The sequence below is a fragment of the Euprymna scolopes genome, chromosome 37 (assembly GCF_053919585.1).
Source record: "Euprymna scolopes isolate OS-2025 chromosome 37, ASM5391958v1, whole genome shotgun sequence".
NCBI lineage: Eukaryota > Metazoa > Mollusca > Cephalopoda > Sepiida > Sepiolidae > Euprymna > Euprymna scolopes.
In genome coordinates, this window is record NC_136518.1 from 634,045 (window position 1) to 771,689 (window position 137,645).

Consider the following 137,645-nt stretch of genomic DNA (forward strand, 5'->3'; position numbering starts at 1 on the left):
AGGGAAAGAGGAAGTGGGGTGAAGTAGAGAGGGTAAAGAGAGAGAGGGAGGGTTAAAGTTGGGCGAGCATACAGATTCTTAATGGAGTATTTTCGGCGGGGGGAGGGCAAGGGGTAATTGCGTTTTAGTATTCTTTAAAAGGGTTGACCTCCCAGCCTATATATATATATATATATATATATATATATATATATATATATATATATATATATATATATATATATATATATTGGGTCAGTATGTTATATTAGCTATGGAATTCATGTATGAGCGTGACACTTGTGACGTAGAGAAAATAGTTTTTTTTGACATAACAGAAACATTTCTATGAAAGTATATTAAAATGAAAAATCACGGATGGATCACACAAACATGAAAAAAAATCCTCCCTATTCGTGTACAGTTACCTATTTTTCCGAATAATCGCTCAAAAATCGAAAATTAAACATGATTTTCCTAAGAATCGAACGCCGACGAAAGTCATTTAGCAGCAAAAATGCACATAAACCTACCGATGAGAAATATAAGAATGAAAAACCCATATTGGAATCCTTCAACTAAGTTATAGAAAATTAAAATCCAAAAAAAATAATTAATAAAACCTGAAGCAAAAAAATAAAACCTAAATAAATAAAATAGAATAAATCTAACATTGAGACAGATTAGAAAATGTGTCAACGAATTCACCGTTTTCACACAACTATTTTGTACCTAGAAATGTAAACAAAAAATAAAAAAAGAAGGAAGGAAGGAAAAGGGACGGATAGAGAGTAGTAGTAGTAGTAGTAGTAGTAGTAGTAGTCAAGGTTTTACTACAATTTTTCTTATGTTTGCAACGGGTTAAAGTTGTTTAGTTGTAAGAAAATAGCGACAGTATAGTTGTAACAAAGAATAGTTGCAAAACACCCCCACTCCTCCCATGTTAAATAATAACGTTAATATTTCAGTGCGCAGGTCAAAATCTGCAAAAGAAGCGATTTGTGTTCATTTGTTTACATTGTTATTGGTTAATGTTGATGTGCGCATGCACAACCGGATGTCGTAAACTGGAAAGTGGGTTACATCACTCGTTACAAGGTCATTTGAGTTTTAAAATTATATAGATATATATTAGTGGCCTGGTAAGACTACAGTGGAGAGAACTGAAGCAGCAAAACTGAAGCTGCCTGTCAGGACACTATATATGCAAATGTTGGCAAATTTCGGCATATTTTATTGGTTTGAAAATATAGGTTCTTTTTTATCAATTGTCATAAAATTTTAATCATAGAATAGTATTATAATCTCCAAAAAGTCTGCAAATTTTCATGTAGTTTCGTCTAAGAGAATCAAAGATATGGGCATTTCAATATTCATTTTGACTACGAGTATATATATATATATATATATATATATATATATATATATATATATATATATATATATATATATATATATATATTAATTTTTATTTTTATTTCGGACTATTAGTCTCATCTTTATTAGTTGTTGTTTTTGGATCTTTTTTATTGGTTCACAACGTTTCGGCCTACTTCCTCTGGCCTTTGTCAGGTGGTAACTGCGACGGATAGGAACTTTGAATCTCCTAACTGCATTCTCAGCCATCACTGCCATCCGTAGTTGTTGTCGTCTCACCACATTTTTGACCAATTAACCTCTGGCACGCTTTTGGGTGGGATTGAAACCGCTATCTTCAGACAATGTTCATAAAAAAAAAAAGAAATGAATTCCAATTAAGGAATAATATATATATATACCAATCGGTGTGGACCCGACTATGGAAGATCAGATAATAAATAAACGTGGATTTATAAGATCAAAAAATCCAACCTTGATCGCCCTTCGGGGCCCGTGGCACAGTTGATAGAGACGTTGAATCTCTACGGTTCCAGATGAACATTGTCTGAAGATAGCAGTTTCAATCCCACCCAAAAGCGTGCCAGAGGTTAATTGGTCAAAAATGTGGTGAGACGACAACAACTACGGATGGCAGTGATGGCTGAGAATGCAGTTAGGAGATTCAAAGTTCCTATCCGTCGCAGTTACCACCTGACGAAGGCCAGAGGAAGTTGGCCGAAACGTTGTGAACCAATAAAAAAGATCCAAAAACAACAACTAATAAAGATGAGACTAATAGTCCGAAATAAAAATAAAAATTAATATATAATGCTCATCTCAAAAAATGAATTCCAATTAAGGAATAATCTATATATATATATATATATATATATATATATAGAGAGAGAGAGAGATAGACCACTTTTTTTGGCAATTTTATAAGTTCGAAATCTCAGCGACTATTGATCAGAATTCAACAAATGATGGCTCGTTGGAAAGCTAATGACCTGAATTGTGTAGTGGGCTATGTCACATTTGCCCTTAAGGTCGCACAGTAAGGAGAACATTCATCATCCAGGGTCTATTTTTTGGCACTTTTACAGCCATAAAATGTTTCAATTATAGTCATTTGTTTTCCTAGTATTGCATATGAATTGCAAAATATCTGATATTTCCCCAAAACACCTGGCCTTGGTGGAAAGGAGACTAAAACTTGTTGCTATGGTTTCAAATGATCTGAAAGAACAGCAAGGGGAGGCTTCATTCCAAATATCTCCCATCTTTTTTCCTGGAGATATTCATAATCGTTTTTATTTAAAAACCAAAAAAACATTTTTTTTTCTATAGCGTAAAATGGTTCAGGGTCGCCTGACGCGCTCTCATTGATTGAAACAGATAGTTATTTGTAGCGCCCAAATGTAACTGTTTACCTTCGAATAAATGCATATATATATATATATATATATATATATATATATATATATATATATATATATATATATATATATATATATATAGTTAGTTAGTTAGTTAAAGTAGTCGATCAATGTGGATGACGATATCTTCATCATTTTTTTTTTAATTAACTTTGTTACTCCATTGATGACTATGAAGCCCGATGCGTGATCTACACTGTTTTGCACGGATATAGCACAGGAAGACAGGATTCGGATTTTGATGGTGATTGGTCGCCGCTCATTGGTGGCTCAATTTGCGATGCTTAATAGCTATTCTCTCATGTTTGATGCAGTCTATATAGCAACTTAATACTCGAAGCTGACAACGGATAAGGAGTGATTCTAAAGGGGAAATTCCAGCTCTCCTGCGAATCTGAATGGGACATCTTGTGCCACCAATGGAGGCTAAGGATCTGCTGTAATTGTCTGATGTGAAATGACTCCAGCAGCCTGATGTGATGGCGATATGAAACCCATGCCTCGGAACCGAACAGGAGGGTGGATATGACGACTGCGTTGTACACAACGACCCTTGTATGGATCCTGAGATTGCTGTTGGCGAACACGCGGTCATTCAGGTGGCCAAAAGCAGAAGTAGCGAGATTAAGGCGGCACTGAACTTCATTGCAAAAGTCGCAGGAGAATGAGAGATTGGAGCCATGGAGCTAAGGTATGTGAAGCTCCAGATATTCTTTAAAGGGATACTGATATATATATATATATATATATATATATATATATATATATATATATATATATATATATATATATATATAATATTAAGTAATGTGATTGATAATTTAAAATTTAAAAAATCAAATTATAATTAAATTAAAAATCCGTTTCATAAGAAGGAACAACAACAAAATCAATTATCTGTACGATCGTTTCGGAAAACAGTGCTTTTTATTGTGGTAGACATCCAGTTACAAACAATAATTATCACATATAGTTTTTCCGAAACGATCGTACAGATAATTGATTTTGTTGTTGTTCCTTCTTATGAAACGGATTTTTAATTTAATTATAATTTGATTTTTTAAATTTTAAATTAGCAATCACATTACTTAATATTGAATTAGCTCTAGGATATTTACCTATCGAGCTTATTATATATCTAAATTACAACGAGCACTTTCTCTTTCCTGTATTTCAATTAAACTAGTAATTTCACTGTTACATTGAAATACACTCAGCTCTTTAGACTATTGCTCTAATCTCCTTTAATATATATATATATATATATACTTATATATGTTTAAAGAAAAAATAGAAAAAACCGAATGAAATTATTAAAAAATCAACGTTTCGTCCTTGTCTCAGAGGACATCTTCAGGATAATTGAAATAAAAATGTGATAAAAGAAAAAGTCATAGATCGTGCGAAAAAAGACAGTTTTTTAAAATCCAACCCATGTCGGGAAAGGACAAATATGTGTGCGTATGGGAAGGTTGTTTGATGTCTATATATACAATTTTAAAATGCATTTAAAATAAATATGTACATGTTTTTTTTTTGTTTTTTTTTTTTCTTCTGCGAAACTACTCATTTTCCTGAAACATTCAAAGAAAAACGGCTAGCCAGGATCCACCCTGATACCTTGCTCTTTGATTATTATTTTCCCTATGCTAGGGGTTAAATGGTAGAAGCCTTTTCTTTGCGTAATAGTATTAGTATTCAAAATTAGTGCTGATTCTAAAAGTCTTCTTTTAGCTCTATCTATCACGTATTTAATAATTTTCGCTTGATCTAAATTAAATGAGTGATCGTGTTCTGCACAATGGCAAAAGAGTGCATTTAGGGCGTTACCATTCCTCATATCTCTTCTGTGCTCGTTAAGTCTTAATTTCAATTTTCGTTGTGTTTCACCTATGTACGCTTGTTGACAGTTGTTACATGGGATGGAATATATACCGGCATCGGATGTGAGGGTTTTGGGAGAGTGCTTGGTAGTTTTTAATGTCTGTTTTATGGTTGAGGAAGTTGTTTGTATCAGGTGAAAACCAAGTCTATTAAGAGTGTCGTAGATTTGTGTATAATAATCAAAGAGCAAGGTATCAGGGTGGATCCTGGCTAGCCGTTTTTCTTTGAATGTTTCAGGAAAATGAGTAGTTTCGCAGAAGAAAAAAAAAAAAAAAAAAAAACATGTACATATTTATTTTAAATGCATTTTAAAATTGTATATATAGACATCAAACAACCTTCCCATACGCACACATATTTGTCCTTTCCCGACATGGGTTGGATTTTAAAAAACTGTCTTTTTTCGCACGATCTATGACTTTTTCTTTTATCACATTTTTATTTCAATTATCCTGAAGATGTCCTCTGAGACAAGGACGAAACATTGATTTTTTAATAATTTCATTCGGTTTTTTCTATTTTTTCTTTAAACATAACGTCAACCACCGCTGGTACATTTTTTCATTCCTTATACATACTTATATATATATATATATATGTATATATATATATACTTATATATATATATATATATATATATATATATATATATATATATATATATATATATATATATATATATATTGATGATAGCAAAATATATTGATGATAGCAAAATATATACTGGCTTATATAGATTTGTTGATTAATTTGAAACGAGAGAATAAAATACAGTGTGTAGGGGTTATGAAAGCTCTTTATGCCAGGCATTTCGAAGACTAAAGTTTCTCATCAGAAAAGAAAAGGAGTTGCTAGGTAACAAGATAAGAATGTGACGAGTAGCTATAAGCATATTAGAGGATTTGTATAGGTTGATTATATTAGAGAGATGAGAGTGTTGTCTAGAGGATGATTAGATAATTATGGTACTTTAATTATGTTAGAGGCATAACGGAAATAGGTTGATAAAGGATAGCGTATGCTTTAGAGAGTATTTATTATATGCTATGGGATTTCATTAAGTATCCTGTATCTCTATAAAGCCACCATTCGCCCATGTATGGAATATTGTTGTTACATCTGGGCTGGTGCATCTGCTACTAGTCTCTCACTCCTGGACAGGGTTCAAAAGAGAGTTGCCAACCTGATTGGTCCTGAAGCTTCAACCTCTGTCCCATTGATGAAATGTTGCCTCCCTCTGCCTGTTCTACAAGTATTTTAATGGTGAATGCCCCAACAAACTACAAGCACTTCTAAGCCCTCAATGTAAATACCCCCGACAAACCTGACAAGCCACAAGATCCCACCCCTAGACAGTAGAGATCCCTAGATGCAAGAAAGCTTTCTACAAGGCGCGTGCAATAAGTAATGCCCCTGACCCACTTCCAGTTGTCTGATCTAACTGAAATTTTGCATGTGCAATGATTTATATCTCTACGGGTAATGTGGCAAATTACAGCTCTGAACTAATTGTGGTTCCTGTTTTACAGATGTTTGAACTGAGTCAGGTGTGAAATGGAGCCTGTTGAATGTCGAGCAGTGATCTGGTTTTTGTATTTGAAAGGACGCATACCACAGGAGACTTTTGATAAAATGGAAGAGACTTATGGTGATAATGCCCCATTATATGAACTTGTAAAATGCTGGCATCGTGAAATCAAACATGGCCGGAAGTCTGTGGAAACAGCTAGCAGATCTGGTCGCCCCCTCCTTCTGCCATTGATGAGGCATCTGTCCGTCACGTTGAGGCTGCCATTTTGGAAGATCGGTGCATTACTATTCGCCAAATAGCCCAAGATTAGTACAGGGTCTGTGGAAACTATCATTCATGACCATTTGCATATGCATAAGATGTCTGCCAGATGGATTCCCAGGTTGTTCACACCATTCCAGAAGCGAGAACGCGTTGAGTGCTCAAAGATGAATTTGGAGATGTGCCAAGAAGATGAGTCAAAGTTTTTCAAAAGACTGATTACACAGGATGAAACCTGGGCCCATCACTATGATCCAGAGACCAAAGCCCAGTCAATGCAGTGGAAGCACTTAGACTCACCACCTCCAAAGAAGGCAAGGGTGCAGCCCTCCGCTGGCAAGGTCATGCTCACAGTCTTCTGTGACCAGGACAGAGTAGTGATGACAGATATCCTGGAAAAGGGTACCACAATTACAGGAGCCTATTATGCTTCACTTTTGAGGAAATTAAGCGAAGCTATCAAAATCAAGAGGCGGGGCAAGATCAGCAAAGGTACCCTCCTCCTGCAGGACAACGCTCCGGTCCACAACTTGCATGTCGCCAGATCAGAAGCACGGGCATGTGGTTATGAAATCCTGCCTCATCCTTCCTACTCTCCTGACCTTGCACCCTCTGACTTTTACCTCTTCCCAGTCATGAAGATGTTTTTGAAAGGAAAGCGTTTCCCAGATGATGCAGCCTTGATTTCTGAAGTCACGTCATGGTTGAAGGACGAACCTGGGGTGTTCTACAAAAACGGCCTCCAGAGCTGCATCAAACGATGGGAGAAATGCATAACTCTGGGTGGTTCCTATGTAGAGAAATACTAATAACTGTGCCAAGTTTCGTTGCTCTACTTCTATGGGAAGTGGGTCAGGGGCATTACTTATTGTACGCCCCTCGTACTCCAATAATTTCTTCCCCAGAACTGCTAGACTTTGGAACTCCATTCCGGGATTCTGCTTCCTCAACTGTACTGACATGCAGAAGTTCAAGTGTAATGTGAACAGACATCTTGCTGCTCATCTACTTACATAGTATCCCTGCAACTTATGTTCCTGATAGTAGCCCCCGTACATCAAAGTTGTACTGTGCCTTGTTTAGGATGGAAATGGAATTTTAAAAGAAATAATCAATTAGGGTCCAATGGGATTACATGTGCTGATATATACACGTAGCATAAAGAATAAAAGATAAAAAGGAAAAAATAAGTGCGTGAGAAAATAAAAAAATAGAAGATGAAAATAAAAAATAAAGAAAAGTGAAATACAATATAAAATTTGTAGGCGAGATGTGGAAAGGGTTTTTTGTTGTTTTTTTTAACTACATTTTCACCTCAAACAAGGCACATTGCCACTTTGGTGTAGGGGGCTACTATCAGGGGCAAAAACTACTGGGGTACTATGTTGGGATTTGGGCAGCAAGATGTCGGTTCACGTTACACTCGAACCTCTGCATGTCAATACAGTTGGGGAAGCAGGGACCTGGAATGGAATTCCAGAGTTAAGCGGTTCTGGGAAAGAAACTACTGGAGTAGAAAGATCTTTTACATCTAGGGATCTCTACAGTGTGGGGGTGGGAGTTAGCTGCCTGTCGGGTTTGTCGAGTGTGTCTACGTCGTGGGGGCACAAGTGTCTGCAGTTCGTCAGAGCATTCACCATTAAAACACTTGTAGAACAAGCAGAGGGATGCAACATTTCGTCGCTGGGACAGAGGCTGAAGCTTAGATGACAGTTCAGGACCTATCAGATTGGCGACTCTCTTTTGAACCTTGTCTAGGAGCGAGAGACTAGTAGCAGATGCACCAGCCCAAATGTGACAGCAATACTCTATTCATGTTGCTGAGTAATGTTAAAATAATGCTATATGGTAAAGGGATAATCAGACAGGTTTAGTACAAGTGAGATATATTCTAGTAAAGGCAGAAAAATCTGGATAAAAGCATAGAAAACACAAAGAAATGAAAATAAAGTACAACAATGATAGTAGCAATAATAATTACTAGCAGAACCTGTGGAAATTCCACAGCAGTTTAAAATATTTAAAACCTTTTAAATAAATTCAATAAAAAATAAAATAAAACAAATAACGACGGATTTAAAACATTTTTAAGCAAATTCTTTTTTACCCTTTTAAAGCTAAAAAGAATTGATTTAAAAAATCAAGATTTTTCCAATAAAAATTCACCACACAACACATTGTTTTGTTTTGTTTTTCTGAATATATTTTTATTTAAATTATAAAGTAACAGATGTCAATTCACTTGAAAATTTTAAAAAAACTTATTAAGAAATTATAATAAAAGAACTTTCAGCCTCCTCTTAACATGACGGCCATGATTTTTTTTAATTTTTGGAGAGGTTTTAATGATTTTTGACTGATAAACGGCGACTATAAAAGAAGGTAATTCATTTCTCATTAATTAATGTCTGCGATGATGATGATTTTTGTGACACTGGACATACGGACAAGTAAATTAATGTTTAGATAATAACAGTTATAATAACAATACTAATACTATTAATAAAATTAAGGAGTAGCAATAATCACAATAATATATAAGAGGAGTTGGGTGCTGGTCTTACTGGGGGGGGGCAGGGAGGTCAACAGAATAAACGGGGAGAATGAGGAAAAAACAGATTTAAATTAAAGGAGAAAAAAGATGGCTACTCATTCATTATATATAATGAAAGAAAATTCCAGAAACTTCAAACATGTTTATAAGTGCAGGTAAAGATTTGTGTCATGTAAAAAGATGGGTCTCGATGTAGTCATCCTAAAGCATCAAGAGAGATAATTTTGAAATGAATATGCAGCGAATAAAAAAAGTCCCAAAGTATATGGTAACAGTATATATTGCTCATGTTGGTTTCCTCAGAAGTAACCAGTCCTCAAATTCTAGTTTTTGGGGACTCGTTTCTTCTGTGGAAAGCAACCACTTATTAAGTCACTCAGCGAGGACTTCTGGGTTTAATCGACCATTTGTCTGAAACATTAGCATGTCCAGTGTTGTGACCACGTAAATTTGTTTATATTAATAAAAAATATATCTTCCTCTTCTTTTATTTGGCACTCTTAATAAACTTGTTACTTTGTTTTTACATAAGCAGTAATATGTTGCTACACCGTCATGGACATGTTTCGGTTAGCTAGCCACTATTAATTACTAATTAGAGACCTCTTCAGACGATACCACTTATAAGAAAGCAAACTTTGCTTTCTTATAAGTGGTATCTATAATATATACATATATATACATATATATATATATATATATATAAAATAAAAATTCACTCTGCTTAACTTTTTTTGTTTTCAAGTAAGATCTTTGACTTACTCGTTGTTTCATCAAATACTTTTGCATGCAAAATCCGATCCCGCATTTTGCTAATTCCTACCCTCTGATGAGAAGGAAAGTATTTCTTCGAAACTCCGCGGATTAAGGACTATCCACTTATCTAGTGTTCCCTTTTCAGATTAAATATGTTTTTAACTCATTTCAAACTGTTTTTTAACATGTTTTATTAACTGTTTGCTCGTATATATATATATATATATATATATATATATATATATATATATATATATATATATATATATACGAGCAAACATATATATACGAGCAAACATATATATATATATATATATATATATATATATATATATATATATATATATATATATATATATATATATATATATATATATATATATAGCTGTAATTAAAGGAGAAAAGATGAAGGTCGATTCCACAAAAAGAGACTTATCCGGATAATGCCAAGCTCAACAATAATTATTGGAGCTTATACAATTATATATATATATATATATATATATATATATATATATATATATATATATATATATATATATATATATAGAGAGAGAGAGAGAGATAGAGAGAGAGAGAGAGAGAGAGAGAGGAAATATGAGGATTTATATCTTTCTAAAGAGTGCGAATGCAAATTGTGACAGAACACAAACTTGTATTACCAATTCGCACCTATAACCAATGGAGCACGTCATAATCTTTCTCTTTTCATGATTTTTACATTCCATACCGCAAATTCATTTCCGACCTCGTATCAATAAATATTCATTGCTTTTCATCAGCACAGCTGGGGGCGTGAATTCTTCTTCTTCTTCACTTTTCTTTTTCTCACTTCAAAACGACGTAAAGTCTTAACATTTATGTAAATAAGGTGTGAACCATACAATCAGTCAGGGAAAAATAGGAACAAGATAAAAGACCTCAACATTGACCTTTATATATATATATATATATATATATATATATATATATATATATATATATATATATATATATATATATATATATATATATATTATGGGAACCATGAAAGCTTTTTAATTGTTAAATTAGCCGGCTATGTTATTCTTTATTTCCGTGTGAAAAAATCTGACACGGTTTCCTTAATTGCTTGATATAAAAGTTATTTTATGATTTGTTGAACTATTATTATTACTACTACTACTACTACTACTACTACTACTACTACTACTACTATTACTACTACAACTACTATTATTATTATTATTATTATTATTATTATTATTATTATTATTATTATTATTATTATTATTCCATTACCTTAACAGTGTTACGATGTTTTACACTGGTTTTTCCCCCCTCAAGAGCGGGCTTTTACACCCAAGCTAGTGAGGATAGTCAATGTGTCAATTAGATAGAAAGCACCTGGTGGAGGATGTTTGCTGAGTCAAGTAGAACAGACTTCTGGAGTACGATGATGTTGTATCTGATTCCCAAGGGGTTCAGCTGTTTCATAAGATCATCAGGAATTGAACCAAACGCGCTTATGATTATTGGCACGATGGAAGTTTTCTTATTCCACAATCTAACAATCTCCAACCTCAGTTTCTGATAGTTATCAATCAATCATCATCATCATCATCATCATCATCATCATCATCATCATCATCATCATCATCATTATTATTATTATTATTATTATTATTCTTATTATTCACTAGGAGATCTCACAAAAGTCATCGTCAGAGATTCCTCACTGAATACAACTGGTGCTGTTTCCTGGGATCTGGGTGATGTCAAGTCTCCTCATATTTCTAGTGCTCTCCACCTTTTTCAATAACTTTTGCAAATGAATTTGCATCACCATAACAATCGCTGACACTGACCATTGGTCCTCACTGAATTTAGGTGCCAATAAGCCTCTTAAAGATCCCAGTCCTCTTTGCACTCATCCAGTGGAGGTCTGGTTAGAACTTTCTTTTATTGATCTTTCGAGCATTCTCAATCTTTTTTTTATTATTTAGTGTGGTGCCAGTTTATGTCAGCACTAATTTTTTTTTTTTTTTTTTTTTTTTTTGGTAAGGCAGTTAACTTACGATTATACAGTTTCAGTTTTCTTGGTTCCAGGTGGTGTTCTTCTATCTTTTTGTTTTATTTCTGCTAAAGTTTTAAATGGCCGGTTGGCATTTGTAACTCATGTATATTAGTTTCCACATTCAAGGGTTTTACTTAATATTTCAGCCGTTTTCATTATTTCTATCCATTGTATTTTCTAAATCATCCCCCTGATTCCAATTACTCCCATTCTATTTTTGAAGTTTTTCGGGATTGTTCCTAGTGTTCCTACGATAATTTTTTTTTATCTTAACTTTTTTTTTTTTTACATGGAGGTCACCACTTATCAAGGCCCGGAAGCCACTCGCGGATAAGGGTTATTGCGTGTACAGTAATCAATAAGATAGTATCGTGGTAATCATTAGTATTGGATATTTGATAGCGTATCTTACTTAAGGGAGCGGTTTGTCAGGAATTTGTTTATGTTCGACTTTAAGACATCCAAGTTGTAGTCAGGTGGGAAACAGGCAAACTGAAGAGAGTTCCACAGTCCTGCAATTCTAAGAAAGAAGCTCTGCTCATGGAATCTACGTTTGGATTTAGGTACAGATAAAGAGTGGGGAAAATTAATGACAGTAGTTTCAGCTAGACGGGTGTTTTTCGTGAAAGATTGGCGAAGGGGGACCAGGGTTTGAAGCTCAGACGAACACTTGCCATGGAAATAACGATAAAACTTTATCTGTCATATCCCTTTCAGTTCTCTGGCCAGTTTGGTGTATTTGTTTCATTTCTCCGTCTCCTTGATGTACACCCTGTGGTCTGCTGGGACAATGAAATCTACGAACTGGCAGGATTTTTCCTTCTTGTTAATTACTGTGACATCTGCTATTCTTGATTGTCTGGATTTATCCGTTCGAACCTCCATATCCCATAAGATTTTACCATTTCCGTTTTCAAGTACAATACAGGTTTGTGCTTGTACCATTTGTCTTTGTGGTCAAGATTTAGTTGTTTTCACAGTTCCCAGTGTATTGCCTTTCCCACCTGGTCGTGTCTATTCTTATATTCTTTTGGGGCTAGTTTGCTGCATTCATTTATTATATGATTTACTGTTTTGTCTCTTTGTCTTCAGGGTCTACATTTGCAGTTTTCTTGTGCCTTGATATAGTTTGTTTTAATTGTCTTATCTTGTGCAGCTGTTAGTAGTGATTCAGTCTCTCTGTTTAGATGTCCTAGTCTTACCCATGTCTAGGTGTTTTCATGAGTCTCATCTTTTGTCTTTATTATGAATCGTCCGTGTAACCGATTGTTTTTTCTTGTATTATCCCTTGCTTCTCTGTTTTCTGTCTTCTTCATTTTTACAGTGTTTTTTGCTGCGGTTATGATCCTTTCTGTATTGTGTAATGTATTTTTCTAAATCTCTTTTGTGTCATCCACACAGTCTTTTTACTAACAGTCCTCTTCCTTTGTCTATCCTTTTCACATAAAGTCGGTCAGCATTATCCTTTGGGTGAAATGCATTATTCATGGTCATAAGCTTCCTAGTCTTCTGGTTGAGGTGCCTAAATTCTTCCTTTGTCCAGCCTATGAATGGTCTAGGAGTTTTCTTGTTCTTCTTAAGTATTCTTTTGCAATTTTCTTTTTCATTTCTGCTAATTTGATGGTGTCTTCTTCCATAACTCCCAGGTATTTGTAGTTTCATATTCGGGTATTATCCTCATCTTCCCTTTGTTTGGTAGTTCCATACCCTCTGTCGCCTCTAGTTTGCTATTTCTTATAACTAGCAGTGCACACCTTTCTATTCTAAAGTCCATTTAGATATCCTGGCTGAAGATTCTGTTTGTGTTTATTAGTGTCTCTAATTCCTTTTTGTTTCTTGTAAAAAGTACCAGGTTGTCCATATACATAAGATGGTTCATTCTTTCATCTGTGTAAGTAAACTTGCATTCAACCTAGTATTTAGTATCACTTGCACTTAGGATTGAATCTGTAGAAAACAGATTCACAAAATTTTGGTATTAGAAGAAGCTTGTACACACAAACACAATCCGCTAGCAATTTCCAGTTTAATAATCGCCATATGGTGAGTTTCCACCCTCAGTTGCATAGTTCTTAAAACTGCTGCTAATGTTTATGTGGTGCCATTAACTTCTTTTTGCATAACACATTAAAAAATCAAAACCCCAACTCTATCTCTTAGCAAACATGGGTTTTTTAGCTCAGGCATCTTATCACTGTTGTCACTAATTACCTTCTTTAAGGTCAACCGGTTGTAATTGTATGAACTGCGAGAATTAACAATTAAACCAGGTTTGACATTCAAACATTTTCAAACTGTACACTTCATTCATAAGTAAAAATGTATTGTTGTGATATTTCACTGCTTCTACAATCCTACACAATAAGATAAGAATAATTGTAATCAAAATGTAGTTATCGTTGTTTCCACAATCTACACAATTAGATAAGAATAATTGTAATCAAAATGTAGTTATCGTTGTTTCCACAATCTACACAATTAGATAAGAATAATTGTAATCAAAATGTAGTTATCGTTGTTTCCACAATCTACACAATAAGATAAGAATAATTGTAATCAAAATGTAGTTATCGTTGTTTCCACAATCTACACAATAAGATAAGAATAATTGTAATCAAAATGTAGTTATCGTTGTTTCCACAATCTACACAATAAGATAAGAATAATTGTAATCAAAATGTAGTTATCGTTGTTTCCACAATCCACACAATTAGATAAGAATAATTGTAATCAAAATGTAGTTATCGTTGTTTCCACAATCTACACAATAAGATAAGAATAATTGTAATCAAAATGTAGTTATCGTTGTTTCCACAATCTACACAATAAGATAAGAATAATTGTAATCAAAATGTAGTTATCGTTGTTTCCACAATCTACACAATAAGATAAGAATAATTGTAATCAAAATGTAGTTATCGTTGTTTCCACAATCTACACAATAAGATAAGAATAATTGTAATCAAAATGTAGTTATCGTTGTTTCCACAATCTACACAATAAGATAAGAATAATTGTAATCAAAATGTAGTTATCGTTGTTTCCACAATCTACACAATAAGATAAGAATAATTGTAATCAAAATGTAATTATCGTTGTTTCCACAATCTACACAATAAGATAAGAATCATTGTAATCAAAATGTAATTATCGTTGTTTCCACAATCTACACAATAAGATAAGAATAATTGTAATCAAAATGTAATTATCGTTGTTTCCACAATCTACACAATTAGATAAGAATAATTGTAATCAAAATGTAGTTATCGTTGTTTCCACAATCTACACAATAAGATAAGAATAATTGTAATCAAAATGTAGTTATCGTTGTTTCCAGAATCTACACAATAAGATAAGAATAATTGTAATCAAAATGTAGTTATCGTTGTTTCCACAATCTACACAATAAGATAAAAATAATTGTAATCAAAATGTAATTATCGTTGTTTCCACAATCTACACAATAAGATAAGAATAATTGTAATCAAAATGTAATTATCGTTGTTTCTACAATCTACACAATTAGATAAGAATAATTGTAATCAAAATGTAGTTATCGTTGTTTCCACAATCTACACAATTAGATAAGAATAATTGTAATCAAAATGTAATTATCGTTGTTTCCACAATCTACACAATTAGATAAGAATAATTGTAATCAAAATGTAATTATCGTTGTTTCCACAATCTACACAATAAGATAAGAATAATTGTAATCAAAATGTAATTATCGTTGTTTCCACAATCTACACAATAAGATAAGAATAATTGTAATCAAAATGTAGTTATCGTTGTTTCCACAATCTACACAATTAGATAAGAATAATTGTAATCAAAATGTAATTATCGTTGTTTCCACAATCTACACAATAAGATAAGAATAATTGTAATCAAAATGTAGTTATCGTTGTTTCCACAATCTACACAATAAGATAAGAATAATTGTAATCAAAATGTAATTATCGTTGTTTCCACAATCTACACAATAAGATAAGAATAATTGTAATCAAAATGTAGTTATCGTTGTTTCCACAATCTACACAATTAGATAAGAATAATTGTAATCAAAATGTAGTTATCGTTGTTTCCACAATCTACACAATAAGATAAGAATAATTGTAATCAAAATGTAGTTATCGTTGTTTCCACAATCTACACAATAAGATAAGAATAATTGTAATCAAAATGTAATTATCGTTGTTTCCACAATCTACACAATAAGATAAGAATAATTGTAATCAAAATGTAATTATCGTTGTTTCCACAATCTACACAATTAGATAAGAATAATTGTAATCAAAATGTAGTTATCGTTGTTTCCACAATCTACACAATAAGATAAGAATAATTGTAATCAAAATGTAATTATCGTTGTTTCCACAATCTACACAATTAGATAAGAATAATTGTAATCAAAATGTAGTTATCGTTGTTTCCACAATCTACACAATTAGATAAGAATAATTGTAATCAAAATGTAATTATCGTTGTTTCCACAATCTACACAATTAGATAAGAATAATTGTAATCAAAATGTAATTATCGTTGTTTCCACAATCTACACAATAAGATAAGAATAATTGTAATCAAAATGTAATTATCGTTGTTTCCACAATCTACACAATAAGATAAGAATAATTGTAATCAAAATGTAATTATCGTTGTTTCCACAATCTACACAATTAGATAAGAATAATTGTAATCAAAATGTAATTATCGTTGTTTCCACAATCTACACAATAAGATAAGAATAATTGTAATCAAAATGTAGTTATCGTTGTTTCCACAATCTACACAATAAGATAAGAATAATTGTAATCAAAATGTAATTATCGTTGTTTCCACAATCTACACAATAAGATAAGAATAATTGTAATCAAAATGTAGTTATCGTTGTTTCCACAATCTACACAATTAGATAAGAATAATTGTAATCAAAATGTAGTTATCGTTGTTTCCACAATCTACACAATAAGATAAGAATAATTGTAATCAAAATGTAATTATCGTTGTTTCCACAATCTACACAATTAGATAAGAATAATTGTAATCAAAATGTAGTTATCGTTGTTTCCACAATCTACACAATTAGATAAGAATAATTGTAATCAAAATGTAGTTATCGTTGTTTCCACAATCTACACAATAAGATAAGAATAATTGTAATCAAAATGTAGTTATCGTTGTTTCCACAATCTACACAATAAGATAAGAATAATTGTAATCAAAATGTAGTTATCGTTGTTTCCACAATCTACACAATTAGATAAGAATAATTGTAATCAAAATGTAGTTATCGTTGTTTCCACAATCTACACAATAAGATAAGAATAATTGTAATCAAAATGTAATTATCGTTGTTTCCACAATCTACACAATTAGATAAGAATAATTGTAATCAAAATGTAGTTATCGTTATTTCCACAATCTACACAATAAGATTAGAATAATTGTAATCAAAATGTAATTATCGTTGTTTCCACAATCTACACAATTAGATAAGAATAATTGTAATCAAAATGTAGTTATCGTTGTTTCCACAATCTACACAATAAGATAAGAATAATTGTAATCAAAATGTAGTTATCGTTGTTTCCACAATCTACACAATAAGATAAGAATAATTGTAATCAAAATGTAGTTATCGTTGTTTCCAGAATCTACACAATAAGATAAGAATAATTGTAATCAAAATGTAGTTATCGTTGTTTCCACAATCTACACAATAAGATAAGAATAATTGTAATCAAAATGTAATTATCGTTGTTTCCACAATCTACACAATAAGATAAGAATAATTGTAATCAAAATGTAATTATCGTTGTTTCCACAGTCTACACAATTAGATAAGAATAATTGTAATCAAAATGTAGTTATCGTTGTTTCCACAATCTACACAATTAGATAAGAAAAATTGTAATCAAAATGTAATTATCGTTGTTTCCACAATCTACACAATTAGATAAGAATAATTGTAATCAAAATGTAATTATCGTTGTTTCCACAATCTACACAATAAGATAAGAATAATTGTAATCAAAATGTAATTATCGTTGTTTCCACAATCTACACAATAAGATAAGAATAATTGTAATCAAAATGTAATTATCGTTGTTTCCACAATCTACACAATTAGATAAGAATAATTGTAATCAAAATGTAATTATCGTTGTTTCCACAATCTACACAATAAGATAAGAATAATTGTAATCAAAATGTAGTTATCGTTGTTTCCACAATCTACACAATAAGATAAGAATAATTGTAATCAAAATGTAGTTATCGTTGTTTCCAGAATCTACACAATAAGATAAGAATAATTGTAATCAAAATGTAGTTATCGTTGTTTCCACAATCTACACAATAAGATAAGAATAATTGTAATCAAAATGTAATTATCGTTGTTTCCACAATCTACACAATAAGATAAGAATAATTGTAATCAAAATGTAATTATCGTTGTTTCCACAGTCTACACAATTAGATAAGAATAATTGTAATCAAAATGTAGTTATCGTTGTTTCCACAATCTACACAATTAGATAAGAAAAATTGTAATCAAAATGTAATTATCGTTGTTTCCACAATCTACACAATTAGATAAGAATAATTGTAATCAAAATGTAATTATCGTTGTTTCCACAATCTACACAATAAGATAAGAATAATTGTAATCAAAATGTAATTATCGTTGTTTCCACAATCTACACAATAAGATAAGAATAATTGTAATCAAAATGTAATTATCGTTGTTTCCACAATCTACACAATTAGATAAGAATAATTGTAATCAAAATGTAATTATCGTTGTTTCCACAATCTACACAATAAGATAAGAATAATTGTAATCAAAATGTAGTTATCGTTGTTTCCACAATCTACACAATAAGATAAGAATAATTGTAATCAAAATGTAATTATCGTTGTTTCCACAATCTACACAATAAGATAAGAATAATTGTAATCAAAATGTAGTTATCGTTGTTTCCACAATCTACACAATTAGATAAGAATAATTGTAATCAAAATGTAGTTATCGTTGTTTCCACAATCTACACAATAAGATAAGAATAATTGTAATCAAAATGTAGTTATCGTTGTTTCCACAATCTACACAATAAGATAAGAATAATTGTAATCAAAATGTAATTATCGTTGTTTCCACAATCTACACAATAAGATAAGAATAATTGTAATCAAAATGTAGTTATCGTTGTTTCCACAATCTACACAATAAGATAAGAATAATTGTAATCAAAATGTAGTTATCGTTGTTTCCACAATCTACACAATTAGATAAGAATAATTGTAATCAAAATGTAGTTATCGTTGTTTCCACAATCTACACAATAAGATACGAATAATTGTAATCAAAATGTAGTTATCGTTGTTTCCACAATCTACACAATAAGATAAGAATAATTGTAATCAAAATGTAATTATCGTTGTTTCCACAATCTACACAATTAGATAAGAATAATTGTAATCAAAATGTAGTTATCGTTGTTTCCACAATCTACACAATTAGATAAGAATAATTGTAATCAAAATGTAATTATCGTTGTTTCCACAATCTACACAATTAGATAAGAATAATTGTAATCAAAATGTAATTATCGTTGTTTCCACAATCTACACAATAAGATAAGAATAATTGTAATCAAAATGTAATTATCGTTGTTTCCACAATCTACACAATAAGATAAGAATAATTGTAATCAAAATGTAATTATCGTTGTTTCCACAATCTACACAATTAGATAAGAATAATTGTAATCAAAATGTAATTATCGTTGTTTCCACAATCTACACAAGAGGATAAGAATAATTGTAATCAAAATGTAGTTATCGTTGTTTCCACAATCTACACAATAAGATAAGAATAATTGTAATCAAAATGTAGTTATCGTGGTTTCCACAATCTACACAATAAGATAAGAATAATTGTAATCAAAATGTAGTTATCGTTGTTTCCACAATCTACACAATTAGATAAGAATAATTGTAATCAAAATGTAGTTATCGTTGTTTCCACAATCTACACAATAAGATAAGAATAATTGTAATCAAAATGTAATTATCGTTGTTTCCACAATCTACACAATTAGATAAGAATAATTGTAATCAAAATGTAGTTATCGTTATTTCCACAATCTACACAATAAGATAAGAATAATTGTAATCAAAATGTAATTATCGTTGTTTCCACAATCTACACAATTAGATAAGAATAATTGTAATCAAAATGTAGTTATCGTTGTTTCCACAATCTACACAATAAGATAAGAATAATTGTAATCAAAATGTAGTTATCGTTGTTTCCACAATCTACACAATAAGATAAGAATAATTGTAATCAAAATGTAGTTATCGTTGTTTCCAGAATCTACACAATAAGATAAGAATAATTGTAATCAAAATGTAATTATCGTTGTTTCCACAATCTACACAATAAGATAAGAATAATTGTAATCAAAATGTAATTATCGTTGTTTCCACAGTCTACACAATTAGATAAGAATAATTGTAATCAAAATGTAGTTATCGTTGTTTCCACAATCTACACAATTAGATAAGAAAAATTGTAATCAAAATGTAATTATCGTTGTTTCCACAATCTACACAATTAGATAAGAATAATTGTAATCAAAATGTAATTATCGTTGTTTCCACAATCTACACAATAAGATAAGAATAATTGTAATCAAAATGTAATTATCGTTGTTTCCACAATCTACACAATAAGATAAGAATAATTGTAATCAAAATGTAATTATCGTTGTTTCCACAATCTACACAATCTACACAATAAGATAAGAATAATTGTAATCAAAATGTAGTTATCATTGTTTCCACAATCTACACAATAAGATAAGAATAATTGTAATCAAAATGTAGTTATCATTGTTTCCACAATCTACACAATTAGATAAGAATAATTGTAATCAAAATGTAGTTATCGTTGTTTCCACAATCTACACAATAAGATAAGAATAATTGTAATCAAAATGTAGTTATCGTTGTTTCCACAATCTACACAATTAGATAAGAATAATTGTAATCAAAATGTAGTTATCGTTGTTTCCACAATCTACACAATAAGATAAGAATAATTGTAATCAAAATGTAGTTATCGTTGTTTCCACAATCTACACAATAAGATAAGAATAATTGTAATCAAAATGTAGTTACCGTTGTTTCCACAATCTACACAATAAGATAAGAATAATTGTAATCAAAATGTAATTATCGTTGTTTCCACAATCTACACAATTAGATAAGAATAATTGTAATCAAAATGTAGTTATCGTTGTTTCCACAATCTACACAATTAGATAAGAATAATTGTAATCAAAATGTAATTATCGTTGTTTCCACAATCTACACAATTAGATAAGAATAATTGTAATCAAAATGTAATTATCGTTGTTTCCACAATCTACACAATAAGATAAGAATAATTGTAATCAAAATGTAATTATCGTTGTTTCTACAATCTACACAATTAGATAAGAATAATTGTAATCAAAATGTAATTATCGTTGTTTCCACAATCTACACAATTAGATAAGAATAATTGTAATCAAAATGTAGTTATCGTTGTTTCCACAATCTACACAATTAGATAAGAATAATTGTAATCAAAATGTAATTATCGTTGTTTCCACAATCTACACAATAAGATAAGAATAATTGTAATCAAAATGTAATTATCGTTGTTTCCACAATCTACACAATAAGATAAGAATAATTGTAATCAAAATGTAGTTATCGTTGTTTCCACAATCTACACAATAAGATAAGAATAATTGTAATCAAAATGTAATTATCGTTGTTTCCACAATCTACACAATAAGATAAGAATAATTGTAATCAAAATGTAGTTATCGTTGTTTCCACAATCTACACAATAAGATAAGAATAATTGTAATCAAAATGTAATTATCGTTGTTTCCACAATCTACACAATTAGATAAGAATAATTGTAATCAAAATGTAGTTATCGTTGTTTCCACAATCTACACAATAAAATAAGAATAATTGTAATCAAAATGTAATTATCGTTGTTTCCACAATCTACACAATAAGATAAGAATAATTGTAATCAAAATGTAATTATCGTTGTTTCCACAATCTACACAATTAGAGTAGAATAATTGTAATCAAAATGTAATTATCGTTGTTTCCACAATCTACACAATAAGATAAGAATAATTGTAATCAAAATGTAGTTATCGTTGTTTCCACAATCTACACAATAAGATAAGAATAATTGTAATCAAAATGTAATTATCGTTGTTTCCACAATCTACACAATAAGATAAGAATAATTGTAATCAAAATGTAGTTATCGTTGTTTCCACAATCTACACAATTAGATAAGAATAATTGTAATCAAAATGTAGTTATCGTTGTTTCCACAATCTACACAATAAGATAAGAATAATTGTAATCAAAATGTAGTTATCGTTGTTTCCACAATCTACACAATAAGATAAGAATAATTGTAATCAAAATGTAATTATCGTTGTTTCCACAATCTACACAATAAGATAAGAATAATTGTAATCAAAATGTAGTTATCGTTGTTTCCACAATCTACACAATAAGATAAGAATAATTGTAATCAAAATGTAGTTATCGTTGTTTCCACAATCTACACAATTAGATAAGAATAATTGTAATCAAAATGTAGTTATCGTTGTTTCCACAATCTGCACAATAAGATACGAATAATTGTAATCAAAATGTAGTTATCGTTGTTTCCACAATCTACACAATAAGATAAGAATAATTGTAATCAAAATGTAATTATCGTTGTTTCCACAATCTACACAATTAGATAAGAATAATTGTAATCAAAATGTAGTTATCGTTGTTTCCACAATCTACACAATTAGATAAGAATAATTGTAATCAAAATGTAATTATCGTTGTTTCCACAATCTACACAATTAGATAAGAATAATTGTAATCAAAATGTAATTATCGTTGTTTCCACAATCTACACAATAAGATAAGAATAATTGTAATCAAAATGTAATTATCGTTGTTTCCACAATCTACACAATAAGATAAGAATAATTGTAATCAAAATGTAATTATCGTTGTTTCCACAATCTACACAATTAGATAAGAATAATTGTAATCAAAATGTAATTATCGTTGTTTCCACAATCTACACAATAAGATAAGAATAATTGTAATCAAAATGTAATTATCGTTGTTTCCACAATCTACACAATTAGATAAGAATAATTGTAATCAAAATGTAATTATCGTTGTTTCCACAATCTACACAATAAGATAAGAATAATTGTAATCAAAATGTAATTATCGTTGTTTCCACAATCTACACAATAAGATAAGAATAATTGTAATCAAAATGTAGTTATCGTTGTTTCCACAATCTACACAATAAGATAAGAATAATTGTAATCAAAATGTAATTATCGTTGTTTCCACAATCTACACAATAAGATAAGAATAATTGTAATCAAAATGTAATTATCGTTGTTTCCACAATCTACACAATTAGATAAGAATAATTGTAATCAAAATGTAGTTTTCGTTGTTTCCACAATCTACACAATAAGATAAGAATAATTGTAATCAAAATGTAATTATCGTTGTTTCCACAATCTACACAATAAGATAAGAATAATTGTAATCAAAATGTAGTTATCGTTGTTTCCACAATCTACACAATTAGATAAGAATAATTGTAATCAAAATGTAGTTATCGTTGTTTCCACAATCTACACAATAAGATAAGAATAATTGTAATCAAAATGTAGTTATCGTGGTTTCCACAATCTACACAATAAGATAAGAATAATTGTAATCAAAATGTAGTTATCGTTGTTTCCACAATCTACACAATTAGATAAGAATAATTGTAATCAAAATGTAGTTATCGTTGTTTCCACAATCTACACAATTAGATAAGAATAATTGTAATCAAAATGTAGTTATCGTTCCTTCCACAATCTACACAATAAGATAAGAATAATTGTAATCAAAATGTAATTATCGTTGTTTCCACAATCTACACAATTAGATAAGAATAATTGTAATCAAAATGTAGTTATCGTTGTTTCCACAATCTACACAATAAGATAAGAATAATTGTAATCAAAATGTAGTTATCGTTGTTTCCACAATCTACACAATAAGATAAGAATAATTGTAATCAAAATGTAGTTATCGTTGTTTCCAGAATCTACACAATAAGATAAGAATAATTGTAATCAAAATGTAATTATCGTTGTTTCCACAATCTACACAATAAGATAAGAATAATTGTAATCAAAATGTAATTATCGTTGTTTCCACAGTCTACACAATTAGATAAGAATAATTGTAATCAAAATGTAGTTATCGTTGTTTCCACAATCTACACAATTAGATAAGAAAAATTGTAATCAAAATGTAATTATCGTTGTTTCCACAATCTACACAATTAGATAAGAATAATTGTAATCAAAATGTAATTATCGTTGTTTCCACAATCTACACAATAAGATAAGAATAATTGTAATCAAAATGTAATTATCGTTGTTTACACAATCTACACAATAAGATAAGAATAATTGTAATCAAAATGTAATTATCGTTGTTTCCACAATCTACACAATAAGATAAGAATAATTGTAATCAAAATGTAGTTATCATTGTTTCCACAATCTACACAATAAGATAAGAATAATTGTAATCAAAATGTAGTTATCATTGTTTCCACAATCTACACAATTAGATAAGAATAATTGTAATCAAAATGTAGTTATCGTTGTTTCCACAATCTACACAATAAGATAAGAATAATTGTAATCAAAATGTAGTTATCGTTGTTTCCACAATCTACACAATTAGATAAGAATAATTGTAATCAAAATGTAGTTATCGTTGTTTCCACAATCTACACAATAAGATAAGAATAATTGTAATCAAAATGTAGTTATCGTTGTTTCCACAATCTACACAATAAGATAAGAATAATTGTAATCAAAATGTAGTTACCGTTGTTTCCACAATCTACACAATAAGATAAGAATAATTGTAATCAAAATGTAATTATCGTTGTTTCCACAATCTACACAATTAGATAAGAATAATTGTAATCAAAATGTAGTTATCGTTGTTTCCACAATCTACACAATTAGATAAGAATAATTGTAATCAAAATGTAATTATCGTTGTTTCCACAATCTACACAATTAGATAAGAATAATTGTAATCAAAATGTAATTATCGTTGTTTCCACAATCTACACAATAAGATAAGAATAATTGTAATCAAAATGTAATTATCGTTGTTTCTACAATCTACACAATTAGATAAGAATAATTGTAATCAAAATGTAATTATCGTTGTTTCCACAATCTACACAATAAGATAAGAATAATTGTAATCAAAATGTAGTTATCGTTGTTTCCACAATCTACACAACAAGATAAGAATAATTGTAATCAAAATGTAATTATCGTTGTTTCCACAATCTACACAATAAGATAAGAATAATTGTAATCAAAATGTAGTTATCGTTGTTTCCACAATCTACACAATTAGATAAGAATAATTGTAATCAAAATGTAGTTATCGTTGTTTCCACAATCTACACAATAAGATAAGAATAATTGTAATCAAAATGTAATTATCGTTGTTTCCACAATCTACACAATAAGATAAGAATAATTGTAATCAAAATGTAATTATCGTTGTTTCCACAATCTACACAATTAGATAAGAATAATTGTAATCAAAATGTAGTTATCGTTGTTTCCACAATCTACAACATAAGATAAGAATAATTGTAATCAAAATGTAATTATCGTTGTTTCCACAATCTACACAATTAGATAAGAATAATTGTAATCAAAATGTAGTTATCGTTGTTTCCACAATCTACACAATAAAATAAGAATAATTGTAATCAAAATGTAATTATCGTTGTTTCCACAATCTACACAATAAGATAAGAATAATTGTAATCAAAATGTAATTATCGTTGTTTCCACAATCTACACAATTAGAGTAGAATAATTGTAATCAAAATGTAATTATCGTTGTTTCCACAATCTACACAATAAGATAAGAATAATTGTAATCAAAATGTAGTTATCGTTGTTTCCACAATCTACACAATAAGATAAGAATAATTGTAATCAAAATGTAATTATCGTTGTTTCCACAATCTACACAATAAGATAAGAATAATTGTAATCAAAATGTAGTTATCGTTGTTTCCACAATCTACACAATTAGATAAGAATAATTGTAATCAAAATGTAGTTATCGTTGTTTCCACAATCTACACAATAAGATAAGAATAATTGTAATCAAAATGTAGTTATCGTTGTTTCCACAATCTACACAATAAGATAAGAATAATTGTAATCAAAATGTAATTATCGTTGTTTCCACAATCTACACAATAAGATAAGAATAATTGTAATCAAAATGTAGTTATCGTTGTTTCCACAATCTACACAATAAGATAAGAATAATTGTAATCAAAATGTAGTTATCGTTGTTTCCACAATCTACACAATTAGATAAGAATAATTGTAATCAAAATGTAGTTATCGTTGTTTCCACAATCTGCACAATAAGATACGAATAATTGTAATCAAAATGTAGTTATCGTTGTTTCCACAATCTACACAATAAGATAAGAATAATTGTAATCAAAATGTAATTATCGTTGTTTCCACAATCTACACAATTAGATAAGAATAATTGTAATCAAAATGTAGTTATCGTTGTTTCCACAATCTACACAATTAGATAAGAATAATTGTAATCAAAATGTAATTATCGTTGTTTCCACAATCTACACAATTAGATAAGAATAATTGTAATCAAAATGTAATTATCGTTGTTTCCACAATCTACACAATAAGATAAGAATAATTGTAATCAAAATGTAATTATCGTTGTTTCCACAATCTACACAATAAGATAAGAATAATTGTAATCAAAATGTAATTATCGTTGTTTCCACAATCTACACAATTAGATAAGAATAATTGTAATCAAAATGTAATTATCGTTGTTTCCACAATCTACACAATAAGATAAGAATAATTGTAATCAAAATGTAGTTATCGTTGTTTCCACAATCTACACAATAAGATAAGAATAATTGTAATCAAAATGTAATTATCGTTGTTTCCACAATCTACACAATAAGATAAGAATAATTGTAATCAAAATGTAATTATCGTTGTTTCCACAATCTACACAATTAGATAAGAATAATTGTAATCAAAATGTAGTTTTCGTTGTTTCCACAATCTACACAATAAGATAAGAATAATTGTAATCAAAATGTAATTATCGTTGTTTCCACAATCTACACAATAAGATAAGAATAATTGTAATCAAAATGTAGTTATCGTTGTTTCCACAATCTACACAATTAGATAAGAATAATTGTAATCAAAATGTAGTTATCGTTGTTTCCACAATCTACACAATAAGATAAGAATAATTGTAATCAAAATGTAGTTATCGTGGTTTCCACAATCTACACAATAAGATAAGAATAATTGTAATCAAAATGTAGTTATCGTTGTTTCCACAATCTACACAATTAGATAAGAATAATTGTAATCAAAATGTAGTTATCGTTGTTTCCACAATCTACACAATTAGATAAGAATAATTGTAATCAAAATGTAGTTATCGTTCCTTCCACAATCTACACAATTAGATAAGAATAATTGTAATCAAAATGTAGTTATCGTTGTTTCCACAATCTACACAATAAGATAAGAATAATTGTAATCAAAATGTAGTTATCGTTGCTTCCACAATCTACACAATAAGATAAGAATAATTGTAATCAAAATGTAGTTATCGTTGTTTCCACAATCTACACAATAAGATAAGAATAATTGTAATCAAAATGTAGTTATCGTTGTTTCCACAATCTACACAATAAGATAAGAATAATTGTAATCAAAATGTAGTTATCGTTGTTTCCACAATCTACACAATAAGATAAGAATAATTGTAATCAAAATGTAGTTATCGTTGTTTCCACAATCTACACAATTAGATAAGAATAATTGTAATCAAAATGTAGTTATCGTTGTTTCCACAATCTACACAATAAGATAAGAATAATTGTAATCAAAATGTAATTATCGTTGTTTCCACAATCTACACAATTAGATAAGAATAATTGTAATCAAAATGTAGTTATCGTTATTTCCACAATCTACACAATAAGATAAGAATAATTGTAATCAAAATGTAATTATCGTTGTTTCCACAATCTACACAATTAGATAAGAATAACTGTAATCAAAATGTAGTTATCGTTGTTTCCACAATCTACACAATAAGATAAGAATAATTGTAATCAAAATGTAGTTATCGTTGTTTCCACAATCTACACAATTAGATAAGAATAATTGTAATCAAAATGTAATTATCGTTGTTTCCACAATCTACACAATAAGATAAGAATAATTGTAATCAAAATGTAGTTATCGTTGTTTCCACAATCTACACAATAAGATAAGAATAATTGTAATCAAAATGTAGTTATCGTTGTTTCCACAATCTACACAATAAGATAAGAATAATTGTAATCAAAATGTAATTATCGTTGTTTCCACAATCTACACAATAAGATAAGAATAATTGTAATCAAAATGTAGTTATCGTTGTTTCCACAATCTACACAATTAGATAAGAATAATTGTAATCAAAATGTAGTTATCGTTGTTTCCACAATCTACACAATTAGATAAGAATAATTGTAATCAAAATATAGTTATCGTTGTTTCCGCAATCTACACAATAAGATAAGAATAATTGTAATCAAAATGTAATTATCCTTGTTTCCACAATCTACACAATAAGATAAGAATAATTGTAATCAAAATGTAGTTATCGTTGTTTCCACAATCTACTCAATAAGATAAGAATAATTGTAATCAAAATGTAGTTATCGTTGTTTCCACAATCTACACAATTAGATAAGAATAATTGTAATCAAAATGTAGTTATCGTTGTTTCCACAATCTACAGAATAAATAAGAATAATTGTAATCAAAATGTAGTTATCGTTGTTTCCACAATCTACACAATAAGATAAGAATAATTGTAATCAAAATGTAGTTATCATTGTTTCCACAATCTACACAATAAGATAAGAATAATTGTAATCAAAATGTAATTATCGTTGTTTCCACAATCTACACAATCTACACAATAAGATAAGAATAATTGTAATCAAAATGTAGTTATCATTGTTTCCACAATCTACACAATAAGATAAGAATAATTGTAATCAAAATGTAGTTATCATTGTTTCCACAATCTACACAATTAGATAAGAATAATTGTAATCAAAATGTAGTTATCGTTGTTTACACAATCTACACAATTAGATAAGAATAATTGTAATCAAAATGTAGTTATCGTTGTTTACACAATCTACACAATTAGATAAGAATAATTGTAATCAAAATGTAGTTATCGTTGTTTCCACAATCTACACAATAAGATAAGAATAATTGTAATCAAAATGTAGTTATCGTTGTTTCCACAATCTACACAATAAGATAAGAATAATTGTAATCAAAATGTAATTATTGTTGTTTCCACAATCTACACAATTAGATAAGAATAATTGTAATCAAATGTAGTTATCGTTGTTTCCACAATCTACACAATAAGATAAGAATAATTGTAATCAAAATGTAGTTATCATTGTTTCCACAATCTACACAATTAGATAAGAATAATTGTAATCAAAATGTAGTTATCGTTGTTTCCACAATCTACACAATAAGATAAGAATAATTGTAATCTAAATGTAGTTATCGTTGTTTCCACAATCTACACAATTAGATAAGAATAATTGTAATCAAAATGTAGTTATCGTTGTTTCCACAATCTACTCAATAAGATAAGAATAATTGTAATCAAAATGTAATTATCGTTGTTTCCACAATCTACACAATTAGATAAGAATAATTGTAATCAAAATGTAATTATCGTTGTTTCCACAATCTACACAATAAGATAAGAATAATTGTAATCAAAATGTAGTTATCGTTGTTTCCACAATCCACACAATTAGATAAGAATAATTGTAATCAAAATGTAGTTATCGTTGTTTCCACAATCTACACAATTAGATAAGAATAATTGTAATCAAAATGTAGTTATCGTTGTTTCCACAATCTACACAATAAGATAAGAATAATTGTAATCAAAATGTAGTTATCGTTGTTTCCACAATCTACACAATAAGATAAGAATAATTGTAATCAAAATGTAGTTATCGTTGTTTCCACAATCTACACAATAAGATAAGAATAATTGTAATCAAAATGTAATTATCGTTGTTTCCACAATCTACACAATAAGATAAGAATAATTGTAATCAAAATGTAGTTATCGTTGTTTCCACAATCTACACAATAAGATAAGAATAATTGTAATCAAAATGTAGTTATCGTTGTTTCCACAATCTACACAATTAGATAAGAATAATTGTAATCAAAATGTAGTTATCGTTGTTTCCACAATCTACACAATTAGATAAGAATAATTGTAATCAAAATGGAATTATTGTTGTTTCCACAATCTACACAATTAGATAAGAATAATTGTAATCAAATGTAGTTATCGTTGTTTCCACAATCTACACAATTAGATAAGAATAATTGTAATCAAAATGTAGTTATCGTTGTTTCCACAATCTACACAATAAGATAAGAATAATTGTAATCAAAATGTAGTTATCGTTGTTTCCACAATCTACACAATAAGATAAGAATAATTGTAATCAAAATGTAGTTATCGTTGTTTCCACAATCTACACAATAAGATAAGAATAATTGTAATCAAAATGTAGTTATCGTTGTTTCCACAATCTACACAATAAGATAAGAATAATTGTAATCAAAATGTAGTTATCGTTGTTTCTAAATCTTATTTATTATCCTCCATCTTGTTCCACTACAAACCTTCAACCTTCAGAAAAGTGTCACTTAAAACTGAATTTTTACTTACTATTATGCCATGGCTTCTTACAGACAATTCAAGGAACTCTAGCAGAATGGATAAAGTACTAAGTAGGTAAAAAAAATATGCACGCTAAAAGGTCAGAGATTGAATTTAACAAACCATTGTGAGAATAACACACAAGATGAGAACAGTAGTCTGAATAAACCAAATAATACAAATTATGAATCATCATCTCAAAAATTCAGAAACATAAGAGCATAATATTTAATTACATATTTGTTACAGAAGATCAGAGTAACATCGGTACCGTTGGTTTAAAAACTTTCCTTGAAATCTAGTAGGTGATGCCTTTTTCTCTTCCCTGTGTCACGGTTCGATGCCCAGAGAAAGCCGGGGTGGGGAGAAAAATGAGACCCAAGCTGCTGGGGTCAAGTTATTTTTAGAATCAATGTAAGGCCATGCTGAGATCATAGGGGACACGAGCAGCAGCAGCTAAGAACGGGGAAGGGATAGAAAGAAAGAAAGAAAGAAAGAAAGAAAGGGAAGCAGTCTGAGTTCGCGATTCTGTGAAAGAAGGTGCTGTTTTTTTCTTGGCTCATAGAATCAGAGGCAATGAGGCGAATGATACTTTAAAAAGGAAAAAACGTGATAGGTTCAATCTAAGTTAGCCATGAAGAGCGACGAATATTTCTTCCTTTTTTAACTGGGCTCCGAAAAGAAAAAGAATGGAGAAGATAATGAAACATTAAAAAAAAAAGAAATGTTATATGCGGTAACATCTACAAGTTGGTGCAGCCAGGGAAACAGGCAGCAGGAAGGGAATTTCAAAGGCTAACAGTTTGAGCAAAGAAACTATTAGAATGAAAAGACTGTCCGATTTGAGGACCTCCACATTGAAAGGAAGGGATTTAGCTGATTGTCAGATTAATCAGTTTTATTTACAGAGTAGAACGACAAAATTATCACCATAGAAATGATTCCATTTCCGTTTGATGAAAACCAGTTTTCTTTCTTTGTTGCAGACCATCTACTAGTTGGCCATATATTATTCAATTGGAATTCATTGAGATGAGTATTATTTATTCATTTTATTTATTGCAGACTATTATCCTCATCTTTTCTTAATTGTTTCACAATGTTTCGGTCAACTATTCCTCTGGCCTTCGTCAGGTGGTAACTGCGATGGATAGGAACTCTGAATCTCCTGACATCATTCACAACAATTACTGCCTTCTGTAGTTGTTGTCGTCTCACCACGTTTAGGCCACAAAGGCACAGTTGATAGAGACGTTGAATCTCTACAGTTCAAGGTGAGAATTGTCTGAAGATAGCGGTTTCAATCCTACCCAAAACTGGCCAAAGGCTTACTTGGCCTAAACATGGTAAGACGACAAACAACAACAGAAGGCAGTAATTACAATGAATGCAGTCAGTAGATTGAGAGTTTCTATCCTTTGCGGTTACCACCTGACGAAGGCCAGAAACGTCGTGAAACAACTAAGAAAAGATGAGGTTATTAGTCGGCAATAAATAGAATTACTAGTTAGCCAGTTGTGTACAAATACAAAGAGCGATAGGAGCCTTCTATCATGTCTGAAAGTGACACAATGTTCAAAAAGCTAGACTGGAGATGCGCCACTGTGCAACTCATGTTCTCTACCGATCCAAGTTATGACAACAGGACCATTGCCAGCACCTTCAAAATGCAAATCCAGATAACAGGAACGTGCCCAGAGTCATGAAAATAAAGTTTCCGGCTACAATTATGGTTTTTGGTGTCATTTCAAATGAGGGCTACATCATGCCACCTCACATCTTCGAAGTCAGTTTAAAAGTCAACACCAAGGTGATCTTGGATGTGCTGAAGAGTGATGCCCTGGTGCAATCAGTAGGCCGCTGGTAGACCCTGGGTGTGGCAGCAGGACTCGGCACCAGTCCACAAGTTCAAAAAGACCCAGATTTGGCTTCAGAAGAAGTGCTATGACTTTGTACCCTTCTCTCACTATCCCCCTTCCTCCCCCAACTTGAACCTGCTGGACTACTTCATTTAGTCTTACGTTGAGAACATTACCAACATGACCTCCCAAAAGCCTGATTGCCACCATCCGCTAAGTAGTCGCCGAGCTCCTGCCAGCACTTGTGAAAAAGGTATGCTCCCAATTCTGGACTCATATCGAGGCGGTGATTGAGGCTGAAAGCGGCTACATTGAATAAATGTCAGCTCTACTACATAATCAAATTACCTAAATTGATTTTCTCAATAAAAGTGTTAAAATAAATATAGTGCTGTTTTCTTTAGGCCGATAAATTTATCATTCTACCTGTACAGCAAGAGAGTGCAAAAATAGCAAGTTCATTAGAATACATTCAATTGAAGTACTTGTAGACTAAGCACAGGAATGCAAAATTGCAGTGATAGGGACAGGGATTGTAGCTTAATGAACAGTGTAGGACCTATTAGATTAGAAAAAGAGAGAGAGGAACTAGAGATTTGTGCACACGCCCAGATGTGACAACAATTCTCCATTCATTGGCGGATAGTGGCTTTGTAAGGAAATAGTATACTGGCAGGTGAGAGAAAATTTCTAGTCTGGTAGAGGAACTTCTTTGCAGCAGACTTAGCAGCATCTTCTATGTATTTATTCCAATTCATGTTACCTGGACCTACTTTCCTCAAACCGTTTGTCTTTGGAATTCTCTTTCTGTTGCCTTTTTCCCTAACATGGCATACCGAAATTTAATTGAATACCAACCAACATCTTGCTGCCAAACTCTGCATTCGAGTTGCTCCTATAATTATGACACCTATCACACTTTACACTTCAGTGGCAATATTCCTTCTTTAGGAATGTCAGATATAATTCTATAGTTTTTATATGAATTATCTCCCTTTGTTCGTAGCTTCCATTTCTTTTTTTTTTTTTTTTTTTTTTTTAAATCTTCTTAATCACCTCAACGGGGATACGTTTTTTTTTTTTTTTTTTTTTTTTTTTTCCATATCATTGTCAAGGACGTATCACCGTTGAGGTGATTAAGAAGATTTAAAAAAAAAAAAAAAAAAAAAAAAAAAGGAAAGAAGGAAAAGCAAAGGAATCCACGAACAAAGGGAGATAATTCATATAAAAACTATAGAATTATTTCCCTTAGATTATTTTTTCCTTTTTTTTTTTCAAGCAGACGTGTTTTTCTGTCTTTAAATGTATAATTTATTATATAATTTAATTCATATTTTCATGACTTTGAGACTTAGAATATGAAAGAAATATATACACATAAGTAAACACACATACATACATACATACATACATACATACATACATACATACTTATCTCTCCTTTAGAGCAATTCTGACACCAGATCAGCTGGATGTTTAAAAAGATATCGTTCTAGGGAAGTGCACTCAAAGGCGAGGCGCCTCAAAAGATTAGCTATAAACTAACCCCTTCTTAACAAGAAGGTAAAGCCTTGAACTAAATAGAACAATACCTCAGTCCATAGTCATAAAGTCAGTGTCGGACTGATTGTCAAGGACGTATCACCGTTTAGGTGATTAAGAAGATTAAAAAAGAACAAACAAACAAAAAGAAAAGGAATCTATGAACAAAGGGAGATAATTCCTATAAAAACTATAGAATTATTTCCCTTAGATTTTCCTCCTTTTTCAGACAATATTTGATGTAAGGGAAACAATTCCGTGTTTTCCTGTCTTCAAATATAAAATTTATTATATAATTTAATTCATATTTTCATGACTTTGAGACTTAGAATATGAAAGAAAAACATAAGTAAACATACACACACACACATGCATATATAATGTTATTATTTCATATATCTACATAAACTTTTATGTATTTACTTTGACAGTGCACGGATACATAAGTAATAAAAACATGAAGTAGCACCAATTCCATGCAATAGCTTGACGAATCCTCACGAGAAATAAACGTGGAAAATTCTGTGTAGCTTAATTGCCATATATATTTTCAAAACTTTAACTAAGTATTTTCTTCAAAAGTGCTCAATACGTAGGTAGAGCCAGTTCAACCTGAACAATCCTAGAGTGGATGGAACGCGGAATATTCAATGTAGCTTAATCGCCATATATATATTTTATAACTTACTATATATATATTTTCACATCAACATTCTTGCTTCTTCAAGAAACGTAGGTCAACTTCGTATTCTCGAATCTTTAATTATTTCAAAAAATACTCCCACACTAAACAATAGACTGAAATTGAGCTCCGCTTTTATAATATAAGTTTAAAACATAAGAAAAACAATAATTAAAATAATAATAATAAAAAAAAAAAATTATTGTTTTAAAATAATTAAAAGATTAATAAAATCTCACAGAGTTGCCTCCCTTCAACCCTTGCTTGAATATTCATCTCCCTTGATTCACAAACGCAACAAGTATTTTAAACACCAACTGATTTATTTTAACGTTCTCCTAACGTCATTTTTTGTTCTATATTTCGCGGTATCACGTGGCAAACTCTGTAGCTGCTTTTCCAATTTTGAACACTCTTCCGCTGTCTTCTCTTGAAAAAGGACTAATAGGTCTGAAATATATTGAGATTTATAACACCATTGAATAAAACAGAAAAAAAAATTACTGTTGTTTAGAGTTAAAAGTTGTGTGAAAAAGAAAAAACAAACAACAAAAAATGAAATTTATTTCTTTTGTTTTCATTTAATTTTACTCTATATAAAAAATAAAAAAAATCTCGCATTGTTCTTGGCTTTTAATTTTACCTTATAATTTTCTTCAACAATGCTTCAAGCAAACTACAATCTACTTATATATATATATATATATATATATATATATATATATATATATATATATATATATATATATATATATATATATATATATATATATTAATTAGTTTGAAAGATGAAGGTGTTGCTTCCTGGAGCCAACGCTTGATTCTGTTATGATTTAAATTTATATCCAAAGATTCTTTTCAAGATGAATTTTGTCTCTTTTAGGGATGATATCTGTATTTAGTTATTGTTTCGTTTTCCAAAGATTGCTTCTATGTATGTTTAAAGGTTATTTTCAATATACAAGTGGTAATGTGTTAAAACAGCAGCCTAGAAAGAAAATGGCCACTGAATTCTTAGAATGCATCCAACAAGTCTTATAAATGATGTTGATGAAAATGATTTCATACAGACTGAATAAATAACAATATTTCAATTTTTCATGAAGCTGGCTGATAATTTCAAAATTATTCAATAAATTGCCAAACATCAGTTAATAGCCAATTCTTAGAGGTTTTGAAATCTGTAATTTACCCTGCACAATTGAACCATTATTCACGATCAATTGATGGAAATGTTCAAAGATGTATTAAGTCATTCAATTGGAGAAATAACTCTTCTTTTAAATGAAACAATCTTTCCTAACAAACAATTCAAGTTTATAATTCATAGGTGGAGTAAGGATTTCTTTCAGTTTCAGTTTTTACACAAAACTCAAACTTAGCGGCCATTTTCTTTTCAGGATCACTATGTCTACACAGTTGCTAGATATGTTGTGCTTACAACAACAGGTATAATGTTGATTTCTTTCAGAGACTATATTGTTTTGAAGTTATTTTTGAGGTTTCCATATTAATAAGTGATTACAAATGCATAATCATATGAACATCCCTAACTCGATATTGATAGAGATTAAAGACAAAATAGTTGTTAAAAAAGATAAACTGTTCTGTCTAAGTATTTTTCACTCATTTATAAAAGTGATGTTCATATTATTTAATTGGAATTCATGTAGATGAGTATTATTTATTAATTTTTATTTATTGTGGACTATTATCCTCATCTTTTCTTACGTTGTTTCACGACATTTCAGCCAACTATTTCTCTGGCCTTCGTTAGGTGGTAACCACGACGGATAGGAACTCTGATCTCCTGAATGCATTCACTGCAGTTCCAGGTGAGAATTGTGTGAAGATAGCGGTTTCAATCCTACCCAAAGCTGGCCAGAAGCTTACTTGGCCAAAACGTGGTGATACGACAACAACTATGGAAGGCAGTAATTGCAGTGAATGCAGTCAGTAGATTGAGAGTTCCTATCTATGGCGGTTACCACCTGACGAAGGCCAGAGGAATAGTTGGCCGAAACGTCGTGAAACAACAACAAAGAAAAGATGAGGATAATAGTCCACAATAAATAAAAATTTAAAAAAATTAAGTGATGTTCACTTGAACCATATAGTTTTCATTGTAAAAAGTTGGAGTTCTTTTATAATTCGTTATTGTGCTAAAGGATTTAATTCCACTTTAGAAATCCATCCGTTTGTTAATACAAGAACTTGGGACGCTAAAACCAACGCATTTCTGTTATGTAGAGGGGTGTATAATGAATACATATATGTGATTTGTACATAATGAGTTTCCTTATTCTTGTTACCGTGTTGTCTATTTAATGTGTGTGACATCTTCCAATATGTTATCATATGGCGTATAAATGTTTCTCTTGTTGATGTGTGTATAATTGTTATCTGTATGTGTCGACATACTAAACAGTTTATAGACAGAAGGACAGATAAATATCTTTTACATTTATGCTGGACAAAGAATAACATGCCTGGGATGACAACCATTTTCATCTGTTCAAACGTACTCCTCAAATGTAACCATATCTCTCACAAAAAGTCAATCAACCAAATTGTTTCATATTTACATTTATTTGCGGTGCGAGTTGTTGGTTCCGAGGTAGCACACTGTTTTCTTCTCCACAACTACATATGTTCATTTACCCAGTCCAGTGCTCCCATGGCTGCCATCGTCCATCTCTACTACAGAACTCTCAGTTACAGACTGTTCAATGTGACTCTCTACTTTATATGTGTAATCTAAAACTCACTTCTTTTTCTGACGTCACTCTCTACATAGCATCAAAACACATCACTTGTTGCTTTTCCAAAATGTATTTTGTTTATCTATTTTCTTAAAATTCCTAAAACGTTCCAATACATTCTTAATGAAAACGTAACTATCAGAATGACATTTCATCCATCAAGTTATATTTCTGAAAACAATCAAATGTAAATATTTCAACTGTAAATATTTATTTCGCTTTGATAACATTTCTTCTGATATTATACTTTTACAAATCATAATAATCAACCATTATAATACTCATCATAATAATAGACTATTTTACTTTCTGGTAGACTAACAACATAACACTTCAAGTAATGCAAATTGGAAAAATTTTATTTTGAGACAATTTTTTTTATTTGCACAAATTAATGGCAACTTTCTGTCTAATAAAAGAATGGCATCCTGCATCTAGTTTGGTGCATTACAGCATCTGCCGTGGCTATACAGTTTGAAGTTGGAATTGGTTCTCCAGATGCAGGCTTCGGACGGGGATAAGGAGATCAAGCTTTGCCCAGTTATCAGAGTTTCCCTCTCGGCATTGCAGACAAAGTTCAACAGAAAGACAAGCCAATATGGTCAGAGCCAGCGCAACTGTAGGAGTTGCTGAAAAGGTGTTACAGTACTTCACCATCTCCAAACCAGATTTTTTGTTGGGATTTACTCCCTTAGCCTGTGCCTTTGCCAAAGCATCCACAAAGCAGTGGAGCTATTTGCCCATAGCTGGTAAAATTTGCACAAATTAAAAATGAGTCAAAATGCATTAAATGCTACAACAGTTGCAAGGGAGGTAATTCATCACAGAAAATGCTACAATAGTTGCAAGGGAGGTAATTCATGACAGAAAAAATCACTAGAATTCCTTCCCCTGCATTCTGTACGTGGATAACTATATTTTAAACCCCTCTCTTTGGGTAGAGCACTATCGTAAATGTATCTCACCCGCTACTTAATTGGCTATAAAGCGAAGCTCACTGTTTGTTTGGCTGTAAATAACCAAACAGTTCGACACTGTAAAAGTGGTGGGCGAATGTTTATTTATTGGACATTTAAAGAGGTCATTTGTGAGCACCAACCTAACAGGCCAGTGGTTAGAACGGTCAACTATCAACGTTAGGGTTGTAGGTTCAATCCTCGGCTGGGGAAAGGTGCTAATCTAGCTGCACTGATGAGTTGTGATACAACGAAACAGTACAGTATGTGGATGGATGGATATATACATATTGTTGGTCCTTTTAAAAGTGCTTTTATTTACAGGATCTCTTTTAAGAAAATCGGCTTCAAGGAAATATTTTTAGGAAAATATTTCTTGAAAATACGTGATCATGAAAGAGTGAAAGAAATGTTATATGATAAAAAATCACAAAAGAATGGGTCCAAAAACCTAAGTTTACAAAACGGATATTCCGGTATTTATCCAGCTTATGACATCATTTTCCGGCAGGTTACATAAGCAGCTAAAATATTTTGAAGCGAAGACAGTCAGACGATTAATTCAAAATGAAGCACCCTCCCTTCTCCATCTTAACATGGGAAATAGAAGAATTTTACATCGGCAGAGCGTGTTAAAAGTCGTTTTCACTTTCATTGAAAGCTGTCGTCTTCTGACAGCTGATTTGTTAATCGCTTTGAAAACCTCTGGTTGCTTACATAATCTGCCAGAAGAAGTAAGTCAGCAGAAATTGGGTTGTAAACTGGACAAGCACCAATATTTTGTATATATGTAAAAGTGGAAGTTAACACAGGGTTTGTATTGTTTTATTCTCATCTTGGGTTTTATTGGCACAACGTTTCAGTCATTGAAACCTATGACTTTCGTCAGGTGTAGACTCACTACGTCTGAGATCACTATTTGGTTAGAATGGATGGGAGTGTCTTTGATTATCTCAACAAAATGAGCTGAGTTCTGGACGTATTGGGCCTACCCAAGATCCATAAAGACGGCATCTTAATACGTTCAGAACTCAGCTCTTTTCATTGAGATAATCAACGACACTCCCATCCAATTACAACCAAATGGTGAGCCCAGATGTGGTGAGTCTATACTTAACAAAGGTCGTAGGTTTCAATGACCGAAACGTTGTGCCAATGGCACCCAAGATGAGAATAATTTTCTGAACAATCAAAACAATACAAGCATTTATACCTCATCTAAAAAATTCAGAATTGCATAGATAGGGTTTGTTCATAGCTTCAGACTCCATGAAGGGCAACATGTATTTATTGGCTGAGATAATGAAGAAGTTTGTGAATTATCTACAGGTCCAAAAAGTCGTAATCAAAATTTCCTTACTGAATTATACAAATTACATTTGATTAAGTTATTTATACACGTAATATCCATTTAATGCATATAATTTTCATTTTATAAGAATCGCGTTCTTTTATACCTCGTCGTTATGATGAGGGAGATATTCCATTTTTATACAAGAATTTTGGATGCTAAAACCAACAAAGCTTCGAGGAATTGTAAGAAAATAAAACTGTGACTATTTAAACAAAACAAACAAACAAAAAAAAAATGAAAACATTTCAAAATAAAAAAAAATGTTATGAAAGGAAACTGTGATGTAACTACCTTTTTTTATGACTATATTATTTTTATTGAAAAATATGGTTTAAAGAAAGAGAAAGCTACAACAAATACTATTTTTTTATTAAAAATGTTAATGTTTTTAAAAATGCAATTTTCCGTCTTTATCTTTCTTTTTTGTAAAAAACACTAGAGGATGACCTCCAATCTGTAGTGGAATGGGGACATAAATGGATGGTCAAATTCAATGCTGCCAAAACTAAACTGGTTTCCTTCAATAATTACAAGAACCCTTCTTTGCCACCAATAGCAATGGCCAGTGACTTCCTGTCTGAGAGTACATCTTTCAAACTGCTTGGCCTAACGTTCACAGGAAACATGAGTTGGAACAAGTATATTGAAAACATTGCCAGGGCCGCTGCGAAAAAGGTAGGCTCTCTCTACCATGCTAGAAAACTGCTGACACCTGAAAGTATCCTGTACCTCTATAAGGCCACCATTCGCCCATGTATGGAGTATTGTTGTCACATTTGCATCTGCTGCTAGTCTCTCGCTCCTAGACAAGGTTCAAAAGAGAGTTGCCAATCTGAGAGGCCCTGAACTGGCATCTAAGCTTCAGCCTCTGTCCCATCGACGAAACGTTGCATCCCTCTGCCTGTTCTACAAGTATTTTAATGGTGAATGCTCTGACGAACTGCAGACACTTGTGCTCCCACGACGTAGACACCCTCGACAAATCCGACAGGCAGCTAACTCCCACCCCCACACAGTAGAGATCCATAGATGTAAAAGATATTTCTACTCCAGTAGTTTCTTCCCCAGAACCGCTAGACTCTGGAATTCCATTCCAAGTTCCTGCTTCCATAACTGTACTGACATGCAGAAGTTCAAGTGCAACGTGAACCGACATCTTGCTGCCCAAATCCCAAACATAGTGCCCCAGTAGTTGCTGCCCCTGATAGTAGCCCCCTACACCAAAGTGGCAATGAGCCTTGTTTGGGGTGAAAATGTAATTAAAAAAAAAAAAAAAAAGACTACATCTTTTTTAAATTAATGTTATAAAACTTTGTTATAATAAAAAAAAACTCGTCACAGGCTTTTAAAAATGTTTTCATTCTTTTTTTTTTCTACAATTATCGTCGTATTTTTCTTCTTTTTTTTTTTGCAATGTTAACGATTACATTTTAAAAAAAAACCTTAACATATTTTAATAAAAAAAAATAATCGAACTTTACCTTTCCTTTTTTTTCTAATGTTTTTATTCGTTGTTTTTTTTTTAATGATTTTAGTTTTCGTCATTAATGTTATTACAGCTATTAGTTTTAAACCATAACATTTATTTTTTAATAAAAAAAAAAGTAGTAGAAAAAAATTAGTCGCATCACAGTTTTTTAAAATAAAAATTAGATGGGCCTAAAGAATCTTGCCCGCTCTATTTTTTTTATTATTTTTGTCTGTTTTTCAATTTTTTCAGCGGATTGTAATTGAATGAACACTAGTTTGCCAGATTATCAAAAAAATTCTTTTAAGTCAATATTTAAATATTTGTAAGGTGTGCTTACTTTCTAACACAACATAAATTGATCACCTATTTTAGAATCATTCGATGTTTTTAGGCCAAATTTCGAAAATTTAGCCTTTTTAAAAAGTAGTTTAGCCTTTTTTTAACAATTTTGCTTTTTAAAATGATATAAAAAATGCTAAACTGCTTAAAAAAGGCTAAATTCACAAAACGTGGTCAAAAGACGTCGAGTGGTTCTAAAATGGGTGATCGATTTACTAGAACGTTGCATTAGCAACTGAGCACCTCTACAAATATTTCAATATTGACTTTTATCATTTTTTTTTTTTTTTTTTGATAATCTGGTAGATAAGTGCCTGTTCAATAATAATCCGCCGAAAAAATTGAAAAAAAAAAAGATGAAAAAAAAAAATAGAAAAGACAGAAAAAAATTCTTTAGGTTTGCAAAAAAATCATTTTCTTTTGTAATGTTTTCAACTTTGTTTGAAAAAAAAAAAATCGCATTTTTCTTTTCTTACAATTCTTCGAAGTTGCATTAGTTTTAGCGTTCTAAAATCTTGTATGAGAAAGGAAATCTCTTAGTAAAATGGAGTTATCTCCCTCAGCACAATGCTGAGTACTAGAAAAGCTCCAAAAAGGTTCAGTGAAAAATGTTATGAATGTTAAAAGAAATATTTTTATATATTTTGTTTTAAATCAGCAGACGATAGCTGATGAAGGGGTTCGAACTTGGCACATCCAGTTGGTCAGTGTCATTAAGTACTTTGCTCTTAACTTGGCAGTTCCATTAGAGAGTGCATCATATATTGTCTTTATGATATGACCATTAAAACTGCATCATTTTCTCTGCTCTGCACTCTGATGAAGAAGGAAGTGCGGATGCCAACGTATGCACTTTTACACCATCTGAAACATCTTTTTGATTTCTATTTCTATCATTTAAGAAAGCTAATGCATGATTTTTTTTTTTTAAATATAATTGTGAAGTCTTTTTTTTTTAAATATAATTGTGAAGTCTTTTTTTTTTTTGAAATATAATTGTGAAGTCTTTTTTTTTTTTTGAAATATAATTGTGAAGTCTTTTTTTTTTTTAAAATATAATTGTGAAGACTTTTTTTTTAAAAATATAATTGTGAAGTCTTTTTTTTTTTTGAAATATAATTGTGAAGTCTTTTTTTTTTTTTTGAAATATAATTGTGAAGTCTTTTTTTTTTAAAATATAATTGTGAAGACTTTTTTTTTAAAAATATAATTGTGAAGTCTTTTTTTTTTTGAAATATAATTGTGAAGTCTTTTTTTTTTTTGAAATATAATTGTGAAGTCTTTTTTTTTTTTTTTAAATATAATTGTGAAGTCTTTTTTTTTTTTAAATATAATTGTGAAGTCTTTTTTTTTGTAAATATTATTGTGAAGTCTTTTTTTTTTTAATATAATTGTGAAGTCTTTTTTTTTTTTTAAATATAATTGTGAAGTCTTTTTTTGTTTTTGAGATATAATTGTGAAGTCTTTTTTTTTTTTGAAATATAATTGTGAAGTCTTTTTTTTTGTAAATATAATTGTGAAGTCTTTTTTTTTTTTTTTAAATATAATTGTGAAGTCTTTTTTTTTTTTGTAAATATAATTGTGAAGTCTTTTAAAATTTTTTAGATGAAAACAAAATCTTTCTTCCATTCAAGTGATCAGGGTGAAGAGGGCCACCCTGCGTTTTTATGTAGTCAATAAATCTAACATAAGAGTGTTATATAATTTTAGAAGTGCGTAACGATACTCCATGACGTGGCTGGGTGGGGCCGATTTTAGTTGTTTGAGAATATGCCAAGTGTTACTGTGTCTAAACATTGTATTATCTCTCTAATTTTTTTTTTTAATTTTACTTTTGTTAGTTTGAAGAGATCAAGGGGCTCCTTCCTGGGGCTAACACTTGATTCTATTATAATTTAAATTTATATCCGAGGGCCCTTTTAAGAAAAGACACTGTTCCCTTTATGGCTGCTATCTATATTTCCTTACAGCTTGGTTTTCCAGGGATTGCTTCTAAGTATTTTTTAAGGTTCTTTTTTATTAGGCCACTTGCTCCTGTCACAACTGGTATGATGTTTATTTCTTTCAGAGACCATTTCGTTTTTAGATAATTTTTTAGGTTCTGATATTTTGTTATCTTTTCCCGTTCTGCTCTATTAAGACCAAAGTCGTTTGGAACTGTGACATCGATAATGAGTGCAGTCCTTTCGGGCTTGTTCCATATTACAATATCTGGCTTGATGGCCTTATCTTTTATCTATTTGCCTGCCTGTATGTCTTTGTCGTAGAACACTGTCACTTTTCCATTTGATGTTATCGGTGGTGGTTCATGTTCCCAGATGTTTGACGACCTATCTAGTTGCATCTCTCCACAGACTTTCCAATGTAAGTATCTACATACTTTGTTGTGGCGAACAGTGTAATGACCATCGGCTAGAAGGATCTTGCATCCAGACATTAGGTGGCTTGGGCTTTCAACAGCTGAGTGAGAGAATCTGCATTGGTCGGTTTTTTGTAGACCAGCCATTTTCTTAAATCCATTTGTGAGTAAGCCTTGGTCTTGTGCAGCTATAATTAATCGTTCTTCATCAAATGAAAATTTGGTCTAATGGTGTGCTTTTCCTTGTGTAGCTTCACAATAGCTTGTCTCACAGAGTAATCAAGTTTTTGGTGTTTCGCCATGGTGCTGTCTGATGCAACGTTTACAAATGACTAAGTAAGACTACTGTATATATTTTTTAAATTGTTCATTTATTCATTTATTTATTACTCATATTCACTCCCAAATAGGCCACATTTCCACTGAGGCGTAAGGGTTACAGAGTATTAAGGGGTCATTGCCTACTGGGACACTCTAAGTAGAGAGTTGAGCAGCAAAGTGTCTTACATTTCTGAATTTTTGAGATGTGAATTGGTTATTCATAATATTAAGAATCTTCACACTACTTTTCTCATCTTGAGTGACATTTTCACAACGTTTCGGTCAATGTGACCTCCGACCTTCTTCAGCTGTATCTTATCCAACTCAGGAATGTTTCTGCTGAACTCAGGAATTACTTAGGACCTCACGGCTGATGGAACAAGAGCATGCTACCCCCCGTGAAGTAAATAAAGGGTTCCGTTTGAAATTCCGTCCAAATGTTTCGATAGAAACATTCCAGAGTTTAAGAAGATACACGTGAAGAAGGTCGGAAGGTACATCGACCGAAACGTTGTGAAAATCACACTCGAGATGAGAACAGTAGTCCAAAGATTCCAAATAATACAAACAAAATGTCTGTTCACATTACATTTAAATTTCTGCATGTTGGTACAGTCGAGGAAGCAAAATTTAGGGAATTCCAAAGTCAAGCTGTTTGAGGGAAGAAAATTTCAGAGTACAAGGCTTTCTGGTATCAGCGGAGATCAACAATGAAAGAATTATTTCTGTTTGTCAGGTTGGTCAGTGGTATTTGATCAAAGGTGCGCCAGTGTTACAAGTTCGTCAGAGCACATTCTATTAAGATACTTGTCAAACAAGTATAGAGGTTATTTTTTTGTTTTTGTTTTTTACAAAAGAGTCATCACTTATCAAGGTCCAGAGGCCACTCAAGGATAAGGGTTAATAAGTGTACAGTAGTCAAAGGGAAAATATCGTAGTAATCGTTAGTTGTGGAAATTTGGTAAATTGGATTACTTATGGGAACGGCTCATCAAGAACTTGTTCACGTTGGACTTGAAGATGACCATATTATAGTCAGTTGGAAAGCAGGAAAATGGAAGAGAGTTCCACAGGTGTGCAGTTCTAAGAAAGAAGCTTTGTTCATGGAATCTACATTTAGGTTTAGGCACAGATAAAGAGTAGGGGAATTATTGATAGTGGTTTCAGTTAGACGAGTGTTTTACGTGAAAGTCAGGCTAGGGGGGGAGCATAGATTGAAACTTCGACGAGCACTTGCTACGAAAATAATGATAAAGCAGAGACAGGCTCGCAACGTCTCTTCTGCGGAAAAGAGGTTGCAGCACAGGAGTAATAGGACAGCGTTTGGAGCTTGGGTGACAGTGCAGGACCTATTAGATACGAGAATCTTTTTGGTTGTTTACCAATAAAGATTAATGCACAGCCCAAATGTGGCAATAATATTCCATGCATGAGCGAGTGGTGGCTTTGTAGAGATACAGGATATTGTCAGGTATGAGTAGTTTATGTGTGAACATCCGAGGTGTATTCAATAAGTTTCCAGACTTTTTTTTGCACACGCATTTAAAATTATTGTAGACTCTTGAAAGTTCAATATGTTATTGCTATATATCTTATGAGAGAACTGACCAATTTTTATGATTTTAGGTTCAAATGAACAGCTACAGCAAGAATTGGAATACACCCTACTAAAGCCTGATTATCACAGCTGGTGAATTTTAAAAATGCAATCTGGACATAAGGACACTTTAGAAGAACGATATGCAATAAAATTCTGTTTAAACTTAGAAAAAATGCCACAGAAACGTATGGAATGCTTCAGACTGCTTTTGGACTATCTTGCATAAATCGAGCATCAGTTTTTGAGTGGCATAAGAGATTCAAGGAAGGGATGATGAGATGTATGGGAGGAGCAAGGAAGCCAGAATATCAGAGTTGATTGGCCAAATAAAGAATTTCATGGATATAGAGACAATAAGTGCACAGTTTGATGTCAGTGTGGAAAGAATACTCACAATTATTCCTGAGGAACTGAAGTTGTGGAAGATTTCCATGAAGTTTGTCTCAAGTGTGCTCAGAAAAGATCAGAAAGAAAGATGTTGTCATGACAGAAAGGAGATAGTCGAGCTGATCAATTCAGATCCAGAAGTTCTTGATGCTCTGGTGACCTTTGGAAAGCTAGATTTACTGCTATGATCCAGACCAAGAATTTGCAGTGGAAGCATGCTGGCTTTCCTAGACTCAAGAAGGTCAGACAGAGCAAATCCACCCAGAAACTTATGATGATCCTTTTTTTTGACAGCATGGGCATGATCTACATGATCTACATGCATTCTGTTCTCACTGGAAAGACAGTCAACAAAGAATACTGTGTTGAGGTTTTAAGAGAATTCAAGAAGAGAATCCATCGGAAGAGTCCAGCACTCTTCAAATCAGATCAGTGGCATTTCCACCAGGACAATGAACCAGTCCACAACTCCATCCTTGTCACAGACTATTTGATGAAGATGGACATTAAGACAGTTCCTCACCCTCCCTAAAGCCCAGACCTTGCTCTCTGTGACTTTTGGTTGTTCCCTGGGCTCAAGGAAGAGAGGGTGTCGTTATGAGACAGTTGAAGAGATGAAAGAGGCTGTGACGGGGGTCATTGACACAATCACACAAGAGCACTTCCATGGAGCCTCCCAGAAGTTGTTGGAATGGTACAACAAGTGCATTGCAGCTGAAGGAGATTACTTTGAAGGGAATTAGAGTTTCATGTGTGTACTATCAATAAAAGTGGCTACATGAAAAACGCGTGGAAACTTATTGATACAAATTGATTTATATCTGACATCTGTGACAAGAATGTGTGCAAAATATGTGTATTAACTGATATTGATTTTTGACAGCAATTTTATTGTAAACATATATGCAAGAATAAACTTTACTTAATGTGAATGCGTTGATGAAACCATTCTTAATGCTTTTCTTCATAGTGATTTTGAACTTGAAATATAGGTGTCCCACTTTACCTTGCAATTCTTTTTTCCAGGTACATCAAGTATTATGTTTCTAAATTTTTGAAATGCGGATTTATTATTGGCATTATTTAGATTCTTTGGATAAATTTTTATCACATTGAGTGGTATTTTCACAACTTTTCGGTTAATGTAACCTCCAATCTTCTTCAATTGTATCTTGTCTAACTTGGGAATCTTTGTGTTAAACTCAAGAATTTTTCTGTCAAACTCAGGAATCTGCGTAAACCCCATGGCGCAGTGATTAAAGTACTTCATAAAATTCAATTGTAAGCTATACTCTTTATATCCATTTATTCAATTCGATCTCTGTTCTAAATCCCTGACTAGTATGTGGGGAAGGGGTCAGTGAGTGAATGATTAAAGCCACTAATTAATTATACTCTGTCAGCCCTTATAATTTTGCATGTTCAAATGCAGCTTACTTCCAAACAGACTGCTGTTCCCTATCACATTCTCTCTTTATACCATGTGATGTCATATCCATTTCTATTATATTTCCATAGCTTATTCATTTTAATCTTAGAATCACCAAACTGACCGCAACCAATCTCTCAGTAGTTCCCATTACTTTTTATTCTCAACTATTTCATATACTAGTGGATTTACCCACTCAATGTCTAATATAAGCAATTATGACTTTTACAGACACCCTATATTTGTTTATTTATTGTTTATTTCTTTGGCAATCTTTTTTTTTTTTTTTTTTTTTTTTTACTATATATGATTTTTTGCTTATTAAATGTTTTACTGTTTCATTTTAATTAGTTTTTATCATTTATAAAACTACAGAAAATAAAAGTAATTGACCCGTGGCATAGTGGATAAAGTAATTGGCAAAATTTAGTTGATAGTTACACTCTTCTGAAGGTTGAAAGTTCAATCCTCAGTGTGGGTACCACTAAAAGTACAACTGCAAATTACTTAGGACTTTTACCAATCATGGCTGATAGAACGAAAGCATGAAACCCCCCCATGGATTAAATTAAGGGTTCCATTCGAAATTCCTTGCATATTGCCTAGTTTGACTGAAAGATTCCCGATTCCACAAGGTATACCTGAAGAAGGTCAAAGGTTACATCAACCGAAATGTTGTGCAAATAACAATCAAGATGAGAACAGTAATCCAAAGAATCCAACTAATATGAATAATATGAATACGTCATGTATCTTAAAAACTATGTAAATTTTAATAGTACAAGGAACGTTAGTATTATATATATATATATATATATATATATATATATATATATATATATATATATATATATATATAAGTAATGTGATTTATAATTTAAAAGTTTTAAAATTTTTAAAATTTAAAAATCAAAATTTAATTAAATTAAAAATCAGTTTCATAAGAAGGAACAACAACAAAGTCAATTATCTGTACGATCGTTTCGGAAATCCGTGCTTTTTATTTGTGGTATACATGAAGTCACGTAGAATAATTATACATAGTTTTTTTGGTAAGCACGGTCTCCTCATCAGCAAATTTAGGAGGATTTCTATTGAATTGAAAAGACACCAAAAATAAACCTAGCATTAAAAGTAAGGCAGATGAATCTGAAAAATTGAAGTAAAAGGTTTGGATATAAAATTTATAAGAAAATTAATAAGAAAATTGGTATAGGTTAGAGATAGAAATGAGTAGAAAAAATATATATATTTTTGAATTTACATAATAAATTTGATTTAAAAATATATAGATATATAATTACCTTTTGGTTTTTCTTTTTTTGAAATCAGGAACTGTATTTAAAGTAGTCATTTAGACGTTTGCTATAGCTTTTTATTTTATTGAATGATGAATTTTAAAAGGGCGACGCTCGTGCAGTAAATTGTTTCCATTAGCGTATTTTGATTTAGAGATATATATATATATATATATATATTTATTTCTACAAAGGATTCACCATCTATCAAGTCTTGAAGGCAACTCAAGGATAAAGGTTAATGAATGTAAGGTGGTAGTTTAGTAATCCTTAATGGTGTAAGCTGAGTAAAAACTGATTATTTAAGGAGATGATTCGACAAGAACTTGTTTACATTAGACTTGAAGGCTACCATACTGTAGATGACCGGGAAGCAAGCTAGTGGAATAATGTTCCACAAATGGGCAGTTCTAGGAAATAAGCTTCGTGGAATCTGTGTTTAGATTTAGGCACAAATAGAGAGTGGAGGAAATTGTTAATAGTGGTTTCAGCCAGACGAGTGTTTTGTGAAAGTTTGGCAAGGAGGGACATAGACGAGCACTATATAACGATAGAGCAGAGACAGGCTCGCAACATCTTCTCTGTGAAAAAGAGGCTGCAGTGAATGAAAAAGGGCATCACCTAATTGGTTTCGAAGCCAGTTTTGGACTCTATCTACATTGAATAAACGCGTAGATCTCATTTGCTAATTTTTTTCGCTTTTCATGCCTGCAGTTTAGGGATTATCAGGTGTCAGAGAAAGAAAACACCAAAATTGTTCCATTTCACCCTGTTTTATCCTACAATATTTCCTATTTTTGAAGAAACCAAATTGGTGATATTGAATTTTCTTGATGAAGCAATTTTGTTTTAGTTATTTTTGATAATTTTATAGTTTTTACTCTTTTTCACCTCAAACAAGGCATATTCCTACTCCAATAGTTTCTTCCCCAGAACTCCAATAGTTTCTTCCCCAGAACTGCGGGTCTTTGGAACTCCCTTCCGGGATTCTGCTTTCCCAACTGCAATGATATGCAGAATTTCAAGTGTAATGTTAACAAACATCTTTCTACTCTTCTCCCTTCATAATGACCCCGCTAATTAATTCCCTAATAGTAGCCCCCTGCTTCAAAGTGGCACTGTGCCTTGTTTGGGGTGAAAATTGAATAAAATATAATAATATATTGCTACTTGGAACGTAAGGGGCTACTATTCAGAATGATGACTAACAGGAAACTGTTGGGAGTTGAACAGCTTAGTAAAGTCGGGGAAACAGGAAACAGAGAGGGAATTCCAAAGTCTAGCAGTCTGAAGGAAGAAACTAGAAAAGTAGAAGGCTTTTCGGCATCTAGGGACCTCAACAATGAAGGGGTGGGTTTTTGCTGCTTATCAGGTTGATCAGGAATATATTATGTTATGTACGTCAAGGGAGTATAAGTACTATGAGTTTATCAGAGCACATTCCATTAAAGTGCCTATAAACCAGGCACAGTAATGCAATATTATGGAGATGGAACAGAGGTTGGAACTTAGCATATGGTGCAAGACCTATTAGATTTAAGAGTCTGTTTTGAACCGTCTCTAAAATTTAGAGATTAGTAGTAGATGCACCAAACCTTGTAAAAGATATAAGATATCCTTTTTATTATTATCCTTGTATTCTTATTGTTATCTGTTTTGTAGTTCCTCTTACCATTTTTAAGTCAACTTTTGAAAAGTGGGGTTTAAAAATCTATCAAGAAATTGTTTCCATCCTAACTTCAACAGGACCGTTAAAGATAAAGTTGCAACGTTGTTTAACTTCTGACTCCAATCAACAACACTAACATTCAGAATTTATTGGAACATTACCCAAACACACACTGGAAACCAGAATTCGAAATCAACATTCTACAATCCCTGAGACAAGGTACACGAATTAATTCAGTTCAAACAGTTTATTCTTTCAAACGTATTTTACATGATATTTGACGACAATAAATTCGAATTGATTAAAAACTAGAAAATAATCTAGACTCAAGTTCCACACACACTGGCAACGAAAACAGGGTTTTTTTTTTTTTTTGTCTAAAATTGAAATGTTGGTTCATAAAAAGAGATTTCTAGTAGTTTGTTAACAAAAACAAGAAGTATATTAAATTTAAACAAATAAACTTTAAAAGACAAGCAAAGCTTCTTTCTTAGAACTGCACGCCTGTGGAACTCTGTTCTGTTTGCCTGCTTCCCACCTGATTACAACTTGGATATCTTCAAGTCCAACGTTAACAAATTCCTAATGAAGCGCCCCCTTAAGTAAACACTTCATCAAGTCTCCACACTAACGTACTGTACTTGCAATAACCCTTATCCATGAGTGGCTTCCGGGCCTTGATAAGTGGTGACCACCGTGTAAAAAAAAAAAAGAAAAAAAAAAAAACAAGTTTCAACTGAAAGGAAAAAAAAGATTAAAAAAAAAACAAATAAAAAGGTCTGTCGTTTTGTAAACACGAAACAAAAAATAATTTGTTTGCAAACTTATTTGTCTTTTGTACTCAGAGGTTGTTTTAGCTATAAAACACTACAAACTTTTTGAATTATATACATATATATATATATATTAAGTAATGTTATTGATAATTTAAAATTTGAAAATCAAATTATAATTAAATTAAAAATCCGTTTCATAAGAAGGAACAACAACAAAATCAATTATCTGTACGATCGTTTCGGAAAACAATGCTTTTTATTGTGGTAGACATCAAGTTACGTACAATAATTACATATAGTTTTTTAATAAGCAAGGTAAATAAGGTAAAAAGCTATAGCAAACATCTAAATGAGTATTTTAACCATAGTTCCTGATTTCAAAAAGCGAAAAATTAAAAGATACATCTGCCTTACTTTTAATGCTAGGTTTATTTATGGTGTCTTTTAAATTTAATAAAAACCTTCAAAATTTGCTTACGAGGAGACCTTGCTTATTAAAAAACTATATGTAATTATTGTACGTAACTTGATGTCTACCACAATAAAAAGCATTGTTTTCCGAAACGATCGTACAAATAATTGATTTTGTTGTTGTTCCTTCTTATGAAACGGATTTTTAATTTAATTATAATTTGATTTTTAAATTTTAAATTATCAATCACATTACTTAATATTGAATTAGCTCTAGGATATTTACCTATCGAGCTTATTATATATCTAAATTACAATGAGCACTTTCTCTTTCCTGTATTTTAATTAAACTAGTAATTTCACTGTTCTATTGAAATACACTCAGCTCTTTAGACTATTGTTCTAATCTCCTTTAAATTATATATATATATATATATATATATATATATATATATATATATATAGTAATCCACATGCAGTACTGTTTCGCTGTATCACAGCTCATCAGTGCGGCTAGACAAGTAACTACCTCAAGCCAGGATTGACACTAGACCGCTTAGACGACAGTCGGTGCTTCTAACCGTTACGTTATTCAGCTGCCATTACTTATCATTCGAAAACCAGAAGATATATTCAATTGACATTCATAATTTTTCATTCATTTTATGAAATACGTTTTACACGTGTTTCGTTGAATAACGGAATTACTAAACAACTCATATAAAGAGTTGTTTAGGAATTCCGTTATTCCACGAAATACGTGCAAGACGTACTTCATTATATATATATATGTATATATATATATATATATGTATATATATATATATATATATATATATATATATATATATATATGACAGCCCCTTTAAGAAATTCGTTTCTTATCGTTGAGCACTTTCCGTTGAATTAAAAAGTCGGTCAATTTAGCTCGTATGCGTAGATCATCGTATAACGATTTGATCACTGTCTGTCTGACGTAATGAACATTTAAATTAAAATGTTTAAAATTCAACGCTATTTCACACGGTTAATAGTAACCGAATGGATACGGTCTCCGCTAATCGAGCCAGAGATGTCTCGTGTCGCGGGGTTCGAATCGTTCGACTGGTAGTAATCGTGACACCCTGCACTGAAGAATCCCGAAAGGATGAAACACTAGTGTCTGTAGGTATTTAATTATTATAGTAAAAAAATAATTATGACAGCCCCTTTAAGAAATTCGTTTCTTATCGTTGAGCACTTTCCGTTGAATTAAAAAGTCGGTCAATTTAGCTCGTATGCGTAGATCATCGTATAACGATTTGATCACTGTCTGTCTGACGTAATGAACATTTAAATTAAAATGTTTAAAATTCAACGCTATTTCACACGGTTAATAGTAGCCGAATGGATACGGTCTCCACTAATCGAGCCAGAGATGTCTCGTGTCGCGGGGTTCGAATCGTTCGACTGGTAGTAATCGTGACACCCTGCACTGAAGAATCCCGAAAGGATGAAACACTAGTGTCTGTAGGTATTTAATTATTATAGTAAAAAAAATAATTATATATATATATATATATTTGTTTCGCCCCCAATGTTGGCATATAAGTATATAATAGTTCATTAATTATAATTTTTCACAACTGGGCAAGCTCATTAGCGCATCGAAAAAACAAACAATTCGTCAAAAGTTTCACATCCCATGAATAGCATTCATTAATCAACATGACAGGAATTCATTTTTTCACTACATATATGCAATGTGTTAAGTAGACATTAGCAACATTTCCTAATAAAGTACACTTACCTTCAACATTCTCTCAACATCTATACCAGTAGGTAGCCGGCATTTCTTTTCTTGCTTTATTCATGGGAGAATCAGTATTCCGTATCTCGAAATATGGAAAAATTTAAAAACGTAATTTTAGGGCTTCTTAAACATCAGTAAGAGGAAAAGAAATGTTTACCGGCAGAACAAGCAGTCTATCCGAAAAAAAAAAAAAAGATTGAAACAGAAAGATTAGAAGTGCAGAATGAGCAGCTTGCAAAAATAAAATATTCGAGGAAATGTTCAATCGGACCCAATATCAACAACAGAAATGACTCAAATTATCAACTGGGTGGCAAAATGATTCAGACGAAAACGCATTCTCTCAGAATATAGGCTATAATAACATTGAGACATGAGGTTATTTTTGCCTCGTATTTCATATGGTATCAAGTCATATATAATCCATACTGTGACAACTGAACTGATTCCAAAAATGTTTGATTATTGTTAAGGAAATTAGGCACAATGGAACACACGTAATTTGTAAACTACATTTTGCCCAAAAAAACTAACGAGCTAAAATTTAATGAAATTGTACAATTGTCGGCAAGATTATTTAGCCTTCAAACAACTTTCTTCCACAAGAGATGAAAGTGTTTAAATTTCACAAGAAAGGATAATGAAAACTATGCTACTTTTGCTAGCGTAGTAAATAAGCGCTGTGATGTCTTCAAGTTATTGGAGTCAAGCGCTAATAACGCTAAATGTCTTGCACAAGAATTGGTGTCAAAAACAGACTCGGAGATTAGAAAGAGAGTCCTTAACAATCTGGAAAATAAGCTAGATCTAACATTCCAGCAAATAGCTGAAAACAGTCAATTCGAAGGATATCGAACAGTCTGGAGTGTTCCAAATAAGAAAAATACACAAGAAGAAACAGTAACTGCACCAGTAAAATGTGATAGTCAAAAGAAAATAATCTAAACTGTGCTTTGGTTGCGGACAAATGTATTGGTACAGAGATTGCCCCTATAAAACTAATAAATGATTTTAATGCGATCGCATAGAGCATAAAAGTGCGTATTGCAAAACAAAAATATGAAACGAGAAAGAGTTTTATCAGAATCGCCAAATCCGAAGAAATCGAGAATGTTAGAAAGTTTTCTCAAGTTAAAATATTAAATAGAAACATAAAATTAAACTCGTTCCGATTTATCTATTATTAATTTCCACAAATGGAATAAAATCGATAAACCAACTGCATAACGAAAGCATATCAAATTCAAAGGCGAACTCATAGCAACAGTCACACTTCAAGGAAAAGCGCGACGAAAACTAAAACTATTGGTGATGAATAACTCGAGACATTTCCTCGGTATAAATGGGTTATAGAAATTTCAACTCTGTGATTTACTGATAAATACTTTTTGCCAGAATGTAAAAACTAAGAATATATATATATATATATATGTTACAATAGAAAAATGCGAGCATGAAAAGTAATATGTTTAAGCTTAAACATGAAAAAGTAAAGGACTAGTTATTAAAACTGGAAGAAAAAGGACAAGATATTCTAGTAAAAATATAATAAATTTATAACCTGAGATGTCGGAAATTTCCTATGTCTATCCTTGTGGCCATATCACTAGTAAGGGTGCTGGAGGTAAACGTTTCATCTGGGCTGACGTTACCCGCCTGATAGTCAGGGACCCGAACCTTGGATTAGCTACTAAGGAGGCTGTCCTATCAGCAGGTGCAAAGTACTGGGGCCGCTGTATTGCCATTTGGTGAATGGATTCTGGACCATGCAGTAGTTTCTGGTGGGGCCTCTCGATGCCATACTAGTGGATAATTGTTACGGCTTTACCTTATCATGTGCTACAAAAAAAACAAAAACTCCTGTCTTTTTCTCTCTTATTTTTCCTCTCTGTCCTGCTCTAACCAAGTCTGTCGACCTGTTCCACGAATTCCAAAACCTCAACATGAAATATCTTCTGAAAATAAAACGCGAATAAACCTAGAACCCCATCCTCCAACGTAGACCCCTACTACCATGTCTCCTTCTCCAACATCAGGGGTCTACGTTCCAACCATCCAGAGGTTGAAACCCAATTAGAGGAGACAAAATCGGACATACTCTTCCTAAGCGAAACTGGCATAGGCTAATCACTTCTCTAGATGAGTTCATAATTAAAGGATACTCTAACTTAACATCTAAATCTGACCCCCAAGATCGCCATGGGCATGGAATATGTGCCTACATTAAAGATGGCTTTCGTTGTGGTAGGGATATCTCCAGAGAAGACCCTAATTTACCTTATATGTGCTTGCACTTGCTTACACCACCGCATTTATATTTGCCCTCTATCGCCCTCACAAGAGTGGAGTTACTATCTGATAAAATTGACCACATCCTGTTTGCTTATCTTTCGGCCAACATTCACATTTGTGGTGACTTCAATGTCGACAATGTGGAATGGCTGACCCACTCGAACAAGACAGATGATAAGGGAGGTTCTGTCATGATTTCGCCATTGCCTATGACCTCACCCAGATTGTTTACAAACCCACCCATGTGCCTAATACTACCAGTAAGTATGCAAGCCTTTTAAGACCTTTTTCTCACAACTTCCCTTGAGCAATGTTCATGTTCCGTTCTATCTCCTCTGGGATCTTCCAACCACTCGGTTGTATCAGTTAAGATAAAAATGAAATATAATAAGTCTTCAGACATACTTCCCCACCGTACTGTATATCGATACTCTACGGCTGACTGGGATAGCTTCCATACATTTATATCTGATCTACCTCTGCATTCCATGTTTAAAAAGGATATGTCCTCTATAGTATCAGACCTGACCGAATGGTTAATCATAGGCATAGACCAATTCATACCATCCAAATAATTCCAACGAAAACCTAACAGCCAGCCATGGTTCTCCCCTGCATGTGTTGCTGCCATCGTGCACAGAAATCACTTTTCCCATAGCTACCAACATAATAGATGCACTGAAACTAAAGCTGCTTTCAGGACTGCCAGAAACCACTGTAAAAGAGTAATAAAAAATGCAAGTAAGCTATATGCTCAGTCCGTTATATCCAAAGTAGCTGATCAGCGGCTTGGTTCCCACCAGTTTTAGCAAATAGCAAACAGGATCCTGAACAGAAGCGTGCGTTCTATCCTAACCATTATCAATGGACCTGAGGTCATCTCGTCAGCATCAGACAAGGCCAAACTATTTGCCAAGAACTTTGAAGCTAATTCTACCCTAGGCGACCAAGGCCATCAACTTCCTGTATTTGCTCCTATAACAGACAACACACTATGCAACATACAAATATCTGTGCATGAGGTCGCCAAGCTAATCAAGAACCTTGATTCCAGTAAAGCAACTGGCCCTGACGGCATTCCAATTATAGTGTTGAAAAAGCTTAAACCAGAACTTGTCCCCATACTTACAAAACTGTTTAAGCGCTGCCTTAAGGAGAAGTGCTTCCCAACACCCTGGAAAACCTCCTCAGTATGCCCTGTATTTAAGAATTCAGGTGATAAGTCATCTCCCTCTCAGTACAAACCAATAAGTCTCCTGTGTGTCATGAGTAAGTTGCTGGAATCCATATTCAATAAAGAAGTAGTCAACCACCTCAGTAGAAATAACCTCCTTAGTGACATGCAATATGGTTTCCGTTCTGCAAGATCTACAGCAGATGTGCTAACGGTTATATCTCAATGGATTAGTGAATCTCTCGACAAAGGCTTCCTTTTTAGGGAAATTGCTCTTGACATATCAAAGGCCTTCGATAAGGTATGACATAAAGGCCTACTTCACAAGATTTTCAGCTACGGTATAACTGGAAATGTTTTCTCAATCATTAAATCTCTGATAGGCTCATAAGAGTAGTGGTTGATGGGCAGAAATCAGAGGCCCACTATTAATGCTGGAGTCCCTCAGGGGTCCATCCTGGGCCCAACTCTCTTCTTGATCTACATCAATGATCTCCCAAAACACATACTTAAATCATTCATTGACATCTATCCTGATGACACGACCATCTATGGCAACACATCAAAGGCTGTAAATGACAAAGTTCTTTCTGGTTCTCTCTCCTCTGATCTTGAGCGCATGGTACAATGGGGGAAGAGGTGGCTGGTTACTTTTAAGTCATCTAAAACCAAGCTCCTATCTTTAAATCATCAACGCTCTGATCCCCATCTGGCATCAATTGAAATGGATGGCTCTCGTCTAGGGAAGGCTCCATTTTTTGATAAGCTTCTTAGATTGACCTTTACTCCTGACCTGAAATGGAACACATACATCAAGTCTGTTGCCAAGGTCACAGGAAAAATGGTAGGATCCTTCTACCGCTCCAGAAGATATCTCACTCCTGATACAATTCTCTATCTATATAAAAGCCAAGTACGTCCAAGTATGGAGTACTGCTGCCATATCTGGGCAGGAGCTGCTAAAAACAGCCTCTCCTGCCTTGACAGAGTACAAAATCGACTTCGTGGCCTAGTGGAGGATGCCCTTTTCTCTTCCCTGCAACCTCTCTCCCACAGAAGAGACGTTGCGAGCATGTCTTTGTTTTATCGTTATTTCCATGGCAAGTGCTCGTCTAAGATCCAATCTCTGTTCCCCCCTCGCCAATCTTTCATGAAAAACACCCTCCAGCTGAAACCACTATCAATAATTTTCTCCATTCTTTATCTGTGCCTAAATCAAAATGTAGATTCCATGAACAAAGCTTCTTTCTTAGAAGTGCACGACTGTGCAACTCTCTTCCGTTTGCCTGTTTCCCACCCAACTAAAACTTGGATGTCTTCAAGTCCAACATAAACAAATTTCCCATAAACCGCCCCCTTAAGTAAGACACTTTATCAAATCTTCATTACTAACGATTACTACGATATTATGCCTGTAAACACAATAACCCTTATCTCCGAGTGGCTTCCGGGCCTTGATTAGTGGTGACTAACATGTTAAAAAAAAATATTTTAAATATTGCAGCGTTAAGAATTGATAATATAATGTTATAAACTGAATTTAAAAATAAAAAATTCTTAATGTTGCAATATTTTAAGTTATAAATTTATTATATTTTTTATTAGAATATCTTGTCCTTTTCTTTTACAGTTTTAACAACTAGTCCTTTACTTTTCCATGTTTAAGCTTAACCATATTGCTTTTCATGCTCGCATGTTTCTATTGTAATCCATGATTTTTCCAGTCTTAGTAAATTCACTTGTTCTTTGTTTAATTTCAGTCTTATTTTTTTGCACCCATAAACATAACATACACATATATAATAACAATGTACGGTACTCGTCTGCTTTCAATAAAATTCCCCCAATTATCTCGCTTTCATTCTTTCATTCTGTCTGTTTCACTTGTTACTTCTCTTTTCACGAGACCAGTGAATTGGTAACAACAGTAGTCTCTGAAGCGATGTGGTAGCTATGGAAACCAGTCAGAAAAAATGTCGCTCACCTTATATTTTTTTTTTACGATTTTGAACACCAGTAAACTCATCATAACTTTTGTTTTATTGAACGAAAATTTTTTACAATATAGTTAAGAAGGTGATCTATAAACGTAATAATTGTTTGAAATTTGGTCGAAAAATGAGTGAACGATGAAGCTTTAAAGCAGTTCTGAATGAGTAAAACTGCCACTGTACCATATATACAATGATATATATATATATATATATATATATATATATATATATATATATATATATAAATGCGGGAGTACCTCAGGGGTCTATCCTTGGACCTCTATTATTCCTGATATTCATAAACGACCTTCCTGATAATATTGTTTCGGAGATGGGTATATTTGCCGATGACACCACTCTCTATAACAGATATGAGGGGAAAACAAATGAACACATATCCAAGGAAATGGCAGAAACACTAGAGGACGACCTCCAATCCGTAGTGGAATGGGGACAAAAATGGTTGGTCACATTCAATGCTGCTAAGACTAAGCTTGTTTCCTTCAATAACTACAAGAAACCTTCTCTACCACCAATAGCAATGGCCAAGAACACATTGCCTGAAAGTACTTCTTTTAAACTCCTCGGCCTAACGTTTACAGGGAATATGAACTGGAATAGATACATTGAGAGCATTGCCAAGGCTGCTGCAAGAAAGGTTGGCTCCCTCTACCGTGCTAGAAAACTACTTATGCCTGCCAGTATCCTATACCTCTATAAGGCAACCATTCGCCCATGTATGGAGTACTGTTGTCACATCTGGGCTGGTGCATCTGCTGCTTGTCTCTCGCTCCTGGACAGGGTTCAAAAAAGAGTCGCCAACCTGATAGGTCCTGAACTGTCATCTAGGCTTCAACCTCTGTCCCATCGGCGAGATGTTGCATCCCTCTGCCTGTTCTACAAATACTTTAATGGTGAATGCTCTGACGAACTGCAAACACTTGTACCTCCCCGACGTAACTACCCCCAACAAACCCGACAAGCTACTAAGTCTCATCCCTTTACAGTAGAGATCCCTAGGTGCAAGAAAGCCTTTTACTCCAATAGTTTCTACCCCAGAACTGCGGGTCTTTGGAACTCCCTTCCGGGATTCTGCTTTCCCAACTGCAATGATATGCAGAAGTTCAAGTGTAATGTTAACAGACATCTTTCTACTCTTCTCCCTTCATAATGACCCCGCTAATTAATTCTCTAATAGTAGCCCCCTGCTTCAAAGTGGCACTGTGCCTTGTTTGGGGTGAAAATTGAATAAAAATATATATATATATATATATATATATATATATATATATATATATATATATATATATATATATATATATATTCTAGTTTATGTGTTCAGATTTCATTTAAAAAAAATCAGTTTTCAAATAAAATGTAAAATTTATTGCTTAAATCAAGGAATAGTGTTTAAATTAATGTTTAAACTAATATCCTTAATCCATGGATTAAAGACATTAATTTAAACATTGTATTCTTTGAGTCAAGCAATAAATTTTAAATTTTATTTGAAAATTGATCATTTTAAATGAAATTTGAACATATAAACTAGAATTTTTATTTGCTCTATCTAGTATATTGAGCAGTTTTATTTGATTGGGATTATCTTATATGAATATTTCCTTCCAGTATTCAATAAGACTTGAAAACATTAGATTCACCAACCTGTTATCTAATTCATTTCAATACCTCAATATATATATATATATATATATATATATATATATATATATATATATATATATATATATATATATATATATATATATATATATATATATACTTGTTTATTGTTATATAAACATGCTCACATCCCGCTGCTACAAATAGCCACTTGTTTCAATCAAACAACAGATATCATCAGGCAGCGACTTGACTATTCAAAAGTTCAATGAATAACCTTCATTATTCATTGAACTTTTTAATAGTCAAGTCGCTGCCTGATGATATCTGTTGTTTGATTGAAACAAGTGGCTATTTGTAGCAGCGGGATGTGAGCATGTTTATATAACAATAAACAAGTATTATCAGCTCTTTTTATTGAGCACTATCTAACAACCTCGTTGAATTCATTAGTCCATTACTTTTGAATATAAAAAAACCCGAGTATATATATATATATATATATATATATATATATATATATATATATATATATATATATATATATATATATATATATATATATATTCCCTTTTTAGTGGGGCTTTCTGTGACTATTATCATAATGTTAAGTACTTTTTTCGAATATCACGAGTTTTCGCTTTGTTTCAGCCTACATATGACAACAAACGAAATTTTTTAAAAAATAGGCGGAAAGCAAACTCGTTTTATCTTTCTGTAAGTATTTCAAATACTTATAGCCTCGTCACCCCGCCACTCTCCTTTCCGTCTCTTGTGCCAACAGGAAGCCAGGTATTCGACAGGTGAGACACAACTGCGGGGTCACGACAATAAAGGAAAAAGGAAAAAAAACGAACAGTGTGTTCCATTGAGGCCGTGTCTGTGTTGTTGCAGTTGTGGGCCAAAAACGTTGCCTGTTCTTCTCCCCCCCCCCCCACACACACACAAGAAACAAAAAAAAAAAAAAAAAAAAAAAAACTAAAACAGAGTCCAGCCAGTCCAGGTTTTTGGACATTTCTTTGTCAAGTTTTATGCGGTTAATAACGCAATAGTTTTAGTGCAAAATTATGTCAGTATGGACGCGACAGTTTTACCTGATTTAATTTCGGAGGAAAAAAAATGATTTAAAAACTTGTTTCTAATTTGTATTTATTATTTTACTCGCCAATTTTTGGATCTCGTCCTGGAGTAAACTATAAAAGTGGACTTTTAAAATGGGTTGTTGTTGCTGTTGTTATAAAGACAAGGTAAGGATCTATCTATCTATCTATCTATCTATCTATCTATCTATCCTCCTCTGTGTGTGTGTGTGTGTGTGTGTGTGTGTGTGTTTGTGTGTGTGTGTGTTTGTGTGTGTGTGTGTGTGTGTGTGTGTGTGTGTGTGTGTTATTATTTCATGTATTCATAGAAACTTTTAATGAGATATAATATTTATAATAATATATAATAATTATAATAATAATAATGTATCCATTTTCAATATTTCAACAGTGCTCAGTATGTAAGTAGAGCTATGGAGTAAGTCATGAAAATATACTAGGTTCTTACGAGAAAGAAATGTTGTGTAGCTTAATTGCCATATATATTTTCATAACTTACTGTATAATATTAAAATGAAAGGTGTCATTAAGCCAGTTTTTTTCTTCTATATTTGCATTTTGTATAATTCTAGCCTTTCTCTTCTTATAGTTTCGAAATGCCATGGCCTGAAGAGTTTTTCTTTTTCTGAATTTCTGAATTATATATAGCTTTTATTCCTCATTTTTCATGTTGATATCATTGTTTGCTCTTCTTAACAGTGTTGAGCTTTTCTTATCTTGATAAGTTTTGCTTTGTTAAAGATATATATATAATAGCATGGGTGCCCGGTGTTGCTCGGATGTTTGGAGGTGTGTGTTAAGCAAATAAATAAATAAATAAATAAATAAAAGTGAAGTAGGAAGGCAGGATCGAACCCGTACAGCGCAGGAGGAAAAGAACCGGGGGGGATGTGACGTCTTGCTGTTACGACCACCGCCAAACCGGAAGTGACGTAGGTTTAAATTAAGGCTAGACAATCGAAAAGAAGGGATGACTTTCGAGAATATCGGCGAAAAAATCGACCCCTCCCTGCAGAAGAGTGCCCAATTGAGGATGAAGAAATTAATGTTTTTAGCCAATTTTTCGGTATTTGTCGTCTGAAGAGTCGAGCTTCAAAACAATACTGATCTTGTGAAAATCCATCGCCTCTGTCGGAAGTTTTAGGAAGACATGCAAACATACATGCATACATTTATATATTGGTAGCTCAAATTTTCAACCCAAACCGATTAAAAAGCTTGCCCTATCTCTGAATACCCTTTATGTAAAATTTCAAATGTTTAGACCAGAAATTGTCTGAGTAATTTGGTAGAGATTGCAGAGGTCAATTTTTTTTTTAACTTTAGCACCTATCATGACCCCTTAACATTTACTGTTTTAGGCTCAAATCAAGTTATTAAGTTAGATCCATGTCCAAGGAACCTATATCTAAAATTTCAATTGTTTATACCCAAAATTGCTGGAGGAGTTTGATAGAGTTCTCAAAGGTTAAATCGTTGACCTTTGACCCCTTAACAGCCAAATTTCTGGCCGAAAATGGATTACAAAGATCTTCCCAAATCTCAGTGCCCAGTATATGAAATTTCGAGTCAGTAGATTAAAATTGACAGAGTTATTGCGTAGGGAAATGTACACACACAGACACGAAAGTGTTTGTCTGTCTGTGTATCTGTGTATCTGTGTGTCCGTGTGTGTACATTTCCCTACGCAATAACTCTGTCAATTTTTAGTCTACAGACTCGAAATTTCATATACAGGGTACTGAGATTTGGGAAAATCAATGCGGTCGGCTTTTGGCCAGAAATTTGGCAATTAATGGGTCAAAGTTCAACGATTTGACCTTTGAGAACTCTACCAAACTCCTCCGCCAATTTTGGGTCTAAACACTTAAAATTTTAGATATAGATTCATTGGACATGGATCTAACTTAATAACTTTATTTGAGCCCAAAACAATAAATGTTAAGGGGTCATAATGGGGGGCAAAGTTGAAAAAATTGACCACTTTTTTCTTTTTTTTTTTTTTGTCAAACTTACACATCCAAACACCCAGGCAATGCCGGGCTGAAATGCTAGTATATCTATAAAAGTAAATGTGTCTGTGGGTGTATCTGTGTATCTGTGCGTGTGTGTACATTTTCCTTTGCAATAGCTCTGTCAATTTTAAGTCTACAGACTCGAAAATTCATATGCAGGGTACTGAGATTTAGGAAAATCTTTTTAATCAGTTTTCGACCAGAAATTTCGCTGTTAAGCGGTCAAAGTTCAAGGATTTTACCTTTGAGACCTCTACCAAACTCCTCCGGCAATTTTGGGTATAAACAATTGAAATTTTAGATATAGGTTCCTTGGACATGGATCTAACTTAATAACTTGATTTGAGTCCAAAACAACAAATGTTAAGGGGACAAAGTTAAAAAAATTTGACCGCTGCGGTCTCTACCAAATTACTCAGATTTTTTCTGGTCTAAACATTTGAAATTTTACATAAAGGGTATTCAGAGAGAGGGCAAGATTTTTAATCGGTTTGGGTCGAAAATTTGAGCTACCAATATATAAATGTATGTATGTTTACATGTCTGTCTAAAACTTTCGACAGAGGCAACGGATTTTCAAAAGATCAGTATCATTTTGAAGTGCGACCTTTCAGACGACAAATATCAAAGCATTGGCTAAAAACATTAATTTCTTTACCTTCAACTGGACACTTTTCTACAGAGAGGGTCGCTTTTTTCGCCGATATTGTCGAGAGTGAAAATAAAATATATATGCACCATTTTGTTCATTATTTTAAATGCTAACTGTTGTTAAATGAGGCGATTTATATGCACACATTTGTGTGTGTGTGTGTGTGTGTGTGTGTGCGCGCGTGCGCGCGTGTGTGTTTGTCAAATCTCTTCACAATAGTCAGGATGCTGTGCTTTATCTTTTAAGTTGGTGCCACTTCCATATGTTGATGATGAGATTTGATATCACAAAAAATCTATATCGTCTCCGAAACGATCGAACACATAACTGTTGTTTATGTTGAATTCTTAAGATGGACGTAAATGATTTCTTTCTCCACTTTAATTACCTCGTGTATATATGTTGATCATATGTTGATCATATGTTGATGATGAGATTTGATATCGCAAAAAATCAATATCGTCTCCGAAACGATTGAACACATAACTGTTGTTTATGTTGAATTCTTAAGATGGACGTAAATGATTTTTTTCTCCAATTTAATTACCTCGTGTATATATGTTGATCATATGTTGATCATATGTTGATGATGAGATTTGATATCACAAAAAATCTATATCGTCTCGGAAACGATTGAACACATAACTGTTGTTTATGTTGAATTCTTAAGATGGACGTAAATGATTTCTTTCTCCAATTTAATTACCTCGTGTATATATGTTGATCATATGTTGATCATATGTTGATCATATGTTGATGATGAGATTTGGTATCATATGTTCTTCATATTTAATTAACTCGTGTATATAAACAATGAAATTCTAAAGCTCAAAGATCGTTTCTTTATTCCTTTTTCAAAATTCAAAATATTCATATAACTTTACAGTTCGTCTCGTATACACACGTGCGCGCGCACACGCACGCATAAATATATTTACTTATATTTGTGTTACAGGAGATCAGAAAAGCATCGGTACCCTCGGTTTCACGCCTCAAAACAAAGGGGACCAGTCTCTTGTCGCCTACGTTGGACTCTCTTCCGCCTCTGTATAGATCTCTCTCCAGAAATGCAGCATGTGACACGCCATTTCGAAGGAGACAGATATAAACAAAGGCTGGAAAGAATCCGACATAGACGATCAATTATAGGTCTTCTTTGTTTGGATTTGAAACGGACAGTATCGATGTTTTTTCTGATCTTCTATCACACAAATGCATAATTATTATGCTCTTATTTTTTAAATTATATTAATCATCGAGCACTCCACTGGAATTCTTCTTCTTCTTCTTATACATATATATATATATATATATATATATATATATATATATATATATATATGTATGTGTGTGTGTGTGTGTGTGTGTGTGTGTGTGTGTGTTTTATTTTTTTATTACCGTTTTATCTGTTTGGTTACATATGTTTCGGGTGTTGGACCATCCGAAACATATGTAACCAAATAGATAAAACGGTAATAAAAAAAGAAAACACATATTTGCTCTGCAATAGTATTGAGCACTCTCTTCAGGTTTTTACTAATTACCAGTTTTACTATAGTTATCATTCCCAAACCATATATATATATATATATATATATATATATATATATATATATATATATATATATATATATATATATATATATGTCACTAGTTACCATTCCCAAACCAGATGTATTTATTTCACACTCATGGTATTTTATTCATATGTAAATGTAGTGCGTCTTACACGTGTTTCGTTGAATAACGGAGATTCACCAAACAACTCATCAGAGACAGATATGTGTTCCCTGAAAAAAAAAAACAGTTGAAGAGTTTTATTTTTTCTTGGAATAAAAATAATATGGTGAAGAAAAAAAGGAAATGGACATCTTTTAAAGTTTGCAAAATCATAATGAAAAAACAACGACTCTTACTTATTATAGAGCATATAGGTTCCTATATTAAAATCATATAATAGATGTTGATCAGAATTAGATAGGGATTCTAGACATAAGATTTAGTATCATTATATCTATTTTGTTCAGGGAATTGATATGGGTATTTTTATTGTATGTATGTACGTCCTGATATAGGTTGGTTGGTTGGTTGGTTTTGTTTCACGGCATATCAACCCTTTCAGGTTATTTAATGCCGAATCTAAAGATTTTGAAGAAAAAATTTTTTAATAGAATATATTTGCTGTTTTCAAGTCGGTTTCTATTTAACCCATAGTTGGGACCCTAACATATACTACCACTCCGGGTCAGAGTGGACCTGGGAGCAATGGCAATTAAAGGGTAGCTCCACACTCCCCAGAGCCCGCAAGCTGGGGCCTCACCATCGGATATAGTTTAAGGTCATATCCAGGACCCCTCATATGGTATTTTTATTGTATGTATGTATATCCGTATACAGTAAGACTGTTACATTGTATCATAGTTCTTAATTAAGGCTAGACTAGCGCCCATTTAAAAACACAGATCAAACTTTCTAGTCAATAGTCAGAAACTCGTACTATTAAGCCAAGGGATAGGGGTTTTAATATATTAGTGGCCTGCTAAGGCCACAGGGGAGACAACCATGCAAAAAAGACCCTAAGCAACATTCATCCCAAGGCAACAAAACGAAAGCTGAGACTATATATACAAATGAACGAACTTTGACGTATAAACGAATATTTGCACATGAATATAAGAGCGTTTCAAGTCGACTTACATCTGCCAAGTTGCAATTTTATCAGCTAAAGATCAAATTGAATTTCTTCCACATGTCTTTATCCCCTATATGTCAAGTTTAAAGTCTGTAGACCAAAAATTGTCAGAGGAGTTTGGTAGAGACCGTTTCTCAGACAGACAAGGCCACTTTTATATAGATAGAGATAGATAGAGATTGGATGTAAGTAGCTTCCAAAACTGTCAATCTTTTAATTAATTAAGAATTTGTTAAGAAATAATTCTGTATTCGACAGTTTAAATGACTCAAAATTCCATTCAAATTTGGAAGAGTCAAAAATTACTCTTTTCTTTTCAACTATTAGCAAATGTTTAAAATGGCCGACTTGTTTACGAAGAAACTGAAATGCATTTTGGTGGATTTAATTTCGTAATTTTTTTAAGTAGATTTTTTTTTATTTCGTTTTGTTTTACAATATTGCATTTTTGATTCCAATAAATATTCAGTTAATAGTAAATAACAAACATAATAACGGCTAAGTTATCGTACACGATAAGCTCAAGTGAAAAAGAAAAAAAAAAAAAAACAAAGACTGACGTTGTTGAGTACACATTCCAAACATTTTTTCATTGAGAAGTTATTTATGATCGAAGCTTTCGAGTAACTCTGGATGGTGTCTCTGCATTCTCTTTTTTATCAATACTGATGTTCCTCAATATATACATTGATTACATCGGTTATGCAATCACCACTCTATCACGTCGCTTTACTATGCATTATACACAATCTAGCGCAATATTACAACATTTACAAAAAACATAAGTCTGTTTCTTCTCTATATCAATAATCTTCCAAAGAATATTATTCAGAATATTAAAATCCATGCTGATGACATCACTCTCTCTTCTGGTGTTGCTTCTCGTCCATCTTCCTCGGATCAGTTGAAATATGCAGCTTATCTAGAAGTTGACTTAGGTTCAGTTATGGATTGGGGTGTGAAATAACTTTAGTTTAATCCTGTTAAAACTCAGCTGGTGTCTTTCAATCATAGGTGTGTCCCTTTTTCCCTGAAAATTTTCATATGTACAGAATGTATGTTTAGTTAATGATAAGCCAAGTTATACGTGCTTGCAACTGTGTGTGTTTGTGTGTTACATTGTGTGTGCGGCTGTCACCATGTTAGATTTGGAAGTCTTCTTGTCAATGCCAGAGCTAGTGGCTCCATAGGATTCTGGTTAGTGTCCTAAAAGAGAAGTTCTTTGGGATTGAGTGGAGTGCCATGGAAAAGTCAGATTGCAGTACTGTCACCAAGTTAAAAGAGGAAGAATAGATGCGATCAGCCCCTTTATAAACTCCAGGATGTATCTCTGTTCGTATGAGAGATTAAAAGTCAAATTTTCTATATAAAGATTTGTACTGATCAACACTAAAAGTTAAAGATTCGTACCAGTTAACACTCAACTTACAAGTCAAGTTAATTTTCAAAACATGGTGGCGTTTTGTCACAACTACTGTGCTTTAAGTATGAATGTGTGCCAATCATAAATGATCTATTTTCTCTTGTGAATCAACACCTCCCTCGCTGAGTGATTTGGCCACACACTAACGAATTAGCCGGTGGGGCGCATTGATTCATCTGTCACCTGAGTGAATTTCTTTAGCCTCTTTTAGAAAACACAGTCAGCCAGCAGAGAGCAATGAAGTCAGACATCTCTCTTTCTCCCTCATCCCTGTCCACTCGACATTCCAGCATTGACGATTTTCACTGAAAATAACTGCTGTCAACCTGCGGCTACACAAAGAACGGTTTCTTGACTGACAGACACCAAAAGCATTCAATTCTTTCTTTCTCAACCCAGGCACAATCTAACTTTCAAATTTCTGCTGTCCAAATAAATCTTTTCGTTGTTTTGTATTAAAAAAGTGTTTTGTTATTTGTTTTATATTTGATAATTAATTTATTAAGGGTGCCTATAAGCAACCTCCTAAAAATGTTTTTCAGGAGGGAACAGAGGTTAGAGCTCAGTCGAGTATCTATCATGAAAATAACGATAGAGTAGAGAAATACTATCACCTTCTCTTTTGTGAGAAATAGGCTGTAGAGAAGCAAAGAGGACATCCTCACTAGATTTCAAAGCCAGTTCTGCACTTTGTCAAGACAGGAATAAGTGTTCTGAGCAGCCCCTTTCCAGATGTTTTTGTTGTTGTCGTTTGTAGCTGCTACTGCTACCATTCTGTCAGGACTAGGTGGTCCACCCTTCTATGCTTTGCCTTCTCTCTTTGAGAAGGGGTCAGTTTATTGCTAATTGCTTGAGACCGCTCTGCCGGGGAATGCCAACAGGGCTGTACAGACATCTTTTGCAGGGTTAGAGTGCTCCTTCTCTGTAGAGCTAACTTTTCAATCCCACTTTCCGACTTTAATGTCACATTTCTCGTGGTGGAAAATAAATAAATAAATATGGCCACCTGATTGAAGATCTTTTAAGACCCTTGAAAATCTTGTTCAAGAGATAAAAAATTGACAGAAATAAAAATGTCTTGAATGATTTTGCAAAACAAATAGCTTCTTATCTCACACAATTAACACTTGAATGTCTTATCTAAACTTTATATATTTAGAAATTATTCCAACATCCTTTTTATAAGATAACTTTTTGTGTTAAATATCTAGTCCGAGCGTACTGAAAAGATCATTAGATACAAATAGGTACAATTCGTATGGATATGCACCTGGCCGGAAGAAAACAGCATAATATGATTGATTGTCAAAAATAAAATAATTGTTGATTGAAATCGGGCCACCTGACTGGGAAAACAAAGACATTTTAAATGATTTTGAAAAACAAATAATGCCTTATCTCAGATACTTAACCATATCATCTAAAGTTTATGTCATTTTGAAAATTATTCTAAAATTTCTAATTTTTGATAAACTTGATTGAATGAGGATCAATGAATGTTCCACACTTCTAATACTTTTATTGTCAACGGAATTGGTGAAATTGCTTTTTTTAATCAAATTGATTGATTGCTACTCTAGTCGGGAACATACAGTAATGCACCAGGAGGAAGCTTCACATGCTTCCCCACAATGATTTAGTCTACAATACATTTTTTTTATTTTTTTTATTACATTTTCACCCCAAACAAGGCAAATTGCCACTTTGGTGTAGGGGGCTACTATCAGGGGCAACAACTACTGGGGTACTATGTAGGGATTTGGGCAGCAAGATGTCGGTTCACGTTACACTTGAACTTCTGCACGTCAGTACTGTTGGGGAAGCAGGGACCTGGAATGGAATTCCAGAGTCTAGCGGTTCTGGGGAAGAAGCTATTGGAGTAAAAAGATCTTTTACATCTAGGGATCTCTACAGTGTGGGGGTGGGATTTAGCAGCCTGTCAGGTTTGTCGAGGGTGCTCACGTCGTGGGGGCACAAGTGATTGCAGTTCGTCAGAGCATTCACCACTAAAATACTTGTAGAAAAGGCAGAGGGATGCAACATTTCGGCGATGGGACAGAGGCTGAAGCTTAGATGCCAGTTCAGGACCTATCAGGTTTGCGACTCTCTTTTGAACCTTGTCAAGGAGCGAAAGACTAGTAGCAGATGCACCAGCCCAGATGTGGCAGCAATACTCCATACATGGGCGAATGGTGGCCTTATAGAGGTACAGGATACTTTCCTTGTAGTCTGTATTGTATTGTAGAGAACCTACTGTTGATTTTATAAAATTATGTTTATATATTATTATATAATACAAAAGTCAAGTATCATGCTTCAATTGTGCTCTAAACAGAAATATTTATTTCGAACACATCCCAGTCATATCAAAGAACCTATTGTTGATATTATATGCCCGGCCTTACTACTTGTGTGGTGATAATGGCTTGAATTTAAGGTTAAAATGCAAAAGTCAAATGCAGCCATGGTGTAAGTGTGCTTTAAACAGACACAGTCATTTCAAACGCACCCTTATCATATCAAAGAACCTACTGTTGATTTTATGTTGAGCCTTTCAGCTTGTGTAGTAATAAAACTGCTCAAATACACTTGTGATGTTAGACTGTGTAAGATGTTAACTTTGATCAAAAATCGCCTGTTCCTTCTGTCATTGGATTATTTTGATTATTGCTTATCAATACTTATCGAAGACATTCTGATACAAAACCTATCTAAGAACACTGCCAGGCACATAAAGTATTTTCATATGAAATTTCATAAAAATCGGTCCAGCCATTTCGGTTTGTTTGTTTTGTAAGGGAAAATTGTTGTTTTTATATTTGGCTTTGCAGAACATGATTCGATTTTGCAAAAGGAAAAGAAAAAAAACAATTTCAATGTTTGATGCATTTTAGGACAGAGAGCTAATATCTTCAGAATGAATTTATATGAATCTCCCCAAGGCAAGAAGTAAATGTTGGTTCCTCAGGCGATTGGCAATCTGCTAGGGTTATATCATTACCAGTAAGTGCTGTCAGTTGATACTGATTATTAGAGAGTTTCTAGAGTTGAAGACAATGGAGCGTTAGTTGAATCTCAATTGGCGACGCTACTCATGTCTGGCACTCATGGAAAATTTTGATTCAAAGAAATTCGGTCTGATGTAATGGTCGGGTGATATCTTTTAAATGCCATAATCATTGCCACATGACATTAAACCTAAAATTCCACTTAAATAAAACCTGTTTCAAAGAAAAGAAGAAACGTTTACTATTTTTGTTTAAGCCATTTCATTTTTGTTCTTCCTGCCAGCTGTCATTAGCGATAATGCAAAGCCCTTCGTTAAAAGCGAATACAGAATTCTTAAATAACTGTGGTTGTTTATAATAATAATAATAATAATAATAAGAAGAAGAAGAAGAAGAAGAAGAAGAAGAAGAAGAAGCACAAGCACAAGCACACTAGTACAAAATCACACTAATACAAAAAGACTCATAAAAAGGAAACATCCCTAGTAACTACAGGCCAATAACATGTTTACATAGAATGTGGACAAAAATAAATAATAATAATAATAAGAAGAAGAAGAAGAAGAAGAAGAATATTAATAATAATAATAATAATAATAATAATAATAATAATAATAATAATAATAAGAAGAAGAAGAAGAATATTAATAATAATAAAATAATAATAATAATAATAATAAAAAGAAGAAGAAAAGAAGAAGAAGAAGAAGAAGAAGAAGAAAAAGAAGCACAAGCACACTAGTACAAAATCACACTAGTACAAAAAGACTCATAAAAAGGAAACATCCCCAGTAACTACAGGCCAATAATATGTTTACATAGAATGTGGAAATAAATAATGATAATAATGATAATAATAATAATAATAATAATAATAATAATAATAATAATAATAATAATAATAATAATGACGCCATACAATCTACAGAAATGAGAAGCCTGGAAAAAAGTACTTGAGAAGAACAAGGAAACTCTTAGAGACAAAACTATACATCTACTTAAAAGAATAAATACCTGGGTAGTATCTGATAAGATAATCTAAGCCATTCATAGGCTGGATAAAAGAAGAACTTAGGCCTTAATCAGAAGGCTAGGAAACTAATGAGCACAATGCATAACACCTGAAATATGATACAAACTGAAAAGGAGTATGGGAAGAAGAGGACTGGTAAGTGTATAAGATTGTGTAGAAGACACAGAAAAGATATGGAAAAGGATATCTCTGGAACACAGAAAGATTGATTCACATTAAGAAGAATAATGCAGGAAATGATGAAACCAGAGACAAAAAGACAAGAAAAGTGGGAAGAGAAAGAGCTACATGGACGATTCATAAGGATAACAAGAGAAAAGAATCATGAAAACACGTGGCTATGACTAAGAAAAGCACACATGAGCAAAGAAACAAAATCTGTACTGACAGCTGCACAAAATAACATGATTAGAACTAACCACATTAAAGCTAAAATAAATAAAACATAGGAAAACAGTAAGCATAAACTATGTGGATAAAGGGACGAAATAGTAAACCATATAATATGTGAATGCAGCACATTAGTCCCAAGAGATTACAAAAACAGACATGACTGCGTGGAGAAAGCAGTATGATGGGGGCTCTGCAAACGACTGCATTACACACATGCAGACAAATGATGCAGGCATAAACCAAAAACAGTACTGAAAAACGAAAATCACAAAATCGTTTCAGACATAGAGGAACAAACAGATAAACTAATTTAAGCAAGGATGCCATGATAATAAACAAGACGGAAAGAAAATGCCCAAATTGAAGATTTTGCCGTCCTAGCAAATCAAAGAGATAGAAAAATAAAGCAAATATGAAAACGTGCCAAATTACTAAAAGGAATATGGGACATGAAGAAAGGCAATATAGTACCAATAATTGCAGGAGCACTAGGAACAGTTTTGAAAAACTAAAAAATAGGACAAGAAGAAATTGGAATCATGAGGAAGACTGACACTATACAGCGGACGGTAATGCAGAAATCTTAAGGAAAACCCTCGAATGTAGAAACTAATCGATATAAATTCCAAGCAATAACCATTGAACATGGAAACAGCAACAGAATTAAAAATATATACAAATAAGTACTCATTGGTCTTTATTATAAAGTTGAGGATGACTATTTCAAATGTTTAAGTGATCAGGCATGTGTGATGGAGGGATTTATATTTATTTATATACAAATGAATCTTTGTTACAAAGCTAAGGATGATTATTTTTTAAATGTTTAAATGACAAAGCATGAGTTATGTACGTGACGAATTTGTATTCATTTGCCTCTACTTATATATAAAAGGTATTTTGTGTATGTGTGTATGTGTGTCTGTGTGTGTGTGTGTGTCTGTATGTGCGTGCGTGAGTTCATTCCCTGTGGATTTTTTTGAAATTTCACACAAATATACTTGATGTGTCTGGAAGTGTTCTTAGATATGTTATTTTCTCCTTCTCTGCTCTGTTAAGGCCAGCATCATTAGGGACGTTTACTTCAACTAGGGTTGCTACTTTCTCCCTCTTGTCCTATATCACTATGTCAGACTTTATAGCCCCATTTTCTATGTATGAAGCTGTATGAATTTCGTCGTCATAGTGGATGGTGTATGACTTATTTCCAATTGTTCTTTCCGATAAACATATTCCCAGGATTTGCTATTACATGAGATATTCAGGTTTTTACAGATTTTCCAGTGAAGATATTTACACACTCCATTGTGTTGCCTTGTATAATAGCCGTTCCCCAACATGACTTTAGAATTAGATGCCATATGTGTGTATGTGTGTCTGTGTCTGTGTGTGCGTGCGTGAGTTCATTCCCTGTGGATTCTTTTGAAATTTCACACAAATATACTTGATGTGTCTGGAAGTGTTCTTAGGTAGGTTTTGCAACGGAATGCCTCTGATAAGTAGCGAAAATCAATAATTGAAAAAATCTAATTAAAGAAGAAACAGACCAATTTTGATCAAAATTAACACCCTTAACAGCCTAACATCGCAAGTGCATTTGAGAAGCTTTATCACCGCACAAGCAGAAGGATCTGACGTATAAAATCAACAGCAGATTCTTTGATAAGACAAAAGTGTATTTTAAATAAATGTTTCTGTTTAGAGCACAATTGAAGCATGATACTTGACTTTTGTATTTTAAACTTTAATCCAAGCCATTATATACAAAAAAATAATTTGATAAAATCAACAGTTCTCTACAGTGCAATATAGGCTACAATATATTGTGTACAAAGTTACTGTGAAAGAGGCATGTGAAGCTTCCTCTCGGTGCAGGCAACCAATTTATTTGACTGAAAAATAGACTATTTCACCAATTTCGATAGCAATAAAAATATGGGAGTGTGAAACATTCGTTGATTATTATTCAAGCCCGGGCAACGTCGGATCTCCCTGCTAGTATACAAATAAATACACATTGGTCTTCATTATAAAGTCTAGAATGACTATTTTGAAATGTTTAACTAAACAAACATGTATGATTTATGGATTTACATTCAAAAAATGCACATTGGTTTGTTATTTTTTATTTTATTTGTTAAATCTCCGGACCAACCTGGTAAGCAGCAAAATCACACCCCTTCACTGTAGAAATGCCCAAATGCTGAAATACTTTTTACTTTAATAGCTTCTTTTCTTGAAAGGCTTGCCTTTATAATTCCTTTCCTGCTCCTTGTTTCTTTGAATGTTGCATGAAATGTGAACAAACATCCCACTGCACAACCCCCCACTTACGATGCCCCTATAAATCTAACTCTTTATTTAAAATAGCTCCTTACATCTCAGTTACAGTGTGCTTTGCTTCGGGCGAATTGAAATAAAAAAAAATAAATGTTTAAAGTTGTGTTGAGGCAATTAATTGGGAGCAGAAAAATATGTGGCTATTTTCCAATGCCAAAAACGATTCTTTTAATTGGCTTTTTTATTTGATCTTGTTTAAAGCAAAATCTTTTACTGCTGATAGTAATGATAAAACAATGAAAATCTATTGATTTTAAATGATTAGTAAAACTAAAATCGATAGATCATTCCTCACAAGTGTATTTTTACGTTTGAGAAAATATCTGCACATTTAAAATGTTTCTACATCGTGAAAAATAACAACTTTATAGTTAAATGTTTAGAGATTTATGATGAATCGGTATTGATAATTGTATCAGAATCGGGAATTTAATATAGAATCGATAATTGTATCAGAATCGGGAATTTAATACAGAATCGATAATTGTATCAGAATCGGGAATTTAATAGAGAATTGGAAATTGTATCAGAATCGGGAATTTGATACAGAATCGATAATTGTATCAGAATCGGGAATTTAATAGAGAATTGGAAATTGTATCAGAATCGGGAATTTGATACAGAATCGGTAATGTATCAGAATCAGGAATTTAATACAGAATTGGAAATTGTATCAGAATCGAGAATTTAATACAGAATCGATAATTGTATCAGAATCGGGAATTTAATAGAGAATTGGAAATTGTATCAGAATCGGGAATTTAATACAGAATCGATAATTGTATCAGAATCGGGAATTTTATACGGAATCGATAATTGTATCATAATCGGGAATTTGATACAGAATCGGAAATTGTATCAGAATCGGGAATTTAATACAGAATCGATAATTGTATCAGAATCGGGAATTTAATACAGAATTGGAAATTGTATCAGAATCGGGAATTTGATATAGAATCGATAATTGTATCAGAATCGGGAATTTAATACGGAATCGATAATTGTATTGGAATCGGGAATTTAATACAGAATCGGAAATTGTATCAGAATCGGGAATTTAATACGGAATCGATAATTGTATTGGAATCGGAAAAAATATTGGAATCGTCCCATCACTAGTTTAAAGGCTTAACTGACTAAGCATGACGTCTAGGGGAATTACATTCCATCGTCACAGGTGAGTGGATAGGTAAATGAAGCTCATGATATTTTCACTTGGCTAACTCAATGAAATACAAAAAACGTGCGTTGTATTAGTGACCTATTTCTACTGGATTCTGTGCGGTTGCTTGGCAGGAAATTTATATGACTTACTTCAAATTTTTTTTTTTTTACTTTGTAGTCACCAATTATTAAGGCTCGAAAGCCACTCAATGTAAACAAATAAATGCGAAGTCAAAACACCTAATTTCAAGTTAATTCAGCTTTACACAACAGATACTATCTGAAGAGTAGAAAATGGACATTGACTTACTGTCAGCAGCCCTCATAACTTTCACTTCCCTGATTTTATTGTTTAGTCCTCACATTTCATCAGCGATGTTTCTGACAAAGGGGAAGAATTGCTGTTTTTGGGGGTCGGAATCTATCCACAAAACAGTTGTGAGTAGAAAATGAACCTTGGGTTTACTTTTGGTTGGCCTGTTCTTCAGATGCGGCACTTCTATTTCTCGTTCTCTTTCAGTGGAGGAGAAACCCTTCACGACTGAGACAATTTTTATTTTTGTACCTTTTCTCCACATTAAAAAACGACCCTGGTGTCTAACTCTGCCCGTGGGGAGGCATTGTAAATAGGTACTTTTGGTACCCTCATAACTCTCGCTTCGCTTATTCTGTCTTTTAGTCGTCACATTCCATTTCCATCAACGATGTTTCTGACAGAGGAGGAAGAATTGCTGGTTCTGGATTGGAATCTATCCATATAACAGTTAAGAATAGGAAGCATACTTTGAGCTTACTTTTGTCAGCCTTGTATCACTTCTCTTAGTTTGTTCTTTAGTCATCATATTTCAGCAGTTCTGACAAAGGGGGAAAAATTACTGTTTTCCGGGTTGAAATTTCTTCACATAAAAATGTGGAGTACAAAGTAAATCTTAGGTTTACTTTCTGCAGCCTTGTAACTCTCACTTTCCTTATTTTGTCCTGCATTCCTTCAGCAATGTTTCTAACAAGTGTATTCCTTGAGCAGTGTTTCTGATAAAATGAAAAAAATTGCTGTTTTCTGGGTTGAAATTATCCTTATTACACTTATTATTCAGCAGTTTTTGATCTTGAAGTAATATTATTTTATTTCCTTACATCAAGTGTCTTCATGCCTTGTCTGGAGCAATTTCTATAAAAAAAAACTTTCTTATATACTACTTTATACATTATTTTTTTTTTTACTGTTTATTCACCCAAAACAAGGCACAGTGTCTCTTGTAAGAGGCTACTAATAGTGATCAGATTTGAAGGGATACTATTTATGGATTTGGGCAGCAAGATGTCTGTTCACATTATACTTGAACTTCTGCATGTCAGTACAGTCAGAGAAGCAGGGGCCTGCAAGGTAATTCCAAAGTTAGCAATTTGAAGGAAGAAGCTATTTGAGTAGAAGGCTTTACGACATCTAGGGATCTCTGCAGTGTAGGGGTGTGATTTTGCTGTTTGTCTTGTTTGTCGGGAGTATTTACATTGAAGGAATACTAGTACTTTGTGTTCCTCCGAGCACTTACCATTAAAGTACTTGTCAAATAGGCACACTCCGATCTTTGTCCTATGGCCGAAAATGTTGCATCACTGTGCCTGTTTTACAAGTACTTTAATGGTAAGTGCTCGGACGAACTCATATATATATATATATATATATATATATATATATATATATATATATATACGTTTTATTTTTTATTACCATATCTTTCTGTTAAGTTACATTATTGTTTCAGCTACCCGGCCGTTTTTTGGCCGTCTGTAGCTTCCTCAGACTTTTATAGAAAAAAATATATATATACAATATCAGTTGCAAGGTAAAACAATTCGCATATTGAAAGTGGTTCTGTAGTAATACATACAAAATCTGCATAAATTAAAATATCATATTTAAGTGCATTTTATGACCGGGTAACGCCTTGCTGGTATCTATAAAAGTGACCTTATCCGTGTGTGTGTGTGTGTGTGTGCAGAACAATCTGTTCCAAACGGCTCTGTCAACTTTTGGTCTACAAATTTGAAACTTTGTATATAGGGAATTCGTATGTGTGGAAGAAATTCACTTTGGTGTTCAGTCAGTAAAAATAGCTGCTAAGGAGTCAAAATGTATAAATTGAAACTCGGCAGGTATAAGTTAACTTAAAGTGCTCCTGTACACATACATTTATATGTTTGACTGAGTTAATTTTTAAAGTTTTGATACCAATATGTTGTTAGATCAGATGGTAGTGAATACCACTGGAGAGCTAAGTATCTTGGTTTATAGTATATATATATATATATATATATATATATATATATATATATATATATATATATATATATATATATATATATGTGATGAGACAATTCAAATATTTTTCCTGATTCTGATACAATTACCGACTAGCATTGCCCGGGTGTTTGGAGGTGTATGCTGAGCAAAAAAAAAACAAACAAAAAAAAACGGTAATTTTTTTAAACTTTGACCCCTATTATGACCCCTTAATATTTATTGTTTTGGGCTCAAATCAAGTTATTAAGTTAGATCCATGTCCAAGGTACCTATATCTAAAATGTCAAGTGTTTAGACCCAAAATTGTCGGAGGAGTTTGGTAGAGTTCTCAAAGGTCAAATCGTTGAACTTTGACCCCTTAACAGCCAAATTTATAGCCGAAATCCGATCACGGCGATTTTCCCAAAACTCAGTATCCTGTATATGAAATTTCGAGTTTGTAGACTAAAATATTGACAGAGTTATTGCGTAGGGAAATGTACATACACACACACGTTCACTTATTCCACACTAAATTCCCGATTGTGATACAATTACCGATTCCAATTCTTATTCCTTATAAATCTCTAAATATTTAACTATATAGTTGTATTTTTCTCCGATTACCGTAAAAGCACACATGTTAAATGTGCAGATATTTTCCTAACCGTAAAAAATATACTTGCGGAGGACGATCTATAGATTTTAGCTTCAATGGTGGTTTAAAATCAATAAATATTTGTTTTTTTATTAATAATACCAGCAATAGATAATTTTACTTTAAACAAAAGCAAATAAAAAAAACAATTAAAAGAACCGTTTTGTTATCGGAAAATCGGTATAAATGTTTCCGATTCTAATATCGATTCTGATACTCGATTTTTCCGATTACGATTTTTCCAATTTTTCCAATTCCGATAAATCGTCCCAACACTAATATATTTATATATATATATATATATATATATATATATATATATATATATATATATATATATACTAGCAGGATTGAATAATGATCCACGAATGTTTCACACTTCCATATTTTTATTGTCATCGAAATCGAAATGAAAACTTTTTCTTGCAATGACTAAGTTCACACTATATATAATATAAAATTGTAGTCTACATTGCACTGTAGAGAACCTACTATTGATTTTATAAAAAAATTTTTTTTATATATAACGGCTAGAATTAAAGTTTAAAATGAAAAAGTCAAGTATCATACTTTAATTGTGCTCTAAACAGAAACATTCATTTCGAACATGCCTTTGTCATATCAAAGAACCTAGGTCCTGAATATGACCTTAAGCTATATCCAGTGGTGAGGCCCCAGCTTGTGGGCTTTGGGGAGTGTGGAGCCACCCTTTAATTACCATTGCTCCCAGGTCCACTCTGACCCGGAGTGGTAGTACCTGTTAGGGTCCCAACTATAGGTTAAATAGAAACCGACGTGAAAACAACAAATATATTATATATATATTATTCCTTAATTGGAATTCATTTTTTGAGATGAGCATTATATATTAATTTATTTTTATTTCGGACTATTAGTCTCATCTTTATTAGTTGTTGTTTTTTATCTTTTTATTGGTTCACAACGTTTCGGCCAACTTCCTCTGGCCTTCGTCAGGTGGTAAAATTAACAAATATATTCTATTAAAAAAAATTTTCTTCAAAATCTTTGGATTCGGCATTAAATAACCCGAAAAGGGTTGATATGCCGTAAAACAAAAACAACCAACCAATCAAAGAACTTACTGATGATCTTATATGCCTGACCTTACTGGTTGTGCAATGATAATGGTTTGAAATTAAGTTTAAAATGAAAAAGTCAAGTATTATTGAAAAACGGTGCTCTAAACAGAAACATTCATTTCAAACGTGCCCCTGCCATATCAAAGAACCTACTGTTGATTTCATATGTTGAGCTTCTCGGCTTGTGTAGTTGTAAAACTTCTCAAAAGCACTTGATGTTAGGCTGTGTAAGATGTTAACTTTTGTCAAAATGGCCTGGTTCTTCTTTTATCAGATTATTTTGATATTTATTAAAGACATTCTGACACAAAACCTATCTAAAAACACAGCCAGGCACATAAAGTATCATCGGGTTAAAATTCATAAACTAATTCACAGACACACAGATACACAGATACACAGACATGCGAACAAAGTTCCGTTTATATAATAGTATATATATATATATATATATATCCCACGCCAAGTCGTAGAAATTTCCAGGTTGGTATCTGGGGGTGCATTAATTCACTGGGAGAGATGCCCCCCCCCCCCAGTCTTCATTAAGACATGCATCTAGGAGAAGGAAACTGATGTAAAAATCTGCAGTTTACTGTATACTTTGTCTTGTGGCAGTCATCTGCACCGACAAAGGTTAGCAGTAATACCAAAAAGTGTGGTTGTTTCTACACAAAGCTTTCACTACTATAAACAAATAATCTGTGTGGATTTCCGAACAACTTAGTTTGTGTGGCAGAAGCTCATATGTTGAAATCGATGGGAGAGTCCATCATATATATATATATATATATATATATATATATATATATATATATATAGTTATTTCATAGAGATTCCCGAATTTTATATTATAATTATATAATATTCAATTTAGCAACCTATATATAATATATACTTATATAAAAAAAAAAACCCAGTGTGTGTGTGTGTGTGTGTGTGTGAAATTTCACACAAATGTACTTCATGTGTCTAGAAGTGTTCTTAGATAGGTTTTGTATTGGAATGCCTCCGATAAGTATCGAAAATCGATGATCAAGAAAATCTGATTAAGAAGGAAGTCTGATTTTGACCAAGGTTTACACCTTTATACAGCCAAGCACCACAAGTAAATTTGAGAAGTTTTATCACCACACAAGCAGAAAGGGCCCAGCATATAATATCAGCAGTAGGGTTTTTGATAAGACAGGGACTCGTTCGAAATTAATGATTTTAGTTTAGAGCACAATTGAACCATGATACTTGACTTTTGCATTTTAAACTTTAATTCAAGTCATTATATAAAAATAATTTCTTAAAATCAACAGTAGGTTTTCTACAGTGTAATATAGACTACAAATGTATTGTGGGCTAAGTCAGTGAGGGGAGGCATGTGAACTTCTTCCTGGTGAATCTGCAGTTTACTGTATACTTTGTCTTGTGGCAGTCATCTGCACCGACAAAGGTTAGCAGTAATACCAAAAAGTGTGGTTGCTTCTACACAAAGCTTCGCCACCAGAAACAAATCATATGCGCGGATTTCCAAGCAACTTAGTTTTTGTGGCGGAAGCTCATGCATTGAAATCGATGGGAAAGTCCATCATATATATATATATATATATATATATATATATATATATATATATATATATATATATATATATATATATATATTAAGTAATGTGATTTACAATTTAAAAATTAAAAAAAAAATTTTTTAATTTAAAAATCAAATTTTAATTAAATTAAAAATCAGTTTCATAAGAAGGAACAACAACAAAGTCAATTATCTGTACGATCGTTTCGGAAATCCGTGCTTTTTATTTGTGGTATACATGAAGTTATGTAGAACAATTGATTTTTAAATTTAAAAAATTTTTTTTTAATTTTTAAATTGTAAATCACATTACTTAATATTGAATTAGCTCTAGGACATTTAACTATCGAGCTTATTATATATCTAAATTACAACGAGCATTTCCTGTATTTTAATTAAACTAGTAATTTCACTGTTACATTAAAATACACTTAGCTCTTTAGACTATTAGTCTAATCTCCTTTAAATTATATATATATATATATATATATATATATATATGTATATATATATATGTATATATATATATGTATATATATATATATATATATATATATATATATATATATATATATATATATAAAGTTTTTTTTTCTAAGATTATAACAGTAGTTCGAATAATCCAAATAATACAAATTATCAATCCGTAAACATTCTAAAAGATAGTGTACATTATTTTATCATATCTAATCTTACCTACAAATAGTGACTTCAAAAGCTAAATTTACTCTTTTTGAGCAGTAAAGCGTGCAAGAGGACCTGATTCTGCCATACAGCATCATCAACAGCAAAGTAAATCAAGTTGGGGGTTAAAATGGTAAAACATTATGAAAATAACATCCAAGATGTGAAAAGTAGTTCAAATAAGCCTTTGTTTACAGAATCTATGACTTGAAAAGATTGGATGGGAAACATGGAAATTTATCCAATAATAAAGTCAATGCAGCTATTTTATTGGAATTGTTGAATTCTTTTGATGTTTTTGCATATTATATATTAAACATGTGCAATGCTGTATCTTTACTTTGTTGCATAGTTGCAAAAGGATAGAAATGGGATAAATACTTATTATGCCTTATGTTCACAATTCCGTCCAGATTCCTAAGTTTGACGCAAAGATTCCTAAGTTTAACAAGGTACACCTGAAGAAGGTCAGAAATTACATCAGCCAAAACATTGTGCTGATAACAATAATATCAATTGAAATGAATGGCTCTCGTCTTCAGGAGGTCTCAAGTTTTGACAAGCTTTTGGGCTTGACCATTACTCCTGATCTTAAATGGAACACGTATATCAAATCTGTTGCCAAGGTCGCTGGAAAAATGGTGGGATCTTTCTATCGATCCAGTAGATATCTCACTGCTGATGCAATTCTCTATCTATATATATAAGAGTCAGGTACGTCCAAGGATGGAATACTGTTGCCACATCTGGGCAGGAGTTGCTAGAAAAGACTTGTCCTGCCTTGATAGAGTTCAAAATAGACTTCGTAGCCTCGTAGGAGATGTCCTTTTCTCTTCCCTGCAACCTCTATCTTACAGAAGAGATGTTGCGAGTTTGTCTCTGATGTATCGTTATTTTCATGGAAAATGTTCAACTGAGCTTCAGTCTAGGGTCCCCCCTCGCCAAACTTTCACAAGAAACACTCGTCTAGCTGTAAACACTATCAATAATTCCCCCCACTCTTTATCTGTGTCTAAATCTAAACATAGATTCCATGAACAAAGCTTCTTTCTTAGAACTGCACGCCTGTGGAATTGTCTTCCGTTTTCATGCTTACCGGCTGACTACAATATGGTTGTGTTCAAGTCTAACGTAAATAAGTTCTTGATGAGCCGTTCCATATAAGTTATCAAATTTACCGAATTTTCATTACTAATGATTACTATATTGTCCAATTTCTACTGTACACTCTTTAACCCTTATCCTTGAGTGACCTCTTGGTCTTGATAATGTGGTGATGCCTATGTAAAAAACAAAAAACAAAACAAAAAAAAAAACACCCAAGATAAGAATAGTATATATGTTTTATTCATTTATTTCATCAGGTACGTTACAGGAAGCTCCCTAATAGCGTTCAACAATGTAGTTTTTACTTCTACGTCATTTTTTTGTAATAAGGCAATCAATGTATCCTTAAAGGGTTCAGCATATTTTAGAATAAGTCTAGATAATCTGGCAATATGCTTAATTTTTAACAATGCATGGTACTCAGTTTTGCAATTATAATTAAGGAAAATGGTCCCATATCTATTGTGAGCTATTACAACTGCTAAATCAAGTTGTCTGGCTCGAACATGCAGACACAAAACAAGCTACATGCATGTAGCACACAAAAAAATTAATGTCAATCTGGTATTTGACATAGTGACATGACATCTATGTCATTTCCTTTGACCTTTTACCTCTCTATCTATCCACTTCCACTTCTTTCCTTTCTCTTTCTCTTTTTTCACCTTGATGCAAACGTGGTTGCATGCGATATCACACTGCTCTGAAAAGATGCACTTGAAGAGCATACAAGCAGACTGTATCCGAGATAAGATAACTTAATTCTCCATAAACAATATTGGTCTGTTATGAACAATTGAACGAAATGCCTACAATAATATTAACGAACTATTCAGAACCTTACCTGTTTGCACGCATTTGCACACAACGAACATTTCGAGTTTATGCATGCTCATATGTGTACATATGTGTACATATCATGGGTGTACACCTGCACACGCACGTGTACACCCACATGCACACTCTCTTGTTATTTCTACGTCGTTCATAAATAAATGTATTTTTTTGTATATATTGTAACTCAGTACTTTTGTTGCCTCCTTTTGAGGTCAGAGTTTTGAATATGTAAATATCCTCTACATATCTCTGCAGTCTGTTTGCAGCATGCGTTTGTAATCCCTTTCTTGACTCATAAATAATTAGGAGTGATTTATGATCGATTTTCAACACAAAATCTCCTATTATGCTTCCTTCTCGATTTGTAAGTAGCTTTTTTCTGCATGTAGTAACGTATTAGATACATGAGCAATAAGTTTTTGAAATCTGTTTTCCATTTTGTGCAATACATGGGCTCTAATGCCATACAGGCTAACATTAGTAGCCACAATGATTGTGAGATCTGGATTGTAGAGTGTCAAAAATAATTGATGTGAGGATATATTTTTATATTTTTTCAAATGCCTTCAGCCATTCTGTCACACAAACCTAATATTTTCTCTTTTTTAATTACTCATTTAGAAAAGCTCGAAAAATGTACATGTTTGGAATAAACACATTGTAATAAATTGATAAACCAAGAAAACTTTGCGGTGACAATACAGTTTACAGAGCCAGCATTTTGTTTTATCGCATTTGCTTACTCTGTGTCTTATCTTAGATTATTTTTGTCTAAAATTGGACCAAGATATTTTTTCAATTAAAAAAAATCGCATTTTCTCCTAATAATGTCCTTTCAGCTACATGGTTTTATGGATAGTAACTATTTTTATGCCCATAGATAAACTAGCCTATAATTTTCAAGTGTATGGCTGCATAGACTATCACAAATGATATCAATATCTATATATTTTCTAGTAGGAAGAGCAGAGTATGGTCAATTGGTTGTATTCAACCGGGAAGCAGACCAGAGGAGCAGTATTCCACAGGTGGGCATTTCTAGCAAAGAAGCTGTGTTCCTGGAATCTGCATTTAGATTTAAGCACAGTTAAAGAGTAGGGGAAATTGTATGTAGTGGTTGTAATTGGGTGTTTTTTGTGAAAGTTTGGGAAGGGGGGACCATAGATTGGAGTTCAGACAAGCACCTGCCATGAAAATAATGACAGAGTAGAGACATGCTCGCAACGTGTCTTCTGTGAAAAAGAGGTTGCAGGAAAGAGAAATGGGCATCACCTACTAGGTTTTGAAGCCAGTTTTGAACTCTATTAAGGTTCATAAATATAATACATTCTGTGTAAGGTGTGTCTGAGATGGATATATTTACTGATGACCCCACGTTCTATAACTAACAGACAGGAGGGGAAAATGAATGTAAACATATTAAGCCTGACATTTCTGAATTTTTGAGATTAGGATTAGTTATTTGTATTATTATTCATTGGACCACTGTTCTCATCTTGAGTGTCATTTTCACAATATTTTGGTCGATATAATCTCCCACCTTCTTTAGGTGTAGTGTATCTTGTTAAACTCGGGAATGTTTCTGTCGAACTCGGGAATTTAGACAGAATTTTGAGCGGAACCCTTTGTTTACTTCACGGGGGTAGCATGCTCTTGTTCCATCAGCCATGACTGGATAGAGGTTCTAAGTAATTCGCAAATGTATTTTTCAGTCACCCACACTGAGGATTGAACCTGCAACCTTCAGGAGAATATCACTTTTACAATTGATTTTTCCCAGTTCTGCTCGAAATTCCATCCAAATTACTGAGTTTGACAGAAACATTCCCGAGTTCGACAAGATACACCTGAAGAAGGTCGGAGGTTATATCGACCAAAACGTTGTGAAAATCATACTCGAGATGAGAACTGTAGTCCAATAAATAATAATACACATATCAAGCCTGTCATCCTGTTGGGAAGTATCATTGTAACGTCTCTCAAAATAAAACTTTGTTACTTATTTTGAACTGGCGTTTTGTTAAAGTTCTGACTTTTTTAGATGAGGGCTGATTGTTTATATTACTTGTACTGGTGGGACTATTGTTCTTGAATGTTATTTGTGCAACGTTTCAGTCGGTTTCACCTTCGACCGTCCTCAGGCATGTTGGTTGTTGTTTGGAAAAGGAAAGAAAAAAGTTACTGGCGTTGTAGATATTTTTGTATTCTTTGAATTAGTTTCTGTTTTATGGCTGTGGTTTTGTACATGTGAAAAAAATTGGTTGACAAATGGGAGGCAACTCTAATAAAGATCAACAGGGGATTACCTTTCTTCCATCGCCGAAATGGTAAGGGTGTACAATTTTTGTTTTTCCTACAGTTAGAGGCTTCCAACAGCTATTAACCCCTAAACTTGGTCTGCTTAGTAATTTTTCATTTTTTAACATATGTGCTGTCTCTTTGAGTCGCCTGACCTTGCATTCCTGTCAGTTATTTTGACCTGAAATTTTTGTTGTTGACCATCATTAATTCATTTCGTATGAATCAGATGATTATTGTTGCCATTTGTTTCACGGATATCTTTCTAGTTAGAATTCCTTTTAGAAGGACATCAGGTACTTACCTGAGGAACCATGAAAAGATTACCAACCTTCTTAAGAGAAAGTGTTTCTGTGGAACAAACTGGATCTAAACTTGATATACCCAGATTGTGTTGCTAAACACTTAACCGCTGTTCCCTCTCTGAAATCTAGTTTTATTTGGAGAGAGAATTCTGACCGAGACCACACGATTGGCAGGAAAACTAATGTTGGAGTCAAGCATTGACTTGGGACATAGAAAACAAGTAGACGATCACGGCCTGTGCACACAGACGCACGTTCACATTACAACATTTTAAGTTTATGAATAAATAAAAATTTTATGCTTCTGAATTTTTTAGATAAGGATTAACTATTCGTATTATTTGAATTCTTCAGACTACTGTTCTCATCTTGAGTGTTATTTTCACAATGCTTCTTTCAACCTCCGACCTTTATCAGATGTATCTTGTTGAACTCAGGAATCTTTCTGTTAAACTTGAGAATCTGCACAGAATTTCAAACAGAACTCTTTGTTTAATCCATGGGGGTAGCATGTTCTCGTTCTGTCAGTCATAACTGGGTAGAAGTTCTAAGTAATTCATAATTGTACTTTGAGTGTCGCCTGCATTGAAGATTAAATCTTCAACCACCAGAAGAGTGTAACTTACCGCAAGGACCCGTGACGTATTAGATAAAGTACTTGGTAAAATTCAGTTGTAAGTTACACTCTTCTGGAGGTTAAAGATTCAATCCTCAGTGCGAGCGACACTCAAAATATAATTGAGAATTAATTAGCATTTCTACCCAGTATTATTTGACAGAACGATAGTGTGCTACTCCCGTGGATTAAATAAAGGGTTCCATTCAAAATTCCGTGCAAATATCTGAGTTTAACGGAAAGATTATCAAGTTCGACAAGAAACACCTGAAGAAGGTCGGACGTTACATCAACCGAAACGTTGTGAAAATAACACTGAAGATAAAAACAGCAGTCCAAATGATATAAAGAGTAAAAATCTGTACATGTCCTTGTAAGTGGAAAAACCTGGCTGTAATAATTGAGAACACTCATGAAGTTCTAGTTTTGTTAAACTTTATCAATCAAACAAAGGAGTGTCTTGTGATGACATCACTTGTCTAATAATAAAAAAAATTCGACAATTGATATTTTATAAATACGCGTAAAAATCACCAGAGGTAAGCAAAGTTGCGTTTGGTCAGTATTTAGATGGGTGACTATTTGGGAATACAAGTTACCATAAATTTAGATTTCAACTTTTAATAAGATATTCCTTAAAATAATATACTGGTGTTAATCGTGGCACCCTTTTTATTTATTTATTTTTTTTACATGGAAGTAACCACTTATCAAGGCCCAGAAGCCACTCGGGGATAAGGGTTATTGTGTGTACAGTAATCAATGGGATAGTATCGTAGTAATAGTTAGCATTGGAGATTTGATAAAGTGTTAGTTATTTAAGGTGGGCGGTTCATCAGGAATTTGTTTGTGTTGGACTTGAAGACATCCAAGTTAAAGTCGGGAGGGAAACAGGCAAGCGGCAGAGAGTTCCACAGGCGTGCACCTCTAAGAAAGAAGCTTTGTTCATGGAATCTACATTTTGATTTAGGCACAGATAAAGAGTGGGGGAAATTATTGACAGTGGTTTCAGCTAGTCGGGTATTTTTTGTGAAAGATTGGCGAGGGGGGGGGCAGAGAATGGAGCTCAGACGAGCACTTGCCATGGAAATAATGATAAAACAGAGACAGGCTCACAACGTCTCTTCTGTGGGAGAAAGGTTGCAGGGAAGAGAAAAGGGCATCCCCCACCATGCCATGAAGTCTATGTTTTGCTTTTTTTAGCAGCTCCTGCCCAGATGTGGCAACAGTACTCCATCCTTGGACGTACTTGGCTTTTATATAGATAGAGAATTGTATCAGTAGTGAGATATCTTCTGGAGTAGTAGAAGGATCCCACCATTTTCCCAGTGACCTTGGCCACAGACTTGATGTATGTGTTCCATTTCAGATCAGGAGTAAAGGTCAAACCCAGAAACTTATCAAAACATGGGGCCTCCCCTAGACGAGAGCCATCCATTTCAATTGATGCCAGATGGGGATCAGAGCGTTTATGATGTAGAGATAGGAGCTTGGTCTTAGATGCATTAAAGGTAACCAGTCACCTCTTCCCCCACTGTACCACATGCTCAAGATCTGAGGAGAGAGAATCAGAGAGAACATTGTCATTTATGGCCTTTGATGTGTTGCCATAGATAGTCGTGTCATCAGCATAGATGTCAATGAATGACTTTAGCATGTGTTTTGGGAGATCATTAATGTAGATCAAGAAGAGAGTTGGGCCCAGGATTGACCCCTGAGAGACTCTAGCATTAATACTGTGGGCCTCTGATTTCTGCCCATCAACCACTACTCTTATGAACCTATCATAGAGGAATGATTTAATGATTGAGAAAACATTTCCAGTTATACCGTAGCTGAAAATCTTGTGAAGTAGGCTTTTATGCCATACCTTATCGAAGGCCTTTGATATGTCAAGAGCATCTTCCCTAGAAATGAAGCCTTTATCGAAAAAGTCGCTAATCCTATGAGATATAACCGTTAGCACATCTGCTGTAGATCTAGCAGAACGGAAAACATATTGCGTGTCAGTAAGGTTATTTCTGCTGAGGTGGTTGACTACTTCTCTATTTAATATGGATTCCAGCAACTTACTCATGACACACAGGAGACTTATTGGTCTGTACTGAGAGGGAGATGACTTATTACCTGAATTCTTAAATACAGGGCTTACTGATGAGGTTTTCCAGGGTGTTGGAAAGCACTTCTCCTTAAGGCAACACTTAAACAGTTTTGTAAGTATGGGGACAAGTTCTGGTTGTAGCTTTTTTAACACTATAATTGGAATACCGTCAGGACCAGTTGCTTTACTGGAATCAAGGTTCTTAATTAGCTTGGCGACTTCACGCACAGATATTTGTATGTTACCTAGCATGTTGTCTGTTATAGGAGGAAATATGGGGAGTTGATGGCTGTTGTCGCATAGGGTAGAATTTGCTGCAAAGTTCATGGCAAATAGTTTGGCCTTGTCGGATGCTAACGAGATGACCTCTGGTCCATTGGTAATGGTTGGGATAGAACTCACGCTTCTGTTCAGGAGCCTATTTGCTATTTGCCAGAACTGGTGGGAACCAAGCTGCTGCTCAGCTACTTTGGATTTAACGGATTGAGCATATAGCTCTCTTGCATTTTTTATTACTCTTTTACAGTGGTTGCTGGCAGTCCTGAAAGCAGATTTAGTCTCAGTGCATCTATTACGTTGGTAGCTATGGAAAAAGTGATTTCTGTGCGCGATGGCAGCAGCACATTCAGAGGAGAACCATGGCTAGCTGTTAGGTTTTTGTTGAATTTTTTGGATGGTATGAATTGGTCTATGCCTACAAGTAACCATTCGGTCAGGTCTGATACTATAGAGGACACATCCTTTTTAAACATGGAATGGAGAGTTAGATCAGATATAAATGTACGGAAGCTATCCCAGTCAGCCATAGAATATCAGTATACAGTACGGTGGAGAGGTACGTCTGTAGACTTATTATATTTAATTTTTATCTTAACTGATACAACGGAGTGGTCGGAAGATCCCAGAGGAGATAGAACGGAGCATGAGCATAGCTCAGGGGAAGTGGATAGAAAAAGGTTTAGAAGGCTTGCATACTGACCGGTAGTATCGGGTACATGGGTGGGCTCGTGAACAATCTGAGTGAGGTCATAGGCAATGGCAAAATCATGACAGAACCTCCCCTCATTATCAGTCTTATTTGAGTGGGTCAGCCATTCCACAAATGTGAATGTTAGCCGAAGGATGAGCAGACATACTCTTAAAGATAGTAACTCCACTGTTGTGGGGGCGATAGAGGGCAAATATAAATGCGGTGGTGTAAGCAAGTGCAACCCGGAAGCACATTAAAGGTAAATTAGGGTCTTCTCTGGAGATATCCCTGCCACACGGGAAGCCATCTTTAATGTAGGCACATATTCCATGCCCATAGCAATCTGCACTAAAGATTTCTGAAAGGATGAAACACTAGTGTTTGTAGGTATTTAATTATTCTAGTAAAATAATAATTATATATATATATATATATATATATATATATATATATATATATATATATATATATATATATATATATATACAAAAAGTAGAAGGAAAAATCGACAATACAAAAATAGATACCAAATTCAGTGATCATTACAATGCAATTTGCAATAATCTCTGATTCATTCGGTCAGAATAAAAAAAATGTGTGTATGGGGGGTGGGGTCATTGCATTTTGATTAATTATGTAAACTCTTTCATAATTATATATCAATCCCATTTGAAAAACCCTAAACAATTTTTAGCATGAAATGATCTAAAAGGTCGCATTGCTGCAAAACCAAACAAACAAACAATCATAATTATGTATATAGGTCTATCAGCCTGTGTATGATCGTTAGATTGAAATCTTGGTTATATACAGCTTTTTTATTTTATATAAGAGTACTTGATAAATATATTTGTAGGTATTTAACTGATAAGATCTTTTAATATATTAAAATTCGGCGTATTTATATAATAATAATAAAAAGTATTGAACTTTAAGTAAAACAAACGGTTTGTCCTGTCGCGAATAGTAACATATCAAAATATTGCAGAAAATGATGAGATAGGAAAATAATTATTCATGAAAAACAGTTCCAATAACGTTATATGTTGTGTCGGACATATTGGGTCACGTGACGTAAACAAAAGGGGAAATAACTCGGTTTAAAGCAGACAGAATTTATTCAGAAAACAAAAATAAACATAGCATATATATATAATTTGTGAATTTTTTAAAAAATAACTTTTTTTAAGTGTTTGAATTTTTTTTTTGTAAAAAAGATAACCGATTGAATTTGTGAATTTTTTTAAAATAGCTTTTTTTAACTGTTTGAATTTTTTTTTTGTAAAAAAGATAACCGATTGATTAGTGATTTTTTAAAAATAACTTTCTTTTTTTTTTTACATAGGCATCACCACATTATCAAGGCCAAGAGGCCACTCAAGGATATGGGTTAAAGAGTGTACAGTAGAAATTGGACAATATAGTAATCATTAGTAATGAAAATTTGGTAAATTTGATAACTTATATGGAACGGCTCATCAAGAACTTATTTACGTTAGACTTGAACACAACAATATTGTAGTCAGCCGGAAAGCAGGAAAACGGAAGACAATTCCACAGGCGTGTGAATTTTTATCTATTTTTTTGGTAAAAAAGATAACCGATTGAATTTGTGAAAAATTGGAAACTTTATTATCTTACTTGTTAACTCTCCAATTCAAATCGGTAGATTTTGAAACCAAATCGCTAGAATTTACAAATGTATTTTTTCATTAATAATATTTTTTGTTGGAATTTTTTTGTACCAATAATAGTGCATCCCCCCCCCCGTTTACATTTATTATTTTTTATCTGGTTCTTGTATTTGATTTTTGTATTTTGTATCTTTTTTGATTCTTAGTTTTGTACATTTTGGGTTTGTACGAAACTCCCTTTAATTGGAAGAAAAGGGAAATGCTAGCTCCGTGATGACGTCACTAACTCAGCATGGATTTCGGCCTCTTTTGAAATTCCGCCGACGTGGAGATTGGACGTTCGTTTCATTGCCCGGTACTGAAAATGGAATTTTGATGAGCCTCCTTCAAAGAAGAAACCCCGGCAAGAATACCCGGGGCATGCTTCTGAAAACTATCTATGTTGCTACGTTTTGCATGTAATTTGAAGGAGTGTAATTATTTAAAAAAAAAAAAAAAATACCTTATTTTATGTGACAAGGAATTTTGGAACCTCCTACAAAGAAGAAAACCTGGCAAGAATACTCTGGATATGCGACGCGCCCATACTTCTGAAATCCATCTGCGTGTCTACAGTTTGCACGCAAATGAAGGAGAGAAAATTCTAAAAGGACTTTAAACGAAAAAAAAAAAGAAAAAGGGACGTGACTGACTGGCTTTCAATTTTTTAGTACGCTCCTAAAATTTACTAGATATGAGAGTGAGATTAGAAACTACTATTTTGAATCTTATTATTGTATTCGTTCATGGATACGACATCTTCATTATAAGAACCAGTTATTTTTTTCATTCTATGTTACCTTGGCGTTTTTTGAATTTAATGCCTGCAAAGGGAAAAATTTGCAACTAATTTTATTGTGAATAAAATCTCTTCTTCGTTTCAAAGCAAGACCTTTATATTTTATTCTTTACCTCCCCATCCTTTGTTTCATGCTGTCATTTTTTTTTTAGTTTAGTTACTTTAGCGTCGAATTTATCTGGAAGCAAGATAAAATTCTGACATTTTCTACCTTATCGTTTTCTGTAATTTTTGGATATGTTACTATTTGCGACGTAACAAGTACGTAGGTACCATTCATTATACTTGAAATTCAATATTTTTTCGCTATTCTAATATACACCTATTCTAATATAAACACCTAAAATTCCTCTCCTTCTTATATATATATATATATATATATATATATATATATATATATATATATATATATGTCAGGTCATGTCATATGCTACTGGTACCATGTAACCCAGTACTACCTGCCTCATGGTCGGGTCACCGGCGACTAAACTGGTTCCCCCACCAGACTTGTTTGGTGAGGAGGGCGGCTAGTCTCCTTGGAGGATTAAAAACAAGACCTTCCAAAGGGCGAATGAACTCTTTTTCTGGGTCAACGGCCAACTAGCACCATGTATATTTGTGTGTGTGTATATGTGTATTGTGGCAGAGAGGTCTCCCATAAGCCGTGGTGAAGGCAACCTTTCTAGGAGAAGCAAATCTCTAATTTAAAAAAAACATAAAGCGGAAGACCATTACCCGCATTAAGCTGGTCTGCAGTTTAATTTGTTGCTAGCTATCTTGCTCTTGCTTGTTGCTGGATCTCAACATTTTGAACCGAGAGAGAGACTTAGCTGTCGTACAAAGCTAAGACTCTGTAACATCATATTTGTATAGATACTCCCTCAGACATTTGGAATCATGGATTTTAAATGTCTGAGGGAGTGTCACTCGTCGGACAAGACGTTGCAATCAATCATCATATATATATATATATATATATATATACATATCTTTCCATTGCTCTATCTGGCAATTGGAAAAAAAGTCGCTGATGGACTATTACATCATAACATTTTAAAATAGCTTTAAATGTGGTCTCTCTGACTGATTCGATTCCTGCTGACAATGAAAGAATGAATATTAAAAAAAAATGTTGAATAAGAATATATAAGCTTAGTGGGTGTCTCTTGTGTAGTTTTAAACTTTTAGATGGACACACACGCAGACACACAAGGATAGAAAAACAGTTCCGATAAGGTTATATGTTGTGTCGGACATATTGGGTCACGTGACGTAAACATAAAAAAAAAAACTAAACAGAAAATGTTAAATAGTGTTAAGTTTCTCACTGCTCTAATCTAATAGAAAAATTCCAATTTTATGTGAGGAGTGAAACATAAAACTTAGGAGGCCTTCAAGGCACTACTGAAAGTGCCAAACAAAATTAAGGATACTAAAACTAAGTCCCTCCTTTTTTTTTATAGAGAAATGAAAATAGCTACGAAATGATAAATTAAACCCAGACTTGGTGTTTTTCAATGTGAATGCTGACTCATTACATGGATTGTATTAATACATGATAACATTAAAAATCTTCTGACCTCTATCCGCTGACAGTGGAAGACCAAACAAGAATATAAAATTGGATTTATAAAACCATAAAATCCAACCTTGATCATCCTTTCGAACCCGTGGTGGAGTGGATAGAGGCATTGAGTCTTTACAGCTCCAGATGAGCATTGTTTAAAGATAGCGGTTTCAATCCTACCCAAGCAGGCCATTGGATTAGTGGGCCAAAAACGTGGTGAGACAACTATGGAAGGCAGTAATTACTGGGGATTCAGTTACAAGATTTAGCATTCCTATCCCTTCGCGGTTAATCACCTGAAGAAGGCCAGAGGATGAGTTGGTCAAAACATGGTAAAGCAATAATAACTATAATGATGAGGATAACAGTTCGCAAAAAGAATGAATGCACAAATTATGAAGCCTCATCTCAAAGAATTCCAAAAAATAAAAATAATATATAATTACAAATCGTGTTTAATTCTTGGTAATATTCAATTATGTAAATGGTCATTTGACCCCAAAGAATGAATCTTTTTATTTTTATTTTTTTTTATTTTTAGATATTATTTTTATTTTCTGACTAGCAGACAACCCGGCATTGCCCAGTCGTAAAATATGCATAAATATTATATCTCTATATTAATACGATAGTGTATGTGTTATTTTGTGTGTCACCCTTACATCTTTTTTCTTCTGAGTGACTGTCGTTTAATTGTTATGACCTTCCATTTCTTGTAATAAATAATTTTACCAAGAATGCTTCATAAGTTTTGATTTTGGTTTCGATTCAAGCTGATGCACCCGAGTCATATATATATATATATTTTTTTTTTAATCACAACTTTATAGTATATAAGAATCGATAAAAACAATTGGCTCTATAATTAATATGTACAAAATCTGCATGAATTAAAATATCATATTTAAGCATATTTTACGATCAGGCTACATCAGGTGTCCCTGCTAGCTTAGCTAAATACTTTTGCAGCTTAAACAAAAAGGCTAGAATAATATCAGGGCGTCTTCATTTATGCTAAACAACCACAGAATGTTCACTTTCACTACTCATCCCTTTCATCAATAGTTTGAATGCGATCAAGATGGAACAAATTCTGATAGCGGCTGTAACCCAACGGGTCACGGGTACATCTAGCATATTTTATTTTTCGAATGTAAAGAAATTGATAATTGTCAGCCAACACACGTGATGTATACACATGTGCTTAAGTCTATAAAAGAAAGTTGAAGAATTTCCTCCTCTATTTTTTTTTTCTCAAGTCTACAAACATATGATAAATAATTACAGTCTTTGAATCTGGTCTATTTATTAGTTCTCCTTCCCCTCCTCCTCTACCTTTTTGCTAATTGTAGAGTTTCTTAATTATTCACGTGTGCACACATCACACACACACTCTCTCTCTCTCTCTCTCTCTCTCTCTCTCTCTCTCTCTCTCTCTCTCTCTCTCTCTTTCTCACACACACACACACACTCTTTCTCTGGTTCGCTCCCTTTTTCTCCCTCTCTTCCCCTTCTCTCACTCTCGTTTTTACTCTGTCTTCCTCTAGTTTGATCTCTGTCTTTTCTCTTTCTCGTCCTCTTTCTCTTTTCCTCTCCCTCTCTTTATTGCTCTCTCTTTCTATTCCTCTCTCTTTTTCTATTCCTCTCTCTCTCTCTCTCTCTCTCTCTCTCTCTCTCTATATATATATATATATATATATATATATATATATATATATATATATATATATATATATATATATATATATTTCTTGCCCTCTTTATTTTTTAAAATTCTATTTTCACCCCAAACAAGACGCAGTGCCACTTTAATGCAGGAGGAGGGGGATACTATCTGGGACACAATTTGCAGGGATACTATGTAGGGAGTTGAGCAGCAAGATGTCTGCTTACATTAAATGGAACTTTTGCATGTCAGTACACTCAGGGAAGCAGGAATCCAGAAGGAAATTCCAAAGTCTAGCAGTCCTAGGGAAGAAATTATTAGAATAGAAGGCTTTCTTACATCTAGGGATTTCTACTGTGATAGGGGTGGGATTTTGCTACTTGTTGGATTTGTTGGGGTTATTTATGTTGAGGGAGTACCAGAGCTTGTAGTTTGTCAGAGCACCTACTATTAAAATACTTGTAAAACAGGCAGAATGATGCAATATTTCGTCGATGGGACAGCAGTTGAAGCCTAGCTGACAGTGCGGAATCTATTAGGTTGGCGACTCTATTTTGAAGCCTGCCTTTTACTTACTCACTCTCTTTCTCCTTCTATTTCTTTTCCTCTCTCTCTTTTTCTTGTTTGCTTTCTCTCTCTTTCTCTTGCTCTCTCCCTCTCTCTTTCTCTTTGTCGTTCTCTTCTTCTCTCTCGCTGTCTTGCTCTCCCGTCTCTCTCTCTCACTCCATCTATTTCTCTTACCTTCCTTACTCTTTCTCTTTCTGTTGTTCTCTTCTTCTCTCTCGCTTTCTTACACGCCCTCTCTCCCTCTTGCTCTATCTATTTCTCTTCCTTTCCTTACTCTCTCTCTCTCTCTCTAGTTTTTTTTTCTCTTGCTCGTTCTTGCTCTCTCAGTTTCTCTTCTATTGAACACTCTCGTTCCCTCTCTTTCCCTTTCTCTTGTCATCTCGTCTCCCTCTCTCTCTTCCTCTCTTTCTATTGTTCTCTCTCTCTCTCTCTCTCTCTCTCTCTCTCTCTCTCTCTCTCTCTCTCTGTTTCTTTTGTCCTTCTCTCTACCTTTCTTTCCTTCTTTTTTTTTTTCTTGTGATCCAAAGTGGATATACATTGAAAATACATAAGATTATGCCTTCAATCCACCGCATACCAGACAGGCCATCATACTTGCAAATACTAGCAAATAATTTAATTGCTAAAAGCGATCTGCGAATTGTAATTGTTTTGACTTCTGCAAGGATGTTTTCTCATTGGTTTCTAAATTATTTTTTTTATTATAACATACGTTATTTTATTTCACAGCTCATTTACTCCAAACATATCCATCATTAGAATGAGAAGCCAAGACCAAAAGTATAGTTAACGCATTTATTGACAGTTGATAATTAGGAAACACAAGCAATGTACATTATACAAAAACAATAAGAGATACTTAGTTCTTACTCTTTGTTTATATTATGGAAAACGCTCGAGACAACGCATGAAACCACTTGATGTAATGAGCTAACAATAACGAAAGATGATTATCGTACACTGGAGATGCCTTTTGACCTTACCCTCGAAAAGACCAAGACTATAGGCAGAAGGAAAACAGTTAACAGGAAAAAGTTCCACAAGCTTGTAATTCTTTGCAAGAAAATACTAGAATAGAAAGCTGTATTACAATGACGCATCAAAACGGCGAATTAATGGAAATCACTAAACCAACGAGTCAAACGAGCTGAAACAAAGGAAGCATTTGTAAGACAATCTTGTCCAAAATGTTTTACCAGTTTTGTGACAGAGGTGGTTCTACCAGCTATTCTTTCTTGATGTTGATATACCATTAAAAGGTTTTAGTCCTGGGAACTGATGCAAAATCGGCCGATACTTACAACAATAGCTAAAAGTTGATGATGATATATATATATATATATATATATATATATATATATATATATATATAAAATGGGTTAATAAATTCCAACGAAAGATGTATATTTAAATAAGGGAGTAGTCACCAACAATGTGTATTTTTTTACATACTTCAGAAGAGCCAGTCTCCCCTCCCCACACATACACATTAGTAACGACCTCGGACCACAGCCGCCTTCCTAAGAAAGCAAATAACCCCAAAATACTATAAAACAATATACACATTCCCAAACCAATAAAAGCAAACACACACACGCACACACACGCGCACACACACACATAAACACACACGCACGCGCGTGCGCACACACACACACACACACACACACACACACACACACACACACACACACACACACAAACACACACCATACCCCACCCTAAAGGAAAAGAAAAACACATTAGCAGAAAGAGATAGCGACTGACTACAGCGAGGTCAAAATCTCCCTGGACAAACCAAATAAAAAAGCAATAAAAAAAGCAATAAAAATTCAGCATACCAATGTATAATAAACACTTACAAGCCTCCACCCCTTGGAAAAACTTCAAACTAACTACGCAAATCGCCATTTTTACACATTTGAAAATAATTTCTGACGAGGACGCATCAGACCGTCTGAAACGTACGTAAACGATTTCAATGACTTAAAAACATTATTACAATGATCCAAACATAATTCTCAATGAAAAACCAAGACACGAATAATAAAATAATGTTAAAAAATACACATTGTTGGTGACTACTCCCTTATTTAAATATATATATATATATATATATATATATATATATATATATATATATATATATATATATATATATATATATAGCTGAATGTGTGTGTGTGTGTGGTCACAAATAGGCTCCTATATGGTTGACTATTTTAAAAAACTGGTTACATATAATGATAGAAGATGTATCGAGACACAGGAATGGGTATGTTTGATCTGGCAGGACCGTGGTTCATTAAAATTGTGGGGTCTGTGTTCGCGCCTGGTCCACAAAGTATGGAAATAAAAAATTTAAAAATTAAAAAAAAAACGTTTACAAGTGTTTTTGATATAGATGCACATAATAATACTTTGATAAGTATGTTTTAACTTAAATAGGGATGGTATAATAAAATGGTGGGGTCTGCATATGCGCCTGGCCTCGATAGAATGGAAATAGGCACAAACTTTAATAAAGACTTTTCATATCTATCTGCATAAGTATACTTTGATAATTATGTTTCAGTTTGAAGAAATATGGTATAATAAAATTATGTGGTGTTCGTTCGCACCTGACCCCCATAGAATGTAAATATGTCACAAAGTTTAACAAGGTTTTTTTTTTAATATAGATCCACAGAATATTGTGATAAGTGTTTCAGTGTGAACAGGTATGGTATAATAAATTATGGGGTTTATCTATTTTATTTTTACTTTCATCATATTTTGCTTTGGTTTTAATACCCCCAAATTCGAAGCTATCTCTTTACAACCCTTCCTTTTCATAACCTATCATACTTTCATAAATCAGAGTCCATTTTCTGTAGGCTGTTTTGAACCCAGTCAACGACGGGTACTTTTGCTAGTATATATATATATATATTCTTTCTCTGACTTTACAACAAGGCAAGAAAGAAGAAGAATAAAAGAGAAAGACACAAAATACCAAGGATGGAGTTTGACTCGGAAATATATTTAAATTATAAGTATTAAACAAGTAAAATATTTGCTTATTTTCGTAATATGCGCTGTAATTTGGATTTCAAGCATACTTGGTGCACATTTTATTTTATTCAAATTAAATCAACGCTTCTATAATGGAACTCATACCCCTGACGTTAATCTTGCGTAGCCAACGCATCATTCTCGACATTTCAAAATACAACTGCTGAGAGACAACGTGTGGATCTTTACTACTGATTTTCTTTCTCCAACTTTACAATATGGCAAGAAAGAAGAAGAAAAAAGAAACAAACAAAATACTGAGGATGGAGTTTGACTCCCAAATATATTTAAATTATGAATTTCAAACAAGTAAAATATTTGTTTATTTTCATAATATGCATTGTAATTTGGCTTTCAAGTGCACTTGACGCGTATTTTATATACACACACACACACACACACACACACACACACACACACACATATATATATATATATATATATATATATATATATATATATATATATATATATATATATATATTAGTGGTGGGAAGATTCCAATATTTTTCCCGATTCTGATACAATAACCGATTCTGTGCTAAATTCCCGATTCCGATACCATTACTGATTCCAATTCCGATTCTTTATAAATCTCTAAATATTTAACTATATAGTTGCTATTTTTCCAGATTACCGTCATAACATATGTTAAATGTGCAGATATTTTCTTAAACATAAAAAAAAATGCTTGTGGGGGATGATCTATACATTTTAATTTTGCTGGTAGTTTAAAATTATAAATATTTATTTGTTATTGTTACTGCTAGCAGTGGAAGATTTTGTTTTAAACAAAATAAAATAAAAAAGATAATTAAAAGAATCGTTTTGGCATCGGAAAATAGGCACAAATTTTTCTGATTCCGATACCTCAAAAGTTCTGATTTTCCCCATTCCCAATTCCAATTAATCGTTTAAACACTATATATATATATATATATATATATATATATATATATATATATATATATATATATAGAGAGAGAGAGAGAGAGAGAGAGAGAGAGAGAGAGAGAGAGAGAGAATAAATGACAAAAATTTATATTCCAAAATTCATGATGTTGACAATCTTATAGTTTATTCCTTTAAATCAGTTGATTTATACAATTCTTGACAATATCTGTTTCGTAGCCCAAAATCAATCAATTATTATATCAATTAGTGAATCTATTATGCCCTTAACTCATCAGAAGAAATAATCAACAATCAATCCGTCAAAAGGAATTAAAATATGATTTGACATGGTGAAAATCCGAAAATTTGAAGAGAAGCTAGACATATATATATATATATATATATATATATATATATATATATATATATATATATATATATATATATATATATATGAATGAATAGTCAAATCTCACATTAAAAAGACCTTTATAAAATAGAAACATTATAAAAATTGTTTGATTCTGGAGAAACAAAGCTTGTGTCACCTAGAATGACATTATAATAGTTGAAATATTGTAAAATACTAACAAACAATTGATTATTTATTTTCAATTTTTTTCTTCTTTTCAACAGTATCAAGAAACTGGAGATCCAAATCTCCAAACAGCATTGCTTGGCAACGAAGGAAAAAGTGTTCGTCACAGATCAGCAAAGCCACCTGATGTCATCACATATGGAAGTACGTGTCAATAATTACGTAATGATTTGTTGCAAATGATTCGGCTTATGTTTACTGTTCAGATAGAAAATTAAAACGATGAAGTTTTAAATTATGGAGTTTTATGGTTTAAATAATTTTGGAGCTGATTTTATTATATAACATGACAGCAATTATTTTGGAATCATACCATATAGTGATATGTTAGGATGATTTGTTAAACAAAAAGCAAGAGATTCTACAAAACTGTCTCCACCGAAATTAGTATACGATATCCTACTTTAGATCTAACTAAATGGTGCAAAAACTAGTTACAACTAATTATCCCATGTAGGGATTTAATTAAATATAACAAATATTTCTAAAATTTGAAATTAATACTCATTCAATCATCAGATGTTTACCATGTAGCTGTTTCTAAGATTTAACAACAGGACAGATTTAAAATTCATGGCTCTCCAGTGGAAAATAATACTTCCTCAATAAGAAATGTAGACAAAATTCGGTTACCATTTTACTTAAATATGAATTTGAAAAATAACACAATATATTTTTATAAATCTATATAAATAAAAAAGTAGATGTATGTGTGTGTAAATATTTAACAGGTAAACTGTTAAACTACTAGTCACATAACATTTAAATTAACAGGAAATAGGAATTATACACAAAGGATGGTTTATAACGAGTAAAATCTTTATATATGTCTATGAATAAAGCTCAAAGACAAAGCCCCAAAGTTGTTGGATTCAATCTTCAGATACCTTGTTTTTCTCATGGCCAGTTGTATGTTGGTTGCTCACACATTGGAATTCCTGAAAAACTCTACATTTAAACACCTGTTAGAGGTCACAGCCAAAGTATTGTTTATGAAGAGACTCTTCAAAATTAATGCTACAGGTACATTTACCAGTGTTCAGATATGCACTGCTAGAAACTAAATTTTAATTATTTCATTAACAGAATAGATTACAGTGTCATCTTTATATATATTGTACATTAAATAGTTAAAACAAAACGAGATTTAACAATTTTCAGATACGCACTATGATATAAAATAATAATTGCAATTTTTACATCATATTTTGAAAGAAGAAGGACTAATAGATAAAGGATTAAATTAGAAAAGAGAATTAGGGCAACTGACGAAACGTCTATAAAATAAAACGCACCTACTGCTCCTACTTCAGAGGGTGTGTGGAAAAAGAAGGCATTATGAATTAATGTCTCGTTTAATCAAAAAGATAATTATGTATGAGGACAGAATATTCAAATATATAAAATTTAACCTGGCAACGTCGGGTACTTCGACTAGTAAGTAAATAAATAAATTAATAATCATAAAAAGTGTAATACTATTTTTTTACCAGGTAGTCACCACTTATCAAGGCCCGAAGGTCACTTAAGGATAAGAGTCAATGAATGTACGGTGGTAGTTTAGTAATCGTTAATGGTGTAGTTAAGGTAGAATTTGGATTGTTTAAGGGGACGGCTCAATACGAACTTGTTTACATTAGACTTGAAAGCTACCATATTGTAATTGGTTGGGAAGCAGGCCAATAGAACAGTGTTCCACATGCAGGTAGTTTATCTTATTTATTTATTTACAGACTATTATCCTCATTTTTTATAGTTGTTGTTTTAACAACGTTTCGGCCAACTATTCCTCTGGCCTTTGTCAGGTTGTTAACCGCGACAGAATTGGAATGCTGAATCTTCAACTGTATCTTCAGTAATTACTGCCTTCCATAGTTGTTATTGTCTTATATTTTGGCTAACTAATCCTCTGGCTGGTTTGGGGTAGAATTGAAACCGCTATCTTCAGACAATGCTCACCTGGAACTGTAAAGATTCAACATCTCTATCCACTACACCACAGGCCCCGAAAGGCGATCAAGGTTGGATTTCATACAGGTATTTCTAGGAAAGAAACTTTGTTCATGAAATCTGCGTTTAGATTTAGGCACAGATAGAGAGTGGAGAAAATTGTTGATAGTGGTTGCAGATAATTGAGTGTTTTTTGTGAAAATTTGGTAAGGGAGAAGCATAGATTGGAGCTCAGACGAACACTTGCCATGAAAATAATAAGCTTGCAATGTCTACTCTGTGGGAAAGAAGTTGCAGGGAAGAGAAAAGGGCATTGCCTACAAGGCTTCGAAGCTGGTTTTGGACTCTATCAAGTTTTATTTTAAGAATTATTCTGTGATATGTTTATTAGCATATAAAATTTTATACGAATGAAGATGCATTATAAAGCTTAAGTACCTATAAAATGCTCTACACATATCAATTCATGTTCTTTTACTACAGTGTACCTTGTTCATATTGAATCATGCAAGGGGAATCAAGCCTCGAGGTTGCAGGCAGTTCAGTTATACTCGGAAGCAACAGTTATCTGAGAGGTATAGAATTTCATGACTTTAAGTCATAATAGTGGGATGAAGATGACGTGTTAGAAAGGATATCACTTTTTGGTCCCCTCCCCCGACAAAAGGAGGGTGGACCTGTAAATTCATCCTTGTCCGTTTGTCTGTTCATCTGTCCACACTTTTCTCAATAACTACGCTTTGGAATTTTTAAAAATTTTGCACAAACATTAAACATGATATGAGTAAAAAAAGTAACAGTACGGATTTTCTGGGAAAACTCCGGTTGCCCCCTTAGAGGTGCCTTTCAGTTTAAAATGGCTAAAATTGACACTTGTGCTTATTAAAAAAAATTGATGCTTTGGATTTTTATAAAACTTTCTGAAAAGTTTTAACTAACTGATTTCTATATAATTTTGTTCATCTATGCTTTGCAATAACTCTTGGGTGTGGCTCAGGGGCTCTTTTAGGGCTAATAAAAACACTCCATTTTTGGAACTATTTTACTATATTTGTCCAAATTTTCTGTGTATGTCTATTTAGCAGTTTTGCATGGTGCTGAACTCAAATTTAAATATGTTAAAGCCTTGGGAACTTTTGGGGCTAAATGGTGGGGGCAAATGATGGACTCAGTCATTTCTTTTTTTTTTTTTTTTTTTGCATGGTGCAGAACTCAAATTTACATATGTTAAGGCCTAAAACGGCACCATTTGTTCATTTTCATCAGAATTTGACGTCTCGTGGGGACTTTTGGGCCGAAATGGGGGGGGGCAAATGCTGAACTTAGTCATTTTTTTATGCCTCATTCATTGCGCACTCACGAGAGACCATGCATGCTTCACTTGTTTTTTCTTTTAATCGCAATTAGCCAAATTCAGCACGCCCTACTCGCCTTTAGACTATCTTAAGAACTTACATACCATACATAACAGAATACATATTTATACATATAAGCCACGAAATACAGACAAATTAACACACCCATATATCACCACTCAAATTCCTACTTACATACACGCATCAAACACATGACATAGCTGACCTACAAATAAATATGGTGAATGTTAGTAAACACATAAACACCACGTCACCGACTTTCCCATAGCTAGCTATATTATACACATCAACTCAATTTATAGAAAAATCTACTTATATCCGTATGTAGATTGAAACGGATATATCACCAACAGTAATTACACACATATATAGTTCAACATGCACTCACCCAAAGATTGAAAAAAGAATCTGGATACTTAAGGAGATATCAATCATACCAGTTATTATAGGTGCTACAGGGCTTATGAAGAAGAACCTGAAGTCCTACCTAAGTAATATTCCTGGTGAACCAAGTGCGAAAGAGATCCAAACAATTGCACTTAAGGGAACAGCGAGGATACTAAAAAGAGCTCTCGGTTGGTTTCAATAAAAAACAGGGCATTGTTGGCAGCTGATTTAGCTGCCCCATACCCAGCATTACGATCTTCAAAGAAAGAAAATGAAAAAAAAATAATAAAAACATTAAACCAGTCCTTAAGATTTGAATGGGACTTTTCTTCATTCACTTAAATTAATGTAAAACACAACTAAGCAATAATGAAAACACTTATCAACTGACAGAGTACAAAATAGACTTTGTGGTTTAGTGGGGGATGCCCTTTTCTCTACCCTGCAACCTCTCTCCCACAGAAGAGACGTTGCGAGCCTATCCTTGTTTTATCGTTATTTTCATGGCAGGTGCTCGTCTGAGCTCCAATCTCTGGTCCCCCCACGCCAATCTTTCACGAAAAACACCCGTCTAGCTGATTTCACTGTGAAAAATTTCCCCCACTCTATATCTGTGCCTAAATCAAAACGCGGATTCCATGAACAAAGCTTCTTTCTTAGAACTGCACGCCTGTGGAACTCTGTTCCGTCTGCCTGCTTCCCTCCGGACTACAACTTGGATGTCTTCAAGTCCAATGTTAACAAATTCCTAATGAACCGCCCCCTTAAGTAAACACTTCATCAAATCTCCACACTAACGTAATGTACTTGCAATAACCCTTATCCATGAATGGCTTCCGGGCCTTGATAAGTGGTGATCACTGTGTAAAAAAAAAAAAAAACTTATATATTAGACTAGACGTTTTAGCTTGTTAAAAACGTTGTCTTAGAATGAGTGTTTTATGCTAAATTAGTGGTTGAATATAATTAAATTTGTGCTCGTTTTTGCCTTAAATATTAATCTCTATTAATTCCAAACTGTGCATCGAACAGATACCATAATACCTAGTTTGCTGCACCTATCATAACAAATAACTGAGTATCAAACGGATGCCATAATTCTTCAATGAACTTTATCATAACAAATGTCCATACAAAATTTCAGCCAGATCAGCTCAATAGTTTCTGAGAAAACTTCTAGAGTAAATGTGGTATGGTGGTAACTAATCCCTATTAATCCTTAACTGTGCTTCGAATGGACACAATAATACTTTGTTCGTTGCACCTTATTATAACAAAGGTCTATGAAAAATATCAGCCAGATCGGTCCAGTATTTTCCAAGGAAAATGAAATGGAGAGACAGACTGACGAAGAGAAATGCAGTTAAGTGAAACTTATCTATTATAGGTAGTTTATGGAAAAGCCAGTGACATGAGTGTGTGTATGTGCGTGTGTGCATTTGTTTACTAACATTCATGATAGTTATTTGTAGGTTACCTATAACATGTGGTTTGGCGTGTGTATGTAGGTAAGAATTTGAGTGGTGGATGTATGGGTGTGTTTGTCTGAATTGATTTGTATAGACCATTTTAAATGTTTATATAAAGTATATTTATAAAGCTCAACCTTGTATTGAGCATTTTTCAAAAATATTAGTTTTAAGTTCATTTTATCTATACATTTGAACTTGTTTGAAGTATCATGCAACTGAATTTTCACCACCGTGATTCTCAAATGATCCATATTTCAATCTGTTCAATTTTCAGACTTTTACAGCTCAGTTGTATTAGGTACAAAAGTCTTACTTGTTATGTCTGCGACAATATCCATTATTAATTTCGGAAAAAATTCCCTTTTCAAATGGTAAACGTGACAGATCGCTTCAAAGCATGCTAAATGAAGCGATCTGTCACGTTTACCATTTGAAAAGGGATTTTTTTCCAAAATTAATAATGGATATTGTCGCAGACATAACAAGTAAAACTTTTGTACCTAATACAACTGAATGAATATATGTATATATAAACATATATGTATATACTTATTGATTTGTAAATTGCCACTTGTTCTCGTCTCCTTTCACCAACAACAACTATATCTCATTCCTCGCATTGTGATAGCCTTCTAAATCTCTACTACCACACACACACACACACACACACACACACACACACACACACACACACACACACACACACACACACACACATATTATATATATACAGCCAACATTACGATCCTTTACACCTAGCAGCTGTGCTCCAAAATTCATAATGATCGGTTAACTAGTTGAGGAGTAAATCTTATACATGCAAATATAAAAAGGGAGGAAAAGGGAGGGCCTCAATATGCAACTAGCCCACTCTGGACTATCCTTGAGACAGTAGCTTTCTAAACGCAAGCGCAACAAGGACCCACCACCATGCACACTGACAAATTGCCCGATATACCCCGCAACCATCTGCCACCGCACAAATGTGGTCTACAAACTAGAATGCTTTGCATGCAGGAAATTCTACGTGGGTAGCACCATGAGGCCCTTACATATAAGAATAAAAGAACACACACAAACACAAGCATTGTCATTCCACAAACACCTCAACACCTGCAGAAGCTCAATACATCTGTTAAAGTCGATATTTTAGCCACAGAACGCAATATTGGGAATCTCCACATAAAGAAATCACTACTAATATCCAAATTATGACCGGAACTCAACAACAGACTAGAGCTCGAATCATCATTCATCGTATAACACTATACACGGCTCCCACCAAAGACTTACCACCACACCATACAACCCTAACTCATTAGAACAGGTATACCACTACACACCTGGCTAACCTACAGCCCAGACAGGGTCTTACTACAAGCCCCCTCCCATATAGATAAAAAAAAAGAAAATTAACAAAAATAAAAATAAAAAATAAAAGTAAAAATAAAAATAAATAAAGAAAGAAGAAAAAAATAGCAACATAGATATAATAAAAAAAAGAAAATATTAATAAATAGTTAATTGAAGCAACATAAACCAATTCAAAGAAAAGGAAAAAAAAATTGAATTAAGCTAACCCACCTATTCAAACCCAAATAACACTATCAAACACAAACATACATAAATGCAATCCCACAATAAAGAGCACAAATAATATTTAATCAAATCATAACAACACAACTCACCAAAAGTGTGTGCATGAACACAGGTGCGAGTGTGCATATGTGTATATATGTGCATGTATGCGTGAGTGTGTGTATGCACATTTGCAAGCATCGTTGGATATGCATGCATATACGGTAATGAGTGCGTGTGTGCATATGTGAATGTGTACATGTACATGTGAACGTATGTGTATGTACTTGTACGTGTAGATATGTGTATATGCTTATATGTAAGTGTGGGTATATGTGTATAATAGTACCTGTGTTGCACACGTAACAACAACTACACAAGTCCATGAAAGGTAAAGAGAAGATATATATGTATGTACATGTATATATGTGTGTATATGTATGTGCGTGTATGTGTATCCATATGTGTATGTGTATATATATGTATATGTATGTGGGTATATATATATATATATATATATATATATATATATATATATATAAATTTAAAGGAAAGACGGAACCCCCTCCCTGAAAACTAATAAGTCGACAAACCTAGAGTCAATGCTCAAATGCTCATACATACTAAGCTGGCATTTAAAGGGCCACTCGTGGCAGAAGGATAAGTAAACTTATGTAAACTAAATAAACAAACAAACAATTAAATAAATAAAGTACGATAGCCATTAGACGTCGTTTTCTCAATATATACAAATATCGTTAACCTACTATTCCTAACCGTTAAACATGGACAAAAGAATAGATACATAAGTAAATAAATAAGTAAAAATATAGATAATAATAATTATCACTTAATAAAATAGAGAAATAACAATGTCCAAAGAAAAGCCGAACCAATGTCCCCCCCTAATAACCACATCCCCTAACCCAAACACACCAACAGTCAGTCAGGAGCACTCCATCCCTCACACACCCTCCCCTCCCCTCCTCATTCACAACCTCGCTCTCCACCTCTCCTTTAATAGACAACCTAGGCCAGCTAGTGAACTTTACATGCTTGACCTGCGTGGACTAGGTCATTCCACTAAAAAAAGCAACGACGTAATTAAATTAAACAAATAAATAAATAATATACAGCAGCGGAAAAAAAGACAACGAAATAAATATAGAATATACAAAATAAAATACAAAATAAAATACAGATCATATAAAAAGAACAAAAATAAAAGAAAAAATCCAACAAGTTCAACAATATGCTAATCACCTAAAACACACTATACATCTAAACCCTCACCTCTTTAAATAGAACTGTAACATCCACCATCTGAAAAGGGGAATTTTTCCCAAAATATAATGGATATTGTCACAGACACAACAAGTAAGACATTTATACTTAATACAATTGAATAAATATATGTATATATAGACATATATGTGTGTACTTATTGATTTGTAAATCGCCACTTGTTTTCGTCTTCTCTCATCAACACCGAATATATCTCATTCCTCGCGTTGTGATAGCCTTCTAAATCTGTACTAAATAAATATAAAAAGGGATACAGGTACCTAATTTTATATAGAGATCAATAAATTGAGCATTGGTAGAGGTATGCTCTCTCCTTGGTGCCATTCTTGTTAATGATGATGGCTTTATGATTGATTTCTTTGTTTCAGAATATGGATATTCTTCAAGTCATATTGAGTTCACAATGGTGGCGAGTGTAGATAAAGTATTTGTGGTAAGTATACAGCAGTTTTGTTTTTTCCTCCCGAATGATGTGCAACTGAAAGGAATAGATTTAGATCGACACCCTTTCTAATGAGTTCATACCTTTTTTAAACTTAAACTAACACATGTTTTCTTCTTCTTCTTTTTCTTTTCCTTCTTCTCCTTTTTCTTCTTCTTCTTCTTCTTCTTTTTCTTCTTCTTCTTCTTCTTTGCCTTCTTCTTTGCCTTCTTCTTCTTCTTCTTTGCCTTCTTCTTCTTTGCCTTCTTCTTCTTCTTTTTCTTCTTCTTCTTCTTCTTCTTCTTCTTCTTCTTCTTCTTCTTCTTCTTTGTCTTCTTCTTCTTCTTCTTTGCCTTCTTCTTCTTCTTCTTCTTATTTACCTTCTTCTTTTCGTTCTTCTTCTTCTTTTTCTTCTCCTTCTTCTTCTTCTTCTTCTTCTTCTTTGCCTTCTTTTTTTTTTTTTTTTTTTTACACAGTGATCACCACTTATCAAGGCCCGGAAGCCACTCAGGGATAAGGGTTATTGCAAGTACATCACGTTAGTGAGGAGATTTTATGAAGTGTTTAATTAGGGGGGCGGTTCATTAGGAATTTGTTAACATTAGACTTGAAGAAATCCAAGTTGTAGTCCGGAGGGAAGCAGGCAGACGGAACACAGTTCCACAGGCGTGCAGTTCTAAGAAAGAAGCTTTGCTCATGAAATCCGCGTTTTGATTTAGGCACAGATATAGAGTGGGGGAAATTTTTCACAGTGAATTCAGCTAGACGGGTGATTTTCGTGAAAGTTTGGCGAGGGGGGACCAGGGATTGGAGTTCAGACGAGCACCTGCCATGAAAATAACGATAAAACAAGGATAGGCTCGCAACGTCTCTTCTGTGGGAGAGGGGTTGCAGGGTAGAGAAAAGGGCATCCCCCACTAAACCACGAAGTCTATTTTGTACTCTGTCAAGGCATGATAGGCTGTTTTTGGCAGCTCCTGCCCAGATATGGCAACAGTATTCCATCCTTGGACGTACTTGGCTTTTATATAGATAGAGAATTGAATCAGTAGTGAGATATCTTCTGGAGCGGTAGAAGGATCCCACCATCTTTCCTGCGACCTTGGCAACAGACTTGATGTACGTGTTCCATTTCAGATCAGGAGTAAAGGTCAAACCCAGAAGCTTGTCAAGACACGGGGCCTCACCCAGACGAGAGCCATCCATCACAATTGATGCCAGCCGGGGATCAGAGCGTTGATGATGTAAGGATAGGAGTTTGGTTTTAGATGCATTAAAGGTAACTAGCCACATCTTCCCCCACTGAACCACGCGCTCGAGATCAGAGGAGAGAGAATCCGAGAGAACTTCGTCATTTACAGCCTTTGATGTGTTGCCGTAGATGGTCGTGTCATCAGCATAGATGTCAACGAATGATTTAAGTATGTGTTTAGGGAGGTCATTGATGTAGATCAGGAAGAGAGTTGGGCCCAGGATTGACCCCTGAGGGACTCCAGCATTTATATTGCAGGCCTCTGATTTTTGTCCATCTACCACTACTCTTATGAGCCTATCGGAGAGAAATGATTTAATGATTGAGAAAACATTTCCTGTTATACCGTAGCTTGAAATCTTGTGAAGTAGACCCTTATGCCATACTTTGTCAAAGGCCTTTGATATGTCAAGAGCAATTGCCCTAGAAAGGAAGCCTTTGTCAAGAGATTCACTAATCCTGTGGGATATAACCGTCAGCACATCTGCGGTAGATCTTGCAGAGCGGAAACCATATTGTGTGTCACTAAGAAGGTTGTTTCTGCTGAGGTGGTTGACTATTTCTCTATTTAATATTGATTCCAGTAACTTACTCATAACACAGAGAAGACTTATTGGTCTGTATTGAGAGGGAGATGACTTATCACCTGAATTCTTAAATACAGGGCAAACTGATGAGGTCTTCCAGGGGGTCGGAAAGCACTTCTCCTTAAGGCAGCGCTTAAATAGTTTCGTAAGTATGGGAGCAAGTTCTGGTTGAAGCTTTTTTAACACTATAATTGGGATGCCATCAGGGCCAGTTGCTTTACTGGAATCTAGGTTTTTTATTAGCTTGGCGACCTCATGCACGGATATTTGTATATTAACTAGCTTGTTCTGTGTTATAGGAGGAAATATGGGGAGTTGATGTCCTTCGTCGCATAGGGTAGAATTAGCTGCAAAGTTCTTTGCAAATAGTTTGGCCTTGTCTGACGCTGACGAGATAACCTCTGGTCCATTGATAATGGTTGGGATAGAACGCACACTTCTGTTCAGGATCCTATTTGTTATTTTCCAAAACTGGTGGGAACCAAGCCGCTGATCAGCTACCTTGGATTTAACAGACTGGGCATATAGCTCTCTTGCATTTTTTATTACTCTTTTACAGTGGTTGCTGGCAGTCCTGAAAGCAGCTTTAGTCTCAGTGCATCTATTACGTTGGTAGTTATGGAAAAAGTGATTTCTGTGGGCGATAGCAGCAGCACATTCTGGGGAGAACCATGGCTGGCTGTTAGGTTTTTCTTCTTCTTCTTCTTCTTCTTCTTCTTCTTCGCCTTCTTCGCCTTCTTCTTCGCCTTCTTCTTTGCCTTCTTCTTTGCCTTCTTCTTCTTCTTCTTCTTTGCCTTCTTCTTTGCCTTCTTCTTTGCCTTCTTCTTTGCCTTCTTCTTCTTCTTTGCCTTCTTCTTCTTCTTCTGTTTCTTCTTCTTTTTCTTCTTCTTCTTCTTCTTTGTCTTCTTCTTCTTCTTCTTCTTCTTTGCCTTCTTCTTTTTCTTCTTCTTCTTTGCCTTCTTCTTTTTCTTTGCTTTCTTCTTCTTCTTCTTCTTCTTCTTCTTTGCCTTCTTCTTCTTCTTCTTCTTCTTCTTCTTCTTATTCTTTGTCTTCTTCTTTTTTTTGCCTTCTTCTTTTTCTTCTTAATCTTTTTCTTTGTTTTCTTCTTTTTCTTTGTTTTCTTCTTTTTCTTCTTTGCTTTTTTCTTCTTTGCTGTCTTCTTTTTCACCTTCTCTATTTCTTTTTTACCTAGAAAATATTAGCAAATATTTATAAAGGTATGTACCCTATTTGCTAAAGTCAGTGAGACATGGAAAGTCAGAGTCAAAATAATTAATCAGAAGTCATGTAGCAAGAGGATTTGAAGAAAAGGATATGAAAATTGTCGATCCAGATTGCGTGGTAAAATCCAATCCATGGTGGACGTTCTTTAAAGCAGTTTAGTAATAAGATCCAAGTTGTATATTGGGTAATTCGCATAGCTGAGTAGATATCCGGGTCGGGTATGTTCCTGTATAAATTTCTTCATGGGTCCAGCGAAAATATTTTAAAGTCTGGTGGAAGACTTATCATTAGAAGTCTATATTATTCGTAGTAATATATATAATATAATAATAATATAGACTTCTAATGATAAGGCTAATATTTTCTCTCCTCTGATGAGTTGGTAGACATCGAAACCCTATAGGTTAAGGAGATTAAATTTCTAAAGTGTTCTTTGTCTTGCTTAGAATAATAAAAATCTTTGATATGAGACTCAAACACTTCATTTCAATAAGGGTTTTTTGAAATTCATTGAATCACTACAATTAATTTATTTGCTCTATCTTGCATATCGAGCAATTCTTATTTAGATGGAATAATACTTATAGAATATTACTGCCAGCAATATTTTGTAAATCTTATAATCACAGGTTTCCATACCAACTGATTGTTAAATAAAATAATTCTGAAGTATATATATATATATATATATATATATATATATATATATATATATATATATATATATATATATAGTATTTATTTAAAAAAACATGACTTGAGTCACATCAGCTAGAATCTAACGCTCCAACCACGTTCCCTCATTTAGCACTTCAGCTGATCCCTACCATGTGAGCTAACTCGAGAGATAGATAAAAAAAAAGATTTAAAATTAGACCACTTGTAGATATGATTGAATTTGTGCATACATAAAACTAATAGAAATATGTTGAAATGAACATTTTGCCTTTCAACTTGCCGATATATTTCTATACGCGTTATTCATCCATCCAAACAAAGATTTTACTCGTTATAAACCTTCCTTAGTGTATGGTTACTATTTCCTGTTAATTTCAGTGATATGTGACCAGTAGTTGAGAGTTTATCGGTTAAATATTTACACACACACATACATACATGATGATTGCAACGTCTTGTCAGACGAGTGCCACTCCCTCAGGTACTGAAAGTCCATGAGCCGAAAATGACTTTAGTCCTGCCGGCAAAATTTACACGCACAAGCAGACATGACACTGAAGACCGTCACTGGTATACATACATATATATACAAGCACGCATACATACATATATACACATACATACACATACGCACATACATATAACCCACATATATGCATACATACATACACATTACATATACGCATGCATACACATACTTATACATACATAAACATACACAAGACGGTCATTGGCATACATACATATATATATATATATATATATATAAACGCAAATATACATATATACACATACACACATACATATCTGTAAACATACACACATATATACATATATACATACACAATGAATAATGCACATACATACGTATACAGACACACATGCATACATACAGATATACATACGCACACATATACAAATACATACACACATATAAATACATACACACATACGTACACATATGCCCATATGTATATGCATGCACTTACTTACATATACATACACGTACATAAATATGCACTCATACGCATATACATACATGCACATACATATATACACATATATATGCATACATACACACACATGCATACATCTACATACATACACACATGCATAAATATACATACACACGCATACATAAACATGCACACACATGCATATATACACATGCATACATACACACACAAACATATATACACATACATATATACATACATATACACATAGATATACACACATATACATACACATGTACATAAACATACATACATCTATACATACATATATACATAGATACATATAATGATGGCAGATCAATTATTACATGCTTCCAGCATTTCAGACCTACACGCGTCACAACTTTTCCATCGCAATAGGACCATTTTTTTTTTATAGACAAATGCCTGAGGGAGTATCTGTACCTGATGGTGTTGCAGAGTTTTAGCTTTGTACGACAGCTAAATCTCTCTCTCTCTCGGTTCAAAATGTTGACATCTAGCAACAAGCAAGAGCAAGATAGCCAGCGACAAGTCAAACTGCAGACCAGCTTAATACGGGTACTGGTCTCCTGCTTTATGTTTTTTAAATCAGAGATTTGCTTCTCCTAGAGGGGTTGCCTTCACCACGGCTAACGGGAGCCCTCTCCACCCTGCATACACATGGAAATAAACACATGCGTACATACAGATGTACGCCAACATATGTATGGATGTGCATACACATACAAACATAATCACGTAGAGGCACACATATACACACATATGCATATACATACGTACACACACATATACATGCAAAATACACATGAATAAACATTCCAAAAGTCATGAATAGTAAGTGATCAGCGACTGGACCGTTTTTGTCCCTTTTCCTTCCTGCTTGGATTTTTTTTTTTTTTAAATAAAAAAGTTTGTTTTAGACTCATACTTCTGCAGCACATGACAATAATATTAACAAACTCACACATAATTTTCCAAATAAATCAACGTACGAACCGACGAGAATACAGTCCAACTGAAAATGATTTAAAGACGCATACATACACATACATACATACATACATACATACATACATACATACATACATACATACATCAACTGTTTTATCCATGTATTTATATATCTATAAAAGTGAAAATGTGTGTGTGAGGACACTTCTCAACCTATATACTCCAAAGTTTTTTATCTACACACTTGAAATTTGGTATATATCAAACTTCAAGTGTGTAGATCAAAAATTTGCCGCTGCTGATGATAATAATAATAATAATAATAATAATAATAATAATACTTGGGGGGGGGCTTTTTGCCACCCAAATTCCAGTGAAGAAGAATGGCCGTCACTAACTAGAAATTAATGGTAAGCGACTGTTGTGATAACGTAAATTCATCTGCACAGGTTATGGAAAGAGGTGGTGAGTATTGGAAATATGGGGAGACTTGCTATCACTCAGACTCCAGAGAACACCACAAGTTGTTCTCAAAGAGAAATCTTTGATGATGGCCTGTGTGACTATTCCTAGTGAGTAAATAATAAAATTTATGTTTTTGTTTAACAGGACCGAGTAAAAGTTTTTAACCAATTTCTCGTGAAATACTTCACGATGCGTGACACATTAAAAGAGTTCCAGAAATTATTCACACCAAAAAATGCTGACATCATATCCGTTCAAGAAGCTGTGGAATCTCTCGGTGAACATTGCAGTGAGTTCTTTTTTTTTTTTTTTTTTTTTTTTTTTATTTGAGTTTTATTCAAAGTTAGAGAGTGACCATTGTTACCAGAGATTAATGTGATTTCACAGGGGACTGACCTTCACTGCACAGCTGAAGTGGACGACTTACATCAAATGAATTGCCAAATTCGCTGGAAAAATGATTGGATCATTCTACCACTCTAAAAAGTATCTCACGTCTGACGCAATTCTTTACTTGTATAAGAGTCAAATATGTCTTAAGATAAAGTACTGTCACTACATCTTTCTCACAAACTACTTGGCCAATCCGTTGTTATGGTGAGATGCAATGAACTTAATATTATGGTATCCATTCTATACATAGATAAGGAATAATAGGGATTAATAGAGATTAGTTACCACATTACTGCATTTACTCTAGATATTTTCCCAGAAACTACTGAGCCGATCTGGCTAAAATTTTGTATGGGATTTTGTTATAATACAGTACATAAAACTAAGTGCATCTGCTACTAGTATCTCAATCCTGGTGGTGGTGGTGGTGGTTGTGATGATGATGATGATGATGATGATGATGATGATGATGATGATGATGATGATCTAAAAAAAAATCTTTTTCTACTTTTCAGAGGGAACATCTGTCAGTCTAAGCCGCACCCACAAGTACTGCATGTCACTCTCGTATGATATCGACGAACTGCGTAAAAAGAAAGGTTCTTTAGCTGACGTTCTCATTGCTTCGGCAATCACCTACTTCAATGCCCTAAACCGGCTGATACGGAGCATCACGGACCAGGCGCCAATGCTTGTAGACTCTTTTGTCGTTCTTTGTAAAGACGAAGTAACGGTACGACGGAACATAATGAACGCTGACCTGGGACCTTCACGGGAGCCAACTGCCCTCAAATATTGCGTTGAGAACTATAGTGAGATGCGAAGGTGTCATAATTCTTTGGTCAGTATAATCGCCGAAATCGAGGAACTCTGGCCCATTCTGTTGACTGGATCGCAAAAATTCTTTGAGGAAAGTTAGAAGAATTTTCCATAAGATTTCCAACATCCTGGGGTTTTGAAGACACTCGAACTGATATATATATATATATATATATATATATATATATATATATATATATGAATAATCTAAAAACTCAACATTTCGCTCACTGTGGCACAGGCTTTATCAAGAGAGAAAAAGTTAAATGTTTTATGTCTCTCATCATGTGCCACTTTTAGCTTTTTTTTTTATCTTGATAAAGTCTACACTGCAGTGGGCGAAACGTTGAGTTTTTAGGTCTTTCATATTTCCATTCTTAATTTATATAGATACTAGCAAGAATACCCAGCATTGGCCAAGTTGCATTTGGACACCTGCTATACTTAAGATATTGAGAACTTTTTTTTTATTACTATATGCTACTTCCATCTCAAGCAAATTTTCTTGTAAACGTTTTATTCGTATTTTTTTGCAAAATTTTTCAATGCCAAAAATAGTTTTTTGGCATATGGATCTATCACTCAGAAGTTGGTAGTCGACCAAAAGTATAATGCAAAAAAATATCGACAATGATTGGGGGCGGGGGGACATTTTTAGATATTTTTCAGGTGGGAGTAGGGTAAACTCAAATGATGGAAAATACGTGTGTTTTGTTAAATAAAGCTGATGACGAATGTATAAGGTTAATACAGTAAAAAATAAAATAAAAAATAAAATAAAAAAAATAGAAAATCATTCAAAACTACATAGAAATTACTCCAAATTATTTTTTTTATATATATCATGCTTGTATGTTTTTGAGATGAGGATTGATAATTATTTTGTGTTTTATTTGGATTGTTTGGACTATTATTCTCATCTTCGTTGTTTTTTTTTTTTTTTTTGTTTTTTTTTGCTTTCCCAACGAACATAGGCTTTAGAAATTCTAAATGCAAATAGCGTCAATCTTTTTTTTTTTATAAATCCAGGTCCATTTCGTTTTTATTTTTATTATATAATGTTAGTATATTTTTGAGATGAGGATTGATAATTAATTTTTGTATTGTTTGGATGGTTTGAACTTACTATTCTTATCTTGGTTGCTTTTTTCACAACGTTTCGACTGATGTAACCTCCGTCTTCAGGTGCATTCACACTGTATGTTATTCGTGAATGGTGAAAAATGTTATTTTTTTATACTCATTTTGAAAAAGAAAAATTCTTCTTTCACTAGATTGCTCAACGAAAAAAATAATGGACTGAGTAACACTTCAATGAACAAATTGACAATGTAACGAACTGCATACTAAACCACAAGCACCAACAAACAATGAAAAGCACCAACAAACAATGAAAGGCACCAACAAACAATGAAATGCACCAAAAAACAATGAAAGCCAACAACAAACAATAAAAGGCACCAAAAAACAATGAAAGCCAACAACAAACAATGAAAGGCACCAACAAACAATGAAAGGCACCAACAAACAGTGAAAGGCACCAATAAACAATGAAAGGCACCAACAAACAGTGAAAGGCACCAATAAACAATGAAAGGCACCAATAAACAATGAAAGGCACCAACAAACAATGAAAGGCACCAACAAACAATGAAAGGCACCAACAAACAATGAAAGGCACTAATAAACAGTGAAAGGCACCAACAAACAATGAAAGGCACTAATAAACAGTGAAAGGCACCAACAAACAATGAAAGGCACCAACAAACAGTGAAAGGCACCAATAAACAGTGAAAGGCACCAATAAACAATGAAAGGCACCAACAAACAATGAAAGGCACCAACAAACAGTGAAAGGCACCAATAAACAATGAAAGGCACCAACAAACAGTGAAAGGCACCAATAAACAATGAAAGGCACCAACAAACAGTGAAAGGCACCAATAAACAATGAAAGGCACCAACAAACAGTGAAAGGCACCAATAAACAATGAAAGGCACCAATAAACAATGAAAGGCACCAACAAACAATGAAAGGCACAAACAAACAATGAAAGGCACTAATAAACAGTGAAAGGCACCAACAAACAATGAAAGGCACCAACAAACAATGAAAGGCACTAATAAACAGTGAAAGGCACCAACAAACAATGAAAGGCACTAATAAACAGTGAAAGGCACCAATAAACAATGAAAGGCACCAACAAACAATGAAAGGCACCAATAAACAATGAAAGGCACCAACAAACAGTGAAAGGCACCAATAAACAATGAAAGGCACCAACAAACAGTGAAAGGCACCAATAAACAATGAAAGGCACCAACAAACAGTGAAAGGCACCAATAAACAATGAAAGGCACCAACAAACAGTGAAAGGCACCAATAAACAATGAAAGGCACCAATAAACAATGAAAGGCACCAACAAACAATGAAAGGCACCAACAAACAATGAAAGGCACTAATAAACAGTGAAAGGCACCAACAAACAATGAAAGGCACCAACAAACAATGAAAGGCACTAATAAACAGTGAAAGGCACCAACAAACAATGAAAGGCACTAATAAACAGTGAAAGGCACCAACAAACAATGAAAGGCACTAACAAACAATGAAAGGCACTAATAAACAGTGAAAGTAACCAACAAACAATGGAAGGCATCAACAAACAATGGAAGGCACCAACAAACAATGATATTGGTCACGCTACCACTATTTGTTTTTTATTTATCCAATTTAGTTGGGGGCAAGCTAATAAACTTTTGGAAATTCTCTTCTTTTCTCATGAAAGTTGACAACTTCAATCGATTAACACTACACTTAAAACATGAAAAAAAAAAACAGATAGAAATATATCCAATTTACAAACGATATATTTGATATGGTTTCTTTTATTTTTCTCAGATTATTATTTTTATTTTTATTGTTTTTGCATAAATAAAATTCAGACACCAAATAAAAAATTAACAAATTATTTTTAGTTGTTTTCTGTGGGAATAAAATTATCTGCACTGAAGAAATTTAACTTTTAGTAAATGCTGCCTCAATCTAGAAAGGTTTCTCTTATGTTTTGTGTTGCGTAAATTATTTTTTATGTATTTTCTATTAATTGAATCTTTGAATAAATGCTTCCCTGATAGAATTCAGACATCCTCTGCACAGAAGGATTAAATGCTAGCAGAAGTAAAGTTAATCTTTTGGTTTTCTTATTTTTTGAAAAGGGGGAGGGCTAAAAATGTAAAAATGAAATAACATTTCCTTTAATTTTAGATGTAAATTAGGTTACTTCTGTAATGCAGATTTCCTTTGAATAAATAGTATATTATATAGGGTTGATAGAATGAAAGCGTATAAAGTCCGTTTTCAGTATTAAAATTAATTTGTGAAATAGTGTACATTTTGTATATATTAATCGAAACGTGAACAAACAAACACACATATATACACACACACGCATATATATATATATATATATATATATATATATATATATATATATATATATATATGCGTGTGTGTGTATATATGTGTGTTTGTTTGTTCACGTTTCGATCACGTTTGACACATATTCGTCCTTTCCCGACACGGGTTGGATTTTAAAAAACTGTTTTCTTTCGCACGATCTATGACTTTTTCTTTTATCACATTTTTATTTCAATTATCCTGAAGATGTCCTCTGAAACAGGGACGAAACGTTGATTTTTTTAATAATTTCATTCGGTTGTTTCTATTTTTTCTTTAAACATATATATATATATATATATATCTATAAAAGTGAACGTGTCTGTCTGTCTGTCTGTGTGTCCGCGTGTCTGTCTGTCTGTGTACATTTCCCTACGCAATAACTCTGTCAATTTTTAGTCTATAGACTCGAAATTTGAAATACCGGGTACTGAGATTTGGGAAAATTGATGTGACGGGTGTCAGCCAGAAATTTGGCTGTTAAGGGGTACAAATTTCAACGATTTGACCTTTAAGAACTCTACCAAACTCCTCCGACAATTTTGGGTCTAGACACTTGAAATTTTAGATATAGGTTCCTTGAACCTGGATCTAACTTAACAAAGTGATTTGAGCCCGAAACAATAAATTTTAAGGGGTCATAATAGGGGTCAAATTTTAAAAAATTAACCATTTTTTTTGTTTTTTTGCTTTTTTTGCACAGCATACACCTCCAAACACCCGAGCAACGCCGGGCACCTCTGCTAGTATATATATATATATATATATCTATAAAACTGAAAGTGTGTGTGTGTGTGTGTGTGTGTGTGTGTGTGTGTGTGTGTGTGTGTGTGTGTGTGTGTGTGTGTGTGTGTGTGTGTGTCGATTTCCATACGCAATAACTCTGTCAATTTTAAGCCTACAGATTCGAAATTTGATATACAGGGTACTGAGATTCGGGAAAATCGATGTGATTGGTTTTCGGGCAGAAATTTGCTGATTAAGGGGTCAAAGTTCAACGATTTGAACTTTGAGAACTCTACCAAACTGCTCATACAATTTTGGGTCTAAACATGTGGAATTTTAGATATAGGATCCTTGGACATGGATCTAACTTTATTTGATATTATAAGATAGAGCTTATAATACAAGCAAACAGTTAATAAAACATGTTAAAAAACACTTTGAAAAAGAGTTGAAAACATGTTTAATCTGAAAAGGAAACACTAGATAAGTGGATAGTCCTTAATCCGCGGAGTTTCGAAGAAATAATTTCCTTCTCATCAGAGGGTAGGAATTAGCAAAATGCGGGATCGGATTTTGCATACAAAACATTTCCTGTCTGGGTCATTTTGACATTTGTTTTTCTATTTTATATTTAATTCTATCACCATTTAATTTTTCCCCTCTTCTTCTTCCCTGATCTTTCTTATTTACATTTTTGTCTCGGCAGTAGTGAGAAAAGCATTTCTTATTTTTCTTTTATTAATATTATTGGAATTTTTTCCCCTTTTCACTTGTACATATTTATGAATTATTCCATGGATTTCGGCCTTTGGATTATTTTTGACCACCTTCCAATTACGGGATTTCATTGGATTTTACTTGTGCAAATGGAAATTCAATTAACTTTCTTGAAGTTATATTTTCGAATTTTACCGTCATTGGATTATTTACCTTTCACCAGACTACCCATTCACGTGTAATCACCTTTTTCTTCATCATATTCCCTTTGCTTCACTTTTTTGTTTTCAAGTAAGATCTTTGACTTACTTGCTATTTTATCAAATACTTCTGCATGCAAAATCCGATCCCGCATTTTGCTAATTCCTACCCTCTGATGAGAAGGAAAGTATTTCTTCGAAACTCCGCGGATTAAGGAATATCCACTTATCTAGTATTTCCTTTTCAGATTAAATATGTTTTTAACTCTTTTTCAAAGTGTTTTTTAACATGTTTTATTAACTGTTTGCTCGTATTATAAGCTCTATCTCCTACTTGGTTTTATCGAGCCTTTTAAGTCTGGCTGAGATTACTTTATAAATATTAATTCTTTAATATTTACAATATATTTTGTTTTACCATCTTGGATCATTTTGCTAAATTTAATTGTAATTTTTATTTTATATATATATATATATATATATATATATATATATATATATATATATAAAATAAAAATTATATATATATATATATATATATATATATATATATATATATATATTATTTACTATTACCGACAGACACTAGTGTCCATCCTTTCGGGAATCCTCAGTGCAGGTTGTCACGATTAATGCCAGTCGAGAGATTCGATCCCCAGCAATAGAAGCCATGTCTGGCTTCATTAGCAAGGACCCGAACCATTCGGCTACCGTCAACCATGAGAGATACAGTTGAAATTAAACATTTATTCTTTTTAAATGCTTTTAACCTCAGTCAGAGTGATCTAATCATTATATGACGATCTGCGCGTAAAAGCTAAGTTGACCAACTTTATTACAACTGAAAGTGCTCAACGTTAAGAAACAAGTTTCTTAAAGGGCCTAACATTATTATTTACTATAATAATTATAAAATACCTACAGACATTAGTGTTTCATCCCTTCAGGAATGTTCAACACGTTAGTAGAGCCAAATGTTTTTTTTATTATCACAGCTTCAAGTATATTAACTTAATTCATTACAAATTGTTTCAATAGACAGGATAAAAATTATCATGTGTCATTGAATTCCTGGCAAAAGTGCATTGAGAATGGTGGCGACTTTGTAGAAAAATAAATTCTGGAGCACAAAAGATCACTCATTTTAATGATACCACTCGGTTTTCGTAGCTCTTCAGCTGTTAGAGTTTCAAAAAGAAAAAAGAGGCTTTATTTTTTGGAATGACCCTCGTATTACATAGCGTGCTCAAGACGCCCATGCACAGCCATCGCTCATATTTAAATGTGATATTTTTAGCACTCTCGAAAACCATTAAAATTCGTCATTTTCAAGTTTTTTGAGGGGTTGGAAAGAAACTTGACATTGACAATTTTTTTCTAGGGGTTAAACGACGCTTGGGAACGTCATAAAAATTGACCATTTTTAATTTAAGATATTAAATAAATTATAAAGAAAATCTGTTTTGCAGGCAGTTAAACACACTTGCTGTGATATAACTATTATAATAAATCCTGGGCAACACCGATTAAATTTTATAAACAAAAAACAAAAAGAGCAGGGGATGATGGATTTTGTTCACATGTGTCTCTGACTAACTCTGCCCTTATGAGGATGCAAGTAAATGAGGATATTAGTTTTAATTATTTTCTCTAACAAAAAAAATGGTTACTTAAAAAGTAAGAATAAGTGAAAAAAAAGATTCCTCCAAATTAAAATAAAAAAAAATAATTCAGCTTAGAATAATATTTCGAAATGAAAACAAAAACAGGAAATATTTAATAACGTGCTCCGTTTAAAACAATTTTTCAATTAAGCTATCCCAGTTATTTCTCCTTTTGGTTTTCTGGGTTTTGGTTTGAAAATAAAATGGTTTTAGATTTGAGATAAAATAAATAAAATCAAACATAACTTGAAATTTAAATAAACTAAATAATTAAAAAAATTTAATTAGTACAGTTGAAACAAAGCTATTATGTCGAATAAGTAATGCAATAATTTAAATAGATTGCATTTAATGTGATATGTTAATGTCCGTAACTCAGTAATGAAAAAGTGGTTTATTATTCTAAGCTGAATTATTTTTTAATTGCCTGCAAAACAGATTTTCTTTATAATTTATTTAATATCTTAAATTAAAAATGGTCAATTTTTATGACGTTCCCAAGCGTCGTTTAACCCCTAGAAAAAAATTGTCAATGTCAAGTTTCTTTCCAACTCCTCAAAAAACTTGAAAATGACGAATTTTAATGGTTTTCGAGAATGCTAAAAATATCACATTTAAATTTGGGGCAGATAAGTAGTTTTCATGATATGAAAAATTACTTTTTCCAAAAAGTGGGGTATCACTTTCCTATATAAATTTAACGTAAAATGGGCACCACCTAATAACCACCTAATAATTTCTTCATATCATAAAACAAATTTAACTGTGATATTTGTTTTCAGCACCACTGAAAACCGGCGCTGTTTTTTTACTAAGAGATTCGTTTATTTTTCATAATTTAGGACGTAAATAATGCTGTCAGTAAGCTTACACAAGCGGTTTACAAAAATATATTTTTGTTTTTCATTTTTTTTTTTGGGGGGGGGGTATTCAATTATAGGATTTGTATAGATTTTACCAGGTGCTTCTGTAGTTTACTTAACCGCCTCCTAATGTAACAGAATTTTTGTGAAATGTTAAACTGCAGAGGCACCTGTTCACAACTATACAAGTTGTATAATGAAAAAAGAACGAAAAACAAAAGTATGCTTTTGTAAACTTACTAACAGCATAATTAACGTCCTAAATTATGAGATGAAAAAATGAATGCATCTCTTAGTAAAAAAAAAAAAACAGCGCCAATTTTCGGGGGTGCTGAAAACAAATATCGCAGTTAAATTTGTTTTATGATATGAAGAAATTACTAAGTGACAAGAAAGTGGGTGCTCATTTTATGTTAAATTTATATAGGAAAGTGATCTCCCACTTTTTGAAAAAGTAATTCCTTCATATCATGAAAACTACTTACCTGTCCCAAATTTAAACATAATATTCGTTTTCAACACCACCGAAAACCCCGTCATTTTAAAGTTTTTGGGGAGTTGGAAAGAAACAAAAAAAAATTAACATTTTAGTGTGGGGAATAACTTTTCTATATAAATTTAACGTAAAATGATAACCAACTTTTTGGCCACAAAGCGTTCAACCAGACATGTCATCTCTAGCATTTTTTAAGTTTGGCGATCGAGGGGAGGGTGGTAGATAAAACATGACAAATACAAAAATTTTTAGTTTTTTTGGAGGGGGGGGCGGGAATTACATTTGAAACATAAAATAACGATAAATTTAATTTTATGAAACCATTATGTACTTTCACCTAACAATTTTATAAATAGAACGAACCCCAAAATTCAATTTTTTTAGGGGGGGGGGGATTACATTAGAAATATAAAATTACGAAAAATGTCATTTAATTGTTTTTGGAATTAATTTTTGGTAGATCTTTTTTTTTTCTTTTTTTTTTTTGCGATTGCATAGGCATTCCCTGCTATTTTTATTGAAACAAAAGTTGTAATGATTTATTTTTAATTATCTTTTCTTTTGGGGGGTATTTCCAGTGCTCAATATCCGGAGAATAGTTTCTTCTCTTTGTAGCCCTTCTGCCGAAATATCTGGTGGAGAGGGTATCACATACTTCTTTTTTGGGGCGATTACATTTACATGTTTTCATCCGTTCTTTTATTTTTGTTGTGGGGGTATCCACGTTGCCCATGATGAAAATAATTAGTATACCAGTGTGTTTCAAACAGAACTTTATCTCAACCCAGGCAACGCTGGGTACCCATGCTAGTATATATATATATATATATATATATATATATATATATATATATATATATATAGATTGTTCTGATGGGAACATTGTCTCCTATTATATTTTTGTATTAATAATATTGGATCTCTCCATATCATATCATCTGGTTTTTAATTCTTAACTTTTAATGTATCCTTTGATTTCTTAAATCTTCCCCCATTTTCTAAACTCTTTGCAAAAAAAAAAAAAAAATTTTTACATTTATAATTAGTCTCATGTAATGCTGTTTCAATTAATGCGAGTACCTGAAAATTAATAGCCTCACTATAATATTCACTTGCTAATATCTTTCCTCTGATGAGAAGAACACATTTTTTTGAAACTCCATGGATTAAGGAAATTTCAATATATCTTATTTGAGTATCCTGCCGGACAATAAATTAATGTAAAAAAAATATTTTTAAAGTCTTAAATTTTTTAGCCACACTGATGAGCTGTGAAACAGCGAAATAGTACTGTATGTGGATTTTAGTGCGGCTAAAAAATTTAAGGCTGTAAAAATATATTTTTTACATTAATTTATTGTTCGGCAGGATACTCAAATAAGATATATTGAAATTTCCTTAATCCGTGGAGTTTCAAAGAAACGTACTGTATGTGGATATATATATATATATATATATATATATATATATATATATATATATATATATATATATATATACTTGTTTATTGTTATATAAACATGTTTACATCCCGCTGCTACAAACAGCCATTTGTTTCAATCAAACAACAGGCAGCGACTTGACTATTACAATGTTCAATGAATAATAAGCCTATTCATTGAACATTTGAATAGTCAAGTCGCTGCCTGATGATATCTGTTGTTTGATTGAAACAAATGGCTGTTTGTAGCAGCGGGATGTAAACATGTTTATATAACAATAAACAAGTATTATTAGCTCTTTTTATTGAACACTATCTAACAACCTCGTTGAATTCACTAGTCTATTACTTTTGAATAACAAAAACCCGAGTATATATATATATATATATATATATAGTCATCTACATACAGTACTGTTTCACTGTTTTGCTGTTTCACAGCTCATCAGTGCGGCTAAAATAATTTAAGACTGTAAATATATATATGTCATATATATATATATACATATATATACATATATATACATATATATATATATATATATATATATATATATATATATATATATATATGTATATATATATAAAATTTGTTCCTTTTCTGATCCAATTTTTGCATTGATGGACTAACTATCTAATTTCGTGCTTCAGTGTTAATAAGAACTGATCATATTTGCAAACGTTTTCAACTTATATGAGTTATTGCCCAGCTCGTGATAAGGTTACAAAATTTTGAAATGATTAATTTATTATAAAAAAAACGTTTTAAAAAGTTTTAAAAACATTTTAATGGTTGGTTGTTTTTGTTTTACGGCATATCAATGCTTTTCGGGTTATTTAATGTCAAATCCAAAGATTTTGAAGAAAATTTTTTTAATAGAATATATTTGTTGTTTTCAAGTCGGTTTCTATTTAACCCATAGTTGGAACCCTAACAGGTACTACCACTCCGGGTCAGAGTGGACCTGGGAGCAATGGTAATTAAAGGGTGGCTCCACACTCCCCAAAGCCCACAAGCTGGGGCCTCACCACTGGATATAGTTTAAGGTCATATCCAGGACCAAAAACATTTTCATATACCCACCTCTATATCGAGTTTAGTTGGTGTTGCAAACACAGCTCCACATCTGTTTTGACAAGAGACGAGAGATAGGTTGAATGAGTACTTTGTGCTAATTTGATTACGTGTGTGGGAACAAGAGTCGACGAGTTCACCTTTTGAGGTGAGATTTTGAAAAGAAGTATTGAGAGTTTGTTGTTGGGAGCGAGAGAATGACAACACTTTTTTTAAAATGTAGCCCACCGAATGGCAAGACTCTCCTCCCCCCTTCATTAAAATGAAGGGCTAACGAAGAGAACTTGGCGATGTATTTCTGAAATACTGTATTGAAGTCCAATAAATTCAACTGCTTAAAAGAAATCACAGAAGATTCGGCGTTTCCATTATTGTGTGTTGTAGAGAAGAATCAGTAGAGAGGACAGCAGGCAAATTGCAAGTCATCTCGGGGACATCTGGCCACAAAGGGATGAAGTAAAACAGCAAACTAAGGTAAGTAACACGCACGCATATACATAATGAATATTTGGAGTCCGTAGAAAAAGAAGTGATAAAAGGAGGCGTATAAATACTTGTAACGTTTCAGTTACAAACAAAGGAAAGAAAGAAAGAAAAATCCGGGTCAGCATTTTTTTTTTAACAAAAGTTTTTATTACCATTACTCTCCTGTCTCGACACCACTTCAAAAGTCTTTTGCTGCCACATGTTCATCTAGCCTGGTGCATTTCTCTTTCTTCCAACCGCATGCTGGCCATAACCGGCCCATTTTTCTCTTCGACCTTACACACCCATTTTTTTCAATGCTCACTTTGCTTCCCCCGATGATGTGGTGCATTTTTTCTCCTTTTTTTTCTTTTCACACACAATTCCTAATTTGCATATGCGCGCTTTTTGGCTACTGCTAATCTTTTTGCAAGACAGCTATCCTTCGTTGCTGCTGGTATTTTCCCATACGCCCATGTGCACTGTATTACATACCTATTTATAATGAATATTATTCATATGAAAATTCTACACATAGAACGTAGGCGTGAGACGTTATCTGGTGTTACTTACTCTGGAGTCTAAGACACTTGCAGTACTTTAAATACCAAAATTGACTGATGATCATCATTATCATTCAGAAGAGGTGATGTTAGATATTTTGCAACCCCTGCTTCCCTGTAAACTACCTACACACTCAGAGCCTATTTTTCGAAATTGGCTTCAAAACTATTTTCTCTCTGGCTAGGTCTTTATTTATCCATTTTTCTCTCAAGTCATTTGTTATCACTTCCTCACAGTTTCTTTAGCATTCCTCTCCCAACTAACCTTGCCACTGTTCTACATCTACTAAACGAAGCACTCTCATCCATTAGTTCAATATGACCATACTAACAAAGTCTCCTGTTCTGAACACATCTTCCTCTGACGTCATTAGAACCAAATATGTCTTTAAGACTCATATTACACATCCATCGTATCTTTCTCATATAATTTCTCTTCATGCAGTACATGTCCTCCACTTTCATTTGCCATGTTTCATTTCCATACATCATCACAATTTACACACATGCCTTCTCTTAGTTAACAGAAGTTATCTCTCTTCATCCATATCCATAGTGTTATCTTATCAAATAACAGTGGTCTAGATCAGTGGTTCCCAATCTGGGGTGCTCACACCCCGTGCGGGTGCATGATGATATACCGGGGGTACGGAAAAAAGTTTAAGTGACAAAAATAGGGTATTAACTATGTTACTCTTCTGTGTTTTTTTCTTTCTTTTGCAATGTACCCACTTCTTGCTTTCATTTTATGTTCAAGTATTTTAATTAAGAGACCATTAAATATATGGCTGGATGGATACTGTTGTAGTGAAGCCAGACTACTACTACTACTACTACTACTATCATTACAGTATACTCTTGCCATCTCTCTTTCTCTCTATCATTCCCTTTTCCTTATTTTCTCTCTATATGCAACCAGAGGTTTTAGCCAATCAGGATGGAGGGCAGTTCTGGAGGGAAAGAAGGGAAGGTATAAAATATTCGAGATGGAAGATGGCTGAAACCAAGACGGAGACACGAGTTGTTTCCGAGTCATTACACAAAATGAAAAATCCCGAATTTTCTATGACCCGATACAATTTACAGGCTTACTGTAACCTTGGATGCTGAAACGTATATAAAAACAGTTTCGTTTTTGAAATGCCTTGTTTTTCTTTGTTATTATTATCCCCAGGTCTGTTTTTATGCCGTGCCAACACTCTTGTCTTCTTATTAATTTCTATGACGTCCCAAGAGGGGGACACACCAAAATGGTGACCTACCCAACAAAAGTTACATTATGGTATGGTAGGAAAAGATTAGAGGCAACTGAAACTTGGTTCCTGAGGAGAATTTTGAAAATATCCTAAACAGTAAAGAAAAAAAACCAGGAGGTATTAATTAGAAATGGCAAAACCAGAAAGGTCTCTAATAAGAACAGTACGAAAAAGACAAATGAGAGTTATGGGCCATGTCTATAGAAAAAGTGAAATAGAACAGATTAGTTTGACATGAAAGATCATGGGTAGAAGTAGAGGGCGACAGTGAGGTACATACATTGACAGTCTGAATACCTGAGCAACATCAAAAATGATGAGCAACAATGAATTCATGAATGCCTTGAGAGAGAGAGAGAGAGTGAGAGAGAGAGATTGAGAGAGAGAGAGAGAGAGAGAGAGCGAGAGAGAGAGAGAGAGAGAGAGATGGAGAGCCATGGCCGTCAATGCCTGTATTAAGCAGGACACCTTGATGATGGATTTAATCCAACCATGTATTAAACCGCGAGGTCATAAATTTTAGGGGTATGAGATTTGAGGGAAATTTATTGAGGGGGTGTTGGTGCAATGCAGAACCAGGGTGGTACAGAAAATCTCTTCACTGCTTGGTTGTTCGACTCTCTCTCTCTGCATTCTCTGTCTGTCTCTGTCTTGTGTTGCTCTTATATTGACATCTACATATTAATATGATAGCATGTGTGTTATTTTGTGTGTCACGCTTACATATTTTTTCTTCTGAGTGACTGTCGTTTAATTGTTATGACCTTCACTTTCTTGTAATAAATAATTTTACCAAGAACTCTTCATAAGTTTTGGTTTCGGTTTCGATTATAGCTAATTGCACTCAAGTCATCTATTATTTTTTATAAATAATGTTACCAAGAATTCTTCACAAGTTTTGGTTTCGATTATTGCTGAAGGACCTCTCTCCCCCTCTTTCTCCCCCTCTCTCTCCCCCTCTCTCTCCCCCTCTCTCTCTCTCTCTTTATATATATATATATATATATATATATATTTTTTTTTTTTTTTTTTTGCTTTATAAATTTTAGCTTCGATTTCGATTCAAGCTGGTGCACCCAAGTCATATGGATATATTTTTTTTATTTTTGAAATCGCAACTTTATACTGTATATATATATATATATATATATATATATATATATATATATATATATATATATATATATATATATATATATTATTATTATTATTATTATTATTATTATTATTATATAATATAAAAAAACATAATATAATAAAATAAATTGTATAATATTTATTATTAATATTATAGTATATATAAGAATCGATAGTAAATTGACTCTATAATAATATATACGAAATCTGCACGAACTAAAATATCATATTTAAGCATATTTTATGACTCGGCTATGCCAGGTGTCTCTGCTAGCTTAGATAAATACTTTTGCAGTTTTAACCAAAAAACTACAATAATATCAGGACGTCTCCATTTACGCTGAACATCCAATATATTACATACTAGCAGGACCTGTTAACTGGCGTTGCCCGATGGAAGCATGCCCCCTCCTTAAAAATTAAACTACAGTTGTTGTTGGTGCCCAATCCCCAACGTCCTAATGTTAAGAATGGGTTTCAGAATAGACACCCCTAACCTCCTCATGTTAAGAACATTGTATAGAATAGACACGACTAACCTCGCCATGGTAAGAACGACTTTTGGAATAGACACACCATTTTATGAGTGGCAGGGACTGTCCAAGTATGTGATCCAAGTTCAACCTTGATATATGTTGTCAGCATACCCACCCGCAAAGATTATAAACTACAAAAAATTGGGAGTGGCTGGCAGTGTCGTGCAGAGAGAAGTACACTCTTTTATTGCTCGTGCATTGAACAGTGAATTACAGTGCATAGTGCATGTCATTATATCTCCAAAACTACTTGTCTCCGCGAAAGTTAAAAGAGATTGTCTTATTCAGCAGAGTCTAAAACCTATACAAGTCGTCAGTTTAAAGGAAATAGTGTAGTTGGTACTAAGGTAAAAAAAAAAAACCTCATGAGATAACCAGCAAACAAAGCGGCCATTTTTTTCTTCATCCTTCTTGCTTGACGAGAGCATTGCATGCTGTACAAAAAATCAGGTTTGTACTAATTTTTAATCGCATGATATATGGAATTCAATTTAAACTCTGTAAATTAGAATTTACCACAGTCCATTATTCAACAAGGAATACGAGTTGAAAAGTTAAAATTTTTCTTATTCTATGGAATTTCAAAGAATGGCTCTTTTCCTCAGAAGAAACTAGTTAACAAAATAAGAGATAGAGCAATTGATATGTTATAAAATATTTTTTTTCTTCTTCACAATTTTTGGTATCAAAATTCAATACACAGGTAATTCTTTTTCTCACAATTCCCAGTGTAAAAATTCAATATACATCTGACAAAATTCACTTCTGCCAAAAAGAAAATGCCTTTCTCTGATCAACAGACTTTTTATTGAAACCGACTGCCTTTTATATGCATAATAAATGCCCTGAAATCTCGTAACCTCATGAGACTGCCAGCCTATAAATAAACACAGTGGCCATTTTTTTCTTCATTCTCCTTGCTTGATGCAAGCATTGCATACTGTGAAAAAAGGTTTGTACTAATTTTTAATCACGTTTTATTTTGAATTTTTAGCAATTCAAATCCAGGTTAAAATTTTGGACATTTGATTGTTTCTGTCTTAAGTCATTTTCCATGATCCCCAAATCTTTGATTGGAATGTAGTGTTGATGATCAACGATCCTCGAGTATTGCATATGTGCAACTCAACCGATATTTTCTGGTGTTGCCCGTCACCTATCCCATAATAGTTATTTCCCCTGAACCATACTTGCCAATGGTGTATGCAAAGTCTGTTGGCAAGAGAAGGCACAAGCAAACATGAGAAGAAATGATAAGGATGATTTGAGAGAAAGAGGTAAAAGCAAAGACCTGGTCAGAGATAGATTAATTTGAAAGTTAATTTTTAAAAGCTGCACATGTCAAACAGATATTAAACTGTTGATGTTCTTGTTGATGATGATGACGATGATGATGTTGGAGACGCCCCTCCATGGGATTAATGGACTATCTCATGATGTCACTTCCTCTGGTGACATCACATCCGGTAACGAGTACTGGTGCTTGGCAGTCAGAGATTGGTACACAGCCAAAGAGATCGTGTGCAAACGCCCAACAGTTGAGGAATGGTATTGCTCAACCCGCCTTGCTGGTAATATATGTGAATACGTTTGTTTTTAAAAGTCCTGTGTTCCTTTCGTTTTATTACGATTAAAACCATAAAAATGATGATTGCTGCTACTGTTGCAATAATGAAAAAGTACAAAAAATTATGCAGACATTGAAATCATGGAAGAGAAGTTTATTATTTTAGTTTTTTATACATTCAAACACAGAAATAGCATTCTTTTAACGTATAAATTATCTTGTCAATTGTCAATTTTCATTTGTTATTGTTGTACCGTGTTATTGGCAATATAAGTGAGTAATTACTTACAAATCATTTTGTTAAATTATAAATAATAAAAATCAGCAAAGGGGTATAATTCATTTTAAAATCAAAAATATAATGTGTACTTAAAAGTTTAAAAATGAGCAAAATATTATAAACATTAAAAACTAAAATTACTTCATTGCATCCCAGACAACATCGAATCGGAGCAGCTCATCTATAAAAGCAAAATGGGAGTGAGCATTTGTGTATATCCAGTAAAGGTTTTTCAGATTGGGGTTCTGCTGTCAGTTAAATTCAACGAGAAGTTTTCCTATACTTCCGAGATCATAATATCTGAGATTCACAAACAGACACCGTTTCTTTCCTTTTTTTTTTGATTAAGTTAAAAAAATTCGCACTGTGCCATCGTCTCGTGTGTTTGTTTATCTTTTCCATATAATAAAGCGAAACTATTCGAACACAAACGATAGAAAGCAGGAAGCTTACCTGGCCCCCGATCACGTTTAAAAACAGCATTTAATAAAGCGGGAAGCTTACCTGGCCAGCTTTAAAAGCAATGTTTATTTTGGTACATACGTGGCGACTCCTATGATTCTTAAGTTAATTACCAGCTCACTGAGCTCACTATCCTCTTTGGCCTAACGATTAACAAGGAAGACTAATTACCCTATGTTTGTGAGTTCGATCTCACCTCTGTCTCTATCTATGTTTTTATTTTTTTATTTCATCCTTGTTCCAGTGTTCTCCACCCGGGCAAAAGTTAATTACCAACCCTTCGAACTCACTATCCTCTTTGGCCTAATGATTAGTAAGGAAGACTAATTACCCTATGTTTGTGAGTTCGATCTCACATCTGTCTCTATCTATGTTTTTATTCTTTTTATTTCATCCTTGTTCCAGTGTTCTCCACCCGGGCAAAAGTTAATTACCAACCCATTGAACTCACTCTCCTCTTTAGCCTAATGATTAGCAAGGAAGACTAATTACCCAATGTTTATGAGTTCGATCTCACCTCTATCCTTGTTTTTATTTTTCTTATTTCATCCTTGTGCTAGTGTTCCCCACCCGGGCAAAACTTAATTACCAACTCATTGCACTTACTACACTCTTTGGCCTAATGATTAGCAAGGAAGACTAATTACCCTATGTTTGTGAGTTCGATCTCACATCTGTCTCTATCTATGTTTTTATTCTTTTTATTTCATCCTTGTTCCAGTGTTCTCCACCCGGGCAAAAGTTAATTACCAACCCATTGTACTCACTCTCCTCTTTAGCCTAATGATTAGCAAGGAAGACTAATTACCCTATGTTTGTGAGTTCGATCTCACCTCTATCCTTGTTTTTATTTTTCTTATTTCATCCTTGTGCTAGTGTTCCCCACCCGGGCAAAACTTAATTACCAACTCATTGCACTTACTACACTCTTTGGCCTAATGATTAGTAAGGAAGACTAATTACCCTATGTTTGTGAGTTCGATCTCACATCTGTCTCTATCTATGTTTTTATTCTTTTTATTTCATCCTTGTTCCAGTGTTCTCCACCCGGGCAAAAGTTAATTACCAACCCATTGAACTCACTCTCCTCTTTAGCCTAATGATTAGCAAGGAAGACTAATTACCCTATGTTTGTGAGTTCGATCTCACCTCTATCCTTGTTTTTATTTTTCTTATTTCATCCTTGTGCTAGTGTTCCCCACCCGGGCAAAACTTAATTACCAACTCATTGCACTTACTACACTCTTTGGCCTAATGATTAGCAAGGAAGACTAATTACCCTATGTTTGTGAGTTCGATCTCACATCTGTCTCTATCTATGTTTTTATTCTTTTTATTTCATCCTTGTTCCAGTGTTCTCCACCCGGGCAAAAGTTAATTACCAACCCATTGAACTCACTCTCCTCTTTAGCCTAATGATTAGCAAGGAAGACTAATTACCCTATGTTTGTGAGTTCGATCTCACCTCTATCCTTGTTTTTATTTTTCTTATTTCATCCTTGTGCTAGTGTTCCCCACCCGGGCAAAACTTAATTACCAACTCATTGCACTTACTACACTCTTTGGCCTAATGATTAGCAAGGAAGACTAATTACCCTATGTTTGTGAGTTCGATCTCACATCTGTCTCTATCTATGTTTTTATTCTTTTTATTTCATCCTTGTTCCAGTGTTCTCCACCCGGGCAAAAGTTAATTACCAACCCATTGAACTCACTCTCCTCTTTAGCCTAATGATTAGCAAGGAAGACTAATTACCCTATGTTTGTGAGTTCGATCTCACCTCTATCCTTGTTTTTATTTTTCTTATTTCATCCTTGTGCTAGTGTTCCCCACCCGGGCAAAACTTAATTACCAACTCATTGCACTTACTACACTCTTTGGCCTAATGATTAGCAAGGAAGACTAATTACCCTATGTTTGTGAGTTCGATCTCACATCTGTCTCTATCTATGTTTTTATTCTTTTTATTTCATCCTTGTTCCAGTGTTCTCCACCCGGGCAAAAGTTAATTACCAACCCATTGAACTCACTCTCCTCTTTAGCCTAATGATTAGTTAGGAAGACTAATTACCCTATGTTTGTGAGTTCGATCTCACCTCTATCCTTGTTTTTATTTTTCTTATTTCATCCTTGTGCTAGTGTTCCCCACCCGGGCAAAACTTAATTACCAACTCATTGCACTTACTACACTCTTTGGCCTAATGATTAGCAAGGAAGACTAATTACCCTATGTTTGTGAGTTCGATCTCACATCTGTCTCTATCTATGTTTTTATTCTTTTTATTTCATCCTTGTTCCAGTGTTCTCCACCCGGGCAAAAGTTAATTACCAACCCATTGAACTCACTCTCCTCTTTAGCCTAATGATTAGCAAGGAAGACTAATTACCCTATGTTTGTGAGTTCGATCTCACCTCTATCCTTGTTTTTATTTTTCTTATTTCATCCTTGTGCTAGTGTTCCCCACCCGGGCAAAACTTAATTACCAACTCATTGCACTTACTACACTCTTTGGCCTAATGGTTAGCAAGGAAGACTAATTACCCTATGTTTATGAGTTCGATCTCACCTCTATCCTTGTTTTTATTTTTCTTATTTCATCCTTGTGCTAGTGTTCCCCACCCGGGCAAAAGTTAATTACCAACTCATTGCACTTACTACACTCTTTGGCCTAATGATTAGCAAGGAAGACTAATTACCCTATGTTTGTGAGTTCGATCTCACCTCTATCCTTGTTTTTATTTTTCTTATTTCATCCTTGTGCTAGTGTTCCCCACC

The 137,645-nt window shown here is 33.1% G+C and overlaps 1 protein-coding gene across 1 annotated transcript; it reads left to right on the forward strand.

Moving 5' to 3' along the window:
* The first annotated feature begins 61,638 nt into the window (after positions 1-61,638).
* On the forward strand, positions 61,639-120,932 carry LOC145261025 (uncharacterized). Its single transcript, XM_080119155.1, has 5 exons — positions 61,639-62,182; positions 102,142-102,247; positions 110,540-110,604; positions 116,892-117,036; positions 117,656-120,932. The coding sequence occupies exons 1-5, from the start codon at positions 62,150-62,152 to the stop codon at positions 118,057-118,059; spliced, it is 753 nt and encodes a 250-aa protein (XP_079975281.1). The 5' UTR covers positions 61,639-62,149; the 3' UTR covers positions 118,060-120,932.
* Positions 120,933-137,645: the final 16,713 nt, after the last annotated feature.

Excerpts from the sequence above, each read along its gene's own strand:
- LOC145261025 (XM_080119155.1), top strand. The coding sequence starts at position 62,150 with ATGGGTTGTTGTTGCTGTTGTTATAAAGACAAG. Across the intron at positions 62,183-102,141 it reads GCTGTTGTTATAAAGACAAG|TATCAAGAAACTGGAGATCC; the intron begins GTAAGGATCTAT and ends TCTTTTCAACAG. Across the intron at positions 110,605-116,891 it reads GTGTAGATAAAGTATTTGTG|GACCGAGTAAAAGTTTTTAA; the intron begins GTAAGTATACAG and ends TTTGTTTAACAG.